The sequence below is a fragment of the Sapajus apella genome, unplaced genomic scaffold, assembly GCF_009761245.1.
Source record: "Sapajus apella isolate SASKATOON/1434 unplaced genomic scaffold, GSC_monkey_1.0 scaffold33, whole genome shotgun sequence".
Taxonomy (NCBI): domain Eukaryota; kingdom Metazoa; phylum Chordata; class Mammalia; order Primates; family Cebidae; genus Sapajus; species Sapajus apella.
Window position 1 is genome coordinate 7,296,928 of NW_022436973.1, and position 111,842 is coordinate 7,408,769.

The following is a 111,842-nucleotide window of genomic DNA, read 5'->3' on the forward strand; positions in this document are numbered from 1 at the left end:
CCCAGGCTGGAGTGCAATGGCGCGATCTCGGCTCACCGCAACCTCCGTCTCCTGGGTTCAGGCAATTCTCCTGCCTCAGCCTCCTGAGTAGCTGGGATTACAGGCACGTGCCACCATGCCCAGCTAATTTTTTTTTGTATTTTTAGTAGAGACGGGGTTTCACCATGTTGACCAGGATGGTCTCGATCTCTTGACCTTGTGATCCACCCGCCTCGGCCTCCCAAAGTGCTGGGATTACAGGCTTGAGCCACCGCGCCTGGCCGAGTTAAAACATATTTTACAGTTAAAAATATGTTTTTAATTTCAAGGATGGCTCAAAGAACTCCTAAGACCAGGCAGTGGCTTACAGCACTTTAAGAGGCTAAGGTGGCCGGGTGCTGTGGCTCATGCCTGTAATCCCAACACTTTGGGATGCCGAGGTAGGCAGATCACCTGAGGTCAGGAGTTTCAAGACCAGCCTGGCCAACATGGTAAAACCCCATCTCTACCAAAAATACAAAAATTAGCCAGGCCTAGTGGCAGGAGCCTGTAATCCCAGCTACTCGGGAGGCTGAGGCAGGAGAATCACTTGAACCTGAGAGGCAAAGGTTGCAGTAAGCCAAGATCACACCATTGTATTCCAGCCTGGATGCCAAGAGCAAAACTTCGTCTCAAAACATATAAAAAATAAAAAAGAAATAAAAGAGGCTTGGGCAGTGGCCAGGCGTATTGGCTCACACCTATAATCCCAGCACTTTGGGAGGCCAAGGTGGGTGGATCACCTGAGGTCAGTAGTTGAAAACCAGCCTGACCAACATAGTGAAACCCCATCTCTACTAAAAATACAAAATTAGCCCGGCATGGTGCCGCATGCCTGTAATCCCAGCTACTTGGGGGGGCTAAGGCAGGAGAAGCTCTTGAACCCGGGAGGTGGAGGTTACAGTGACCTGAGATCACGCCACTGCACTCCAGCCTGGGCAACAAGAGCGAAACTCCATCTCAAAATAAATAAATAAATAAATAAATAAGGCCGGGTGCAGTGGCTCATGCCTGTAATCCCAGCACTTTGGGAGGCAAAAGTGGGCAGATCACCTGAGGTCAGGAGTTAGAGACTAGCGTGACCAACATGGAGAAACCCCATCTCTACCAAAAATACAAAAATTAATGGGTCGTGGTGGTGGGCACCTGTAATCCCAGCTACTTGGGAGGCTGAGGCAGGAGAATCAATTGAACCTGAAAGGTGGAGGCTGCAGTGAGCCAAGATTGTGCCATTGCACTCCAGCTTGCGCAACAGAGCAAGACTCTGTCTTGAGGGGGAAAAAAAAAGGGGGCCGAGGCAGGAGGAGCACTTGAGCCCAGGAGTTTGAGACAAGCCTGGGCAACACAATGAGACACTGCCTCAGTTAAAAAAAAAAAAAAGAATTCCTAAATACACTTCACCCACATTTGCCAATTGTTATCATTTGACTGTATTTTCTTTGCCATTCTCTCTCTAAATGTACATATTACAATTTTCTGAATAATTTGGAAAGTAAATTGAAGAAATTATCTCTAACTGCCAAGTACTACAGTGTATATTTCCTAAGTACAAGGAGATTCTCTTACATAACAGTACAATTACAGACATCAAGAAATAGAATACAATTATGGGTGGGTATGGTAGCTCACCCCTGTAATTCCAACAGTTTGGGAGGCTAAGGCAGGCAGATCTCTTGAGACCAGGAGTTCGAGACCAGCCTGGGCAACATGGTGAAACCCTGTCTCTACAAATAATAAAAAAAAAGAATTAGCCAGGCGTTGTGCCACACACCTGTAGTCCTAGCTACTGAAGAAGCTGAAGTGGAAGAATCCCTTAAGCTGGGGAGGTCAAGGCTGCAGTGAACTGTGATCATACCACTGTGCTCCAGTGTAGGTGACAGAAACCCTATCTCAGAAAAAAAAATACTATTATCTCACCCACAGTTCATTTTCACATGTCACCATGGGGTTCAATATCCATTTTCTTGATCCTGATTTTCTGTTGGGGGTAGGTGGTTTTGGAAGTACGAGACAGGTGGGGACAAAACAAGAGAGAGGGATGGGGCCCTGCTTAGTCCCTGGGGTGGGGGCTGTGCATTCAGAACACCTGCTGGACCCCTCAAATTGCACAGATGCCAGGCCTGAAGCTCAGGAAAAGGATGGAGGCTGGCCGAGAGTCACACAGCACACATCTGAACTCTGCCACCTCTCACTGCCCCAGCCCTCTAGGGTCTGTCCCCAAAGCCCACAGTTTGGCAGCAGGCGTGAAAAACCTTTGTTTCTGCTTTGATGCTGCTTATCAGCTACCTAGAAACTGCTACTCATCCTCATTGTCTGCTCTGAACCAGTGATTACAAATTCAGCAACTCAGCACCCTTGCAGTTAAGCCCCATAAATCCCCCAGCAGTAGAAAGGCATCATGGTAAAATGGCCTGTATATGTACTGCCCTGAAAATATTTCCCTATGAAGTAGTCTTGCAGATAGATGAGCAAAGTGACCCGTTTCACCCATTAACTGGAAGGTAAGATCTTCCTAGGAATTATATACAATAAATAGAAGATTTAAACAATGCCTTTCTTTCAACCCCAAGATGAACGTTAAACGCTACCTATAACAAATGCTGGCAATATGTCCTGCATTTATTTTTCAAGTGGGTTTTTTTATTTTCCCCCCAAACAGTGTAAGCTTTTAGCACTAGGGGCTGTATTTCTGGCTCGAGCGCCTGGGTGTGCCTCTCCAAGTATGACTATGCTTATTTACATATGGAAATAATTTCAGAGGGCAATTATATTCTCCCCAGCACAGCTTCAGGGCTGTGTGTACAGAGTTCCTTTTTTGAAAATAGGTGGCTCATTTGGGATAGAGGAGTAACGGTGGTATAACTGTCCATATACTTAAATGCTGATTAACTAAGAGGGTGCTGGGCTGTGGATTCTGGATTTTCTGGAACCACCACCTGGTAGCTGAGTGAGCTTTCCCTCTCAGGGCCTCAGACTCCTCATCTGTCAAATGCATGCCACCATCCAGTTAGCTGCCAGATAACAGTTTCAGAGTAAGTGATGGCCTCTGCAGTGCCTCACACAATGCCTGGAATACACTGAGTACTCCGTAACTGAGCCCAGGGCCTTCTCCCTGGCTTCTTAGGCATGACAGATCACCGCGGGCTTCCAGGACCCTTGGATCTGCGCCTAGGTGGCAGTGAGGACCTATGGAGCACTGAAAATGTAATTTGTTGCAAACACTTGTGCCAGGCATGTCATATTTACACCTTCTGAATGAACTTCTCTCCCAGGTAAATGCTCATGTCATGTCTACCCCTGTCTGATTCTTCTTTCTTTCTTTTTTTTGAGAGAATCTCACTCTGTCACCCAGGCTAGAATGCAACAGTGGCACGATCATGGCTCACTGCAGCCTTGCCCTCTTAGGCTCAAGTGATCCTTCCACCTCAGCCCCCTTAAGTAGCTTGGACTACAAGCATACATCACCATGGCTGGCTAATTTTTGTATTTTTTGTAGACAAGGTCTCACTATGTTTCCCAGGCTGGTCTTGAATTCCCACCTCAGCCTCCCAAAGTGCTAGGATTACAGGCGTGAGCCACCACACCCAGGCTCTTGCCTGAATCTGATCCCATGTTGTTGTGTGTATGTTTGTGTGTATTCTATTTGTGTGTGTGTGTGTGTGTGTGTGTGTGTGTGTTGGGGGAAGGAAGACTTGAGAACCAGTGCTCATTCTGCAGCTCACAGCCTGGAAGTTAGGTGATGCTCACACACAAGCCCCACTCCCCACCATCACCTTCCCCACACTGTCTCACTCATTCTTTTTCCAAACAGCACCCTCCCCAAACAGTGCTTTGTATGGTTTGCTGCCCTGTCTCCACTTTCCCCTGAGAGGCTGCCCATTCAGATTCCCATGAGACCCTTCACTTAGAGTGTGGAGGTTCGGTAATAAGTCATCCACGCTCCTCCCACCCCAATCCGCTCAGTGAGAGCCTTTATCACGGATTATGAGGGCTCAGCCTTCCAAACTCTCAGTTTCCTATTCCATTGAAGGGGGAAGAGAGTTTCTAAATGATCAAATTGACCTTGGTCCAAAAGACGTGAATAACACTTAGTGAGTGCTGAGCACTTACTGTGCTGGGGACTTTACACCATATCCTGAATATAACTAGCACCTCTTGCTGCCCACTCCCTGCTTGGTTACTGGATTCAAAGAGACAGCAGTACTGCCTCATTCTATAATTCTATTCAAATGTTCACTTGGTTTCTCAAATAAATGCAAAAGAGGGATACATTCTCAATGCACAGAGAAGGGCTCCTTGAAGTCCTCTTCAGACATTTCTCCTTCTCAAGTTCTTTTGTCACATAGTGGCTTCAGGAACTTTGCACTTCCTTAGCTCCCCTCGAGACCTCCTGAAACCCAGCCCAGAGTCTCTCCCTTCTCAGTACCCTCACCCTCAGTTGCTCTTCCAGGTTATTTTTTCACCTATTACTGCCCTAGAAAACATGTTCTGCCTGTTATTCTGGAAGCGTTTTCTTACTTCCAGGAAGCAGAACTCAGAAATCTTAGTGAACGAAATCTTCCACCTTGTTACACACATACCACTTCTTTTAATTCTCAACAGCCATTAAGTGGCAGAGCCTGCAGGACTCAACAGGTCACTGAACTCCACAGTCAGATACTCAGCAAGGTGACTGTCACCTAATAAGTGCTCAACACGTGTCAGCCCCTCTCTCCTCCTTTGGCCATGCCATGTCTGCTCAAGAACCTTCAAGGGCTCCCTATTACCTAGAGCAGGGTCAGCAAACTGTGACCTGCAGCTCAAATCTAGTCTGCCATCTGTTCTCACAAATAAAGTTTTATTGATACATAGTCACATCCATTTGTTTGCATATTTTCTACAGCTGCTTTCATGAGTAGCTATAACAAGAGATCACATCTTAGAAAACCTGAAGTTTTTACTATCTGACCCCTTACAGAAAGAATTTGGGCTGGACATAGTGGTTCACACCTGTAATCCTGGTATTTTGGGAGGCTGAGGCAGGAGGATCACTTGAGGCCAGGAATTTGAGACCAACCTGGACAGCACAGTGAGGCACTGTCTCTACCAAAAAAAAAAAAAACAAAAACAAAAACAAAAGAAGCTCGGCACGATGGTGCATGCCTGTAGTCCCAGCTACTCAGGAGGCTGAGGTGGGAGGATCGCTTGAGTCCAGGAGTTCTGGGCTGTAGTGCACTATGCCCATCAGGTGTCCACACTAAGTTCAGCATCAATATGGAGACCTCCTTGAAGCAGGGACCACCAGCTTGCCTAAGGAAGGGTGAACCAGCCCAGGTTGGAAATGGAGCAGGTCAAAACTCTCATGCTGGTCAGTACTGGAACTGCGCCTGTGAATAGCCACCGCACTCCAGCCTGGGCAACATAGTGCGCCCCAATCTCCTAAAAAAAAAAAATTAGGCGTGGTGGTGCACACCTGTAGTCCCAGCTACTTAAGAGGCAGAAGCAGGATGATCGCTTGAATCCAGGAGTTTGAGGCTGTAGTGAGCTATGATCATACCATTACACTCCAGCCTGGGTGACAGAGAGATCCCGTCTCAAAAATAAAATTAAAAACAAAATTTAAAAGGAGTTTGCTGACCCCTAGACTAGAAAATAAAAGGCAACAGAAAATGTATCATATGTCCTTTGACTCTCTCTGCAATTCTCAATAAATAAATTTCAAGACTGGGTGTGGTGGCTCATGCCTATAATCCTAGCACTTTGTAAGTACCAAGGTAGGTAGATTACCTGAGCTCAGGATTTTGAGACCAGCCTGGGTAACATGGCAAAACCCCATCTCTATTAAAAATTCAAAAAAGTAGTCAGGCATGCAGCTGGGCATGGTGTCACACACCTGTAGTGCCAGCTACTTGGGAGGCTAAGACACAAGAATTGCCTTGAACCTGGAAGGCGGAGATTGCAGTGAGCCGAGATTGCACCACTGCACTCCAGCCTGGGCAACAAAGCAAGACTCTCTCCAAAAATAAATAAATTTCAAATGGATGAACAAGAAGCCCACACTGTCATCTTGGAGCCACAGCCCTAAACTAAATATGGTCAGACACCCCAACTTCCTTGGTCCCAAACAATGACCCCTTGTCCTTGTGAGTCACAGTCGACCTTTCCAGGACTGATGCAGACATCCCTGACTTCTTGACTCTGGAGCTATCAGGGAAGTGAAGATCCATAAGTCCACTGCTTTTTTTTTTTTTTTTTTTAGATGGAGTTTCACTCTTGTGGCCCAGGCTGGAGTGCAATGGCGCAATCTCGGAAGCTCACCTTCGCCTCCCGGGTTCAAGTGATTCTCCAGCCTCAGCCTCCTGAGCCTGGAATTACAGGTGCCCGCCACAACTCATGGCTAATTTTGTATTTTTAGTAGAGATGGGGTTTCACCATGCTGGCCAGACTGGTCTCAAACTCCTGACCTCAGGTGATCCGCCTGCCTTGGCCTCCCAAAGTGCTGGGATTACAGGTGTGAGCCACCGCACCTGGCCTAGTCCACTGCTTCTTTACCCTTTACATCCACATCCCCTTCAGAGAGAAAAATTTCATACTCCTCCTTTTCTGGTGTGCAACATGAAAACAGTTTTCTTTTAAACTCACCCAACAGTCCCAGTGTAGTGGCTCTGCTAATAAAGACACACCTGAGACTGGGTAGTTTATGAAGAAAAGAGATTTAATTGACTCACAGTTTCACACGGCTGGGGAGGCCTCAGGAAACTTAGAATCATGGCAGAAGGAGAAGCAAACACATCCTTCTTCACATAGCAGCAAGAGAATGGGAGCTGAGCAAACGGGGAAGCCCCTTATAAAACCATCAGATCTTGTGAGAACTCACTATCACGAGAACAGTATGGGGAAAATTGTCCCCATTATTCAATTATTTCCACCTGCTTCCGACCTTGACACATGGGGATTATTACAATTCAAGATAAGATTTTGGGTGGGGGGACAGCCAAATTCTATCAGGCTCATACCTGTAATCTTAGCACTTTGGGAGGCCAAGGTGAGAGGATCACTTGAGGCCATTAGTTTAAGACCAGCCTGAGCAATACAGTAAGACCCTGTCCCTACAAAAATATTTTAAAATCAGCCCTACATGGTGGTGTACACCTGTACTCCAAGCTACTTTGGAGGCTAAGGCAGAAGGATTGCTTGAGCCAAGAGTTCAAAGCTGCAGTGAGCTATGATCATGCCACTGTACTCCAGCCTGGGCAACACAGCAAGACCCTATCTCAAATAATAAGATAAAAGAAATACAACAAACAAAACTATAATGCTGAATATGCTTTTCAAACTATACTCACCCGCATTCATGAAAGGCATTGATCTTGTTCAAATCGCTCATTTTACCACTAGGAAAACTGAGGTACAGTTAAAGGAATCAAAGTGCTCAAGAGGGTCCAGTGAGACAGAAGCACATCTGGGACAGTTAGAGCTCCTGGTGCCCAGCTTGATGCCCAGGCATTTCTCAGAGTCTATGCCTTGCCAGGGACAGGGTAGGTGACTTGGAAGTGGGCAGGCTCCTGTGCCGTCATGGCCTCCACCAGGCTCCTCAGTGCTCTCAAGCTAACCTATGGGGTTCCCAAAGGGAAAGAGGTATCTGGCACTTGGTCTGTGGTGCCGAGGCTGCTGGAGAAAGGAGCCCTGAGTTCTACGTGCAGATCCATGATGAGCAGCTCCAGATTAAGGACCCAGAAGAGAGAATGAGGAGCCCTTTTTAGTTCCGACTCTGCAGCCTCCTTGTCACCACCTCCTCTATCACAGCTGCTCACTCTGCATCCTGGACCCGATGCCTGCCCTGTCAGGCTGCCCCATCAGCGTCTCTCCGGCTCCTGTACCCTCCTCCCAACCAATGACAGCCTCACTTCACACTCTGACAGGAATCCAGCCCACCACCTGTAGGCCCAACATAACCCACATATGTGTTTGGTTTGTCTGACACTATTTAAAAACAATCTGAATTAGTTGCTCATGTTTAAAAACCAGTAGGAATCATCTAAAATATTGAATTTCTTGATTCTCTTGAAGAATCTACAGATTGACAATATGAGGCCTGCATTATTTTCTGGCAGGGCAGCGACTGACTGGGCTAAGGGGTAGCTTCCCCATCTGGATGGGGAACTTACACAGCAGGCCCAGCATCTTCACCACTCCCTGTTGCCTTCCCAGCCCTACTGCTGCGCTCCTTTAGATGACCTGTCTGGCCTTGGAAGGCATTTGCAACCCTAGTCTTGACCACTTTGATCTGAGCCTTCCCCACATCCAGCTCATCAGATAAGACCCTCCTACTCTGAGACCATCCCCAGTGATTAACCCATCCACACCCAGCCTCTGACCATCCATTCACTCAGCCCATCCAAGCGTCAAGGGAGACTGTGGCCCCATTGCTGTCCCCCAAATACCTCCCTGGACCCACAGCTCAGCCCTCCAGGCCCCCCTCCTCCAAGTCCCATAACTCCCATGGTGGTCATTCAGAAAGCATGGTGGCCAATCTACCATCCTTTATTTGTCCTAAATAAGGACCCCTGCACTTTTATACTGAGGCAAGAGTTCTTGGATTTTGTACCGAGGTGCTTTGATGCCTTGGACAATCCTCAATGGGGGCAGGTATTTTTGGGGCGCCTTAAAAATGGGATAACAAGGTTTAGTCGTCTTGTTGATGCTGCACAAATTCAGGACCACAGACCTAGGGTCGTATATCCCTTTCCTCTTGCGCCGGATTGGGGGGAACAGTGGACTTTGGCGATGCTTCACTAGCAGCTGCAACAGATCCTTCCGAAAGACATTCCAGCTGTTCTCCTGGAGGAACTTCTGGCACATATCTTCATCACTAAAGGGCAGGCACAGAAGCCGAGGTTCTCATGCCAGTCCCGCCGCTCCAGCCTTGCCTCCTGCCACTCTCCCCTCCCTAAGCACATGGTGCTTCATCCCACTTCTCTGCCCCTCCCAGACTCTCCCTCAGCTCCTTTCCCTTTCCACAGTTTTCTTCCCTTAGGCCTGTTCTGTCTCATGTAGCAGCAATGGCCCACATGTAGCTACTGAGCACCTGCAATGCGGCCAGTCTGAATTAGAGATGTGCTGTGAGTGTAAAATACACGTCAGATTTCACAGACTTAGAACAACAAAAGAATGTAAAATAGCTTATTAATCATTTTATGTTGATAAATAAAGTGTGGTATATACATATTACCCAATTCCGTTTATGTGAAATGTCCAGAACAGGCAGGTTTATACTGACAGGCAGTAGATTTGTGACTGCCTTGGACTGGTCATGGTGCTCTGGCTCCACCCTGCCCTCTCCCCTCACAGCAAGTAAGGCTGAGGAAGGTGGAAGAAGGACTAAAGCCTCCTGAGACCACAGCAAAGCAAGGGGGTGTTAAACTTCAATTAACTCAACTGCACTCCCTTACCTAAGGAGACAAGCTGAATACATCACTAACAAGTCAGAACATTCTTCCAGCCAGATTACATCGACAAAGATAAAGTCAACTTTGATCCATAGAGATTGGCTTAAAAAAAAAACCCAGAGGTCAGCATGGCCAGAAGCTAGTCCTGTAGCGTCAGCAATATGACAAAGCTAGCTTCCACCCCACTCACGAAAGCTGACTGTGTGCACCTTTTCTCAACACCATGCTTGCAGCAGCAGGTTGGTAGTATGAAATTGGCCATGGTGGGAGTATTTACAACACAGAAATCAGCAAACACTGCAAGCCAGGGTCCTCCTCCCGCGCCTTAGAGAGCTGGTTGTTAAACACCCGTGGGCACGCTGCTGGGTAGTCCTCTCTTAAAAAGTTTCATTAACTCCCAGTTTCTTACATAATAAATAACAACATCTCACTCTGACTTAGAACTTACCATGTGTCAAGCACCTTACATTTGTTAACTCATTTAATTTTCACAACCACCCCATTTCACAAACATAGAAACTGGGGTGAGCCTAAGGGATTCATCAAAACCTAGGAGGGACAAGCATGTGATGACTAATTCTTAAGAGATTTTTTTTTTTTTAACCTACATACTAAGCTAAGACAGACAAGACTCCATGTCACTTCCTGAGGCTGATGGTCACATTGATTTCTAGTCTACTTTTTCACTGAACAGGGTAGCCTCGGCTTCACACAGGGGTCTCAGTTCCAATCCCCTGTCTTACTTGAACTGAAAGCTGCATCTGTCCTTTCAGCCTTTAAAAAATCAGTCCATAGCCAAGCACAGTGGCTCACGCCTGTAATCCCACCACTTTGGGAGGCCAGGCAGGTGGATCACTTCAGGAATTCGAGACCAGCCTGCCCAAGATGGTGAAACCCTGTCTCTACTAAAAATACAAAAGTTAGCCAGGTGTGGTGGTGCACGCCTGTAATCCCAGCTACTTGGGAGGCTGAGGCACAAGAATCACTTGAACCTGGTGGGTGGACGCTGCAGTGAGCTGAGATCATGACACTGCACTCCAGTCTGGGTGACAGAGTGAGACTCTGTCTTAAAAAAAAAAAAAAAAAAAAAAAAAAATCAGCCCGTGATGCCATTAAGCTCTCCTGGGCAATCCCCAGCATTAGTTCACATTATCTGTCTGTTTTGAGTGATCCTCTTCACTTTGGCCCTGGGAGATTTCCTGACTTTCTTGTGGATGCAGCCATGTGTCCTATCTCTCGTGGCCCCCTGTGTTCTGTACAGGTGATTTTCAGAATATCCAGCCTGAGCTATTCACCTAACAGGTGCCTCTGCCACTGGCTCTGTGATCTTCAGGACCTCAGAGTCCTCGGTTAAAACATGAGGGATTTGAGCTAGATAATGGATATGTTTTCTGCCTGCTTTAGCCTTCTAGAAAGCCATGAGTTCAACGATTAATGAACAGGACCGAATTCTGTGGGTCAGCATTCTAGATGAGGGCTGCCAATGCTGACTGAGCAAGGCAGATGCCGCGTGTCCCATCTGCCCCCACTCAAGTCTATGTAAACTTTTTCTGAATTTCCATTCAACAGTTATTAACTGATCCCCATCACAAGCCAGGCATTATGCAAGGAGCTAAGGCTCCTTAAACCCTTTTTTGAGTGGTAGGTCTGAATGGCCATTTCCTATTTTGGTAGTACTCAGGAATCAGAGAAGTGTGGCATCCTTGAACCAGAAGAAACCACCAGTATTTCTAGGCTTGTTTTTCTCACAAGACTGCCCCAGTGTTGGCCCTATATTTTCTGCTCTTTAAATTTACTAATGATTTTCCTTCAATCTATCCAGTTTCTTTTACTTAAATATTTACTTTGTCTTAAGCAACACGATCTGTCAGATCACAGGGTTAGTAAGCTAGTCATGCTGCTTTTTCTAATTCACACAAGTAAATACCTAACTGTTAAAACTAAAAATGTCAATCTGTAAGCCGCCTGAAGGCATCCTGTAAGCCTCCTGTGGAATATGTTCCATACTTTAAAAAACACTGATCTACTCTAATTTTCTTGTGTTGCTCACTGGAGTCAGAAGCCTAGAGGAGGTCATGAAGAGCTCACATTGCCCAAGGTCATGAAGAGCTCATGTGAGATCCTTTTGTGTGCTTATTGGCCAGGGGCTGGAATCACCTGCAGCTCTGCCTGCCTTCATACCTACTTTCTATACCATTGCAATCACTCGCTTCCCACACCTGCTGGCAAAACCATGTCTGATCACAATATCACTGCAAGTAAAGAAAAACGAGAGGATGCAAAATTGTGTAAGAAGTATGAGCTCTGTTATGAAAACAGAGCATGATGATAAATGTACATTTGGTACATATCCATGAAGCGAAGAAAAACACTAAAAGGAAATACAGAAAATGCTAACTGGCACTGCTGGAGGACTGCAAATGATTTGGGTTTTGTCTTTTTCTCTCTTCGGTGTTTTTAAATTTTCTGCAATGAGTATGGCTCAATCATTCACATTTAGCCAAAATTTATTAAGCACCTGCTGCATGCTGGGTACTGTTACAGGTGCTAGAGACCAAAGGTGGATAATGCACAGCCTTGCCTTCCTGAAGCATTTAATCAGGTGGAGGGAAAGAGCTGTGCAAACAGGTAACTATATGACAACATGATACAATGACAGAGCTGTGTAGAGAATATTATGAGTGTGCAGAAAAGGAGTACTTATCCCAAACTGGGGTTAGTCTGAGGAGGTTTGCTTCAGACGATGAATCTTACAGAATGAGCAGGAATTTATCACAAAGGGTTAGGGCAGGACTGGGGTTAACATTTCAGGCAAAAGAGCCAGCACTAGCAAAGGCAAGGTATGTGCAGCCCCTAGCAGGCAACCCACCTGGGTTGCTGGAGTGGGCTGGATGCAGCAGGAGATACTGCAGGGAGCCTGAGTAGGGGCCAGACTGTGGTGGGTCATTGAGGTAGCACTGAGTTTGGACTTTATCCTACAGGCAGTGAGATACCACTGAAAAGTTTCAAGCAGGAGTTTAACACAACTAGATTAGGGTTTTAACAAGAACACAGTGTGCAGAAAGAATCCAGCAGGGAGGAGACTGAAGGAGAGGAACCCATGATAAGACTCTTGCAGGAGTCCAGCTTGGTGGTCCCGAAGTGGGGGATGGAGGCCAGGAGCGGTGGCTCATGCAATCCCAGCACTTTGGGAGGCCAAGGTGGGTGGATCCTTTGAGCTCAGGAGTTTGAGACCAGCCTAGGCAGCATAGCAAAACCCTATTTCAACCGAAAAATACAAAAAAATTAGCCAGGCATGGTGGCACCTGCCTGTGGTCCCAGATACTAGGGAGGCTGAGGTGGGAGGATCACTTAAGCCTGGGAAACAAAGGTTGCAGTGAGTTGAGATGGAGCCACAACATGCCAGCCTGGATGACAGAGTGAGACCCTGTCTCACTCACACACACACACACACACAAAACAAAGTTGGGGTGGAGAGATGTGTCACCCAGGGAGATATACAAGATCTACTAGAGTATGTGAACAGTAGCATTTCATTTATATATATATATATATATATATATATATATATGTATGTGTGTATGTATATATAATATATATATTCATTTATATATATACATAGAAATGTATAAACATACACACACACATATATATACATATTTTTTTAGACAGAGTCTTGCTCTGTCACCAGGCTAGAGTGCAATGGGGCAATCTTGGTTCACTGCAACCTCTGCCTTCTGGGTTCATGCAATTCCCCTGTCTCAGCTGCCCGAGTAGCCGGGACTACAGGTGCGCACCACCAAACCCAGCTAATTTTTTGTATTTTAGTAGAGTATAGATGGGGTTTCACCATGTTGGCCAGGATGGTCTTGGTCTCCTAATTTCATGATCCGCCCACCTCAGCCTCCCAAAGTGTTGGGATTACAGGCGTAAGCCACTACATCTGGCCTGGCTTTCATTTATATTTATCTTTCTCTTATTCTTTTAAGAGATCTATTTTTATATGTTTATAATATATATAAGTACAGTAATACATGTAGATATAATGAAAATAAATTAACATGTTATTTATATTACATATGCATACCAGTGAGTACAAACTTGAACATTTTTAAGTAATAGCAGTATGAGGTGAAACAGTTTGGAGACCACTGGTCTGGGCAATAAATTAATTTTTACATTTTATTTTATTTTATTTGAGACAGAGTCCTGCTCTGTCACCAGGTGCCAGGCTGGAGCGCAGTGGTGCAATCTCGGCTCACTGCAATCTCTGCCTCCCGGTTCAAGCAATTCTGCCTCAGCCTCCCGAGTAGCTGGGACTACAAGTGTACGCCACCACGCCCAGCTAATTTTTGTATTTTTTTAGTAGAGACAAGGTTTCACCGTGTTGGCCAGGATGGTCTCGATCTCTTGACCTCGTGATCCACCCGCCTTGGCCTCCCAAAGTGCTGGGATTACAGGTGTGAGCCACCGTGCCCGGCCAATTTTTACATTTTAAAAAGTTATTTGTTCCTATTATAAAACCATTAACATTCACTCTAGAAAATTTGGACACTATGAAAAAGTAAAATTTATCTACTCTTTCAAGATACATATTTATTTTTAATAATTATAAAAGTAAATCTCAGCACTTTGGAAGACCAAGGCAGGAGGATTGTTTAAGTTAAGGAGTTCAAGACCAGCCTGGGCAACATAGTGAGACCCCTATCTCTACAAAAAAATTTTTTAAATTAGCTAAGCATTGTAGTGCCTGTCTATAGTTCCAGCTACTCGGGAGACTGAGGTGGGAGGATCACTTGAGCCCAGGAGGTCAAGGCTACAGTGAGCCATGATTATGCCACTGCACTCCAGCCTGGGGAACAGAGTGAGAACCTGTCTCAAAAAAATAAGTAAATAAAAATAAAATTAAAAAAAGCAAGGGATTTGCATTGCAAGAACAAACATGAAAGGAATATATAACCAGAAAGTACCCCTTAGTCTCACCTTCCAGAGAAAACAATTATTACCACAGGCATTCTTATTTTTGCTTATTTCCTTCTAGGTTTCTCTCAGGTAAGTGTTTTACAAAGGCAGGGGCATAGCACGTGTACAATTCTCTACTGCCCTTTTCTAGTATCATTATATCACCCATTTTATCCTGCTATTACAGAGCCATTAAGCTTACCATTTTTTAAATGAAACAATTATGTTCTATCAAAAGAATACACCACAATTTTGTAAACTATCCCCTTAGTGTGGCACATGTGAATGTTATCACTGTTTTTCTATTATGAATATGGCTGCTATGAACATCTTATTTTATTTATTTATTTATTTAGAGACAGAGTTTCCCTCTTGTTGCCCAGGCTGGAGTGCAATGGCACAATCTCAGCTCACTGCACCCTCTGCCTCCCAGGTTCAAGTGATTCTCCTGCCTGAATCTCCCAAGTAGCTGGGATTACAGGCACCAGATACTACACCCAGCTAAGTTTTGTATTTTTAGTAGAGGTGGGGTTTCACCAAGTTGGCCAGGCTGGTCTCAAACTCCTGACTTCAGGTGATCCACCTGCCTTAGCCTCCCAAAGTGCTGGGATTACAGGCGTGAGCCACCACACCTAGCCTTATTATTATTTATTATTATTGTCATATTAGAGACAGAGTTTTGCTCTTGCTGCCCAGGCTGGACTGCAATGGTGCGATATCAGCTCACTGCAACCTCCGCCTCCTGGGTTCAAGTGATTCTCCTGCCTGAATCTCTCCGCCACCATAGCCAGCTAATTTTTGTACTCTTAGTAGAGACAGGCTTTCACTCTGTTGGCCACACTGGTCTCGAACTCCTGACCTCAGGTGATCCACCCACCTCAGCCTCCCAAAGTGCTGGGATTACAGGCATGAGCCACCATGCCTGGACTTATTGTTTTTTGTTTGTTTTTTGGGGGGGGGTTTGAGATGGAGTTTCACTCTTGTTGCCCAGACTGGAGTGCAATGGTGTGATCTCGGCTCACCACAATCTCCACCTCCTGAGTTCAAGTGATTCTCCTGCCTCAGCCTCCCAAGTAGCTGGGATTACAGGCATACGTCACCACGCCCAGCTAATTTTGTATTTTTGGTAGAGATGGGGTTTCTCCATGTTGGTCAGGTTGGTCTCAAACTCCCGACCTCAGGTGATCTGCCCGCCTCAGCCTCCCAAAGTGCTGCGATTACAGGTATGAGCCACCACGTTCAGTCTTATTGTTTCTTAAGACAGAGTTTCGCTCTGTCACCCAGGCTGGAGTGCAGTCGCATCATCTCCGCTCACTGCAACCTCTGCCTCCCAGGTTTAAGCGATTCTCGTACCTCAGCCTCCTGAGTAGCTGGGATTACAGACATGTGCCACCATACCTGGCTAATTTTGTATTTTAAGTAGAGATGGGGTTTCACTAGGTTGACCAGGCTGGTCTCAAATGCCTGACCTCCAGTGATCTGCCTGCCTCAGCTTCCCAAAGTGCTAGGATTATAGGCATGAGTCACCATGCCCAGCCCTGCATTGAACATCTTAATGCAGGGGCTTTCTCAGTATTTTGACTCTGTAAATTCACAGATAAATCTCTGTCTCAAAGTGTTGGGACAGTTTTATAGCCCTTGAAATGTAATGCTAAAATTGTTACCAAAAGGATTGAGCCTATCTAGTCTGTACCAACAACTCCCAGTTTCATTTCACCCTTGTCAGCATTAAGTATTATACTTTTTCTTTTACTAAAATAACAGGTGAAAAATCGTTCATTTCACCTGCACGTTTCCAGTACTGACCTGGGGAATGCAGTATTGAGCTTTAACAACTTGTTTATCATCTCATCATCATTGTCAATCAGTTCATAAAAGTTTTCCTTCCTTATCCGTATCATCTCACTTCCCAGGCTCAACAGGATGAAGGGTCGTGTGTCGTGTTCACCCTCTGGAAGGAAGAGCTGGTGAAGGCCCTGGGGAAAAGTTGCAGAAAGTTAGACCTCAGAGACTGGCCAGGTCTGCCCTCAGATTTTCTAGATGGGAAAAAGAAGGCCTTAAACAGGAGGTGAATTTATCTGGGATCACTGAGCAAATGACAGGCAGGAGAAATCCTGGGCGCTTTTTGCTACATGACATGGAATTCCTCTGACGTTGGAATTAGAAGAGCACCTAAATCACATTCCCCACTGTCCCACCTACTCCAGCAATCTATTGATGCCACTATTGCTCTCAGGTTTTCCCCAACGTCCAATTATAGCTCTTCTTTTTGTAAAATAAACCTGTTTTCTTTTCCTTAGGACTTACAAAAGTCAAACAGCTAGGCGCCAGGTGCAGTGGCTGACACATGTAATCCCAGCACTTTGGGAGGCCCAGGTAGGTGGATCACTTGAGCCCAGGAGTTTGAGACTAGCCTGGGCAACATGGTGAAACCACATCTCTACAAAAATTACAAAAGTTAGCAAGATGTGATGGTGCATGCCTGTAGGCCCAGGCTGAGATGGGAGGATTTCTTGAGCTGAGGAGGCAGAGGTTGCAGTGAGCTGAGATCCTGCCACTGCATTCCAGCCTGGGCGACAAAGCAAGTGACTGTCTCAAAAAAAGTAAAACAGGCTGGGTGCGGCAGCTCACACCTGTGATCCCAGCACTTTGGGAGGCCGAAGCAGGCAGATCACCCGAGGTCAGGAGTTTGAGACCAGCCTAGCCAACATGGTGAAACCCCGCCTCTACTAATAACACAAAAATTAGCCGGGCATGGTGGTGGGCACCGTAATCCCAGCTACTCAGGAAGCTGAGGCAGGGAAATCGCTTGAACCCAGGATGTAAAGGTTGTGGTGAGCTGAGATTGTGCCACTACACTCCAGCCTGGGGTGACAGAGTAAAACTGTGTTTCAAAAAAAAAATATCAAACAGCTAGTCCTCTTCTAGACCTTATCTTTGCAGCCACCCACCGCACCTTTTACTGCAGGCTTGTTTCTCTTCCGTTCCTCCCAGACTTCAGTGGCCACAGGCCTCCTCTCCAGCTCGAGCTGCCCTCCTGCTCCTCAGCTTGAATTCCTACTTTGTTCTATGTGGAAGGGAGATGGAAGTCCACAGGCATACTCGCCTCCTTGATGAAGAGTATAATCCCCTTTTTAAGGAGACACCCTGGGACAGGCAGAGCCAGGACTAGAATCTTTGTTGCTGAACTCCCAGTCCAGTGCTCACTCTTCAGCCTCTCAAGGCTCAGGCAAGGAGAGGAAGGGGCAGGAAACGTTAGTGGCCCCAGAGCCACTAATGCCAGCTGCGTTGGGCTTAAGAAGAAAAAGGGCCATAAATCAAGAAGCCTGCTCTATGGAGGACACATGGGGTTGGGAGTAATCCTGGATCCAAGTTGCTATGGTTGAGGTGCAATATACATATCTAATTACCATCTTTTGTTGAGAAATGCTGAGTGTATGATAAAATATATTGTTTGCTAAGAACGATAATGAGGAAAACCTAGCCGACCCTGCCCCCAAGTGGAAAACTACTTGGGGCATTCTAAAGTGGCAAGACAGTATATGTATATCAAACACCGGTTAAAACAATTCTTTAAGCATGGGATATGTGACCCTGCCCCCCGTGGCTCCCTCGTGGAGAATACTTTCTGGTTTGTCCTTGATCAGTGGTAAACAAGCACCAGCTGCCTGACTAGTTTATCGTGGTTCTATGAGAAAACACAGAACACCTGTTTGTTAATAATAATCACCTGTTCAGAGAGAATAACTATGTGGGTCAGAATCTGCTTGAGGCCTTCAGCCTGGAATACTGTCAGCCCCCTGAGGCTCTCAGCTCAGAAGCCTGTTGTCCCCCGCCTCCCTGGATAGTCCCACTTTGCTGTTCTATCTGGGTGTCTGCTTCTTAATGCCTTCAGCGCCGCCTGGGTGGGGGTCTCTACGGCTGAGCTGGTCTTGGTAATCTGTACCATTTTTAAGCATATAGTTCACTGGAAATAAATATATGCATATTCTTCTTTGTTCTTATTCCCTCTCTTCCTCCACATTCCAGCCTCTGCTAACCACCAATCTACTCTCTATCTCCATGAGATCCAGTTTGTAGCTCCCACGTATGAATGAGAACATGTAATATTTGTCTTTCTGTGCTTGGTTTATTCCACTTAACGTAACAGCCTCCAGTGCCATCCACACTGCTGCAAATGACAGGATCTCATTCCTTTTTATGGCTGAATGATATTCCATTATGTATATGTCCCACATTTTCCTTAACCATTCATTTGTTAATGGACACTTAGATTGATTCCATATTTCAAAATAGTACTTATGTGATTTGGGACACGCAGTACCTCCTGGGCCATTGCTTTCCTGTGAAATGGAGGTGAGAATATCTGCTGCACATGTCTCCAAGGATTCTGAATTTGAAAGATGTGAAGCTGGATCTGGAACATCCTCCCCACCTCCACCATTTGGGTTCTAGACCTCGAAATACGACCACGTACAAACTCTTCGGTGTTCTGAGCCCTGGCCTTGTCTCTCTTTGGCAAGACTGGGCTAGAGCTATGCCACCTTTCCTATAAAGCTGCTGAGGGTCTATGAAAGATGGCACATGTGAGGGTGCTATGGGGAGGGAAGCACCTCGTGTGTCTCATGTTGAGTACAGCGGCCATGAAGAGCCTCCTAGCCAATTCCAGGCTTTGCACAGAAACCAAAACGGCTGCTCTTTAGCCAGCTCCTACTCTGGGGAGGAAATATATATATGAATTTACCCCTTAGAACCATCCTAGGATGTGGGGATTATCATCCTCAGATGTGGAAAATGAGGTTCAGGAGAGGAAATTTACCTATCCACAGTCATGTATCTTATAATTACAATAGCGATGATGATGAAATTGTAACAATAGCACCAGCTAACGTTTATTGAACGCTCACTAAATTCCGGGCCCTCTTGTGGCTTTTGTGTCTATGACCCATTTAACCCTCACCACAACCTGGTAGCTGACTCCTATTCTTATTCTCACGTTACAGGTAAGGATGCTGAGGTTAAGAAAATTGTCCAACATCACACAGCATGAAAGCAATAAACCTAGGCTAGGAACCAGGTGGCCTGTCTTCAGAGTCTGTGCTTTTAGCAAATACAATGAGGAAACTGAGGCACAAAGAGGTTAAGTAGCTTGCCCAAGGTAACGAAGCATAAAGTGGCAGAGCCCAACCTTGATCCCAGGGATCCACTCAGGAGCATTGCTGTCCTTCTCTCTCTCTCAGCCACCTCAAACTGGAGTCAGTTGTTTCTCTGGCTAGATGCTTCAAATGGCTTCCCAAAGTACCTGGGATCAAATAAATCTCCTCATGCCTCCTAAGGCCTGTCCAGCTCCTTATGTCATTGCCACCTTGCTTACTCTGTTCCAGCCACCCTACCCTCCCTTCCAATCTCCTCAACATGCCTCCTCCCTCCTGCCTCAGACCTTGAACTTGCTGATTCTCTGTCTAAAACACTTTTCTGCCAGCATTTTTTCTTTTTTTTTTTTTTCTTTTTGAGACAAGGTCTCACTCTGTCCCCAGGCTGGAGTGCAGTGGCATGATTGCAGTTCACTACAACCTCAACCTCCTGGGCTTAAGTGATCTCCTTCCTCAACTTCCCAAGTAGCTGGGACTATAGGTGTGCGCCGGCTAAGTTTTGTTTTTATTTTTGGTTTTGGTAGAGAGCGGGTTTCACCATGTTGCCCAGGATAGTCTCCTGGCCTCAAGCAATCCTCCTGCCTTGGCCTCCCAAAGTGCTGAGATTACAGGTGTGAGCCACTGTGTCCAGCCCCACAGTTTATTCTTTTCATCATTCAGGTCTCAGCTTAAACATCACCTCCTCAGAGCAGCCTTCCCTTACCCACTCCATGTAAGAACCTCCCCACCCCACCTGCTTTCTATTCCATTCCTAACAGCAATTTGTAATTTTCTATGTATTTACTAGTTATCTGTTTATTGTTTGTCCAGAATACATCATAAACCCTGTGAGGGCAGGAATTAGGTGAGTTTACTCAGCCACACCAGCACTTTGTGCCATGCTTGAAGCATGGTAGGTGCTCATAGAATGTCTGCTCAATGAATGACCCAAATGGAGCCACACAACTTTACAGGCGACAGCTCACCCAGATGAATCTCATTTTCTCATGATACAGATTCAGAAAGGAAAAGTGATTTTCCCAAGGCCACACAGCTAACTATTAGAAGTAAAATGAGAAGGAGAAGCCCCGCCTGCCACCTCTATTCTGCGCTGCCCATGGCTCTGGCTTGCCCAGTTTTGACACCTCAGAGGCCTCAGCCTGCCTGTTCCCTGGAGAAGTTGGATCTCCTATATCTCCTGGCTCAAAACCTGAGTCCCTCTACTCTAGGCCCCAACCTGTGCTGTTTCCAGGGCTGACTCAGCTCCACTCTGCTGCTCCCAAGAGTGAGGATGATGTGACCCACCTTCTGGGGGGAGGGTTCAGGCACAGCAGTTACCACTTTCACTCTACTACAACTGAAGCCAGGGCCTCAAAACAGGGAGCTCAGAGTCCTAGCACAGGCACCTCACGGAGGCATCCACAGACATTTTCTTCAAAGGGGTCACATTAACGAATATTTGTTGGCCGGGTTCTATGGCTCACGCCTATAATCCCATCACTTTAGGAGGCCAAGGTGGGTGGATCATGAGGTCAGGAGTTCAAAACCAGCCCGACCAACATGGTGAAACCCGGTATCTACTAAAAATACAAAAATCAGCCGGGCATGGTGGCACATGCCTATAATCCCAGCTATTCAGGAGGCTGAGGCAGGAGAATCGCTTGAACCTAGGAGGCATTGGTTGCAGTGAGCTGAGATCGTGCCACTGCACTCCAGCCTGGGCAACAGAGTAAGATTCTGTCACACACACAAAAAAAAATTGTTGAAGGTCTTTTATTTACTGGCCCTGAGTGGGAAGCAGCAGCCAGGTCCTTATGCTAAGTCCCCACCCAAAGCCTTCCAGGACTTCTAGGAAATCAGGGCCTAACTCCCTGTTCCAGCTTTGCAGGGCCTGGACAAAACAGACCCTGTTGTTCCTGTTCCTGACACAGCCTCCCCTCCTGTCACCGCCTACCAACCAAGCAAGGCGTTTCCTGACCTCGTGTCTCCATCCTGCCCAGGCCTCAGCATCTCTTGGTGCCCTGCGTTCAGCTCTGAGCACCTTACTCTAAAACATTAACAAATTGAAGTGAAGCAGACACCACCTTCATTAACTATAACAAAGACATATTAATGTAAGATGTTAGTAAGGGGGGAAGCTGGGTGTGGGGCATATGGGGACTCTCTGTGCTCTCAATTTTTCTGTAAATCTTAAAGTGTTCTAAAAAATAAGACCACTAAAACAATGAATCCAGTAGTAGGGGCAGGGGGAGTGTGGGTGACCATGCTTGGCTGTCAGCTGATCACTATGGAGGCTGGGAGGGAGGTGCCAGAGCTCAGTGGCAGGAGGAGTGGTATGTGGGTGCAGAGGTGGGGCGAGCAGAAGGGCTTTCCAGGAGGAGCAATGGGCTGGAAGGCTGGAAACTAGGCCCCATGAAGAATGACCAAAGGAATGGAGGCTCCTCAGCATGAATATGAATATAGTTAACAGAACATTGGCACGGTGCCTAGCTGCATAAATGCTGAATGAAAAACAAAACAGCATTCTTTAAATACCTAAGGGCATCACATGCTAAGGAAGTAGATTTCTTCTGTTTGAGGGGACAGGGCAGGGAGAGGAGAGGAGCTAGTTTAAAGCTGCTGGAAGCAATGTTTTATTAAACAAAAGGAACTTTCTAAGAGCTAAAAAATAATCAGCATTGAGAGAAGGCTGTGCTAGGGACTGGGACTCCCAGACAGTATTGGGCTGACCTTCCCGGCCTTGAGGACACACAGGCTGGTGTGAGCAGGAGTCAGGGAGGGAAGGAGCATGCACAGCCCACCATAACACAGGGTGAGAATGGTGTAAGGATGACCTTGGAGATAGTGATGGAGGAACAGAGGAGAGGGCTTGGTAGGAACAGGTTCCCAGATGCTGAATGACCACACATGGGGCTTCAGGAGACAGCCCTCTGCAGGCATAGGTATGCTGACACCCATTGCTCCTCCTGGAAAGCCCTTCTATGGCCCCACCCCTGCACCAGCACACTGCTCCTCCTCCTCTCATTCAGCTCTGGCACCTGCCACCCAGCTTCCATGGTGATTCACTCATAGCCAAGCATGGTCATCCATACTGCCTTCCCTCCCACAACTGTATTTTTTTTTTTTTTTTTTTTTGAAACACGGTCTCATTCTGTTGTCCAGGTTGAAGTACAGTGACACAATCATGTCTCACTGCAGCCTCCACTTCCCAGGCTCAAGCAATCCTCCCACCTTAGCCTCCCAAGTAGCTGGGACCACAGTCAAATGCCACCATGCCCAGCTAACTTTTTAATTTTTTGTAGAGACAGGGTCTTGCTTTGTTGCCCAAGCTGGTCTCGAACTCCTGGGCTTGATCAGATGTGAGGCACTGTGCCCAGCCTTGGATTCTTTTTTTTTGTTTTTTGTTTTTTGGGGTTTTTGTGAGACGGAATCTCAGTCTGTTGCCCAGGCTGGAGTACAGTGGCATGATCCTGGCTCACTGCAACCTCCACCTTCTGGGTTCAAGTAATTCTCCTGCCTTAGCCTACTGAGTAGCTGGGATTACAGGTGTGTGCCACCATACACAGCTAATTTTGTATTTTTAGAAGAGATGAGATTTCACCATGTTAGCTAGGCTGGTCTCGAACTCCCAACCTCAGGTGATCCACCTGCCATGGCCTGCCAAAGTGCTGGGATTACAGGCATGAGCCACTGGACCAGCCTGGTGGTCTTATTTTTTAAAACAGTTTTAGATTTACAGATAAATTGAGAAGATAGTACAGAGAGTCCCCAGGTATCCCACACCCAGTTTCCCACATCTTACACTGGTATGTCTTTGTTACAATTAATGACTGATACATTACTGTTAGTTAAAACCAATGAGTTGCTTAGATTTCCTGTTTCACCTAATGCCCTTTTTCTATTCCACCATCTTATCCAGGATACAACATCATGTTTGATAATAGGGTTCTTTAGATTTCCCTTAGCTGTGGCATTTTCTCAGGCCATTTTTGATGACCTTGGCAGTTTTGAGGGTACTCATTGAGGTTTTTTGTTGTTTTTTTTTTGAGACAGAGTCTCGCTCTGTTGCGCAGTGGTGCAATCTTGGCTCACTGCAACCTCCGCCTCCCAAGTTCAAGCGATTCTTCTGCCTCAGCCTCCCAAGTAGCTGGGACTACAAACGTGTACCACCACACTCGGCTAATTTTTACATTTTCAGTAGAGATGGGGTTTCACCACATTGGCCAGGCTGGTCGTGAACTCCTGACCTCATGATCTGCCCACCTCAGCCTCCCAAAGTGCTGGGATTACAGGCATGAGCTATCATGCCCAACACTCATTGAGTATTTTGTGGGATGCCACAATGTTAGAATTTGTCTCATGCTTTTCTCATGATTAGACTGGAGTTATAAGATATTGAGAGGATGGCCACAGAAGAAGAGTGACATTTTCATCACATCCTATCAAGGGACAATACTATCAACACAATGTTTTACTGTTGATGTTGGCCTTGATGACCTGGCTGTGTTTTTTAGATTTCTCCACTGTAAAGTACTTCATTCCCCACTTGCCATACTTTACTCTTTGGAAGGAAGTCCTATGCATGGCCCACATTTAAGAAGTAGAGAGTTAGGCTCTCTTCTTTAAGACAGAGTATCTACATAAATTGTTTGAAATTTATTCTTCAGGGAGATTTGTCTCTTCTCCTCCATTTATTAATTTATTATTCATTCATTTATATCAATATGCGCTCATAGATATTTATTTTGTACTTTTTGTTATAATCCAAAACTGCTTTATTTTGTTGTTCAAATTGTTCCAGCTTTGGCATTAGGAGATCTTGTAGTTGGCCCCCATGTCCCTTGGATATACTCCCATATTAATAAAGTAGTTCCCGCCCCTCCCCCAGCTCTTCCTTACTTTCTGACATTATAATAAATATGTTCTAGACTCGTCCTGTGTATTTCCTGCCCTAGTCCTAGATTCCACCATTCTTCCAAAGAACGCTTGTTCCTTTTATTGGGAAATTGTATTACAAATCATGATCTGCCTTCTTGACATTGGCCTGGGCCATGGTTTTTTTGGGTATGACCCCAAAAACACAGGCAACAGAAGCAAAAATAGACAAATGAGATTGCATCAAACTAAAAAGCTTCTGCATAGCAAAGGAAACAACCAACAAAGTAAAAAGACAACCTAAAGAATGGTAGAAAATATTTGCAAACCATAACTCTGATAAGGGGATAATATCCAAAATGTACAATGAACTTAAACAACTCAGTCTTGAGAAATCAAATAGCCTGGTTAAGAAATGGGCAGAAACCCTGAATAGGCTTTTCTCAAAGAAAGACATACAAATGACCAATGGGTATATGAAAAATGCTCAACATCACTGATCATCATGGAAATGCAAATTGAAGATCCAATGACATAGAGTCATACCTGTTAAAATGGTTACTATCAAAAAGACAAAATATGACAAATGTTGGCAAAGATGTGGGAAAAAAGGGAACCCTTATACACTATTGGTGGGAATATAAATTAGTACAGCCATTATGAAAAACAGTATGGAGGCCAGGCATGATAGTTCATATAATCCCAGCCCTTTGGGAGGCCAAGGTGGGAGGATTGCTTGAAGCCAGGAGTTCAAGAACAGCCTGGGCAACATAGTGAGACCCTGCCTCTACAAAAAAATTAAAAAATTATTTGGACATGGCAGCACACACCTGTAGTCTAAGCTATTCAGAATACTGAGGTGAGACGATTGCTTGAGCCCAGGAGTTCAAGGCTACAGTGAGCCATGATCACACACCACTGCCCTCTAGCATAAGTGACAGAGCAAGAGCCTGTCTCTTAAAAAGTATAAAAGAAGACCAGGCATGGTAGCTCATGCCTGTAATCCCAACACTTTGGGAGGCCGAGGTGGGTAAATCACTTGAGGTCAGGAGTTCAAGACCAGCCTGGCCAACATGGCAAAACCCTGTCTCTACAAAATTACAAAAATTAGCCTAGTGTGGTGGTAGACGCCTGTAATCCCACCTACTTGGGAGGCTGAGGCAGGAGAATCACTAACCCGGGAGGTGGAGGTTGCAGTGAGTTGAGATGGCACCACTGCACTCCAACCTGGGTGACACAGCAAGACTCTGTCTCAAAAAAAAAAAAAAAGAAAGAAAGAAACCAAGATCCAAGTGTTAAGTGTGCTTATTGCTAGAAAGGTATCATTTCTTTTAGGCCCTCTTATCTGACAGAGCAAAATAGTTGTATGTTTTTCCCCACACCTAGAAATATTTCTATACATAATTGTCTATAAGTATATATTGAGCAAAACTTGAGTGTCTACTGATGTTTTCAATTCTAATCCATTACCACATGGAGCATTCTAGGCTCCTCCCTTTTCTAAACATTTCTGCTTAAGTAGTGAAAAACCTGGCTCCCACCCTCTGCCATCCATTTACTGAACTGATTGATTTCAATGTTAACACTGTGTGCATGTATAGTAGTATAAGTATTGTTAATCCATACCCTCATGAGAAACAACTTTATCAGTAGGGTACAGTGCTCAAGCACACTCCTTTTGCTTTAGTCTTACCAACTCCACTCATTTCCATAGTTACTTAGGTCAGCATCTTTTTCCCCCAACTCCTTCACAGAGATTGTTTCATACGTTTGTAATAGATTATCTTGTCATAGCTTGTATTCCTTCCTAGGATCCACTGACCTCCTAGATGATTTTTTTTCTTTTTAACAAATTGCATACATTAAGATTCACTCTTTGTGCTGTAAAATTATATGGGTTTTGACAAATGCTTTTGTAGCCACCATTACAGTGCCATACAGAATACTTTTACTGCCCTAAAAGTCCCCTGTGCTTCACTATTCATCCCATCTTCTGAACTCCAAACTTCTCACAACCACTGATAATTTTACTATCTCTATAGTGTTTTTCTTTTCCAGAATGTCCTAGAATAGGAATCAAGCAATATTTAGCCTTTTCCTAATGGACTCCTTAGAAACTGAATTCTTTAGAAATCAGATTCCGTAAAAATATTAAGTAATTTATTTATTTTTTTGAGACAGAGTTTCACTCTTGTCGTCCAGTCTGGAATGCAATGGTGCAATCTCAGCTCACTACAACCACCGTCTCCCAGGTTGAAGTGATTCTCCTGCCTCAATCTCCCAAGTAGCTAGTATTACAGGTGGGCACCACCACGCTCGGCTAATTTTTGTATTATTAGTAGAGACGGGGGCTTCACCATGTTGGCCAGGCTGGTCTCAAACTCCTGACCTCAGGTGATCCACTCACCTCGGCCTCCCAAAGTGATGGGATTATAGGCATGAGCCACCATGCCCAGCCCCAGCTAATTTTTGTATTTTTAGCAGAGATGGATTTCACCATGGTGGCCAGGCTGGTCTCAAACTCCTGACCTCAAGTAATCCGCCAGCTTCTGCCTCCCAAAGTGCTGGGACTACCACACCCTGCAGGTATTGTGTTTTTTAACATCAAATTCCAATTGTTCATTGCTGGTATAAGGAAAGCAATTGACTCTTGTATATTATTCTTATATCCTGTGACCTTGCTATAATCTCAAGAGGTTTTTTAGTTTCAAGAGGTTTTTCTTTTCAAAAAAAATTGTTTGGAATTATCTACATAGACAATAATGTTATCTGCAAACAAAGATAGTTTTATTTCTTTCTTCCCAATCTGTATACCTTTTATTTCCTTTTCTTGAATGGACTAGATAAGACTTTCAGTACAATGTTGAACAGGAGTGGTAAGAGGGAATATCTTTGCCTTGTTCCTGGATTCATTTAAAGCAAGTCTAGATAACACATCATTTAACTTATAAATATTTTGACATGTATCTCCTAAATATAAGGACTCTTTTAAAAAAACATAGCCACAATATTCTTTTTTTTTTTTTTTTTTAAAGAGACGGGGTCTCTCTACGTTGTCCAGGCTGGAATGCAGTGGCTATTCACAGGCGCGATCCCACTACTGATCAGCACGGGAGTTTTGACCTGCTCTGTTTCCGACCTGGACCAGTTCACCCCTCCTTAGGCAACCTGGTGGTACCCCGCTCCCGGGAGGTCACCATATTGATGCCGAACTTAGTGCGGACACCCGATCAGCATAGCACACTACAGCCCAGAACTCTCAGGCTCAAGCAATCCTCCCACCTCAGCCTCCCGAGTAGCTGGGATTACAGGCACGTGCCACCATGCCTGGCAGCCACAATATTCTCACTGTATCTTTCTTTTTTTTTTCTCAAGACAAAGTCTCACTCTGTTGCCCAGGCTGGAATGCAGCGGCACAATCTCAGCTCACTGCAACCCCCACTTCCCAGGTTCAAGCAATTCTCATGGCTCAGCCTCCCAAATGGCTGGGATTACAGGCACACACCACCATGCCCAGCTACTTTTTGTATTTTTAGTAGAGACAGGGTTTCACCATATTGGCCAGGCTGGTCTCAAACTCCTGACCTTGTGATCTGCCCACCTCAGCCTCCATAGTGCTGGGATTACAGGTGTGAGCCATCGCACCCAGCCTATTTTTATCCCACCTTTACAAATCAACACAATTCCTTAATATCATCAAATATGGAGGAAGTTTTTTGTTTTGTTTTGTTTTTTGAGACGGAGTTTTGCTCTTGTTACCCAGGCTGGAAGTGCAATGTCATGATCTCGGCTCACCGCCACCTCCACTTCCAGGGTTCAAACGATTCTCCTGTTTCAGCCTCTTAAGTAGCTGGGATTACAGGCATGTGCCACCACACCTGGCTATGAGGAAAGTGTTTTTAAACCTTTACTCTTATTAGTTAACATTCCAGCCCATTCATGATACATGCTCCATGGTGAACAAAGCTCTTGGCACACTCACCAAAATTTCTCCCTCCTCCACAGTATGCACTTTCACGTAGGCCCCCACTGCAGCCTCTTTGGGGAGCTCACCAAGGTTGGTATTGATCATGGTGCATTTGATGGACTGAGTAGGCTTGGATCTGAAATGTGACAGCTTGTTAGAGAGCTCATCTGTAACAGTCTGCTCCTGAGGCCCTTTGTTAATCAGCCCTCGCTCTTCTGCACATGGAGGGCTCCCCTCCCTGGGGAATTCACAACTCCCCAAAAGGTGAGAAAACTCAAAATCAAGCCTGGGAGGGACTGACTCCTATTGTCAGGAATTGGAGGGTGCAAAAGAGGAGACAGACCCTCCCTCCTCTTAAACACCTGAGGGCTGTTTTTTTCAGAGGCAGGAGCTGATGATCCCATGCAAGCAAGTCAGGCCTAATGGGTGGGGAAGTCCAGGATATGGCCCCCTCGTGCTCAGCATGAGGAAGGAATTTCTTCTTTTTCCTCTTTTTTTTTTTTTTTTTTTTTTTTTTGAGATGGAATCTCACTCTTGCCCAGGCGCTGGAGTGCACTGATGGGATCTCTGCTCACTGCAACCTTTACTTCTGGGGTTCAAGCAATACTTATGCCTCAGCCACCCAAGTAGTTGGGAATACAGGCACCCACCACCATGCCCAGATAACTTTTGTATTTTTAGTAGAGACAGGGTTGCCTAGGCTAGTCTCAAACTCCTCGCCTTAAGTGATCTGCCTGCCTCAGCCTCCCAGAGTGCTGGTATTATAGTCATGAGCCACTGGGCACAGCCAAAAGGAAGGAATTTCTTTCTTTCTTTCTTTCTTTTTTTTTTTTTGAGATGGAGTTTTGCTCTTGTCGCCCAGGCTGGAGTGCGGTAGCATGATCTTGGCTCACTGCAACCTCTGCCTCCGGGATTCAAGCAATTCTGCCTCAGCCTCCCAAGTAGCTGGAATTACAGGTGAGCACCATCATGCCCAGCTAATTTTTGTACTTTTAGTAGAGATGAGGTTCTGCCTGTTGATCAGGCTGGTCTCAAACTCCTGACCTCAGGTGATCCACCCACCTCAGCCTCCCAAAATGCTGAGATTACAGGTGTAAGCCACTATACCCAGAGTGTTGTGTGTGTGTGTTTTTTAAGAGACAGAGTCTTGCTCTGTTGCCCAGGCTGGGGTACAGTGACATAATCACAGCTCACTGCAGCCTCAACCTCCTAGACGCAAGCAATCCTCCTGCGTCAGCCTCCTAAGTAGCTGGGACTACAGGTGTGTGCCAATATGCCCAGCTAAAAAAGTATTCTGTAAATGTTAACTATAATTATCATTTCCTCATTTAACTGCTGGCTTGAAACAACCCCAAGACTTAGCTCCTATTATGTACCAAGAAATACAGCTTAGAGAGGTCAAGTCCTTTGCCTGGGGACACAGAGCTAAAATAAGTGGCCAAGCCAGGATTAATTCCAAACACAGGCTCTTATCTACTGTGCTACAACTGCCTTCCTCAGATGGACAGAATTTTCTGAAGCAGCTCAAAATCAAAAGAGCCCAGCAACACACTGACCAACAGAATTTCAGAGCCAGAAGATCTGTCCAGCCCCTTCCTCCTTAAATGCAGTACTGAGGCCCTGAGAAAAGAAGTGGATAAATGCCTGAAGTGCCCTTTCACGTTACAGGTGGAGAATGCAGGTCCTGGCTCTCAGACCCAGGATATCTCTAGGGTGCCTCATGCACAACCCTTTGGGATTGACCTGTGTCCTCCACCTTTGCCCCCTCCCTAGCATCCCTGACATTCTGCCAGATAAGTATCATCTCCCTTTGCAACCACAATCTGGACCCGTCTATCTGGCAAGAGCTGAGCTTACTTGATCTTTGGGCCCAGCATCTTGGGGAGACTGTCTCCTGAGGTTCTGATCTTCCCGCTGAAGCTTGTGCCCTGTAGCTCCCAGGCCTTCTGGAGATGCAGAAGTTTCAAGGAGCTAAAGTCTTGTAGAGGATATGATTTGATCTGGAATTCCTTGTATCTTTCCATAGGAGAGTATTCTGTTAGGGAAAGCACAGGAAAACATACTTATGGATCTTTGCATATATGATGATTATGGTGGTAGTAGTTGAAGCTTATCACAGGAACCTACCTGGATGATCTGGAACATGGGGAAATTAAAAAAAAAAAAAGAAAGAAAAAACTCTGTGGCCTCCATGTAATGTCCCTGGGTGCCAGGCCCTGTGCTAGAGCCTTTACATTCATTACATCTGGAGAAGGGTGATTAATATACTTTAAAAGATAAGATGAACAGCAGAGAGCCCAAGTCATTCAGAAAAAGGTTAAAGCTTGGATTTGAACTCAGATCTATTGGATTCAAAGCTCATACCATTCCATTAACGGATCATATTTATCCCAGAGTTCAAACTGGGCTTTCAAATTGGGGCAGGGTTAGCAATAAAAGATAAATGGATGACTGGTCATAGAACCTTAGACAAGTCATATAATCATTAGAGCCCTCAAAGGAATATTGTTAAGAATTACAGGCTGGGCATGGTAGTTCACACTTGTAATCCCAGCACTTTGGGAGGCCAAGGTAGAGGATCACTTGAGTCCAGAAGTTCAAGAGCAGCCTGGGCAATGTGGCAAGACCTCATCTCTACAAAAAATTAAAGAAATAGCCAGGCATGCTGGTGTATGCCTGTAGCCTTAGCTACTGGGGACACTGAGATGGGAGGATTGCTTGAGCCCAGGAAACTGAGGCTGCAGTGAGCTGTGTTCATGACACTGTGTTCCAACCTGGGCAACAGAGTAAAATTCTCTCAAAAAAAAAAGAATTACAGATAAAGTATGTGATACGCCTAGCACAGTGCCAGCATATAATAGGTCCTCCATGAGAGTTATTTTAAACAGATTGCCAAAAGCCAGTTGCAGCGGCGCACACCTGTAGTCCCAGCTACTCCAGAGGCTGAGGTAGGAAGATTGCTTGAGCCTAGGAGTTCAAATTCAGCCTGGGCAACACAGAAAGACCTCATCCTGGCCAAGCATGGTGGCTCACACCTGTAATCCCAGCACTTTGGGATGCCAAGATGGGCAGATCATCTGAGGTCAGGAGTTCGAGACCAGCCTTACCAACATGAAGAAACCCAGTCTCTGCTAAAAAATACGAAAAAAAAAAAAAAGATTAGCTGGGCATGGTGGTGTATGCCTATAATCCCAGCTACTCAGGAGGCTGAGGCAGGAGAATTGCCTGAACCTGGGAGGTGGTGGTTGCAGTGAGCTGAGATCATGCTATTGCACTCTAGCCTGGGCAACAAGAGCAAAACTCCATCTAAAAAAAAGAAAAAAGAAAGACTTTGTCTCTTAAAATAAAAAATCTCCAAGGAAATGTAATTCAGAAATAAAAAAGAGCAAACTACTCAGCACGCTAAACAAAAGAAGCCAGATACAAGAGTTCATACTGTATGATCCCATTTATATGAAACCATGGGAAGACAAATCTAAACTATAATGATAGAAAACAAATCAGAGGTTGCCTAGGGCAGAGGTGATAGAGAATGATGGGTGGTTGCCTAGGGAGGGGGACCAAGGGAACTTTTTGGGGTGATGGAAATGTTCTACAAATTCATTGTAGAGGTATAAATTTGTCATGGAACTGTGGCCGGGTACAGTGGCTCACCCTTGTAATCCCACACTTTGGAAGGCCAAGGCAGAAGGATCGCTTGAGCTCAGGAGTTTGAGACCAGTCTGGGCAACATGGCAAACCCCGGTCTCTACAAAACATAAAAATAAGCAAGGTGTGGTAGCATATGCATGTAGTCCCAGTTACTTGGGAGGCCAAGGTGGGAAAATTACTTGAGCCCGGGAGGTCAAGGTTGTAGTGAGCCGTGTTCATGCCAATGTATTCCAGACTGGGTGACAAAGTGAAACCTTGTCTCAAAAAAAAAATTTTTTTTCTAATTTGTCATTTAACTATACATGTACAATATGTGCATTCTGACATATAAAAATTATACATTGGCCAGGTGCAGTGGCTCACTGGAATCCCAGCACGTTTGGAGGCTGAGGCGGGTGGATCACAAGGTCAGGAGTTCAAGACCAGCCTGACCAACATGGGGAAACCCTGTTTCTACTAAAAAAAAAAAAAAAATACAAAAATTATCCAGGCATGGTCGTGCGTACCTGTAATCCCAGCTACTCAGGAGGCTGAGGCAGGAGAATCACTTGAACCCAGGAGGCAGAGGTTACAGTGAGCTAAGACTGCACCACTGCACTCCAGTCTGGGCAACAGAGCAAGACTCCACACTCCCAAGAAAAAATATACATATTCAACAATAATATTGATTAAAAAGAGATCTCCAGCAGGGCATGGTGGCTCACTCCTGTAATCCCAACACTTTGGGAGGCCAAGGTGGGTGAATCACCTGAGGTCAGGAGTTCAAGACCAGCCTGGCCAACATGGTGAAGCCCTGTCTTTAAAATAAATAAATAAATAAATAAAAATGTTAACAAAACTTCTTGTTGAAAACAATGTAAGCCAGAAAACAGACTTGAATGCAACATTTTTAAAATAGGGGGGGGGGGGGGAGAAAAAACTCTTAACCTAGAATTTTATATCCAGCAAAAATTTCTTTCAAAAATGAAGATAAAAGGCTGGGCACAGTGGCTGACGCCTGTAATCTCAGCACTTTGGGAGGCCAAGGTGGGTGGATCAACTGAGGTCGGGAGTTCAAGACCAGCCTGACCAACACAGAGAAACCCCATCTCTTAAAAAAAAAAAAAAAAAAAGAAGATAAAATAGTTTTCAGACACAGAAAAGCTGAAATAATTCATCACTAACAGATCTGAAATATAGGAAAGGTTAAAGGAAATACTTCAGGCAGAAGGATATAGTATTTGGTAGAAATCTGGATCTATACAAAGGAACAAAGAATATTAAAAATAGTAACTATGTAGGTTAGTATAAGAGTCTTTTCTTATTATTATTTAAATATACTTAAAAGATACTTGTTTAAAGCAAAAGTAATAACCACATATGGTAAGGTTTTTAACATACATGCAAGTAGAATATATCACAATAGCATAATATCTAGGAGGACACAATGGAAATATAATGTTGTAAGATTCTGATTCTATACATGAAGTGGTATAATATCACTTAAAGGCAGAATGTGATAAAAGTATATACAATGATCACAGAGCAACCGTGAAAATAATACCACAAACAGCTAATAAGCCAACAAAGAAAATAAGATTAAATTATACAAAATACATAATACAAAAGACAGGGAAAAACAAAAGAAAAAGGGAATAGATGTGACAAATAGAAAAAAAAACAAGATGGTAAAGTAAAATCCAACCATAATCAATACTAACATTAAATGTAAATGACTTAGACATCTCAATAAAAAGGCAGATTGTCAGATAGGATTTTTTAAAGACCCAATTATATGCTACCTTTAAGAAACCCACTTTTACATATAAAGACACAAACAGGTTAAACACAAAAGGATGGAAAAAGATATACCAAACTAATGCTAATCAAAAGGAAGCTACTTTAAATCAAAAGTGGCTGAATTTATATCAGAAAAAGTAGGTTTCAGAGCAAAGAATATTACCAGGGACAAAGAAGTTCATTTCATAATGATTAAGAGTTCAATCCCAAATAGCTAAGCATATAATAAAAGAGCTTCAAATATATGAGGCAAAACAGAAATACAAGGAGAAAAACGTATCTACAATTATAGCTAGAAATTTTAACAACTCTGTTAATTTTTTTTTTTAAAGACAGAGTCTTGCTCTGTCACTTAGGCTAGAGTACAGTGGTGTGATCTTAGCTCACTGTAACCTCTGCCTCCCAAATTCAAGTAATTCTCCTGCTTCAGCTTCCCAAGCAGCTGGGACTAAAGGCATGTACTGCTACATCCAGCTGATTTTTGTATTATTTTAATAGAGACCATATGTTGGCCAGGATGGTCTCAAACTCCTGACCTAAGGCGATCCACCCGCCTCAGCCTCACAAAGTGCTGAGGTTATACATGTGAGCCACCATGCCCGGCCTCTATTAACAATTGATAGAGCAAGCAGACAGAAAGGTATAAGGGTACAGATGACTTGACCAATACTATCAGCCAGCTTTACCTACTTAACATTCATAGTACACTGCACCCAAAAACAGAATGTTTTTTTAAATGCAAATGAAACATTTACCAAGATAGACTATATTCTGATCCACAAAACAAGTTTTAATAAATTTCAGAGGATTCAAATCATATAAAGTATGTTATCTTAGAAATCAATAACAGGCTTGGCACGGTGGCTCACGCCTGTAATCTCAGCACTTTGGGAGGCCAAAGCATGCAGATCACCAGAGGTTAGGGGTTTGAGACCAGCCTGGCCAACATGACAAAACCCCGCCTGTATTAAAAATTCAAAAATTAGCCAGGTGTGGTGGCGCCTGTAGTCCCAGCTACCTGGGAGGCTGAGGGAGGAGAATTGCTTGAACCCAGGATCAATGTAATCTGTGTATCCTGGGCCCTCCTTCCCAAGGACTGCCTTACAGATACAGCCAGTTCTCCTGAGATTAGAACTGAGGCCAACACAGGGAGGCAGAGAAGAAGGGTAGAAAAAGAAGAGGTTGGAGGTGGAGGATGAAGTGAGCGGAGATCACACCACTGCACTCCAGCGTGGGCAACAGAGCGACATTCCTTTTCAAAAAAACAGAAAAGAAAAAGAAAAAAGAAATCAATAACAAAGATAGCTGGATAATCCCCCAAATGTTTGGAAACTAAACACTCTTCTAAATATTACATGGGTCAAAGAAGAAATCAAAAGGGAAATTTAAAGATATTTTGAAGTGAATAACAATGAAAACACAACATAACAAAATTTTGTGGGATGCAGCTTTTTCTCTGGTGGCTTGACAGTGGAAAAGGGACAAACAAGAACTGACATGAGAAGAAACATTTACCAAGTACTTATAAGGCCTCATGCTAACATCATCTCAGCCTTCCTAGTAGCCTGTGTGGTAGTGACAACAAACATCTAAGAGTTTCATATATTAATTTGCTTAATGTCATTACAATACTATGAGGTAGAGACCATTATTTACATTTTACAGACTCTGAGGGCACTGGTACACGTGGACATAGAGTCACTTGTCCAGTATCACATCGCTAGTAAGAGAAGGACCCTGTATTCAAACACAAGCAGTGGGCTTTGAGCCTATGCTCCTAACCAGGACACTACCCAAGGTAAATATGAAGAAACCAGGCCTAGAGGCTTTAAGCACTCGCCACAGTTACCCAGCTAATACGTGGGATTCAAACCCAGCTCTGTTCAGCTCCAACCTCTCCTTTTTCCACCCTTCTCCTCTGCCTCCCTGTGTTGGCCTCAGTTCTAATCTCAGAAAGACTGGCTGTATTTGTAAGGCAATCCTTGGGGAGGAGGGCCCAGGATACACAGATTACAATTTCAAGGGATGTGGGGCAAGCACACCAGTAGTGAGCACAAGGTAAGAGGTAAGACACCTGAGTCACTGCAAATGTCTGTTGAGGGCTGGGGTTCTTGACCCAAGTGGGTGAGACAAAAAGATGTGCAGAGGATGGAAGGGGAAAAACGTAAATTAAAATGCCAATACAGAGTTGTGAATGGAAACAATATACCCCAGAATCAGGAAGCCTGGTTATCACCCTGGCCAGCTCTAGAGGCTGCTACTTGACAATGTCTGTGTCCAACAACAGCAAATGGAGATTGAGGAAGGCTGGAGACGTTTATGAAGAGAAAGAAGTCTGGGCTTTGGAACCAGTTGCGCCTGGGTTAGAATCCCAACTCTACAGTCCTACGTTGCTACTTATTTGCCCTATAAGCCAGTTTCCTCATGTGTCAAATGGTACAATCATACCTTCTTAAAGAGTTATTAGGCCAGGCACAGTGGCTCACGCCTATAATCCCAGCACTTTGAGAGGCTGAGGCGGGCAGATCGTTTAAGGTCAAGAGTTCAAGACCAGCCTGGCCAACATGGTGAAACCCCGTCTCCACTAGAAATACAAAAATTAGCTGGGCATGGTGGTATGTCCGTGTAATCTCAGCTGCTCGGGAGGCTGGGGCAGGAGAACTACCTGAACCTGGGAGCTGGAGGTTGCAGTGAGCTGAGATTGCACCACTATATTCCAACCTGGGCAACAGAGCAAGACTCTGTCTCCAAAAAAAAAAGAGTTATTATGAGAATTATGCAATATGTATAAACAATCAAGCTCAATATAATAAACCTACAATCAGAATTCAATAAATGATCACTGTTTTCATACCTGTTACTAGATACATGAGTTTGGTTAAGGCTGTGGAGAGTGCACACACATTTGCAGCCTGAAGATGCATCCAAATCACACACAGCAGCAGAAATATGTGTATCCATTAACCCTGTAATTCGCTTCTGAGCATCTACTAGATGACAGGCATGATACGAGGCCCTGGGAATGCAAAGCCCTTATAGAGCTTATATTCTAGCTATGGAAACAAATGTTTAATAGCCATTTCAGACTCGGTTATATTATTTCAGTGGGGTTACACAAAACAGAAGAGTACTTAAATGGTACTTGAATGGGACATAACAGAGGATGGAAGATCTGGTCCAGCATGAGAAACCAGGAAGACTTCTCCAAGGAAAGATGTGTAGTCTAACATCTCAGAAACAGAAGCACTCCTTCTCCATGAGATGCCCTTTGCTGCCTTGGAACTTTGAAGAGTCCCCACCAGCAAGAAGGCCCTCACCAGATGCAGTCCCTCAACCTCAGACTTCCTAGCCTCCAGAACTATAAGAATAATATTTATTTTCTTTATAAGTTACCCAGTCTCAGATATTTAGTTATAGAAATGGCAAATGGACTAAGATACCATATGACCCAGAAATTCCACTCCTAGGCATATAAGTAATACCCAAGAGAACTGAAAAATATGTTCACATAAAAACTTGTATACAAATGTTCACAGCAACATTTTAAAACAGTCAAGAAGTGAAAACAATCCAAATGTTCATCAACTGATAAGTGGACAAACATGCATAATGTATGGTATATGCATACATTAGAATATTATTCAGCCATAAAACAGAATGAAGAAATGATATGTGCTGTAACATAAATGGACCTTGAAAACATGGTGCTCAGTGAAGGAAGTCAGACTCAAAAAGCCACATAATGTATTGTGCTATTTATATGAAAAGTCCATCAGAGGCAAACCCAGAGACAGAATGAATAAATAAATAAACAAATTTTAAAAAGCAGAAGAGAGCTGGGTGAAAAAAAGGGCAGGGGATATGTGAGGCAAGGAGTTGATGGTCATGTGAAAGAACCTGAAAAGCAAAAGGGAAAAGGCTAAAAATAAAAAAAGAGAGAGAGAGACTGGAAAGGAGGGGAGGCCTTGCAGACCAGGTTTCCACGGCTGGGTGCTGATGAGATACCCTGGTTTCCACAGAAGGGCGCAGATGAGATACCCTGTGAGGCCAGCTGGCTCTAGATTTAGTCTAAGGTTTATAGACTGGGAACTGAAAACAGGACGGGCCCAGGCGCCCCCTGCTGTCAGACGGGCTAGGCAGCTTACCACGTAGGGTGGTCATCAGAGGCCTGTCATCGATCAGCTCCAGGTGCTGCCAGACCCACTTGTGGTAGGAAGGGGAGGCAGCAAGGTCCAACAGCCGCAGGACTTCACAGCTGCCCTGGAAATAGCAACAGACACAGCAAAAGGGTTAATCCCTAAGGCTTCAAGCAGGCCAGGATTTGAAGAAAATTTCTCTGAATTGCATCTTATCTCATTTTGTTTTATTTGCTTAATGCAAGTGGTTTCAGGTTCTTTTTTTTTTTTGAGATGGAGTCTCACTTTGTCACCCAAGCTGGATAGAGTGTAATGGGGTAATCTCGGCTCACTGCAACCTCTGCCTCCTGAGTTCAAGTGATTCTCCTGCCTCAACCTCCAGAGTAGCTGGGATTATAGACATGTGCCACCATGCCTGGCTAATTTTTGTATTTTTAGTAGAGACAGGGTTTCCCCATGTTGGCCAGGCTGGTCTTGAACTCCTGACGTCAAGTGATCTGCCTGCCTCAACATCCCAAAGTGCTGGGATTACAGGCATGAGCCACCACACCCACCCTGGTTCTGTTTTTATTTTTATTTTTTAATGAAAGTGTTATTTACCCACTGTAAGGCCAGTTGCCTTGCCGGGAGCTCGGACATGCTCATCCCTCTCCACGCCTGAAAATTACGTCACCACTCAGCATCCAGCTTCACCAGGCCCACCTCTGCACTCAACACTAAACTCTGCACTCAGCACCTAGCCAGCCATTGGAAAACCCCACCAAAATTTAAAAGAAGCCCCGCCAAAACCTGCCCAATAGCACATTGCCCCATCCAGCCCGCTCACCGGAAATCCCGCCTACCTACCTATAGCAGCTTGCCACGTCCCCGTACTCTTCCTCCATAGTCAATCGGAGCATCTTCCCTCCCTATATAGCCCCCACGCCTGCGACTTCTCTGGCCCCTTTTCCCTGGACCATAGAACCTCGCCGGGGAGCCAAATAAATTGGCGTCAAATTGTTCTCATGCAGGCCTCAGTTTCCTCATTTTAAACTCGGCAATAAACCTTAGAGAGAATAAACCTTACACCCACCATAATAAGTTCAAGTAACTGAAGAAGCATAAGAACTAAATAAAAGCCAGGCACAGTGGCTCACACCTGTAACCCCAGTACTTTGGGAGGCTGAGGCAGGAAGATCACTTGAGCCCAGGAGTTCAAGACAAGCCTGGCCAACACAGCAAAAATACAAAATTATTTTGTCTTTACTAAAAATACAAAAATTAAGCCAGGCACGGTGGCTCATGCTTATAATCCCAGCACTTTGGGAGGCCAAGGTGGGTGGATCACCTGAGGTCAGGAGTTCGAGACCAGCCTGACCAACATGGAGAAACCCCGTCTCCACTAAAAATACAAAATTAGCCAGGTGTGGTGGCAGATGCCTGTAATCCCAGCTACTCGGAGGCTGAGGCAAGAGAATCGCTTGAATTGGGGAGGCAGAGGTTGCAGTGAGCTGAGATTGCACCATTGCACTCCAGCCTGGGCAACAAAAGCAAAACTCCCTCTCAAAAAAAAAAAAAAAAAAAAATTAGCTGAGCGTGGTGGTGCATGCCTGTAGTCCCAGCAACAGAAGTTCTTTGTACTGTTCTCATAATTTTTCTACAAATTTAAAATTATTCCAAAATTAAGTTTAAAAATATTCAGACCAAACAGAAAAACATAGAGAAAGTAAAAACTACATTAATCCTGACACACAGAAATAACCAGTAGTAACATATTAGTGAAAATTATTTCAAACTTTTCTCTATGAACATATAAGATGTATATCTTCCCAAGCATCAGAGAGAGAAAAAAAAGATGTATATCTACAATCTTTTATCAATGAGTTCATGTATGTAAAACAGACTCTTGTAATTTTTTTAGAAACTCAATAACATATCAAAGACCTCTTTTCATGCCAAACAATATGGTTGTATAGTATCATTTTTAAGTGTTACATATTATTCTATGTACACTATAATTTATAAAATTAAAAATAACAAATATTCAGTTGAGCAAAAGAAGTCAGACACAAGGAGTCCACACTGTATGATTCTATTTATATGAAGTTCAAAAACATGCAAAAGTCATGAGTGCTAAGCTTTGTGGGGGGATTTTGTCTAGGAAGGAGCACAAGAGAGCCTTCTGGAGTAGTGGAAATGTTCTTTATCTTGATTTGGGCAATGATCACACAGGTGTATACATATATAAAAATTTATGAAGCTGTAAAGTTTAGATTTGAAATCTTTATGCATCCTTTTTTTTTTTTTTTTTTTTAGACACAGAGGAACTGCAGGTCCCAGAGAAACAACATGAGCCTGGTTTCCTCAAGTATTTAGTGAGTCTTCAATTGTATCTATGGAGAAGACAGTTCCACTATGTGTCCCTCAATGATAAACTGTTAGAAATGAGTTGATAGTGGGCATTAAGTTTTCAATGCCAAAAGGAAATCTCCAGCTTTCAGAGGTCCCTAGGGTGTCCAGCCACCCGCAGCTGATTTTGCCCTCTAGTGGCAATATGAGTTAACGACAAGAGTCGGGACAGCTTGATCTCCTTCCAGAGATGAACACTCAAAATGCTGACCAAGCAGGAAAAAAAAAAAAAGAAAGAAAAGAGCAGTCCTTTAGAGGGAGCTGGTGCTTCTCATTTCCAGCCAGAGGTGGGGGCTGTACCAAAATATGGTTTAGTGTTACCTGATCCTCTGAATTCTCAAAAGCCAGAAATCAGAATTTTTATGTAAATTCTTCACATTGATGATTAAATCAGACTTTACAAAACACTGTAAAGAACAAACCAGACTCATCTTCTGGCCAAGAGCGCCCTACCTTGCTGTCCTTTAGTGACTTCCACATTATGTTTCTCAGAATGAAGGCTCAGCACACCTGCATTAGAATCCCCTGCAGCACTTACTCAACTGCAGATTCCAGAGTTAATGAATCAATCTCTGGGGTGAGACAGCAATCTGCCTTTTTAAAAAACACCCTATGTATTTGTATGGTTACCAAAATTTGAGAATTCCTCCCTTAGGGCAGAGGTTCTCATAAATCAATGTCCTTTAGAATCACCTGGAAGCTTTATTAAAACACAGATCACTGAGCCCTTCCTCCTAGAGTTATGGATTGAGTAGCTCTTGGGGGGCCTGAGAATTTGCATTTTGAAATGAGTTCCCAGCTGGGCACGGTGACTCATGCCTGTAATCCCAGTACTTTGGAAGGCTGAGGCAGGCTGAACACATGAGGGTCAGGAGTTCGAGACCAGCCTGGCCAACATGGTGAAACCCTGTCTCTACTAAAAATACAAAAATTAGCCGTGTGTGGTGGCAGGCACCTGTAATCCCAGCTACTTGGGAGGCTGATACAGGAGAATCACTGGAACCTGGGAGGCAGAGGTTGCAGTGAGCCAAGATCATGCCATTGCGCTCCAGCCTGGGCAACAAGAGTGAAACTCCATCTCAAAAAAAAAAAAAGAAGAGGACGAGGAAGAAGAAAGGAGAAAAAGGAGAAGAAGAAGAAGAAGAAGAGGAAGAGGAAGAAGAAAGAAGAAGAAGAAGAAAGCCAGGCGCGGTGGCTTACGTCTGTAATCCCAGCACTTTGGGAGGCTGAGGTGGGCGGATCACCTGAGGTCAGGAGTTCAAGACCAGCCTGATCAATATGGTGAAACCCTGTCTTAAAAAATAAAAAAAATAAAAAATAAAAAGAAGAAGAGGAGGAGGAGGAGAAGGAAGAAATAATAATGAGTTCCCAAGTACTGCTGGTGCTGCTGCTGGTCCAGTCACAGCACTTTGAGAACCACTGGATTGCGGGAGGAATGCTCACTGAGGAAACATTTGCTAAACTGATTCTCATCCTTAAACAGACTTTACAGGGTGAGTGGTTCCATTTCATGGATGAAGCAATGGAGGCAAAACAGATGAAGATCCACCCCCAACTTTCTGCCAGTCAGAATGGAATCATTATTCTGTTTAAAGAAAATACTGGAAAGAATTTCTGTCTCTCACCATACATCCCCCATCTTTCCTGACTATATAGTATCAAAGAGCTTAGAGTTAAATTTGGAGACATGGCAGAGGTGATCACCTCAAAATTTTAGCAAAGAAGAAGCAAATATGAAGGAGGAGAAGGAACTTCCAATTGACATCCGGCAATAAATCTTTTGCTACTTATATTAACTAGACTTGATTCTGTTCTCTGGGACTGAGTCGAAAATAGCAACAAACACACCACTCCCCTGGTGGTGCTGGCAAGTTTAACAACCAGCTCTCCTGAAAAACATATGCATGTATATAAACTTTATTGTTATAAAGAATGTGTTACACACAATTTATAAATAATAAAATATACCATACAAGAAAATGAAAAATATATATACCATATAGGAAATTCCATACAGCCAATCAGCTCTCACAGAATTTTTTTTTTTTTTTTTAATAGAGATAGGGTTTCACCATGTTGGCCAGGATGGTCTTGATCTCTTGACCTCGTGATCCGCTCGCCTCGGCCTCCCAAAGTGCTGGGATTATAGGCGTGAGCCACCAGGCCCGGCCTCTCACAGAATTCTTTTGTGGATTTTGGCTGAACTCTTATAGTTTATACTTACAACTCAACCATGATTGGACAAATGAAGTTGCATCCCAATCTAGTCTCTTCCCAATAAATTCAATGTTATTAAATCTGACCTGTGATATACTGTTCTATTTCTCACACTCACATGATTTTTTCTTTTTTTTTGAGATGGAGTCTTGCTCCCATCAGGCTGGAGTGCAGTGGTTCAATCTCAGCTCACTGCAACCTTCACCTCCTCGGTTCAAGTGATTCTCCTTCCTCAGCCTTCTGAGTAGCTGGGATTAAAGGCAGGTGCCACCAAGCCCAATTGCCACGTATCTTAATGTCTCCAGCCACACTCTGAGAGAGGCAGGCATCTTAAAGCTGGGACATGAAAACTCAGAAAAGGGAGTGAATTGCACAGGCTGCAGAAAGGGGCTCAGACTCTGACCATCAGGTCACAGGACACGATCTTAGGGCATGCTCCTCAGAGGTTCACCCTCACTCCAACCTCCAGCCTTCTCACCTTGCTGATAAACATGATAAAGGATGACTCTATAAAGTCTTTTGAGATCAGCTGCCCATATGAGAACTTCTCTATCTTTGCCACGGCTACGAGCTGCCAGAGCTTCTTATCAGACCATGATGCAAACAGATCCATCTTCCTGTGGGAAAAGCCTGTTAGAATTCATCACCTCCACCACACAAGGTGCTCAGACCTTAGGAATCTGCAGAGAGCACATGTTCTTCTCCAGTGGAAGATGACCAGGTGAAAGAATTCACTGCTACCTGCCTGATCACCTGGCCTCACCTGTAGCCACTATCGCCTTGGCTCTCTCCACCATTCCCAAGGCCCTCCCTTCCAGCCTAGCTCCCCTCTTTGCTGCTGCTCAGATGCCCCTGGGTGATCCAGCCTCTGTGCTTTTCTCACCTCTGCTCCTCTTTCCAAGAAACTTCTCCTCCAGCCCTGCTGCCCCTCCCCACTGTGGCTCATGAAGCTAGTCCCCACTCCAGCTCATGGCTGTTCTGTTCCCTAGCTTAGTGGTTCTGGTCCTACCTTTGCGTTGGGGAGCTCATCCAACCCCTGTCTCCCCCTGGCCTGCTGACTTCAAATACTCAGCTCTGGGCCTGGGGAGGAGCACATGTCTGGACTCCCCTCTTTCTGCCTGTTGTTCCCCATGGTTGAGACCACCCCACAGTGACTGCCCTTCCCCTGACCTTGACCACCACCTTCACAGGCTTGCCTGCCTTCATATGTGGCTCCAAGGGTTGACAACAATCATCTCAGATTTTCTCACCTCCAACAGGTTAAGGGCTCCAAACTTAACTGACTCAGGTGGACTGAGTTTGTTATATCAGGTTAACTCAAGGTGACTCAGGCCTCAATGTGCACCTGGCACCAGAGGTGAACACAGTACCATGCCTGGGACAAAGGTCTGGAGACACCAGAAGAAAAGTGGGGCCACCATAGAAGGAGTACCTACCATACACCAACCACTGTGCTACATACTTCCTATGATCATCCCATTCCATCCTCACCATGGCCTTGGGAGAAGGGTATTCTTATCCCCATTTTACAGAGCAGGAGGCTAAAGCACAGAAAAATGACATGACCTATCCAGGGTCACATTGCTGATAACTTAAGAGCTGAGATTGGAGCCAGACCTGTTTTTTCACAGTAAAAAAAAAAAAAGAACAGCTTCTCCCTTTAGGACTAAATCCCCACTTTTCCAGGGGATGGAACTACCTCTCTCAGCCCCAACCACAGGAACCAGACCTCTCTGTAGCTATGCAGCCCTACAACCTGAATTTTCAGAGCCAGTGCAGATACTTTGTTGGATTTTTACTCTTTTACATAAAGGCAAATAACTAAAGAGTAATTAAATGAGATTTCATTTGTATATCCTTATGCGGCCTTTCATATACATAAGTATTTGAAAAACAAAAATTTTTTGCTATGTATGAGTTCTGCTTTTAGGTTAAATGTAATACCCATAGTTATGGTGCTTACTTTCTGACTCACATGTGGTTGTAATTATTTATATCCTGTTATTCACCTTACTCAGTATTTATTTGTTGAGCACCTGCATGTGTCTGGCAGTGTGACAACATAAGGATTACAGTAGTGACAAAGACAGAGCTGGTCCCTGTCACCATATTGTTTATTGTCTGAGGGGGCATATAAACTGTAAATAAATTACTATGCAATCAAGAATAATAGTTTGGGCCAGGCACGGTGGCTTATGCCTGTAATCCCAGCACTTTGGGAGGCCGAGGCAGGCAGATCACTTGAGGTCAGGAGTTCAAGACCCTGGCCAACACAGTGAAACTCTGTCTCTACTAAAAATACCAAGAAATTAGCCAGCAGTGATGGCGCATGCCTGTAATTTCAGCTATGTGGGAGGCTGAGGCAGAAGGATTGCTTGAACCCAGGAGGTGAAGGTTGCAGTGAGCTGAGATTGCGCCACTGCACTCCAGTCTGGGCGACAGAGCAAGACTCTGTCTCAAAAAAGAAAAAGAATTATAGTTCAGTCTGGGCATAGGGGCTCATGTCTGTAATCCTAGCACTTTAGGAGGCCAAAGCTGCAGGATCACTTGAGACCAGGAGTTCAAGATGAGCCTGGGAAACATAACAAGACTCCATCTCTACAAATAATAGAAAAATTAGCTGAATGTAGCAGCGTATCTGTAGTCCTAGCTACTAGAACAGTGCTCTGTCACCCAGACTGGAGTGCAGTGATGTGATCACAACTCACCGCAGCCTTGAACTCCTAGGCCCAAATGACCCTCCCATCTCAGCCTCCCAAGTAGCTGAAACTATAGGTATGTATCACCACATTCAGCTAATTTTTTAAAAATTTTTTACTTTGTAGGGACAGGATCTCACTATATTGCCCAGGCTGATCTTGAACTCCTGGGCTCAAGGGTCCTCCCACCTTGGCCTCCCAAAGTGCTGGGATTACAGGAGTAAGCCACTGTGCCCAGTCCCGTGTTTGCTATTCTTCTCCCACCAGTCCCGGTGGGAGATGGAACTTCAGCGCATCCAAGACAGAACAGCAACCAGTATGTTTCCCACCAGGCCTAGGACGGACAAAGTCAAGCACCTAATAACACATAAGGGAAAAAAAAATGTTGAATGAAGGTAGAGTTACCTAAAAAATTCAAACCGACACTGAGCATCCTTCTGAACTTCCAGGTCCAGCTTATAAGCAAAGAAGTCCTCCCTGTCAACAACCAGGAACTCCGTTTCTTCCATACAGACAACGGTGGCCCTCCTCAGTGAAGCATCCAGAAGGCCCATTTCCTGTTGGGTGGACAGGGCAAGGGCAAGGGTGAAGCCACCTCCACTTCCTGTTCTCAGCCTTACACACATCTTCCCTGCCTCCATCTTCCCCCTGAATTCTCTCCTCCCCAGACTGCATGTTCCCCAGCTCCCTCTATCCTCCTGCACATTCTTCCACTGGGGCCCACTCCCCTTCTTCTTAATCTGCTGCTTATGGAAAAAGAGGCAACAGGCCTGAACAGTCCAGAGGGTAAGAAGCTGGAGAGGCCTCACTGTGGAGTCACTGCATCTCTAAAGGGCTATATCAGGAACATACTCCTTAAACATCACAGATGAAGAGGCTGATCTTGGTCCAACTCAATTGGCATTTGACAGGTAAGGGTACTGGGGCCCACACAGGACAGTGATGTGCACAGAGTACTAGGCAATACTGGGCCTGGCTGAGAGGTTCTAGCAGGAGTCCTGTCACCTCCACCCACTCCACCCCAGGAAGCCAGGTCCTTCCCCTGGGCTTACCCCAAAACAGCCACCCTTGTGCAGCAATATAGGGTGGGGATCTAGGAAGGCACTGCTGCCGTCATCATCCTTGGTCACTGCAACTGTGCCCAGGTAGATGAAATAAAAGCTGTTGCCCTTCTGCCCCTTCTTGATGATCACACGCCTGCGACCAAACCTGGGAAAAAACTATTGCCAGTTGATTGGGTAGTGACACAGGGGCCAGTCTACACTGGGAGGAGCTCTGGACTGGTTGTGCTCTTTGCTCTGGGGTATAAGAGAACAGACTTGTACCAGAAAGGCCCTCAGGACAGCCCAGCCCTGCCAATCAAGCTAGAGCCTTTCACTGACATTTATCCCATTGCCTGCCTCGGTTGGAATGAAGCTTCTTGAGAGCAGAGCGTTTGCTGGTCTGGGTTGCTGCTGTGTGTGCTTTGGCACAGTGAAGGCTCAGTGAACATATTGGAATAAATGAGTGAACCCATGCTGAAAGCAATGAATGGGTTATTAGAGTCGCTAAACAAGTAGAAGGACTGGCTTTAGCATTAGTCCAGGATCCAAATCCTGGCTCTGCTGTTAGCTGTCTGACACTGAGCAATGGACATCCCCTCACTGATCCTTGGTTTCTCTTGCCTGTAAAATGCAGATGAGTATACCTAGAATGAGACACAGATAATGGTCTCATCATAATTACCAGCAGCTCACTACCCAGCTGGGCACCCTTAGGGTAGAGGTGCCCAGGTCCAGAGCAAACAAGGAGTTCTTAAACTCAAAGGGAAGTTTCTGTATTTCATATGTAAGTCCAAATCTCAATTCTTTCAATCTTTATTCATTTCCTTCATTCATTCAGCAAGTTAAATAAATATCAACTGTGTCTGTTAGGCACAGTGAGGTCAGGTGTGGTGATACACATCTGTAATCCCAGCACTTTGGAAGGCCAAGGTGGGAGGATCGTTTGAGCCTAGGAGTTTGAGAGCAGCCAGGGCAACAAGGTGAAACCCCATCTCTACAAAAAATGCAAAGAGTAACCAGGTGTGGTGATGCATACCTGTTGTCCCAGCTACCTGAAAGGCTGAGGTGGGAAGATCACCTGAGCCTGGGAGTTTAGGGCTATGGTGAGCCATGATCACACCATTGCATCCGGCCTGGTGACTCTGTCTCAAAAAAAATTTAAAAATAGGCACAGTGAACAACATAGACTTTGTTTTCAAAATTATGGTCACATACAGGATGTAAATGAGGTTTTAAAGTGCTTTAAGAGATGTCAGTGCAGGCTATTTGGGGAGCGCAGAGAAGGGGCCTTTATCCCAGCTTAGGAAGGTCAGACAAGGCTCTAGCATGGTACCTGGAGTGAGTCATCCAGGTGGACAAGGAGATGGAAGAGGGTACCAGGCACAGGGACTACCATGACCAAAGGTACAGAGGTGGCCCGAAGTATGACACACTCAAGGAATACTGTGCACTTCATAGATAATGTGTACTTCATGGGAAAGGAAAATGGGAGAAGAAGGCAAGGTCAGGGGAGTGGTAGGAGAGAAATTCAACTATTCCACCATAAAGGGCCTTCAAAGCCCAGCTAAGTTTGGCTTTTACCCAGGAGACAATGGGGAGCCAAAAAGTCTGCCCTTTAGTCTCTGCCAGGACAGATGAGCAGCCACTCTGAAAGTGCCCTGATAGCAGGGCCATCTCCCCCAACTCTGAGCTCATGGCCCTGCCTTCAGCAGGTCCTCCTCTTCCTCCTCCCCTCACACTGCTACCTTCTGTTCCTTCCTGACTCGTTGGCTTGACCAGCAGCAGGGGAACTAACACCCTGCTCAGGGTGAATGATACGCCCTTTGTTTCATCAGTTTGTTCATGTTGCTCCCCTGCCTGGAATGGTCTTCCCTCTCTTCTCCACTATTCAGATCCTTTTAGGAACTCAAATGCTACTTCCTCCAGGAAGCCTTGCCTGACCCAGCCCCCAGCAACATCTCCTCTTCTGACCTCTTAGAGCACCCACTGGCCTCATGATTCTGTGGCAAACTCCTAAGGGAAGGGATCAGGGGATGGACAGAGGACCACGCTAGCCTGGAGTCAGTACTGCCCAGGCTCCATTCTGGCTGTGGGCTTGATGAGCTACAAACAAGTATCAGCCCAGAATCTTTATCAACATAGGAAAGAGGCAGGCCAGGCACAGTGGTACATGTCTGTAATCCCAGCATTTTGGGAAGCTAAGGTGGGAGAATCACTTGAGCTCAGGAGTTCAAGACCAGCCTGAGCAACATAGTGAGACTTTGTCTCTACAAAATATAAAAAATAAAATTAGCCAGGAATGGTGACACAAGCTAGTAAGGAGGTTGATGTGGGAAGCTCACATGAGCCTGGGAGGTAGGGGCTGCAGTGAGCTGTGATTGCACCACTGCATTCAAGCCTGGTTGACATGACAAGACCCATCTCAAAAAATAATAATAATCAAAAAAGAAAGAGATAGCCCAGGTGATGATGACCAGCTGGGAGACAGCAGGAATATTCAGCTAGGAAATGATATTTTGAAGATGAGGGAGCACAGGTCAGTGTTCACTGAGTAAAGATGACTAGAGTTAGAGCCAGAAAGACCCTCAGAGACTATCAAGTTCAACCAACACTTTTGGGACGGGGAAAGGGGGACTCAAGGAGCCTGCAGCTTGCTGAAGGTCAAAGCATGCCATAATCAAGTCAACGCTAGAACCTGAATCTTTGAGAGCAGACATCTGTTGCTTTTGCTGTCAAGCATTCTGGTCACATTTTTCAACCAACCACAGCCTGATTATCCTTTGGGGAAACTACCCTTCCTCAACTCTCAATCAGAGAGCATCACTGACCTCAGTGATAATTCAAGCAAAGCCAAGCTGGTTCAGAAAGAATTCATCCCAAGCTCTGATGAGAGTGATTGAAAGACTTTTTCTTTCTTTCCATCAGACTAAAACTAAAAAGATAAGTTTGGAGCTGAGACTGTGGCAGCCATCTCACCACTATGAGGGGAGAGCTGGCGGAGGATGAGGCTTATATGAACAACGTGCCAAGAGATAGAGAGAAACAGGTAGACACTGTGCCCCTGAATTCCAGCCAGCCTGAAGCTGGAGAACTGTCCCAGGACTTTGCAGATACAAGAGCCATGAATGCGTTCCCATAAGCTAGGTTTTCACATACTTGCAACTGGAACAATCCTATCTAAGATGCTAATTCCCAGCCCCAGAAATAAACCACAACTAGCAGAGGTCTTTCACAATAACCACCTTAATTGATCTTCCCCCAAATCTTATTAATATCCTTAATAAAATTCATAAAATCTATATTATCCTTATTTCACTGATGTGGATACTGGGCTCAGAAAGGTTAAGTGGCTTGCCTGAGGTCACATGGGGCACATGAGGTATTAAATTCCAGAGTTTCAGCTGGACACAGTGGCTCACACCTGTAATCTCAGCACTTTGGGAAGCTGAGACAGGAGGGTAGCTTGAGCTGAGGAGTTCAAGACCAGACTGGGCAATATAGAAAAAACTCATCTCTACTAAAAACAAATTTAAAAGGAATAACTGGGTGTGGTGTGCCTGTAGTCCCAGCTACTCTGGAGGCTGAGGCAGGAGGATCACTTGAGCCTGGGAAGTCCAGGCTGCAGTGAGCTTTGACCATGCCCTTGTACTACAGCCTGGGTGACAGAGCAAGACCCTGTCAACAAAAACAACAAAAACTCCAGAGCTTCTAGTGCCACAATTCTTTTTTCTTTCCATGATACCACTCTGCCTGGCATAGAATCTTACTTTATAGACAGTGGTGACTCATACTTCATCACTGGGCTAGAACAAAGCAAATGGTCCCCTCTGCTTGGAATGTCCTCATCTACATTTCTACCTGTCAAAGCTACCTATTCAAACATAACTTCTATGAAACTCTTGACCAAGCCAGCTGGGAACATCTGCACTGATCACAAAGGGTCTGAAAATCTGTAGTTAGTTGTACTTATGCCTTAGACTGTGGCTTCCATAAAGGAAGATATTAGGGTACAAACCTATAGTCACCTTAAATCTTGGATTTTCTTTTTTTAAAAAAATTTTTTGAGACAGAGACTTGCTCTGTCACCAGGCTGGAGTGCAGTGGCATGATCTTGGCTCACTGCAACCTCCACCTACCGAGTTCAAGCAATTCTCTTGCCTCAGCCGCCTGAGTAGCTGGGACTACAGGCACACACCACCACGCCCAGCTAATTTTTATATTTTTAGTAGAGATGGGTTTCACCATGTTGACCAAAATGGTCTTGATCTCTTGACCTCGTGATCTGCCCGCCTTGGCCTCCCAAAGTGCTGGGATTACAGGCATGAGCCACTACACCCAGCCTCTTTTTTTTTTTTTTTTTTTTTTCCTTTTTGAGACAGGGTCTTGCTCTGTTGCCCAGGCTGGAGTCCAGTGGCACAATCGTGGCTCACTGCAGCCTCAATCTCTCAGGCTCAAGTGATCTAGCATCAGCTTCTGAAGTAGCTGGGACTACAGGTGTATGCCACTACCACTGCCACGCCCACCTAATTCTTAAAAATTTTTTTGTGGAGATGGGGTCTCACCATGTTGTCCAGGCTGGTTGAATTCCTGGGCTCAAGTGATCCTCCCGCTTTGGCCTCCCTAAGTGCTGGGATTATAGGCATGAGCCACTGTGCCCAGACATATCTTCTGTTTTCAAGACAAGCCTTACCCCAATTATTCTGCTAGGCTGCCCCTCTTGAAGCCATTGAGACAGCCTGGAAATGGCAGTATTTCCACATGTACCTCTTACACTTTTCTAGTATATGGCATTTACATGGCACTTCTTGTATCATAGACCATTTGACGATCTGGTAAAGCATACACAGAATAATGTATTAAATGTAGAAAATAAAATCCAGTATAATTACAGTTAACAAACTTTTTTAAACCAAATTTGTGATAGAGCAATATATTTGTATCTTTATTAAGACACTGAATAACAGATCTAGCAGCAGATCTAGTAACTACCATAATTTTGAAGATGTGATAAACATAAATTTTTTGAGAAATCTGCAACTTGAATATGATATGAAAATATCTGTGATTTCTTTCAGTGAAAAAGTCACAGGGACAGCTAATATGACAGTGGTTTGTTGCCTATATTCATGACTGAAGGAAATAATAATTTCACCTAGAGGTTAATGGAAATAGAGACATTTCTCATTCAAGTTCACAGACCGTGTGCTAGTGCCTACTTAGATATGGTACAATCAACTGTGATCCATCCTGACTTTTAGAGCTTAAATTTGAGTTTCAGCTCTACTTCTTATTGTCTGGGTGACCTAGAAGGGACCATTTTTCCCCAGAGAGCCTGTTTCCTCATCTGAAAAAGGAGGGAATTGGACCAGATCCTCTCTGAGGTTCCTACTAGATCCTCTCCAGATATAATGGCCTTTAATTCTCTAAGAGTCTCAATAAGTGAGTGAGATAAATGGTGCTGCGACCATAGTAGGGGGCAACTAAAGTGAATGGACAGAAGACTTTATGGCTGACGCTATACAGAGGGGTGGGAAGGACCTGTCCACACCTGAGCCAGGGTCTTTGGCTCAGACCAGCCTCAGCCTGGTGGCCAAGGGCTGTACCCAACACTGACCGTTCAAAGCGCATGACTTTGGCCAGGAGCAGCTGTAGGGGCTCCTCAAAGTTCTGATAGCTATCCAGAACCTGCAAGATGTTACAGACGGCCCGGATCTCATCCTCTGTCCTCCAGGATGGCTTCTTCTGCATGATCTGAATAGCTCTCGGAGGAAAGTGACCCTGGGGAGAGAGGACCAGAGTGATACAGGGGACCCAGCAGTTTTGCCCATGGGCCAGAGGGCAACACCCAACAGTCCTGCTTGTACCTGTTCCCTGTACCACAGTGGCTGACATGTGATGAGTGCTTACTGTGTGTCAGGCACTGGGACAAACATTTCACTTGCCCATCTCACTGCATCCTCACCAGTCCAAGAACAAATTCCATTTGACAGATGAAGAAACTCAGGCAGAATTAGGAGTTGATCTGCCACAAATCAGGGGTGACATCCCCCTGACCTGTGCTGTTCATTGACCTTCCCAGGAAATACAGGCTTCCTGGGCACCAAGGGTCCTGCAGAGTCTGCTCAGCACACACACACAGCAGTCAGGGGAGACCTTCGCCCATGTCTCAGCCTATACATTGGTGTGCTACAGGAGACTAAGGAGCAAAGAGAACCTTCTGGAGACTATTAGCTAAACCTTTTCTTCTCCAGTGAACCAGGACTCATGGACCAGCACATTCACCTACCACTCCCACCTGCTGAGGAAGTGGCACTGTGAGTTGTGAACTCCCCTCAATGTCTTCTCGCCAACCTCATCTCCTACCTCTCCCCTTTGTTCTCTATTCTGGAACTTTCCGTCCCTGGCATGTGTCCTTGGCTCTGTCTTGAGATCTCCACCTGGGCTGTTTTTTTCTGCCTGGACTATTTGTCCCCTGGGTTTTCTATGGACACAGCTGCCTCCCTATCATTCTGGTTCCAGCTCAGATGCTACCACACCCTCAGTGAGTCCCCACTGGGTCATCTTAGCTAAAAGAATAGCCCCTTCTCCCTTAGTAAGCTCTTGCTATAGGGTGAATATCCCCTTCAAAACTTGTGTCAAAATATAATTGCTATTGCGACATTATTAAGAAGTGAAGGCTGGGCACAGTAGCTCATGCCTGTAATCAATCCCAACACTTTGGGAGGCCAAGGCAAGGGGATCGCTTGAGGCCAGGAGTTTGAGACCAGCCTGGGCAACATAGCAAGACCTTGTTTCTATAAAGAAATTGTAAAAGTAGGACCTTTAAGAGGTAATTAGGTCACAAGGGCTCTGCCTTAATGAATGGATTAATGTCATCATCATGGAAGTGGGTAAATTACTAGTTAAGTCTCATAATAACTCCTAATTAGCTCCTCACTGGCAGGGTGGAGATGTCACACAACCTAGTATTCCTCATGACTACACACAGATCTAGGCCTATCTTAGGAGCTCAAAAAAATGTCTGGGATGAGGAAAAGGGAATACGCTTCAAATAGGGCCTAGAGGAGACTAGAGAAGTCCCTGCCGGCTTCTCAAATACCATTTCTCACCATTTTCCCTTCACTCACTGGAGGCCAGCCATACCCCTACTGTGTTCCTCCAGCAGAGAGGAAGAAGGAAGAAAGAATGACTGCGAATGACTGCCCATAATCCCACCACCCACAATTAGCCATTAACATCTGGCATACTAACTTCCTGTATTTTTTTCTTAGATATAAGTAAAATTTTTGGAAATAACACCTATCTTCCATTAGAAATCAGAACAATACAGATCATTAAAATCTTCCTGTACATATACATCACCCCAGCCCAGATCTGCTCCCCACCACCTGAGTTTATCACTTTTATGTATATGCATATATATATATATATATATATACACCCACATAATATATAAGACTTTTTTTTAAATTTACTGCTGGGTACAGCAGCTCATGCCTGTAATCCCAGCACTTTGGGAGGCCAATGCAGGAGGATCGCTTGAGCCCAGGAGTTCAAGATTGGTCTGGACAATATAGGAAGACCTTCATCTCTACAAAAAAAATTAAAAAATTAGCCAGGCATGGTGGTGCACACCTGTAGTCCTAGCTACTAGGGGTGCTAAAATGGGAGGACCACTTGAACTCAGGGAGGTTGACGTTGCAGTGAGCTGTGATTGCGTCACTGCACTTCAGACTGTATGACAGAGCGAGACTGTCTCAAAAAATAAAAATAAAAAATTTATGTAAATAGACTATAGACATCACTTGTGCAACTTGCTTTTCTTCACTCAGTGTTTTTCTAAACAATATTTTTTAATGTACCCATTGTTTCCACTGTCTCACAGTTGCTACAATAAGTGAGTCTATGATTCTAAGCCTCTCCAATTCTAAGGTTCTCTATGAGAAGTTTAGTGTTAGGAGAAGCCCAATATAGGCTATACTGAGGCTTAGTTTTTCCATCAGGATCCAAATGCTCTGCTGAGGGGCAGGTTATATAACTATTTAGGTGTGTATATTATATGTTATATGCCATTTTTATTTAGAAATAATTGACATACCCTGTAAGTCACCATTTAAAGTGTACAATTCAGTGGCTTTAGTGTATTCAGAGTTGTGCAACAATCACCACACTATTTTAGAAGCTTTTCTTTTTTTTCTTTTTTTAGACGGGGTTTCACCATGTTAATCAGGCTGGTCTTGAACTCTCAAACTCAGGTGATCCGCCCATCTGGGCCTCCAAAGTGCTTGGACTACAGGCATGAGCCACTATGCCGTGCCTTGGAAGCTTTTCATCACCCCAAAGAAACCCCATACTCATTAACATCACTCAAAGGGCTGGGCTCTTTGTTTTTTTTTTTTTTTGGGGGGGAGGACAGGGGGACAGGGTCTTACTCTGTCACCCAGACTGCAGTGTAGTGGCATAGTCATAGCTCACTACAACCTTGATTTCCTGGGCTCAAGTGATCCTCCCACCTCAGCCTTCCAAAGTTATGGGATTACAGGTGTCAGCTACCGTGCCCAGCTAATTACTTTTATTTTAATTTTTAGTAGAGACAGAGTCTCACTATGTTGCTCAGACTGGTCTAGGATTCCTGAGCTCAACTAATCTTCCTTCCTTGGCCTCCCAAAGTGTTGGAATTACAGGCATGAGCCAGCACATCTGGCCAAGGGGCTGGGTTTTAAATTGGATCTCCAACTGGGCTCTGTGGGGCACACCTGTAAATGCCAGCTACTCAGAAGGCTGAGATGGGAGGATACATTGGCTCTCTACTCTTCTCAATGTTAGAACCAGAATCAGGCATGATTCATTCAAGGGCCACCTGTACACCTTGCCCATAACAAAGAATTTTCCCTTTGTGCCCTCTTCCCTCCCTCTACTGCAGTGCACAGAATTGGCCTCTTATCCAGAGTTCTGTGGCTCTCAGGCCCCTAGTTTCTCCTGTCTGAAGGATAGAGTTTGTTTAAACTTCAGTGCCCAGTGTCACACACTGGCCAGCCTACAGAGCTGAAGATCACAGGGTTTGGATGACTTAACTGAGTATGCTTCATACAGGAGAGGGCATGACAAAATAAGGCTGTGCCCAGGAGAGGCAGGGAACAGAAGCCATACCTGGGCTCCAAGAAGTGAAAGGGGTGGGGCAGGAGATAGACACAGGTGGCCCTGGTACCTATTATAAAGTTCTGTTCTTTTCCCATTCCCTGAGAAAAAAACCAACATGGGTACTCCAAGCCAGGGTCAAGTCAGGTCTGCACTGGTGAGAACTTCGGATCTTCCCGATAAATAGGTAGGCTCTTTTAAATTTTAAATTGGATTTTAATATTTAATACCCAGGATACGATGGAGAGAAGCCAAGAAGGTAACAATGATGAGACTGAAATTCAGGGAGCAAGTCACACAGTCTAAAGCTCCCACAGATACAAAAGCATTCCCTTATCAGAATGAGAAGGCTATTTTTTTAGAGAGGAGGTCTCGCTCTATCACCCAGACTGGAATGCAGTGATGTGACCATAGCTCACTGCAGTCTTGAACTCCTGGCCTTAAGTGATCCCCACCTCAGCCTTCCGAGTGCCTACAGGTATGCTGCACCTGAATAAGACTCTTTGAGGGTATCTGACACCCAGGTGTGAGAGGTGTGCCCAGCATCTCTCAGCGAGTTCAGGGCAGAACCAGAATTCACACACAGGTCAACCCTTTCCCATCACCCAAATTCTTCCTCTTTCTGGGACTCTCACATCCTCTGCTTTTTTTTTGCCTGCTGTTTTCCCATAGGTCCAAGCCCAGGGACTCTCTCCCATTGGTTCTGCTCAACTATGCAGTGACAGCTGGTTCCTAGATGCTCACAGTCTTGGAGCTGAGGGCTGGAAGGAATCACTGAGATCGGCTGTTTTATAGATAAGAAAATGAAGTGGCCACCTCAGGGTGATATGCTGAGTTGGTGGCAGAGCCTAGACTGAAACCAGCTCTGCTGATGCCCAGCCAGGGTTTCTTCCAAGCCAGGGTGCAGAAAGGAAATTCTCCCACAGCAAGGTTCGACCTATGCATACCTCCTCTGCAATGAAGTCCATGGTATCAAATGTGACTCGGCTTTGCCTCTTTGTCTGAAAGAAAGAGGGCAGGGAGAGGAGAGAGAATCAGCAAGATTGCCCCTAGAACTTTACATCTAAAGCCTTCCTGTGTACCTGGATCACCATGGTGGGCAGGAAGCCATGGGAAACCTCATAGCAGCGTTTCAGGTCTGCCTCTGCTTTAAAGGCCCAATTCAGCACTAGGCTTGGGTCCAGCATTGACAACATATTATAGTGAAGGCAGAGAAATATGGGGTGAGGACAAGGAAAGGAGGATAAGGAGAAAAAAGGAAGGGAGAGAGAAAAGGAAGGGGGAAAAGCAGCAAACAAGTATAGGGGGTAAGAAAAGGAGGGATAAAAATAAAAGAAAAATGAAGCCAACCACCTTTAATGAGCCAAGCACAGTGTATCTTCCTTGTCTTGCCCCATTTAATCATCAGGACAAAGCAGGTTTTATTAAACCCCATATGGGACTGAGGTGGTGAAGGAAGTTGCCCAAGGGTCACACAGCAAGTCAGTGGTCCAGCTGGGACCCCAATCCAAGGCTTTCAGCAAACCCAATTCCATGTCTGGAGTGTGGCCTTGAGCCACATGTCATTTGTTCCTTGGAGCCACTCAGACCCCTGCCTCGCTCACCCCCACTACCTGTTTACTGTTTGCATAGCCATGTGGTACTTCTCAGGGAGGCTACTGAAGGAAAGAGGAGGTGCTCAGAAACATCCAGATTCATATATGTACTGATGCAGTCTAGGGCTCTCCACCTGATCCTGCACTCCAGCTGCCCAGTGCTCCTCATGACAACCCTATGACCCTTAAAGGCTATTCTTGAGAGGCTTCTGCTCTGCTCAAGCCACTCTGGCTGGTCCATGTGGTGAGGCTTAGCCTCTCACTCCCCTAATAACAAGCCTGACTCTACATCTAAGCTTCCAACTGCCCCGTGCATCAGGCCATGTCTACTGGTAATCAAAGCCCTCTGATCTCCAGGGCCCATTGTGTCACCACTGCATGCCACCCTGAGAGTCAGAAGGTCCTTCCTGAGAGCTAACCTGTCTTTGGGTTACAGTTCTTCTACTCCATTCATTTTTCATCCCAGCCCAACCACAGGGCTGCAGCTTTGTTTGGTTTGGCCGGCATGGTGTCTAGAGTCTATGAATCTGAATGTATTTAGATGGGGCATATCCTTCCTCTCCAGCTGGTCTGCTGTATCTTTTTTTTTGAAATATTTCTCTAAAACTTTATTTCAAAGTTATTCACCTCACTGTTAATAAGCTGTATGATTACTGCCCTGTGCCAGTATTAGCATGGCCTGCTGTATCTTAAACTCAGCTACACACACACTAGTTATATTACCTGGTGGCCCCTTAGAAACCAGTCTAAGGCTGCCTTTCTTTCCCCCATCACCAGCCCCTATCCCCATTTCTTTGGCCACTATCTGTCAGATGCCCTTTAGGGAAATTTCTTGGAGTGAATCACTAGATGCAGAGGGGTGGGGGCTGGCTCTAGTCATTCCCGAAACAACAGGAAAATGGGCAGGATTTGTCCAGGTGACTGCTGGGGAAACTTTCAATCCCTGAGCAACACGCAGTAGCAATGAAGATACCTTTGGAGAACTAGAATGAACAAGTTAACAGAAGGGTGACCAACTTTTTGAGCTAAAGAAGGGCTCATGATCTACCACTGGGATAAAATATTTTAAATTGGGACCTTCTAGGAAATCTAAAAACATAGTCACCACAGTGAACAGGGCCCTGAAAATGCTCCCTTCACTGAAGTAGGGGTGTGGGAAAGAAAGTAGAGACGTAAATACAGCGAGCATTTGGGCATTCAGAAACCTTGGTTACTGTGACTCCTGGACTGCTTCTGGCTCTTTTGATCACCACTGAAATGAAGACCACTTCTTCACCCTCAAGGTTTCTTTCCACATGGAGGGAGGTGTATTAATAGAACACTACTGGCCTCTCTCCTTCTACATTGAGAAGGAGTGACTTAAGCTCTTTGGTGAATTTGGAAAGAGAAAAACTAGGCATGATCATCTCTCTCCCTCTAAGCCCATATTTTGCTCCACCTTTCCCTTCCATGAGTTTAGGGCAGCAGGCCTGCTGTTGCACTGGAGCCTGCCTTGGTCCAAAGTTGCCTGTGGCTAGGCATGAAAAGCCGTCTAAATCTGGGGTTCAGCATTAGGTAACCCTCTTGCTTGATGATGTAAGTTACCCTCTCTAACAGAAGTCTGGTCATTAATAAAGGAGACCATTGGATCTCTCATTTGCTTTTTCTTTTGTCTTCTTTCTCAGTTAGTTCTGAGTTTGGGCCAAGAAGTGGGGTGTAATTTATTGGGCCTCTTTAGGCCCTCATAATCCTGCTGAGCCCAGCTGCTTACATCCCAGAAGGAGAAGGCAGGGTGCTTCCAGTGAGCAGTCTCAATGATTTGATATTCCCGGAATCCCCTGAGGCCTTGGCGGAACATTTTACACACTCGAATCATTATCACGATATCCCTGGCAAGCTGGTACAGTCCCTAGGGAAACAAAGCAAACAAGATCAATACAAACCAATAGAGCCCAGGAGGTCAAGGTTGCAATTAGTTATGATTGTCAACAGCAGGCTGGATGGCACTGAACAAGCTGAAATGTACCAGGATTAAATGAAGTGGTGTGCTAGAGTGATGGTTAGATTTTCAGGAAGTTTGCAAGCCTGCTGAAATTACGTTGGTAGCCTGAAACTGGCCATGGTAGGACTATTTACGGCACAGAAATTGGCAGCTACTAGTCAGGGCATCTCCTCTCCCCAGAAGCCAGTTTGTTATGCACCAGTAAACCAGTTAAATGTCAAATCCTTCACTTCCATCCACAAAATAAGTGGCACAACTAATTGTAGGCAGTATAGGTAGGATGTACAGAGCCTGAATTTTAGAATCAGATAGATCTGAGGAAATAATGGCAAGAGAGATGCAACACTGCCAGCTTTCAAGATAGAGGAAGGGCCCACAAGCCAAGGAATGTGGGTGGCCTTTAGAAGCAGAAAAGGCCTTGAGACTTGAGAAAGGAATGCAGGCCTGCTCACACCTTGATTTTAGAACAAGAACATCCGTGTCAGACTTCTCGCCTACAGTACTGTAAGATAATAAATTTGCTTTGCTTTAAGCCACCAAATTGTGGTAATTTGTTATGGCAGCCATAGAAAACTAATATAACACCTAATCCAAGATGGGCCACCCTACCTTTTCCCTGGGAATTTGGAATTGGGACTGAGAACAAGTGAATACAGAGGACAGGGAAGAATCCAGGATGTAGAACAATCTATAACTCAATGAACCATGTTTCAAGGCATGGGGGCTGCTCTAGATTAATAAAGATTCAAAAGACATACCAATGGTATGCTTCTTGATTGAATCCTGGTTCATAATAACAAGCTATAAAAGGCACTCTAGGCCAGGTACAGTGGCTCATGCCTGTAATTCCAGCACTTTGGGAGGCTGAGGTGGGTGGATCACCTGAGGTAAGGAGTTAGAGACCAGCCTGACTAATGTAGTGAAACCCCATCTCTCCTAAAAATACAAAAATAGCCGAGCATGGGGGTGCATGCCTGTAGTTCCAGGTACTCGGGGGGGCTGAGGCAGGAGAATCACTTGAACCTAGGAGGTGGAGGTTGCAATAAGCTGAGATTGCGCCACTGCACTCCAGCCTGGGCAACAGAGCAAAGGCACTCTACAGACAAATTAGGAAATTGAATATGACTGTATATTAGATAACATTAGGAAATCAGTGCCGATTTTCTTAGTATAATAGTGGTATTTGGTTATACAGCTTACTTTCAAACAATTCAGCAAACACATACACAAATACATAAAGCCAATACAGCAAAATGGTGAATGACAGATCTAGAGGGTGATACATATACATATATATGTAAAATATATAAACTTTCATGTTTGAAAAATTTCCAATAAAAAATGCAAAAACTTTAGTTCCGGGGGGGGAGTCAAGAAAAAAAATTCAGAAACTAAATAAAAATCTCTGTTTACTAACTTCTGTTGAAAAGTACATCATTAGCTGGGCACAGCAGAGCTCGCCTGTAGTCCCAGCTACTCGGGAGGCTTAGGCAGGAGGATCGTTTGAGCCCAGGAGGTCAAGGTTGCAATGAGCCATGATCATCCCACTGCACTCCAGCCTGGGCAACAGAGCAAGACTCTGTAAAAAAAAAAAAAAACGCCTAGGAGCAGTGGCTCAAGCCTGTAATCCTAACACTTTGGGAGGCCAAGGTGGGCCCATTGCTTGAGGTATTGTTTGAGGAGTTTGAGACTAGCTAAAGTATACTGTAAACTAAGTAAGAAAACAAACTGCAGACTGGTAAAATATACTTGCTCTGCGTATAATCAACAACAAAGGATTACTAACCAAAATCTATTTTTCGTAATCCTATAAATCAAAGGAAAAATACAAATAACCCAATAGCAAAATGAGCAAAGGATATGAACAGGTAATTCAAAGGGAAAGTTCAAATTACCTATAAATTGTGAAAAGATTATTTTTACTCATTTCCATTTATATTTATATGCTTTGTAAAGAAGGGGTTTCACTTTGTTGTGCAGGCTGGTTTCCAATTCCGGATTCAAGTGATCCTTCTGCCTCAGCCTCCCAAAGTGCTGAGATTATAGGCATGAGTCTCCATGCCCCAGCCAAATTGTGAAACCATTCTTAACACTGCTAGAAATAATGGAAATGGAAATTAAAGTAATAACAAGATACTATTTTACATTTATCACTGGGAACTGGGAAACATGGTACAACCATGTTGAAGAGCAATTTGGCAACATTATATAAAGTTGAGGATGTGTGTACTTCACAATCGAGGAATTGTATGTACTTTATGTGTCCTCTTCAGAGAAACCCACATACATGCACAAGGAGATAGCCATGAGAGCAGTCATGGCAACACTGTCTGTAATAGTAAATGGCTGAAAACAAGTGTCCATTAGTAGGGATCAATGGGATCAATACATTATGGTACAGCCACAGGACTGAACATAGCACTAAGTCTGTGTGGTGTTAATGTGGATAAAGCTGAAATGATTTTGAGTGGGGAAAAAAAACTATGATGCCATTTATAACATCATTTTCTAAAAGTGTGCCACATACTATATGTTGCTAATGGATATATACACATGTGATAATACATAAAAATATAAATAGGAAGGGTGACACCAGCTTCAGGAAAGTAGTTACTAGTAAAGAGAAATAAAGAGACATGGGATGGTCAAGAGCTTTACCTGCACCTGTAATGTTCTATTTCTTAAAAATTAGATATCTAAGGAAATATCAGGAAAGGTATTTTATGAATAAAATTAATACCTACTGAATACAATTTACTATTGTCAGGCATTATTCAAAGCACTATTCTAATATGTAGATCATTTAATCAATAGTAAATTTATACAGTAGGTACTAATACTATCATCTCACTTTACAGAGGAGAAAATAAAGGCACAGCAAACCAAGCAACTTGCCTCAGGTCACATGACTAATAGGTAATAGATTTAAACCCAGGTAGTCTGGCTCCAGAGTTTATAAGTTTAACCTATGACTCTATGTTGCTACCCTGCCTTGTTCTCTCTGGATCTCATAATAGCAGGAAGAGCGGGTACAGAATAGGACTCAGTGGCTCTGAGTATGGCCCATGGCTTGCCCAGTGCGGGGGGCTGGTAGGCTACAGAGCAGGGGTCCCTCCTTTGTGCCATGCTGTGACTCCAAATGGCACAGGATGGCCACCATTCATCCAAGGACCCCTCCTACACCGGCATCTACCTTCCTCAAAATACCTGTCTGTACAATCTTCTGCTCTTCCCTCCCAGAGCCCTTGCCCCTCCTCACCTGTTCCTTCTTCAGGAGCTGCCAGGCATAAGTTACCATATATTTCCTCATGGTTCCTGGGTGGGCAAATGGCACAACTAGCCCCTTTGCCTTTCAAGGGGAGGACTAGAAATTTCCCCCAAGAATTCAGTAATACTAGAAACAAATAGATTTCTTCAGTAACAAGGCAAGAAAGAGCTTCACTTCACTCCTCCCACCATACCATCAGCTACCAGAAGCCCTGCTCTGATAAAATCATTCTCAGAATCTCCGAAGGTCACAGTGAAAGGTTCTGGAGGGAGGGGCACAGGGACTGGAATGTGGGAGTCTAACAATTACTGGACACTCACAGGCATTACCTCAGTGAATCCTTACAACCACCCAAACTTTTACCCAACTCCATACACAGGAGACTGGGGATCAAAGGAGCTAAAATGTCTGCCAGAGTCCTGGTGAGATAGGAGAATGGCAGGACTTGCCTTCTGGTCACAACCCTGCTGACCAAAACAGGATCTGGTCCAGACAGGATAAAGTGGAAAAACTGGCATGAACCAGCAGACAGGGACAAAAGCAAACCCCTAGCTATCCCCATTCCACATTAGCATAAGACACTCCCAACAGTGCCATGACTGTTTACAAATGTCTTGGCAATGACAAGGAAGTTGCCACCCCTTTTCTAGAAAGCTCTAAAAACCCATCCCTCAATTTGCATTAACCCGCCCTTTAATTTATGTGTGATTGAAAGTGGATAGGATGAGTATCCTACACTTGATCTTAGCCAAAAGACTGAGAAGGGGTTAGAAGTGAGTATAAATACAGTTGCCAACATCCCATACACCGGGTGCTGGGTTAGCCTATGAGTCAGCCCTACTCCACAAGGAACAGCACCATTCACTAAAAGATTCCTAACACCACTGGCTTACCCTTGAATTCTTTCCTTGGGCAAAGCCAGGAACTCTCCTGGGCTAAGTCCCAATTTGGGGGGACTCACCTGTCCTGCAAAGACAGGGCTTTTTTTTTTTTTTTTTTTTTTTTTTTTTTGAGACACTGTCTCGCTCTGTTCCCAGGCTGGAGTGCAGTGGCCCGATCTTGGCTCACTGCAACCTCTGCCTCCTAGGTTCAAGTTACTCTCCTGCTTCAGCCTCCTAAGTAGCTGGGATTATAGGCGCCTGCCACCATGCCCAGCTGATTTTTGTATGTTTAATAGAGACGGGATTTTACCGTGTTGCCCAGACTGTCTCAAACTCCTGACCCCAAGTGATCCACCCACCTTGGCCTCCCAAAGTGCTGGATTATGAGCATAAGCCACTGCGTGCAGCCAGGGCATTTTTTTTTTCTTTCTTTTTTTTTTTTTTAAGAACGTAGTGTAGCTAAATTTCAGGGACAGTTGCTCGCCATTTGCAGTGTTCAGTTAACAGAAGCAAGGTCTGGTCCAGCCTGGTTAACATGGTGAAATCCCATCTCTACTAAAAATACAAAAAAATTAGCCAGTCAAGGGGGCAGGTGCCTGTAATCCCAGCTACTCAGGAGGCTGAGATGGAAGGATCACTTCAATCTGGGAGGTGGAGGTTGCAGTGAGCTGAGATCATGCCACTGCACTCCAGCCTGGGCAACAGAGAGGTTTCCCCTCAAAAATAAAAAAAGCAAGATTTGGTAGAAAGAAAGTGACTTTTGATTCCAAAGCTAGCTTAAGGGGAAAAGTATGGGCTTCCTGTCTTAGGGTGCCTCTTTGCTTTTGGAGCAGAGAGCAAGGGCTTTTAAAAGGGGACTTGGCATGAATGGCATGCAGAGAGGGGAGTGAGCAGGTGAGAGTCTGCATGACTCACTTTGGTGCCTTATCTACCGCTTAGTCAAGTTTTGTCACCCCTACTGCAGACCTTGTCTTAAGGAAGGAAATATATGAGGATCCCCTTCAAAAGTTTAGAGGGCTTCTGAAAGAAACAACTGGGCCTGGAGAAGGCAAGAGAGATGGTAGGAGATGGCTATAGGCAGGAGGGGTGTCCCAACAGTATCCTGAGCTGTCTGAAGATCCAAGAGTGACAAGGAAAGTATCCAGGCTCACAAAGGGCATCAGATGATGCCAGTAAGACCTGATGAGATCACAAAAATGGACACTGCCAACCTCACCTCTTCCTAGCTGTGGCTATACAATTTCTCTAGGAATTGGATCAGCTTTGGGGAAGAAGAGACAGGAAGTTTAGAGAGCTCTGAATGGGCCCAAGATGAATCAATAAGGCTGAAATTATATCCACTCAAAATTACTGGGTTGGTTCTCAATTTACCAGAAGACGCCTGAAATTATCTGCAAGGAGGTAGGCTGGGGATTCAGAGTCAGACATTAAAGTCAGTTCTAGAAATTAAGAAAGTTTCATTTCTGTTACAGTTTCTGATTCTGTAAGTGGAACTATTACATGATAGAATGCCAAAAAGGGCACTGGTCCTATTCCCATGTGAATAGGGACTTAACTACTTGGGGCCTCATTTTCATAATGTATAAAATAGAGTTAGATTCAATTCCATAAATAATTTATTTTCAAGATGAGAAGATTCACCCAAGCGTGGTGGCTCACACCTGTAATCCCAGCACTTTGGGAGGTTGAGGCAGGAGGGTCATCTGAGGTCAGGAGTTCAAGGCCAGCCTGGCCAACATGGCGAAACCCCATCTCTACTAAAAATACAAAACTTAGCCAGGAATGGTGGCACATGTCTGTAATCTCAGCTACTCAAGAGGCCGAGGCAGGAGAATTGCTTGAACCTGGGAGGCGGAGGTTGCAGTGAGCCAAGGTCATATCACTGCACTCCAGCCTGGGCAACAGAGCAAGACACCATCTCAAAAAATAATATATATATTGTTTAAAATTAACTTGCTTGTCTTTGAGGTATTGGCTCTCCAATTCACCATCGTCTTCACCTCACACGATTAAGTCATCTGCCAGGCATGTTATCTGTTTGCAATCCCCAGTATAGAATCCATATGGCCTCTTTCAGGTCAAAAATTCTCTATCTAGTCATTGCAAAATGGCAGTTCACAGGCCATAACTAGCCTACTGACATGTTTCAACAGAGGCTTTTTTAGGAATTTGAGTGAATCAAATTTTAACACTTAAATACTGGATTTTTACGGATAATCTAGGAAAAAATAATAAACCAGAGTGACCCCAATAGAAACTATTTTATTTGTTTATTTTTGAGACAGTCTCTCTCTGTTGCCCAGGCTGGCGTGCAGTGGCATTATCTTGGCTCACTGCAACCTCTGCCTCCCAGGTTCAAGCGATTCTCCTGCCTCAGCCTTCCAAGTAGCTGGGATTATAGGCATCCACCACCATGCCTGGCTAATTTTTATATTTTTAGTAGAAGCAGGGTTTCACCATGTTGGCCAGGCTGGTCTCAAACTCCTGACCTCAAGTGGTCCACCCACCTTGGAGGCCAAAGGGTGTGAGCCACTGTGCCCAGCCAAAACCATTTAAATAGACAATTTTCTGGTTTTCTTTCTTTTCTTTTTCTTTTGCTTTTTTTAATTTGAAGACACAGTCTCACTCTTTCACCTAGGCCAGAGTGCAGTGGCATGATCATGGCTCACTACAGCCTCTACCTCCCCAGGCTTAGGTGATCCTCCTGCCTCAGCCTCCTAAGTAGCTGGGATCACAGGTGTGCACCACCATGACTGGCTAATTTTTTAATTTGTAGAGATCTGGTCTTACTATGTTCCCCAGGCTGGTCTTGAATTCCTGGGCTCAAGCAGTCCTCCCACCTCAGCCTTCCAAAGTTCTAGGATTACAGGTGTGAGCCACCATGCCCAGCCTATAAAGACTAATTGTCACAGAAGTAGAGAAGCTGTAAAAGAGGTCTCTCACCACCACCTAAAAAGAAAAAAGCACCAGGTCCTAAAGGTTTTATAGGCAACTCCAAATAATCTCAATGTTTCTTCAACTGTCAGAGCCTAAAAAGAAGGAAAACTACCAAATTATTTTAATGAAGTGAGAACAATGACATTAAAACCAAACAGAGGTTGCACAAAAAGAGAAAGCTACAGATTCATCTCATTTATAAATATTGTCTTTAAAATCTTAAAATATAAGCAAATAGAATTCAGCAGTACCTTTAAAAATCACATCATTCTGGGAATGCAAAGATGGTTAAGGGAGAGTCCATAAACACAATTCACTATGTTAACATAGCTAAGGAGAATAATCATCAGATCTTCTATACATTATTTTTTTACAGGGATGCATGAACATGTCACCCCTGTGGGCCAGTCCTGGGGACCTTAGTAACAGTGCAGGGAGCATGCCTCAGAGCCGTCCACTTGAGAGCTCCTCCTGGAGGGATTAACTCCCCAGCCTTTCTGGGCTGAGCACTCCAGTGGCCAGAGGGTGACAGGTGACGGTGCTGAGAGTAGCAAGCTATCACATCAGCCTGTGCGGCCAGAAGGGGTGCTGAGAAGATCCAGAAGGTTAATGCCAATAGAGAATACTATGGCTGTAGGCCTCAGGGAGAGCTGGCAGAACTCAAAATTCTCCAAGAACAAGGACTGCGCCTTGAGGGCACAACTCGCAACACCTTCAGTACAACACTGGGGTGGTGATGGGTGGGCTGGCTCTGGCAGTCGCTCTGGTCCCACTGGCACCAAGGAGAAGCAGGGGAGTGGACTGACCAAGGAAACACAGATGTGCCATTTTCATAGCCCTGCAGCTGCTAAGTTCCAACTGATTGGAAGAGGAAAGGGCTAAACCAATTCACATAGTTACGCAAAACCCCGTCAGAAGGAGCTTCACTAGGAAGCCAAGAGAATTCCTGATAGCCTGGATTCTACTCTACTCCCTTCTCTACATACAACCCCACAAGTAGCTGGTCCAGAATAACTCACTTCATCTAAAGGGGAGTTATAGTAATAAAAAAGAAATAGGACCAGACTTATACAAAGATATTACTGAAAAAAAAAAAAAAAAAAAAAACAGGAGAGGCAGGCAGGGAAGAGGAAAAACAAATGGCAGATGAAAGACAATCACAGAAACAAAGAAAGAGAGAGAGAGGGAGGGAGGGAGGAAGGAAGAAAGGGAGGGAAGCAGGGAGGAAAAAGAAAGAAGGAAAAAGCTAACTTGAAATAGATGATAATCATGAACAACAAAGAACTCAAAGGACTTAATGAATTATTTTTTTTTTAGGGTAGCCTTCTCTGTACTAGAGGCTTAATGAATTTTGAAACAAGATATCAAAGCAAAGATGCAATAGTTCAAAGAAAAGACACTGAGATAGCCAGAGGAATTGACACTGGCAGAGCTCAGGAAAGAATGGATTTTTAAAATAACCATCTCAAAAGTGAAGGTCATTCCAGAAACATCAAAAAGAAAGCTAGCCTTGCTAAAAACAGGAAACAGGACTGCAAAAAGCAAATGAAGGAGTTGGGAATGAATGATTTAAAAAGAGCCAAGAGGCCAGGCATGGTGGCTCATGCCTGTAATCCCAGCACTTTGGGAGGCCAAGGCTGGTGGATCACTTGAGGTCAGGAGTTCACGACTAGCCTGGCCAACATGGTAAAACCCTGTCTCTACTAAAAACACAAAAATTAGCTGGGCATGGTGGTGCACACCTGTAATCCCAGCTACTCAGGAGGCTGAGGCAGGAGGAGAACAGCTTGAACCTGGGAGGCAGAGGTTGCAGTGAGCCAAGATCACACCAGTGCACTCCAGCTGGGTGACAAAGAGAGACTCCCAGACTCCATCAAAAAGAGAAGAGGAGGGGAAGGAAGGGAAGGGGCAGGGGAAGAGGGAGGGGAAGGGGAAGGGAAAGAAGGGGAGTGGGGACAAGGAGGGAAAGGGAGGGGAGGGGAGTGGGGACAAGGAGGGAAAGGGAGGGGAGGGGAGAGGGGAGGAGGGGGGAGGGGGGGGGGGGGGGGGGGGGGGAGGAGAGGAAAGAGGAAGACAGGAGAGGGGAGGGAAGGGGAGGAGAGGAAAGAGGAAGACAGGAGAGGGGAGGGAAGGGGAGGAGAGGAGAGGGGAAGGGAGGAATGGCAGTATAGAAACAAGAGAAAGTGAGAGGTAGGGCAGGGCATGGTGGCTCACACCTATAATCCCAGAACTTTGGGTGGCTAAGGCAAGAGGATTGTTTGGAGCCAGCCGTTTGAGACTGGCCTGGGCAACATAACAAGACCCTGTATCTACAAAACAAAAAAATAAAACAATTAGTGAGGCATAGTGGTACATGCCTATAGTCCCAGCTACTCATGAAGCTCAGACAGGATTAGCTTGAACCTAGGAGTCTGAAGCTGCAGTGAGCTAGGATTGCACCACTGCACTGAATTTTCTGAATAACTAAAGACATTGAGCCTGGGTGACAGACTCTGTCAAATGCAACACTAAGTGCTGGTGAGGATGTAGAGCAACTGAAACTCTCATTCACTGCTGGGCCCTGGATTCTACCCTGGCTAGTACTTCTACTGTCTGAACTTTAGTTTGCCCATCTGTGAAGTAAAGGAGTTGTCCTAACGTTCTATGAATCAAACACATGTCTCTAGAAAGAAAGGTGGCAATATTAGTAAAATATTTCAGTCAGTCTTCTTTTCGAATTATAGCTTAAGGAAGTACTGATATCCCTTATCATCCAAGCTCTTCTATCAGAATGCTTGCTTTTCAAATTCAGAAACCAAATAGATTTGATAGTAATAGATGCTTATAATTCAAAATCGGAAAAAGCTTTAAGCTCTATATGATTATCACATTATCTTAATAATGAAAAAACAGAAATAATCTAAGTGTTCAGCAATAAAGCAATATTCTTTACAGTACATCCAGACTGAGTCTCCTAAAACACAAATCTGATCACATCCCTCCACTACTTTTAAGTCCTTCCATGGTTCCTACTGTCTCTATGTTAAATGTGGGTTTGAATCCCAATCTTGCCATGCACTGGCTGAACTTGGGCAAGTTAATTAATCCCTCTTGACTTTAATTTCTTATCTGTAAATAATGTGTCACACATACACAGATGTTCAAGAATGACTGACTGTCTTCAAGCACTGACAATGACAAAACAAAACAAAACAAGAATGACTAACTGATATGGTTTGGCTGTATCTGCACCCAAATCTCATCTTGAATTGTAGCTCTCATAATTCCCACGTGTTGTGGGAAGGACCCAGTGGAAGATAATTAAATCATGGGGGCAGTTTCCCCCATACTGTTCTCCTGGTAGTGAATAAGTCTCAAGAGACCTGATGGTTTTATAAGAGGAAACCCCTTTCACTTTGTTCTCATTCTCTCTTTGCCTACTGCCATCCATGTAAGACTTGACTTGCTCCTCCTTGTCTTCCACCATGATTGTGAGGTCTCCCCAGTGTGAAGCTTTGAGTCCATTAAACCTCTTTCCTTTATAAATTGCCCAGTCTTAGGTATGTCTTTATTAGCGGTGTGTGAACAGACTAATACACTAATATCAATGCCTGTGACTTAAAAATACTACATACTAGAACTTACACATTCAAGTATTATTTCTTCATAAACATCACTGTTTAAAAAAAATTAATAAGTATATACTCTGTGCCAAACCCTGCACCAGTTCTCTTATATATATTTCCTCATTGACTATTCAGAGCCATCCTGTGAGATAGATACTATCTCCAGACTCAGGAAGATAAATGATTACCTAAGGCCATGCCATAAAATAACTCATAGCAGTTCTATTTGTAACAGCTCAAAGGTGGAAACAAACCAAATGACCTTCAATAGATGGTTAGATATACCATGGTACCTCTCAGCAATAAAAAGAACAAACTATTGGTACATGCAACCACCTGGGTGAATCTCCAGAGAATTGTGCTAAGTGGAAAGAGCCAAGCCCAAATGATTATACACTATTTGATTCCAATTACACAACATTTTTAAAATAACACAGTTATAGACATGGAGAATAGATTAGTGGTTGCCTGTGGTTAGGGAGAGGGGAAGGGAAGATGAATGGATGCAATTATAAAAAGATAGCACAAGGGATCTTTGTGGTGATCAGACAGTTCTAGATACTGTGGTAGTAGTTGCATGAATCCACACGATAAAATTGCATAGACCTACACACACACATACACACACACAAACAAATGTATGCAAAACTGGGAAAATGTGAATAAAGTCCGTGGATTGTACCAATGTCAATTTCCTGGTATTGATATTATACTATAGTTAAGCAAGATGTTACCATTAGGAAAAACTGAGTGAAGGGTACATGAAACCTCTCTGAACTATTTTTGCAACCTACTATGAATCTATAATTATTTCTAAATAAAAAGCTTTTTAAAAGACGTATTCTCCAGTGTGATGGCTCTGATAAAAAAGAAAAGTGGCCAGGCGTGGTGGCTCACTTTGGGAGGCCAAGGCAGGTGGATCAACTGAGTTCAGGAGTTTGAGACCAGCCTGATCAACATGGAGAAACCCCATCTCTACTAAAAATATAAAGGGAAGAAGGTATGCAGTCACATGCCAGTTATGCCAGCTACTTGGGAGGCTGATGCAGGAGAATTGCTTGAACCCAGGTGAGCCGACATCACATCATTGCACGCCAGCCTGGGCAACAAGAGTGAAATTCCATCTCAAAAAAAAAGAAAAGAAAAGTATCCAAGCTTCTTTTCCACAACCTCCAACAACCACATGCCATCAAAAGGCACCAAGGTCTCTGAAAGTCTAGGACTCATATGAGAGCTCTGCCTTCCGAGGGATGGTCTGCAATCCAGATTTACCTCTTTTATCAATACCGAGGACTGGCTAGGAGTGAGGCCTTGTGTTGGAAGCTAAGTGATACGAGATGAATGAGTTACGATCCCTTCCCAAGTGAACTCCCAATCTAGGGATAAAAAGGCCTAATAAGAGTTTGGGCTAAACGTCAAAAGATTTCTGTTCTCATGGAATCACTTACTAGCTTTCTTATTTTGGACCAATTCTTCATCTCCTGGCATCTTGGCTTCTCAATCTGCAAAATTCAAAAGAATGAAATATAAATGTATATTTTAAATTTAATCTGGGACCTCTGGAAGAGTTCAAGGATATATGCAAATTACCTGAAAGTAGGTAACTGCATCCTTTTTCGAAGAAGAGGCATTATATATATTTTTTCAGACTCTGGGAATCTGAATGCTTTAACTTTTATCATGGACATTTTCAAGCATATACAAAAGTAGAGTGTACATATTGCCAGTCTTTCAAGTGATCCGCCCACCTTGGCCTTCCAAAGTGCTGGGACTACAGGCATAAGCCACCGAGCCTGGCTAACTTTTTGTATTTTTAGTAGAGACAGGGTTTCATCATGTTGTCCAGGCTGGCCTCGAACTCCTGAGCTCAGGTGATCCTCCTGCCTAGGCCTCCCAAAGTGCTGGGATTACAGGCATGAGCCACCATGTCTGGCCAACTACTGAGCCAATCTTGTTTCATCTATTCCCTCCAAATTATTTATTATTTACTGCTAAATCACTTTAAAGCAGGTTTACTGACCCATAAAGGGCCGGATTTTTTACTTCAATTTTTGAGGCCCCTTCCAGTCTAACATTCAGTGACTCTAATAGATCTTTCAGGTCCCTCCTTCCATCTCTAATAATTCATGATTTCAATATGGATGAAAGAAATAGACTAGAGATCTAACATAACATCTCCTGATTTCAGGTACCACAAGAGTTCATTCCCTTTCATGAGAGGACAAGAACTAAATTTTAAACATGGAATTCTAGGACATTTATGATTTAACCTCTACCAGTCTTCCAACCTCATCTCTCTTCCCTTCTCCAGATCCCAACCACGTTCCCAAATAGCCTGCAGTTTCCACAGTTTTGCTCCCACTCACTATGTGCCTTTGTACAGGCAGTGCCTTCTACCTGGAATGTCTCTGAGCCCCATCCATTTTCTTCTTGAGTCTCAGCTTGAAGTCCCCTCCCCAGTAAAGACTTCTATCACCTCTTGCCTCCACAGAAGGGTTTAGTGTATTCCCTTAGCCCTGGAAACTGAGTACCTGTTACCACACAGGGAATAGCACTGTTGGTCACTCTGGGCAGCAAACCCCACTGCCAAGGGGCCAAACAGAAGTCAAGGTTTGAGCCAGTAGGCATAACAAACACTAGGACCCTGCTTTCTCGCCTCTAAAAACAAAACAGAAAAAAAGTATCAGCTCTAAAGAAAGCAACAGCCTGAGAGCAACAGTAAATGCAAACAACATTCTATTTCAGAGAACCATAGGGAATGGTAGAGATTGAGACCAGAAGGGACAGTGTGTCTTGTTTAAAGGAAGTAGTCTCTACTCAGTGTCAGCTGATTGTTAACTGGCAGGAATTTGGGTCCAGTGTGGGTATCTAGATTTGCATGTGAAATCTCCCAATTTTTACATGTCAGCAACTACTAAAAAACATTAGAGGCCCATTGCGATTAATTTCAAGGTTTTCAGGCTATGGAAACGATTTCATGAGGATCCACTTTTAGCTATCCAAAGGAAACATCCTACGGTAGGGGCAAGTTCCATATCAGGGCTACCGGCGTGTTAATGGTTGTTAAATATGCCCCTCCATCCTGCACAGAGCTCAAAAGGACTGCAAGGGTCATACAAAACCTTTCACATGCAGCCCCTGTCCTCTCAGGGCCTCAGTTTCCTCTTCTGTAAAATGGGGATACAAAACCTATTTGTGGCCGGGCACCGTGGCTCAAACCTGCAATCCCAGCACTTTGGGAGAGTAAGGCGGGCAGATCACCTTAAGTCAGTATTTCCAGACCAGTCTGGCCAACATGGTGAAACCCCGCCTCTACCAAAACATTAGCCAGGTGTGGTGGCGGACGCCAGTAATCCCAGCTACTCAGGAGACTGAGGCAGGAGAATCGCTTGAACCCGGGAGGTGGAGGTTACAGTGAGCTGAGATGGCACCACTGCCCTCCAGCCTGGGTGACAGAGGGAGGACTCAGTCTCAAACAAAACAAAACAAAACTATTTGTGAGTCAGTTATCAAACAGAAAGCCACCTGGTCGAGGGCTGTCAGAGCCACATGCTTTTACCTGCATCTCACTGAATACTGTTACCTCTGAGAGATAAGTTCTATTACATCCACATTTTACTGATAAGGAAACGGTAGCTCAGAGATAGTAAGCAGTTTACCTAATAAAAACAACAGCAAACTTCTTAAAAGCCCTTTCTCTCCAAGGGCTTAACTTATTTAATCCTCCCAACAAGCCTGAGGTGGGTACAAAGGGGATTCCACCAAGGCAGCCTCACTCTAACCCAACGCTGTTCAACGGAAATATATTGTAAACCGCATATGCAATTTAAATAGTTTTTGGAGCTGCATTTAAAAAGTAAAAACACATAGGTGAAATTAATTATAATATTTTTATTTGACCCAGTATATGCAAAACATTGTGGTCCAACATGTAATGAGTATCAAAAAGTACTGAGATATTTTACATTAGTCTTTTTCGTACTAAGTCCCATATTTTACAATACAGCACATCTCAATTCGCTATATTTCGAGGGTTAACAACTAGCTACGTTGCAAGGGCTCAGTCAACTCAGGCGGCCAGCGGCCACCATAAGGGGCAACGCACTTAAAGTTCACTTAATAATCTTGAAGTTAACAGAACCCACAGAGCCGCCTTTCCGTTGGTTTCGGAAGACACGCGAAAAATAACAATAGCAAAGAGTTCTCGAGCATTTCCTTCATGCCAGGCGATGTGTTGTAGCCCGTCATCCTCGCAGAAAGCGGGGGTGCTATCGCCCTCCTACTTTGACCTAGCGAGAGAACTTTCTCGAGACGGGCCCTCCCCGAGAGCCCGGAGGCCGTCCCGCTCCCCTGTTCGGGTCACCGGCCGGGCACCACCCGGACGAGCCCCGGCCAGCCATCACCCTAATCGTTCCAGAAGGAGGGGCCGTCAGAGCTGCAGCTCATCAGGGTCAATCAGAAAGGGCGCCCGCACGGAAAGCTCCCCTGCACGCCGAAGCGGCTCACGGATAACATCCGGGACTCGAAGTCTACCTGGAAACGTTCAGGCTCCTCCTCCAACTCCTCCTCGAACTGGCGCTCAGAGGCGCCACCATTCGGAAAGAGCCCAAGCCATGCGCAGCTCGGCCTCCGGCACCTCGAGGGCAGCAGCCTCCTCATGCGACTCGAGAACGCTAGAGGGCGCCGCTTCCGGAAGCCCGCGCGCTGCTTCCGGGGTCTCACACGCAGACTTGGACGCAGAGAAGCCAGAGACTTTTGCTTCCGGCTGCTGCAGGCGCTTCGCTGGTGCAGGTAAGCTCCGCGCACTCCCCGCTGGTCCCAAGGCCGCCTCCCTCAAGGGTGGCGCGAGCTCTGCCCTTTAACCGGAAACGTCTCCCTGCTCACCCCGCCCCCGCGCAGACGCAGTGCTGAGCCCATAGCTGCCGAACAAAGAGTGACGCCCGGAGCCAGAGTTATGGCGGCTACGGAGCCGATCCTGGCGGCCACTGGGAGTCCCGCGGCGGTGCCACCGGAGAAATCGGAAGGAGCCTGTTCGAGCTCAGACCGTGAGCGTAACTCTGTGGGCTCCTTGGTGCCAGAGGCCTCACCGCCTGCCCCCGCGCCTTCCAGCCCCAACGCCGCGGTCCCCGAGGCCATCCCTACGCCCCAGGCTGCGGTCTCTGCAGCCCCGGAGCTGCCCCTTGGGCCTGCACCCATGAGCATCGCGCCTCAGGCCGAAGGCGAAGCGCGCTTCCCACCAGGCCCCGCCGGCTCTAGACCCGGCCCCGAGACGTTCCGCCAGCGTTTCCGGCAGTTCCGCTACCAGGACGCGGCTGGTCCCCGGGAGGCGTTCCGGCAGCTGCGGGAGCTCTCCCGCCAGTGGCTGCGGCCTGACATCCGCACCAAGGAGCAGATTGTGGAGATGCTGGTGCAAGAGCAGCTGCTTGCCATCCTGCCCGAGGCGACGCGGGCCCGGCGGATCCGCCGCCGCACGGATGTGCGCATCACTGGTTGAGCGGTGGAGCTAGGGGCGGCCAGGGCCGGGTGCCCTGTGTGGACTGGGGCCATGGTCCGGTCCGGGGGCCTGAACCTAGGACCGCACCCCGTGTTAATGAAAAACGAGTTTTGGCAGCGCCTTTGGTCTGGTGTGTCTCTTTCATTCGTTTTTTATTGGGTTTATTTTACCGAGCCTGTTTCCCACCGCACTTCTGGCTAGTGGCGAAACGAAGTTGGGAGTACATAAGAATAAGGCCTTCGTTGGCTATTGTGGGATCTAAAGATCCCACAATATTGACAGAACCTGGGTCATCCCTCTACCACATATGGGAAGTTTTCCATCTGGGGTCCTAAGGACCCATTTGGGTTTCTTCCACGTGGAATAGCTGGCTCTATTAAATGCTCACTTAACTAGCTACCTCTATACCAATGTGGGCATCGACTTGCACCTGCCCTTTGGAGTACAGGCTTCCCAAAAGGTCCAAGTTATTGGGTCATTTTAATGTGAAGTGTTCACTGCACACCCTTACAGACACAGACTAGTTCTTGTGATTTCTGGCTTATGCCGCCAGACTTGATCACCTTCCTTGCCAAATATTAGGCCTGTGGTAGGAGTTAAGCAGAACTAGTGTGGACTAATGGATTATTTACATTACTGAAGCTACTCATTTTAATGTCTCTTCAACTGGCTCTCTTTGGTTCGTTTTTGTTTTTGAGACGGAGTCTCGCTCTATCGCCCAGGCTGGAGTGCAGTGGCCCGCTCTCCGCTCACCGCAACCTCCGCCTCCCGGGTTCAAACGATTTTCCTGCCTCAGCCTCCCGAGTAGCTGGGATTACAGGCACGCCCACCATACCCAGCTACTTTTTGTATTTTTAGTACAGACGGGGTTTCACCATGTTGGTCAGGCTGGTCTCGAACTCCTGACCTCGTGATCCGCCCGCCTTAGCCTCACAAAGTGCTTGTATTACAGGTGTGAGCCACCGTGCTTGGCCTTCCCTTTTGTTTTTTAAACTAGCATAATCGTTTACAAAGGGAAGGAAGAATTAGGCAAATAATGAGGATGACCTGTTCTGAAATGCTAAACGTACTGTTTCCAGAGGCTCTGCCCACCCAGGGAGGAGCTAGTTGGGGTCCATGGACCTTTGGATTGGTCCCAATTAGGTTCTATTGCAGTGAGTGACATTTGCTAATAAAAGGAAGGCCAGACCTGTCTTGCACTGCTCTCAGCAATCAATCTAAGCCTGCAGTTCACACCACAAAGCATGAGTGAGACTGGGCTGGAAGTTGGTGAGGGGTATTTTGCTTTTGAATATTAAAGACAAATTCAGAAGTATTTTTGCATACTTTGAGATTTCTTGGCAGAGTTTGCACCTGCCTCCCTGGAAAAGGCAGTTGTTTAGAAGGTAAGAACAGGCTTATTTAAAAGATAGTGTTTGAAGAAGATTAAGAATAGATGAAGAAGGCCAAACACAGTGGTTGTTGCCTGTAATCCCAGCACTTTGGGAGGCTGAGGCTGATGGGTCACTTGAGGTCAGGAGTTTGAGACCAGCCAGACCAAGGTGGTGAAACCCCATCCCTATTAAAAATACAAAATTAGCCGGGTGTAGTGGCACACACTTGTAATCCCAGCACTTTGGGAGGCCAAGGCAAACAGATCAAGAGTTCGAGACCAGCCTAACCGACAAGGTGAAACCACATCTCTGCGAAAAATACAAAATTAGTTGTGTGTGGTGGTGAACACCTGTAATCCCAGCTACTTGGGAGGCTGGGGCAGGAGAATCACACGAACTCAGGAGATGTAGGTTACAGTGAGCCGAGATCACACCACTGCACTCCAGCCTGGGCAACAAGAGTGAAACTTCTCAATAAAAAAGAATGGTGGGCCGGGCGCGGTGGCTCACGCCTGTAATCCCAGCACTTTGGGAGGCCAAGGCGGGTGGATCACGAGGTCAAGAGATCGAGACCATCCTGGTCAACATGGTGAAACCCTGTCTCTACTAAAACTACAAAAAAAAAATTAGCTGGGCATGGTGGCGCATCCCTGTAATCCCAGCTACTCAGGAGGCTGAGGCAGGAGAATTGCCTGAACCCAGGAGGCGGAGGTTGCGGTGAGCCGAGATCGCGCCATTGCACTCCAGTCTGGGCAACAAGAGCGAAACTCCATCTCAAAAAAAAAAAGAATGGTGAAGAACTTTATACAGTCATGTGTCACTTAACAATGCGGATATGCTCTGAAATACGACCCTTTAGGCAGTTTTATCATTGTGTGAGCCTCATTAGCGTGTACTTAAGCAAACTAGATGGTATAGCCTACATACACCTAGGCTTTGTGGTAGAGTCGACTGCTCTCAGGCTTCAAGCCTGTACAGCATGGTACCGTACTGAATATTACAGGCAGTTATAACAATGATATTTACATATCTATACGTAGAAAAGTTTCAGTAAAAATGTAGTATAGGCTGGGTACGGTGACTAACACCTGTAATCCCAGCACTTTGGGAGGCCGAGGCGGGCAGATCACAAGGTTAGGGGTTCGGGGCCAGCCTGGCTAACGTGGTGAAATCCCATCTCTACTAAAAATACAAAAATTAGCTGGGTGTAGTGGTGGGCATCTGTAATCCCAGCTACTCGTGAGGCTGAGGCAGGAGAATGGTTTGAACCCAGGAGTTAGAGGTTGCAGTGAGCCAAGATTGCGCCATTGCACTCTAGCTTGGGTGACAGGGCAAGATTCCTTCCCCCCACCAAAAAAAAAATATTTAATATACTATATATAGTAAAACAGTTACCTGTACCACAGATCGCGTTTGCAGGACTGGACATTGTTCTGGCTAAGTGATGAGTGAGTGTGAAGTTCTAGGATACTACTGTACGCTACTCCTGAATTTGTAAACACTGAACACAGACTACACTAAATTTTTTCTTTTTTTTTGAGACAGGATCTAACTTTGTTGTCCAGGCTGGAGTACAGTGGCACAATCTAGGTTCACCGCAACTTCTGGCTCCAAGGCTCTGGTGATCTTCCTGCCTCAGCCTCCCAAGTAACCAGGAATATGGGGCCACACCACCATGCCTAGCTACTTTTTGTAGAGGTGGGGTTTCACCGTGTTGCCCAGGCTAGTCAAAAACTACTAAACTTATTTTTTTTTCATTTCTTTCTTCAATAATAAGTTAGCCTTAGTTTATTTGTTTTTTGGTTTTTTGACACAGAGTTTCACTCTGTTGCCCAGGTTGAAGTGGGCAATCTTGGTTCACTGCAACCTCCACCTCCCAGGTTCAAGCGATTCTCCTGCCTTAGCCACCCAAGTAGCTGGAACTACAGGCATGCACCACAATGCTAATTTTTGTATTTTTAGTATGGGGTTTTGCCATGTAGGCCAGGCTGGTCTCGAGCTCTTGACCTCAGGTGATCTGCCTGCCTTGGCTTCCCAAAGTGCTGAGATTATAGCACCTGGCCCCTTATTTAGAGACAGGGTTTCCAGCCTCAGCCTCCTCAAGTACTAGGATTATAGGTTTGAGGTACCCTGCCAGACCAACTTTTTTATTTTTTAAGCTTTTTAATTTTAATTCTGACTTTCATGATAACACTTTGTGTTTACACACATGGTAGAGCTATACAAATATATTTTCTTTATATTCTTATTGTATGAGGTTTTTTCTACTTTAATTTTTATATTTTACTTTTTAAATTTTTGTTAAAAGCTAAGACAAGTCCACACATTAGCCTAGGCCTATACAGTAGGACCATCAGGACACTACTAAGTGATCGGAATTTTTCAGCTTCATTATAATCTTATGGGACCACCCTGTACATAGGGTCCATGGTTGACAGAAACGTTATATGGTGCATGATTGTAACTCAATAATATGTAACTGAAACATAGCAACAAGAACCTGTTTTATTTTTTCCAAATACAGATACAGAAGTTTGCATGTTTTGCAAATATTGCTTCAAAGCACACTTCTATATACAGCGCCTTCTGTTCTAATAGCGCGTAAACATAGATATGTATCCACAGTGCAATGTTGGCTCATCAAGGATCCACCTTGCATACACTTACCACTTAAAGAACAAAATGATTAGTCAAACCGGAACTATTTTTGTCAAGGTAATTCTTTATAGGTGGATAGTTTTTCTCAAAAGACAAAACTTAGGTAGTGCACATATTTCTTTTTTTTTCTTTTTTCTTTTTTTTTTTTCTGAGACAGAGTCTTGCTGTTGTCACCCAGGCTAGAGTGCAGTGGTGTGATCTTGGCTCATTGCAACTTCCGCCTCTGGGTTCCAGCAATTCTGCCTCAGCCTCCCGAGTAGCTGAGATTACAGGCGACTGCCACCATGCCCAGCTAATTTTTGTATTTTTAGTAGAGACGGGGTTTCACCATGTTGGACAGGCTGGTCTTGGACTCCTGACCTCAGGTGATCCGCCTGCCTCGGCCTCCCAAAGTGCTGGGATTACAGGTGTAAGCCATTGCGCCCGGCCGGTAGTGCACATATTTCTAAATTGTAACAGCAATGTTTGCAAATAACGGTTTCCAGTGCTCCAACTTAGGGTTAATTCACCTTGACCTAGGAATTGGTAATGGAGCCCCTCAACATGGCTTTAAATTAGGGAAGCACACTGAGGTTACAAGAACTTGGGGAGACTTCTCTGCTTCCCTAAGAACAAAAGTCACAATGAGTGAAATGGGATAACTTCCTTTACTAAAAATCAAACAATAAACCCAATAATGGACAGTCGGCAAAATTAGGGTAATTCAGTTTCTGCTTCCATCTTTGAAGAAGACATGAAATTGACTACTTTAAAAGTTACAGCTTCCACAGATGTGATTAAAACTCAAATGTATTTTCAGAAAAGAAAAATCAGTAATCTAATAATGTAACAATCAATCATCACACCTCACAGTTGTGGCTACAGAAGGCCATCCTGTTTCTTCCCTTTTCAGACTGCATAACAGAATTCGTACAATGCAGCTGTCTGAACGTACATGCCGTGCACGCCTGTGCATTTCTTCCCACACAGAAACACCAACATCAGCAGTGAGAAACAGCCTCTTGTAGAGGAATCGTCAGTTTTGTTACAGACGTATAGCCACATGTATTCTCTCTGATATATAGCAGATCAGCTTATACTTGTCCTATAATTCATTATATATCAAATGGTGAACAAATCACTAGACAGAGCATTCCCTGAAATAGATCTTAGTACAGAGGCCTGAATTCATGACCACAATGACCTGTGCTTAACTATTCCAAAGGTCACTAAAGATACTGTTACTACAATTGAGATATTATTGGCTACTTCACGTTTACATAGTAAATGTTTGCAGCAATATAACATTACAGACTCATAAACCCATAATTAACTTCTAAGTGTTAATGGACAACTGTGCTTTGATTTCTGCCTTATAGTGATAAGAAAACGAAGTAGTGAAATGGGTCACTACTCAAAGCATGGAATATTTTAACTTTGCCTAGTAAGGAAAAACAAAATATAGCAATTATATGTGGAACCGTAACCTGCAAAAGTAACACAAATATTGTCTCAAAAGGTACAAATAGGTTGTACCTGGACCTTAAGCAGCATAATCACCTTGATCTCACAAAATAATACAAACAGGAAATTTTAAATGTTAAAATATAGTAACAAAACAATTCTGAAAACACTGACTACTCAACATACCCTTCAGGAAGGAGAAAAGCGGCACATATAGAATCTGAAGTTTGTTTACAACAATATAAAATAAGGTAACTCCCTAAACCACATTCTTTTAACAAATCTTTACAGTGAAAGAGTTCAAAATTTTGGGAAACATTTTTTTTTGGACATTAAATAGAATTGGGAAGCTGTCAATATTAAGAAGTGGATAGAAAATGCTGTCCTTTGGGTTCCAGACCCTGCCTGCTTCAGTTTGGAATTCTTCCTAGATTCTTATTACCGTGATATTCTAGTTCTTCCATAGGCTGTATGGACTCTGCTACAAAAGCCATAACCCAGCCAGCTCTGGGGTGAAAGCATACAAACTTGTCCCCAGTACCATGAAGTCATGCAAGAGATGTGGTGAGAAAAGTGAAGAGTCCTAAGGAGAAAGCAGGGCAGCCAAGACTCTGCTCCTTCCCAACCTCCACAGCATGGTGAGGTCACAACATTCCCATGAAGCTAGAAAAGGAAAATGATGTCTGCTGCCTAAACACCATGCCAGGCAGAAACCAGGGAGCTGGTATGTGCCCCAACCTGACAGAAAAGTCAATTAAATAAACTGCAAATTGAATTTACAACTGTCTCCAACTAAACTTTTTTGGCTCTCATTCCATTTATCATCAGTGGCACGATTTCAAGTGAAGTTTGTGCAAAAAGACTCTCTTCATTCAACGATGTGCACAGAAGAAGGGAATCCCAAGAGTCTATTTGCTACCTTTCTGGTAGGCTTCAAGATCAGAGTGTCCTCCAGCAGCCAAAATGGCCACTTTGTCCAATGTCCATCACATTCCTAGCCCAGATCCCTGAAGTCAGTCGGTGTCACGTGCATTCAGCATGCTAGGTTTATTTATTTAAATATGCGAAGCTCCACCTGTGGGTGCCCTAGGATTGTGCCCCCATGAGTTTTGGGTGCCCAGTTTCATGTTGAGCAGCAGAGGGCGATCTGCTGCACCTTGCCGAGGTCCGTCAGCAGCTGCTTGATGCAATGCTTGAGCTGCGGAAGCCTGGCCAGCGGCTCAGGGGGCTCCAGTTCCCCAGTGTAGTCCAGCCAGCTCTCCAACACTGTCGGCAGAAGAGAGATGAGACCCAGTGAGCTTCCAACACTTGATTTGCAAGAACATTTCAGCAAGTGTTTCAGCACCTTATTCCATCTAACCATTCATGGGGCAAGGAAGGAAGGGCCATTTCAGCCAACATTGTGTCAATACCTGCTCTACAAAGTGGTACTCCCAGGACAAAAAATGCTTCAGAGCAGCACAGTCCAAAAGAACTTTCTGCGATGATGGAAATGGTCTCAGTCTGTGTCATTCAATACAATAGCCACTAGCCATATGCAGCTATGAGCGATGGAAACATGGCTAGTGCAACTGAGGAACTGAATTTTAAATTTTATTCAATTTTGGTTAGACAGCCACACATTGCCAGAGGCTACTGTTACCAGAGTCTAGAGGTCTTGGAAGGAAGAACCTTTCTCAGTGTTACTACTTAGTCTTTTTGTTTTGTTTTGTTTTGTTTTCCTTCAAGGCTGAAAATCAAAAAAAAAAATTTTTTTTTTGAGACAAGTCTCACTCTGACGCCCAGGCAGGAGTGCAGTGAAACGATCTTGGCTCACTATAACCTCGGCCTCCTGGGTTCAAGCGATTCTCCTGCCTCAGCCTCCCGAGTAGCTGGGATTACAGGTGTGTGCCACCACGCCCAGCTAATTTTTCTATCTTTGGTAGAGATGGGGTTTCACCATGTTGGTCAGGCAGGTCTTGAACTCCTGACCTCATGATCCACCCGCCTTGGCCTCCCAAAGTGCTGGGATTACAGGCGTGAACCACCACACCTGGCCCTCCATTTACTGTTTAAAAAGCTTTCCCATGCTGAAAATCAGAGAACTTAGTGTTTTAGCATCCTGTCAAGAAAAATGAAAATCTACAGGGTCTTGAAAAGGGCTATTTGTATCATCTTAAACTCTGATTTGCTTCATATTAATTCCTGATTGACACACAATCATCAGTGCCACAGAATACTCTGATATTATTTTCTCCTTTTTTTTTGAGATGGAGTCTTGGTGTATCACCCAGGCTGGAGGGCAGTGGTGTTATCTCAGTTCACTGCAACCTCTGCCTCCTGGGTTCAAGCAATTTTCCTTCCTCAGCCTCCTAAGTAGCTGGGATTACAGGCATGTGCCACCACCATGCCCAGCTAATTTTTATATTTTTAGTAGAGACAGGGTTTTGCCATGTTGGCCTGGCTGGTCTCAAACTCCTGACCTCAGGTGATCCACCCACCTCAGCCCCAAAGTGCTAGGATTACAGGCGTGAGCCACTGGGCCCAGCCTTTTGTGTGTGTGTGTGATGGAGTTTCACTCTTGTTGCCCAGGCTGGAGTGCACTGGTGCAATCTCGGCTCACTGCACCTCTGCTTCCCAGGTTCAGGAGATTCTCCTGCCTCAGCCTCCTGAGGAGCTGGGATTACAGGTGCATGCCACCACGCCTGGCTATTTTTTGCATTTTTAGTAGAAATGGGGTTTTGCCATGTTGGTCAGGCTGGTTTCGAACTCCTGACCTCAGGTGATCCGCCCGCCTCGGCCTCTCAAAGTGCTGGGATAACAGGCGAGAACCACCATGCCTGGCCCCCTATAAATATTTAATGTAAGATGTCTGAGTACTAATTAACATTATCATAATTGATTCAATATCTAGAAAGCTGTCTTACTTATGAGAACAAGTATTTATCTACAGAAAGATGTTTGTTCTTCCCCAAAGTACCCCCTAAAGCTCCGGCATTTGGGGAGAGACCATCTGGGAACCCTGTACCTTTGACAAAAACCACCCCCTGCAGGTAGCTCCAGTGCTTTCCCAGCCTGCCTGCAGCCTTTCTAGTCCATACACCAACCTGCACTGAGCACCTTCTGGACCCCGGAGCGCAGCAAAAGGAAGCACCTCTTCCTCAAGCAGCCTGCAGCCTACCACAGAATCTCTTCTGTCCTCAGACTCAGCCCTACCTTCCTCTCCACCTTTCTAAATCCTCTGTTTCCTGTGAGATATTCTTTAGGGAAGCCTTCCCCAACCCTATACCCTGAATCTGGTCCTTGTGTTACAGGTGCTCTGGTATCACATGTTCTCCTTTGAGCATTTCATGGTTTGTAATTACAGGTAATGGGATGATTTGATTAATGTCTGTCTCTCCCACTGGATCAAGTTCCATGAGAGCAAAGGCTGAGTTTGCCTTGCTTGCCATTATGTCCCTAACACTCAGCTGTGCCTGAAACATGGCAAGCCTCCAACAAACACAGCGAGAGAGGGCATGTGTAGTACAGCAAAGTGCCCCACCCAATGCTCTGGGCCCTGTGTAGCTTACCCTCCTCCATCCTATTTCTTGTTGGAATTTGGGGGTTCCAAGAAGGAGGAACCCTCTCTCTTCCTGATTCCAGCAAGTACAAGGACTTGGAAATAAGAAAAATAAGACTGCCTCCTCAGACTTAAGCTTGAATACCAAGAATAAAGGATTAGTCACATGAGAGGATCTAGTGGCCTCCTGAGAGGATCTAGTGGCCTCCTGAGCAAGAAAACTGGATAGTGACCAGTTTCAAAACACCAGTAAGTCTTAAAAAAACAAACAAACAAACAAACAAACAAAAAACTAGGAGACGGAGGACTGCTCAGCAAACAGACACAAGAATAAATAGGGAGGCTGGGCACAGTGGTTCACGCCTGTAATGCCAGCACTTTGGGAGGCTGAGGCAGGTGGATCACCTAAGGTCAGGAATTCAAGACCAGCCTGGCCAACATGGTGAAACCTTGACTCTATGAAAAATACAAAATTAGCCAGGTGTGGTGGCGCGTGCCTGTAGTCCCAGCTACTTGGGAGGCTGAGGCAGGAAGAATCGCTTAAATATGGAAGGTAGAGGCTGCAGTGAGCCAAGATTGCACCACTACAGCCTGGGTGAGACAGAGCAAGACTCCATCTCAAAAAAAAAAAAAGGGATAAATGGAGAAAAGGCAGTCAGGACTGGATGGGTTAGTCCAACAGCAGAGAGAGAGAGTCAATCTTTTGCAAGATGATCCTACAGTTGCTGAGAGGCCCCTCTTAAGATCACCCTAACCACCTTGGATCTGGTTCCAGGCTCACCAAAGACACCCCAATACTACAGTGGCCCAGGAGGCATGCACAGTGCACCAACACTCAGGCTGAAAGAGTCTAAGCCACTCAGTATCTCTGAGCTTGGTTAACAGGAGTGTGTGGAGTTCCTGGTATGGAAGCTGTCTGTCTAGGTCTGCTAGGCTGGAGAGCAGAGCCAGGACTGTGGGAGGTCAACAGCAATTCCTCTGGACCCCAGCATCCAGCAGGCCAGCCTCTCCACACCACATGCTGCACCATCCCAAGTGTCTCTTTTAAAAGTGCAGAATAGCTGGACGTGGTGGCCAATGCCTGTAATCCCAGCACTTTGGGAGGCCGAGGCGGGCAGATCATGAGGTCAGGAATTTGAGGCCAGACTGGCCAAAATAGTAAATCCCCATCTCTACTAAAAAATACAAAAAATCAGCTGGGTATGGTGGTGTGCACCTGTAATCCCAGCTATTTGGGAGGCGGACTTTAGTAGAGATGGGGTTTCTCTGTGTTGGTCAGGCTGGTCTCAAACTCCTGACCTCAGGTGATCCGCCCGCCTTGGCCTCCCAAAGTGCCAGGATTACAGGTGTGAGCCACCACGTCTGGCCCAGCTTTTTTTTTTAAAGAAATGGGGTGTTGCTCTGTCACCCAGACTGGAGTATGGTGACATGATCATAGCTCACTGTAACACTGAACTCCTGGCCTCAAGTGAACCTCTTGCCTTGGCCTCCCAAAGTGCTGGGATTACAAGTATGAGATACCACGCCAAGCTTCTAAATTTGTTGAGACTGAGTCTTGCTGTGTTAGCTAGGCTGGAGTGCAGTGGTGTGATCTCAGCTCACTGCAACCTCGGCCTTCTAGGTTCAAGTGATTCTCCTGCTTCAGCCTCCCAAGTAGCTGGGATTACAAGCGCATACCACCAAGCCTGGCTAACCAGGCCAGTTTTATAAAAAAGGAATGTTACATCCAAATTCCTATTTTGGTTATGAAAACTCAGTTTATCTTGGTCTTTTAAATAAAGAGTTGATTCCCTAAAAAGGGATTCTGATGAATCTTAAATACTATGCAAAACTCTGTTTATCTAAATAAAATCTTTAAGCTTTATCATTTATTTTAATGCTTCCTTGGTAACTCTCTCAGGTCCTAGAGTCTTAGAAATGTACAGAATATGTGACCCTGAATCAGTGAGACACACATGAGGTCCTCTGTGAGGCCAGCATCCTTGCCACACTGCCTATTCGGCACGTGCAGGGCTAGAGAGGCCGAACCTGGCAGAAGAGGATTGAGAGAAGGCTTTAACTTCTCCCCTAAGGGAAGGTACCTGTGGCAATAAGCAAACATTCACCCTGTTTCCATGGTGCTAATCCTCTTTTCAGGGACTCAGAGCCACTCCCACTGCCATTCTCTAAAGAGCTACACTTTTTGTCCAGCATTATATCCTCCCTCAGCCCTCTAATAGCATGTTTTTCACAGACAGTGGCATCGGTTACTATTCCCTTTTTTTTAGTTTATTTTTTTAGAGTCAGGTTCTGTATGACACAGGCTGGAGTGCAGTAGCATAATTACAGCTCACTGCGGCCTCCAACTCCTGGGCTCAAGTAGTCCTCCCACCTCAGCCTCCCAAGTAGCTGGGATTATACTCCTACACGTAGCTAATTTTTAATTTTTTTTGTAGAGACTATGATGCCCAGGCTGGCCTCAAGCAATCCTCCCACCTCGACCTTCCAAAGTACTGGGATTACAGGTGTGGGCAACCACACCTAGCCTAGAGACAGGTCTTGCTGTCTCTCTCACTGTCCTCCAATGTGACAACCCTTTTTCCATTCAAGCTAGATCATCCACCCTGAGTCCTCTCCAGTAGGAAACACCATCACTCTCCTTAAGTCTCCGCTTCAGTCCCACTTTTAGGAAGCCCTCCTGTTAGCACTCTCATTCCCCGGCATAGCCTCTGCCACATGTGTCCTAGCCACACCTCATGGCCCTCACTTGTATAGCATATGTCATTTTCTCCTGAGTTATTTCAAGTATGCTTTATGTCCCCAGTTACAGTAAAAAAAAATCATAGCCTGACTGTACCCAGAATCCTCAAACAACATTTCTTTCTTAACTGGGCTCCATTTTTAATATGAAAGCAAATAATTAGGAAATATTTCAACAACCAAAACCGTCAACTTCCTGGAAGTCAAAAGATACTGAACCTGGTCATGCTCAACGTCACAGGTTTGATCCTCCAGGCCTGTCTATGACCACCAGTGTCTGGGAGGAATACCCAGGGCTACACAAATGACTCAGGCAAATTCTCAAATCTCTACTGGCTTAAGAGAAGAAAGCTTCATCTTAGATTTTATCAAAGATTGAAACAAAAGGTTTTTCAGATTAAATCCTTGGATACCCTAAAACTCAAGTCAGAATTTTAATTTCTCACAGAACTTGTTTGTAAAGATTTTGCTTAGATCACACGTTTCCTGCAAGCAAGACTGCCCACTGCCCTCTCTCTGCATAGTCAACTTTACAGAAGGGATCAGACAAGTGAGGCAGGAACCCAACATCATGTAGATCTTGTAAGTGCTTGATAAAAACTCAAAGTAAGGCTCACCCGTCCTGAGAGGAGAACGGAGGTGGGGAGAGGCTGAAAAGAAGGGAAGCAAAGAATACAGCGGTCTCTGGAAACTCAGATTGGGGGGTTCAGAAAGCAACTCGTCTGGGGGTGCTCAGAGTGCATGCCAATGCACAGGAGGCCAAGGAAGGAGCCCTACCGTCCAGCTCCTTCTCAATGGAGTCCATCCTGTGTGTGACTTCATCCTGAAGAGATTCCACGTGGGTCAGCAGGTTAAACTGCCACTGGTGCTGGGAGCTCAGCAGCCCCTCTCCGCCTCTGTCCAGCAGCTTCCGAGCAGGGGCTTCTTCTGGTAGGGCCTTTTTGGAGACATATTCCTTCACCTGGGGATGCAATGCCATGGAAGTTACTGCATGGAGACAGCCCCTGGCCTGTTTCTCAACCAGCCAGCATTTGCAGCCATCTGAAATATCAGCTGCAGTTTCATACTCCAAATCCCTACCTCCCTTTCCTATTTTCCAGTTAGGAACTGGGCAGAAACTTGCCCACTGTACCAATCCCAACTCCCTCAAGGTGGCGCACTGTAGCTCAGGGGACCCACAGCTGCTTCCTACTGACTGGGCCAATGTCCTAGCCTAACCTAGGCCTCACAGAATGGCTTCCAGATCCCTGAGACCTGATTAGAGCAGGGCTAATGCACACAAGGGTTAGTACATAGGAGTCACACCAATGAGTTTTAACTCTCAGCTCAGTCTCCTGCTGAATATGCGAATGGATGGACTACTTCACTTCTTTGAGCCTCTGCTCTCTCGGTAGGAAGATGGAGGTAATCAAACCTATTTTGGAAGGTTCATGAGGATGAAATAGGATAAGGCACATAAAAGCAAGGCCAGCATACGGTCAGCTTACCATATGGAAGAGACTGTTAACCTTGGTTACATTACTGAAGCCCAGTATTTCCTGACTTTGTATTGTGTACCAGATACCTCTAGGAAACCTGCCTGATCCACCGGACCGCAAATTTTTTCTAGGGTTTGGTATCTCAACCTTTCATTTATCTGTTTGAAATGAAATAGATTCTAGCTAATATGTATTTCGTACTTACTATGTGCAAATCAGTGTGCTGAGGGATTTTCACAAATACATTCCACAGTAACTGAGGGGGCTTCACTGGCCCCATTCTATAGGCTAGAAAACAGGTCTGGTCAGGAATATGAAGTAACCCACGCAGAATAACACAGTAAGGGGCTGAGCCCAGAACAGAAACTGGGTCTGTCTCAAAAGACTGTGTCCTTACTACCTTGCCCAATACTGTTTGGACACAGTCAGGGGCACAAGGATGAATGAGGTACAATCCCCTCCCTTGAGGGGCTTGTCATCTAGGATCCCCTCTCGGCACTATGCAGCAATGCATTTAACGCTGGGGACACCAACCTGCAGGAGAAAGTCTGGGAAGTAAGGACAACGAGGTAGAGAAGCTCTCAAATCACACAAAGCCTCACTGACAAGTGAGGACAGGGCACAATGAGCCTAGTGAGCAGTTAGGAAGACTCCGGGCAATGAGGTGACACACGTTCCAGAAGAGAATGACTTGAAAAACAAAAAGCGGAAGTGGCTCTTGGGAAAACTGATGAAACCAGCAATATTTTGACAAAGTGTACCATTTTTACCACAGGGCTTCAAAGTTAAAAGTCAAAATAAAGCTATCATAAAACTCGACAGAAAAAATTCTGCCTAACAAAACATTTGACTCATTGTTTGCCCATGCTAATTAGCACCTAGGTGCAATTATAATACAAACTGCCTTAAAGAAAAGATGAGTTTTCCTAACCCATTTCTCTTTGCTACTTCCCACTTCTCCCACCCTTCACACCCACCCCCCTCCCCGACCTACCACAATGGCTATGCCATTTTGTGGGTGCTTCCTGGAACCCATGATCTTTGGCTTAAGTGGGCTTTCCTGACTTTGCACCCATGCTGGCAAACCAAAAACTACATCCAGGTGTGGTGGCCCATGCCTGTAATCCCAGCACTTTGTGAGCCCAAGGCAGGCAGATCACAAGGTCAGGAGTTCAAGACCAGCCTGACCAACATGGTGAACCCCTGTCTCTATTAAAAGTACAAAAATTAGCTGGGCATGGTGCCTGTAATCCCAGCTGCTCATGAGGCTGAGGCAGGAGAATCGCTTGAACCTGGGAGTTGGAGGTTGCAGTGAGCTGAGATTATGCTATTGCACTCCAGCCTGGGTGACAAAGCAAGACTCCGTCTCAAAAAAAAAAAAAAAAAAACCTATGGTAAGCAAATTTAAATACAGTTTTATTAATAAATATCTCCAATAGGACATTCAAACCTAGAAGTAGAACTTCTAAGCACTCACGCAATGAATGAAGAACAAGTACAAGCCAGCCACATACCTTTGGGGAGCTGGGTTTGGGATCACTGTCCCCCCTGCTCCTGTCTTGGTCTAGAGGCCAGCCCAGGCGCGGGGAGAGGGAATCATCGCCGTTCTCATGGAGGGGGTTAACCGCATCGTCAAGGGCAGAGCCCCTTGTCTCCACCACCAGCTTCTGCTCCACGGCAGGGTAATAGGCGCGGGGCTTCTGGTAGCAGTGCTCACTGGTGATATAGGACTCCTCCACAGAACGCGGCAGGGACAAGGCCAGGGGCCTGGGCTTCTCCACTGCCCCATTCAAAGTTCTATAGCTTGGGGCTTCCTCCTTGCTCCTGGTGTCAGTAATAGGGATGTTTTTGGAATGAGATCTCCCCTCCCCTGAGTGCTGTTTCCAAGGCTGGCACCACAGCTGCAGATCAGGATGCTCCCGGCTTCTGTTGAGAGGACAAAGAGGGCATGGGTTTTGGAGGAACTGGCACCACTGCAGGGGTTCTCAATTCCTAAACACTCTCCCAGTAGGAACAGCAGTTCCCACGTGGGCTATCTGACCACACACTACCATTTGCTTAACAAGAGGGAATGCGAATCCTTGGTCTCCTAGGAGACCACTCCTTAGTGAGCTCCCACTGTGGTCACAAGCAGTAAATGGGACTGGACTCTTAGTCGGAAGACCTGACTGAATTTCAACTCTGGGACAGCTCACCAACCAGCCTCATTCCTACTTCCTCCTCTGTGAAGCTGGGCTAATTATCTGTCTGATCTGCCTGCTACTGTGAGGTTGTGGTGAGCTGAGATCACACCACTGCACTCCAGTCTGGGTGACTGAATGAGACTCTGTTTCAACAACAACAAAAAGCCAACAGACCGCAATAAGAGTCACGTGTGTTTATCATAGCTTACATCAAGTTGGGTCATCTGACATACAGAAGACAACCACAGGAGGAAATTTACACTGAATTTCACTCTCTGGCCACTAAAAGCCAGAAGTCCAACTCCAAAAGGTTAAAAACTTTTCTGTATGAGCAAACCACCAAGAAAGATTTTTATTGAGCAACCACTGTGCTAGAGAATAGGCCTGCCAACAATATCTGTTCCAGCAGCTTTCAATTTTACTTTGTTTACCAATCAAGAATGTTTAGAATGAGCTGAGGCAAGGCTGGGCATGGTGGCTCATGCCTGTAATCCCAGCAGTTAGAGAGGTCAAGACGAGCAGATCACTTGAGGTCACCTGGCCCACATGGTGAAACCCCGTTTCTACTAAAAATACAAAAATTAGCTGGGCATTGTGGCAGGCAGTTGTAATCTCAGCTACTTGGGAGGCTGAGGCAGGAGAATTGCATGAACCCAGGAGGTGAAGGCTGCAGTGAGCTGAGATCATGCCACTGCACTTCAGCCTGGGTAACAGAGCCTGTTCTGCCTCCAAAAAAAAAACAGCTGAGTTGCTTGAGCCCAAGAGTTTAAAGCAGCAGTGCGTGATGATCCTGCCTATAAGTAGCCACTGCATTCCAGCCTGGGCAACAAAGCAAAACCGCATCTCTTTTTCTTTAAAAAGAAAAGGAATATTTAGCATGAAAGGGATAAACAAGGCTGGGTGTGGTGGCTTACATCTATAATCCCAGCAGTTTGGGAGGTGGGCGAATTGCCTGAGCTCAGGAGTTCACGACCAGCCTGGACAACACGGTGAAATCCCATCTCTACCAAAATACAAAAATTAGCCAAGTATAGTGGCATGCACCTGTAGTCACAGCTACTTGGGAAGCTGAGGCAGGAGAATTGCTTGAACCCAGGGGGCAGAGGTTGCAGTGAGCCAAGATGGTGCCACTGTACTCCAGCCTGGGCAACAGAGTGAGACTCTGTCTCCAAAAAAAGAAAAATGGGATAAACAAAATGTGGCATACACATAAAAGGAGTATTATTCAGCCTTAAAAAGGGAGGGAAATATAAAAAGTTAGCCAGGCATGGTGGCATACACCTGTAGTCCCAACAACTCGGGAGGCTGAAGTGAATCCAGAAGGCAGAAGCTGCAGTGAGCCGAGATTTCAACACTGCACTCCAGTCTGGGCTACAGAGTGAGACTCTGCCTCCAAACAAACAAACAAACAAACAAAAAAAAACCTCAGAACTGTACACCCAAACAAAAACCAAACCGAAATAGACACACCATATTTTGATTCTGGTGGTGGCTACACGGCTGCATACAATATCAAAATTCAATGAACTCTTAAAATGGATGAACTTAATTATATGTAAGATATTACTCAATAAAAAAAATTTTTTAAAGAATGTTTATCATGTAACTGGTACTTTTTAGTAAAGGTCTCAAATTCAGTTTTATGGTTGCTTTGGTAGCTTTCCAATTTCTCAGATTTACCCAACTCCCAGCCCGGGCCAAACCAGCATGCTCCCGCAGGTGCCGCACTTACTGCAAGATGCTCATCTTGAGCTGCAGGCCGTGCAGAACCTCAATCACTCTCTGCACATCACCAAGAAGCTGGTGGGTGGCCACGATCTTCTTGGCATTTTGATGGGAGTAGTTCTCTTCTAGAAATGCCAGGCCATGCATATGTCCCCTGCTCAGCCACTCCTTGTCATACCAGTACTTGAAGCCAGGCCTCTGACCTGCAGCAGTGACAAGAGGGTTAAAACATGGCCTGAAGGAAACCCAGGCCGTTTCATCACTATCACACAATTATCACACAAACTAGTGGAAGAATAGATTAGTATATTCATTTTGCTCATTTATTCATCCGGTGTACACTTTCTTGGCACCTATAACATGCTGGGCTATTAGGTAATGGGGATAAGGTAGTAAATGAGGCATGTATACTTCCTGATTTCCTGGAATGGCCAGAGGTGACCCAGGCACCTGAATTATCTCTAAATTTAAATCAGATCATTCTCTCCCCGACTTAAAACCTTCCACTGCCTCCTGCTGCTCTCAGGAGAATACCCAAAGCCCTAACTCTCTAACTCTGGCTTACTGAGGCCCACAGGACCCAGTTCCTTCCTGCCTTCCTCTCCACACCCTTACACTGGCCTCCTTTCAGTTTCTGAAACACATCAAACTCTTTCCAGCCTCAAGACCCTCACTTGAGCGTCCCCTCTGTCTGCAGCACTATTCCTCAAGCCTTTGCAGGGTTGGCTCCTTACTACCTCCTCAGAGAGGCTTTTTTTTTTCTTTTTCTCTGACAGGGTCTCACTCTGTTGCCCAGGCTGGGGTGCAGTGGCATGTTCATGGCTCACTGCAGCCTCAACATCCCTGGGCTCAGGTAATCCTCCCACCTTAGCCTCCCAAGTAGCTGGGCCCTGGCTAATTTTTCTTTCTTTTTTTTTTTTTTGGTAGAGATGGGGTTTTGCCGTGTTGCCCAGACTGGAGAGGGGCCTTCTGCTGCTTCCCAAAGTTGACAGCATCATCAGTACCTCATAATCATCTTACTGATTTTCCCGTCACAGTATTCATCACTACCTAACACAGTCTTATTTATTTAACTTGTTTTAACTTCTGTTTCTGGCCCCCAACCCGGCTAAGAGCTGAAAGAGTAGAAACTATCTTGTTCATGGTTGTATCCCCAGTGCCTGGTGAAAGGCATCTTTAATGGACTTATCAAATGAATGGAAAGATGCCTCAAGTCCCCCTGCAAATGTACACCTACCACCTAACTAAACAGATGATCAGGCCCCTTCCCCTCTCTGGACCAGTTACCCATCCATTAGAACAACATAGGAACTGGATGGCTTCAGCTGTCCTATTCAGTACAGGGCTCCTTAGGAAGGACTGAAAACATAAGCACATGTGACGTGTCAACACGAACTCCTGAATCCCAGGGAGAAGCTTTCAACCAGACTGCAGTTCGACTGTCAATATCTATGCAAACCCTGAAAAACTCAGGTGATTCCTATTAAGGTCTTTGGGTTCTTTCTGCCTTTACTAATACACATGGTGGGGATTCACCTTGATTCTGTTAAAAATATCTTTAAGTAACCTTTAAAAAACGAATCTGTTAAACTTTTAGTCCAATCCACTACAGAGTCAGTCTATAAATGCAGACCCTGTGGTAGACATGCCATGCTCAGTTCAAGGAAGACTCTATTCACAATCTCGGCGATTAAAGTCATATAAGTTCAGTTAGTGCACAGGATTTGATGAAGATGGTGTGTGTGACTTCTAAAGAGGGAAAAGTAGAGAGAAAGACATGGTAGGAAAAAAAGATTTGTAAAAGGTATGCTAAGGAACCTTCAGGATTATATGGGAGAATCTCAGAGGCAGCTGCTGCAGGCAGTGCCTAGAGCAGCAGGATTCAGAGCTGCACTATCTTGTTTTACAAGACAAAGGTATGAAACAACTGGTTCTCATCACCTGTATGGCATTAGCTGGTGGTGTGATATTGGGCCAGGCATGTCCCTTCAGGACCTGTGTTTGTTTACCTCTTGAATCTTCTGACTATATTCTTTCCTTGGGATAAAGGGACAAGTGAAGCCAGATGCTTTTCAGTCTATGGACTCATCTAGTACAAGGAGAGTGTCACAACAGAGGTCCTTAGGCCCAGAGGGGACCTGTTTGCTGTTAAATCAACTGGTGGTCAGTCCCTCCCTAGACAACCAACAAAATCAAGAGATCTGGCTCTGCAAACCAGTTCTAATTCCAATTTGCCTTATGAGGTTAGGAAAGTCAACTGTATCCTCAAGGATCAATTTCTTCCTCACAAGCAAAAACGGGAGTAGAAGCAGCAGGTCCACCTCATCGGACAGAAAGGAATAACAGAAGCAGAGGCTCTCAAGCATTGTCTAGCTCTAAAGGAATCAAGGGACTAGAGCTGAGGGAGAGGCCTTACAGTTGGTGATGGGAGACAATGTCACCATCCCATGGAAAGCAAGACAATGAACTGCACATTTACAATGCACCCCTTCTGGAAAGGAGCAGCCAAGAGCCACAGGTGACCCCTATAGCCATGGAACTAACTGATCCTGCTAAGGAATTAAGTCACTGCTTAGGGTAGCAACAGGCTCTGCCCAACCATGCCTTCTTCTTTCCCCTCAAAGGCATAGCTCCCTTCAGGATAACAGTGATGTGACAAAGGGCAGACATTGCCACAGGGGGCAGAGGTAGGTTTCTAATCCTCCAAAAGCCCCCAAAAGCCAAAGACAGAGCCCATATGCCCATCCTTATGAGTCCTCAAGAAAAGGAAAAGGTGCCACTTCAGCAGCACATACAGTGAAACAGGAACAATACAGAGAAGATTAGCATGGTCTCTACACAAGGATGACACTCAAACTTATGAAGTTTCTACATATTTTTATAGAGCTTCAATCACACAGGGTGAAAGTTCTAGAGATCTGCTGTACAACATCATGCTTACAGTTGTTAATAACAATACTGTAGTGCACACTTAAAAATTGTTGAGAGTAGAACTCATGTATTTTTTTTTTTTAAGACAGAGTTTCACTCTTGTCGCCCAGGCTGGAGTGCAATGGCGCAATCTTGGCTCACTGCAACTTCTGCCTTCCAGGTTCAACCGATTCTCCTGCTTCAGCCTCCTGAGGAGCTGGGATTACCAGTGCCTGCCACCATGCCCAGCTAATTTTTGTATTTTTAGTAGAGACAGGGTTTCACCCCACTAGCCAGGCTGGTCTCAAACTCCTGACCTCAGGTGATCCACCTGCCTTGGCCTCCCAAAGTGCTGGAATTACAGGCATGAGCCATTGCGCCTGGCCTCATGCATTTTTTTTTTAAACCATAAAGAGAAGGAAAAGTTCTAACTCAAGGTCAGGCCTTCCACTAGGTGGGCCCCTTCACACATGTGCTCTTATTGCTAAGTTCAGGACAGCTGTCCACCAGGTGGGATAGCATCAGAGGTGAGGAGTTGGAGTCTAGCCGATGCTGAAGAAATGAGTCTTAAGACCACAGACATTTAGAATGTGTCACAGCCAGCTGTGCCAAGGAAACGGCTACATACTGTTATATCCCTGACTCCAGAATCTCTACCTGGAGGGTCTTGGCAAACATAACAGGTGTATTTCTCGGGCACATTTTCTTCCAGTAATCCCATGCAGACCCCATGCTGCCAGCACTGGCACTCTTCACACTGTTAGAATTAAAGAAGCAACAAAAATTAAACTCAGAAGGTGTTCTCCAACCAAAAGTAAGACCCACCTGCTGAGGGGAGGGGCATGGGAGGATAGGAGAGGGGAGGAAGGAGCACTCCCTCCTGACTAACATGGAACTGAGCTGCTGCCACACATCTGGAACCGCACTGTCTAACATGGTAGCCACTAGCCACATGTGGCTCTACACTGAAATTAACAAGTTAAGCTAACAATTCAGTTCCTCAGTCCCACTAGTGACATCTTAAAGCTGAGTTTGAATTATGGCTCAGACACTCATTAGCTGCATGACTTTGCACAGGTCACTTCTCCTGGGCTTTACTTTCCCCATCTGCAAAATGGGATATAATTCCTACCCTCCTCCTGGGGCTGCTTGTGAAGATTCAATGGGTGATATATAAAAGCTCCTATTATAGAGTCCAGCACACAGCTTTATGTATTAAGCTACTATTGATACTATTAACCACTAACGAACAAGCCAATTCACTAAGACCCCTCCTCGAGTAATCACGGTCAGTACTTTGCATTTATTCTCTCTAAACTTTACCAAAGATCACACAGCTAACGAAAGGCAAAGGCAGATCAGAATATAAGCCTGGCTAGTTGCTAAGCCAGTTCTTTCAACCCCTAGGCGCTACTTCCTTCCCTGAGTATTGAGGCGACAGGTGGGAAATGGCCAGAAGGCAGAGGGGGAAAAGAAGGAGTTGACAATGAGGGTAGCACTGGGAGACCTGTGGACAGCCTGAGGATAGTAGGTCTGAGAGCTAAGGGTCCAGAGGAGGGAATGAAAAGCAAAGGCAGACTCCCATGGAGATACTAGGGCACTTCAAGCAATTCCAAACCAGGGCCCTAAACCTTTAACTACCCAACCAAACATATTAGCCCTAGAAGGTGGACAATGAGATTCCTGACATGACTTTGATGGTGGCCCACCAGCCTGGCCACAAGGGACTAGAAATCCAGAGCTCAGATGGTCCTCAACCACTGGGAGTAACATAGGTCCCAGCCTCAAGAGGGCTTCCCTGAGCAGATATAAGGTCTCTAGGAAGCTAATCACATCAGAATCAATATGGGCAGGAAAGATAGGCTTTAGATATCCGCTTTAGATTCTTCGATTTACAGACGAGGAAACTAAGGCTCAGAGAAGAAGTGTAAAGTGATAAAAAGGCAGTCAGTAGCAGAAAACAAACTAATAATTTTAAAAAGTCTGTCTTACCAATGACTTTGTATTTTGAAAACCAGGATTCACCAAAAATGAATCAAATACAGCTCAGTTTCAAAATAACTTTTTTTTCTTTCTTTTTACTTTTATTTTTTGAGACAGAGTCTCGCTCTGTCACCCAGGCTGGAGTGCAGTGGCGGAATTTTGGTTCACTGCAACGTCCGCCTCCCAGTTCAAGCGATTCTCCTGCCTCAGCCTCCCAAGTAGCTGGGACTACAGGTGTGTGCCACCATACCCAGCTAATTTTTGGGGTTTCACTGTGTTAGCCAGGATGGTCTTGATCTCCTGATCTTGTGATCTGCCCACCTTGGCACCCCAAAGTGTTGGGATTACAGGTGTGAACCACTGCGCAGAGCCAATGAAAACTTTTTTCATGTGGGTGTGGCTAAAATACATTATTCCTTTAAGTTTAAATTAAGAAATGAATGAGAATAATAAACAAACTAAAAGATAAAATACCTAAATATAAACATATGCATGTAAGGCCTCTCTGAAAAAAAAATGTAAATACTATTTGAAGAACACAGACTTAAGTCAATGGTACAGTACACCCTATTTCTGGACACCAAGAGTTAACATATGGATATCAATTATCCTCGGGTTAATTTATAAAAAGAATGTAGTTCCGGCCAGGTACAGTGGCTCATGCCTGTAATCCCAGCACTCTGGGAGGCCATAGCGGGTAGATCACTTGAGGTCAGAAGTTCAAGACCAGCCTGGCCAACAGGGTGAAATCCCATCTCCACTAAAAATACAAATATTAGGGAGGTGTGGTGGCAGGCATCTATAATCCCAGCTACTCAGGAGGCTGAGGCAGGTTCAGAGTCGCTTAAACCTGGGAGGTGGAGGTTACACTGAGCTGAGACTGCACTACTGCACTCCAGCCTGGGTGACAGAGCAAGACTCCATCTCAAGGGAAAACAAAACAAAACCTAGTCTCACTAAAATAAGAAATTAATAGCTTTGGAACTAGAAAAGATTCTAAAATTAACAGCCAGGAAATGTGTGGAAAAGAAAGAGCAATATGGAGATACTAGCCCTACCAGATATTTTAAAATTATAAAAATTATAAAGATACAATAATTAAAATAGAATTGTACAAGCAAATATATAGACAGATGAATCGATGGAAGAGAGAACCAGAAAAAGATTCAAATACATTTAGAAATGAAGTAAATAAAGGTGGCATTTCAGTGAGGCATGGTATTAGTACAATGGAGAGCCATAGTCCTCACTATATACCTGGCAAAATTGCAGGTGGATCAAGTATTTATATAGCTTTAAAAAAATGGGCTGGGCATGGTGGCTCTCGCCTATAGTCCCAGCACTTCAGGAGGCCAAGGTGGACAGATCTCCTAAAGTCATGAGTTAGTGGCCTGAGGTCAGCTTGGCCAACATGGTGAGACCCCACCTTTACTAAAAATACAAAAAATTAGCTGGGCATGGCGGTGCACACCTACAGTCCCAGCTACTCGGGAAGCTGAGACAGGAGAATTGCTTGAACCCAGAAGAGGGAGGTTGCAGTGAGCTGAGATAGCACCACTCAACTCCAACCTGGGTGACGGAGCGAGGTTCCATCAAAAATAAATAAATAGGCTGGGTGCGGTGGCGCACGCCTGTAATCCAAGCACTTTGGAGACCAAGGTGGGCGGATCACCTGAGGTCGAGAGTTCAAGACCAGCCTGACCAAAATGGTGAAACACCGTCTTTAAATAAATAAATAAATAAATAAAAACAAAGCATGATCCAACCATTATACAGAAAATAAAATGGTTTTTAACTTACATATTGCTAAATGAAAAAAGATGTTGAAAATACTATACATAAAATGTAATTGCATCTCGACAAAAAAGAGATGGTTGCAAAGCACTGTGAATGTACTTAATATCACTGACTTGTATGCTTAAAAATGGTTATAATGGTAACTTTTCGGCAGGGCAGGGTGGCTCACGCTTGTAATACCAGTGCTTTGGGAGGCTGAGAAGAAGGATCATTTGAGGCCAGGAGTTTGAGACCAGCCTGAGAAACATACAAAAAGTTAAAGAAATTAGCAGGGTGTGATGGTGTGTGCATGTAGACCCAGCTACTCAGGAGGCTAAGGTGGCCTTGAGCCCAGGAGCTGGAGGCCGCCATGAGCTGTGATTGTGCCACTGTCCTCCAGTCTGGGTGACAAAGCAAGATTCTGTCTCAAAAAAGAAAAAAAAATAAAACAAAAAGGGTAACTTCTTTTTTTTTTTTTGAGACAAGAGTTTCACTCTTGTTGCCAAGGCTGGAGTACAATGGTGCGATGTCGGCTCACCGCAACCTCCACCTCCTGCGTTCACGCGATTCTCCTGCCTCAGCCTCCCAAGTAGGTGGGATTACAGGCATGTGCCACCACACCCTGCTAATTTTGTATTTTTATTAGAGACGGGCTTTTTGCTTGTTGGTCAGGCTGGTCTCGAACTCTCAACCTCAGGTGATCCACGCATCCTGGCCTCCCAAAGTGCTAGGATTACAGGCGTGAGCCACCATGCTAGGCCTAAAAAGGGTAGCTTTTACTGTTATGTGTATTTTACCAAAAAATTTTTAAAAGGAGAAAATACATTTCCTATTGTGTATTTAGCCAAAGAATGTTTTTGGAAGGATATATAATAAACTGATAAGGGCTGACTCTAGGGAATGGGTAGCTGGTGATAAGGTGGGGATAAAGTATTTCTCTGTGTGCATTTTGGACTTTGAATTATGTGAGTGCATTAGCTAGCAACAAATAATATAAATTTTAAAATAACCAAAACTTCAAAATGGGATTCTCTTTTAAAAATTTTATTTACTTATTTTTTATTTAATTTCTTATAGAAACCACATGTCTTTATGTTGCCCAGACTGGTTTTGAACTCCTGGACTCATGCGATCCTCCCACCTCAGCCTTCCCAAGTGCTAGGATTGCAGGTGTGACCCACAGTGCTAGGTCACTGAAATGGGGTTCTTTTTAAAACTGCTACATAATCTTCACTGGAGCTGGGCACTTAATACATATTAATACTTGTTGTTCTAGGGCAAAGGTCAGCAAACAACAGCCCATGTGTCAACTCCAGCTTAACCTGCTTTGTAAATAAAGTATTATGTGAACACAGCCACACTCATTTGTTTAGGGGTGTTTGTTTTTTGAGACAGGGTCTCACTCTATTGCCCAGGCTATAGTTCAGTAGTACGATCTCGTCTCCCTGCAGGCTTGACTGCCCAGGCTCAAGTGATCCACCCATCTCAGGCTCCCGAGAAGCTGGGACTACAAGTGTGCACCATCACAATTAACCAATTTTTGTATTTTTTGTAGAGACAGAGTTTGCCATGTTGCTCAGGATGGTCTTGAACTACTGGCCTAAGCTGAGTTGCCCACCTCAGCCTCCCAAAGTGCTGGTATTATAGGTGTGAGCCACCGCACCCAACCATACAGGTAAAAATTTGTTTTACATATTGCCTACAGCTGCTTGAAGAAGAATCTAGCAGGTGCAACAAGACCATATGGCCCTTAAAACCTAAATATTTATTATCTAGCAATTTAAGAAAAAGCTTAACAAAACTTACTCTACAGCAATTAAAATAATTTAAATATCAAATGTATTTCCTGATGTTCATTTTTATGTGGTACCCAGATTTTTCAAATACCCATGATTGTTAAGTAGGATTTTAACCTTTCAGTGATTTAAATTAGCACAGGTAAGTAAGATCAAATAGTGATATACTTGAACAAATGTTGATACCACTCATATAATGAAAATGATCCAAAAAGTTATTTCTCTATAGTAATACATGCACTTCTAGAAAACACACTCTAAATGTGTTCTGTGGTTATTCAAAATATCAATTTAAGATAAAGATTTAAGAAAAATTTATTCATGTCTTCCTACCTAGATTAGTCAATCCATTTTAAAAGTTTACATTGTATTTGTTCTACCTAGTTCCCTCTAAATTAATTATGCCTTTTCCTAAAGTTATTGAGTGGAAAAGGTACATTGCTCACAATGACAGGACAGTCAGAAACTGTCCCTCCTTAACATAAAGCCAAGTGGACACTCTTGGTTCAGGTGGACAGCACAGAAAAGTCCTCTAGAACAAAAGCCAAGGAGCTCTAAAGTGTGCTTAAGACCCAAGGTCTTGTGGAGCCTGGGAAGCAGGAGATCAAGTTGGTTCCTGACTCTGCCATGCTCATGTGGCCCCAGATGCTCTGAGATTAGTTTCTTCATGTAGCACATAATGGCACATTAACCTCTACCCTCAAATACCCCAAGATCCTTGCTACTTATAGAAAAGTCAATGGAGAAAGTACCAGAGTGGATCAGAAATGGGTTACATACTGTTAGGCAGAATAGCCTTTCCAGGAGGGACATTCATTACTCACCCACTGAAGATTTTAACAGGCAGATAAAGGGCAAATCTGATCAGGCTAAGAAGGCCTAGAACTGAGCATATGTTCAGGGATAACAGAGTAGAAACTAAAGATCTTCAATATCCTTTTAAAAACAAACTTAAGCCGGGCGCGGTGGCTCAAGCCTGTAATCCCAGCACTTTGGGAGGCTGAGGCGGGTGGATCATGAGGTCAAGAGATCGAGACCATCCTGGTCAACATGGTGAAACCCCGTCTCTACTAAAAATACAAAAAATTAGCTGGGCATGGTGGTGCGTGCCTGTAATCCCAGATACTCAGGAGGCTGAGACAGGAGAATTGCCTGAACCCAGGAGGCGGAGGTTGCGGTGAGCCGAGATCGCGCCATTGCACTCCAGCCTGGGTAACAAGAGCGAAACTCCATCTCAAAAAAAAAAAAAAAAAAACTTAAAAAAAAATACTAAAAAATAATAGTCTTCATATTATATAACAATTTTCTTTTCTTTTTTCTTTTCTTTTTTCTGATTTTTTTTTTTTTTTTGAGACAGGGTCTCGTTCTGTCACCCAGGCTGGAGTACAACAGAATGACCAGGGTTCACTGCAGCCTCGACCTCCCAGGCTCAAGTGATTGTTCCAGTTCAGTCTCCTGAGTAGTTGAGTCTACAGGCATGCGTCACCATGACCAGTTAGTTTTTTTATTTTTTGTAGAGATGGGGTCTTGCTATGTTTCCAGGGCTGGTCTTGAACTCCTGGGTTCAGGCAATCCTCCTGCATCAGCCTCCCAAAATGCTGGGATTATGGGTGTGAGCCACCATGCCCAGCCAACAATTATCTAATAGCAGTCCACAGGGCTTCAGAGAGTCTGCAAAATGTGTGCGTTTTTAAGATAGGACAATTTAAAAAAAAAAAAAAAAAAAAGATGCGCACTCAAACATGTTCCAGGCCAAATGCTAAGACACTGACGCCTGCCAGCACACACAATTTTGTATTGCTAGGACAGCTCAGTATTATGTTGCCCTCAGAACAGAGCTTGTCCTCCCATCTCTGATTAATCAAAGTGACTACACAGCATGCTGTTCGGGAAAAGTCACCCTGACAATGGCCATGTGTATCATGCTTGTCTCACTGTTGTGTAACCAAATAGAGAAAAACAAATGAGCCATTGAAGTGCTCCAAGTCACCAACTGTCTGTCACTCGTAGCTCTGACAGCATATCAGAATTCATGGGAATATGCCCACCATTCACATTTGGCCTCACAAGTAAAGATTATCCATTTCGAACTTTCAAAACTGTTACTGTTACCTGTTACACATTTTGGGGTTCTATGAAACAGTCCATTAGGAAAAGGGGCTCTAATATTCAAAAATCAAAAATGTTTGAAAACCACTGAACCAAGGTATACTAAAGGTCTTAAATATCAGGTACCCTTGAATCCCAGAGGTTACTATGAGGCCTATTCAAAAAGATAAGACTCTCTCTCAGCCTAAAGTGTGTGTATGTGTGTTTGTATGTACACGCATGTATGAACTGGTAGTGCTGGGGAGGGGTTAGTCAGCCAGCCTAGATGGTACTATTATGTTTCAAAAATAATTTTTTTTTTTTGTTTCACTTTTCAGCTGTAAATATAAATCCCCATAGCTAAGGCCCTATAGGGAAAGAGCATTTGACTGGGTGCCCTGGGTTCAAATCATAATCTGATGACTTATTTAATGGTTCTACAACCATGAACAAAATCATATCTTCGTAATTTTGTTTTCCCAAATAAATGACTTGAGATAACCTTGTTAGAGGTGAGATGGTACTGTGAAAACACTCCAGAAACTTTAAATCACTACTCAGCTGTACACAGCTGCTTTAGCTCCACAGAGTTGCTTTAGTTCTACTAACAAAAAGAGTATGGCTGTGGTATATCCATAGCATGGAATATTACTGGACAAAGAATAAATGACCACTGAAACACACAACAACATGAATGAATCTCAAGGATATTATACAGAGTAAAAAGGGCAACTCTCAAAAAGATACACTCCATGTGATTCCACTAACCAAGAATCGTAGACTACATAATTCTAGAGTTAAAACAGTTTAGTGTTTCCAGGGTTAGGGATAAGTATGTCTATAAGGGGTACAATGAGGGAGTCTCACCTTGATTGTGGGAGTGGTTACACAAGGCTATACTTGTGATGAAAGCAGACAGAGTTACATGAACACACAAATGAGTGTGTGTAGATCACTGGCAAAATCTGAATAAGCTCTACTGATTGTGTCAACGTCAACTGGTCTTTGTAGTTTTGATATCCTACTGAGGGGTTTATGGGCTGTTGGCATGGAAAGAAGACTGGCCAAGAAATTCATGGGACTTTCCTACACATTTCTTTGCAACCTCCAATGAATCTATAATTATTTTAAAATAAGTGTTTTTTGGCTTTTTTTTTTAAAGCCCTGGAGAAAATAAAAGGCAAAAAACCAAGTACATTTACTCACTCTCTAGTCTTTCTGAAAGTTTAAAGAACTAAGGCAAAGTCCCAATGTTTCAAGAAATTAAAGAAAAGGAGACTGTTGAGTACAAAGATAACAAATACGAAGATGAGAGGCAAAAACACAACTGTATATTAAGTAAAGATCCAAAAGTGAATTTTAAAAATCCATGCCATGCAGACCCCAAGGTCAGGAGTTCAAGACCAGCCTGGCCAATATGGTGAAACCCCATCTCCACTAAAAATATATAAATTAGCTAGGTATGGTGGCGGGCATCTCTAGTCCCAGCTACTTGGGAGGCTGAGGCAGGAGAATCACTTGAACCTGGGAGGTGGAGATCACACCACTGCATTCCAGCCTGGGTGACAGAGCAAGAATCCGTCTCAAGAAAAAAAAGAAAAATTACCATAACAAAAATATTTTGCCAGGCATGATGGCTCAGTAATGCCAGCACTTTGGGGAGGCCAAGGCGGGTGGATCACTTGAGGTCAGGAGTTCGAGACTAGCCTGACCAACAAGGAGAAACCCTGTCTCTACTAAAAATACCAAAATTAGCTGGGTATGGTGGCACATGCCTGTAATTTCAGCTACTCAGCAGGCTGAGGCAGAAGAATCGCTTGAACCCAGGAGACAGAGGTTGCAGTGAGCCAAGATCGTGCCATTGCACTCCAGCCTGGGAAACAAGAGCAAAACTCTGTCTCGGGAGAAAAAAAAACCCACCAAAAATCCAGGCCATGCCAACCTACAAATATTAAAAGGGCAAGGAAATAATACTGTAACACAGAAAGCAAGCCAAAGGGGCTGGGCCTGTTCCTTAAAATCTCTCGACAGGCTATACAGATTCTTATTGGAAAGTGGGCAGCCACCCCCTTTACTGGGAATAACCCCTGAGCCCTGACTCACAAAATAACACAGGTGGGCCCCAGGCAGTCTTTTTGTCCCTGTCCCTACTCTGTAAGCTCTACTACCACCAGACTAGATAACTAGATGAAGGGGTGAGCATCTGACCCATAACAAACTTCTTTCCCCTCTGGCCACAGGTAGCTGGTTCCAAAGGCTAATATTTGATCTAAATTTGGCTGGAATTCCTTATTCAGAAATTTAGAACTGAGACTAAGATTCTGACCTTGATCAAGCTAGTTTCTTGAACACAAAAACATCAAATTGAGGAGAGGCCAAAGGTGACCATTTTGTATTTTCCAAGAAAATAAGCAAGGAGCAAAAGCAAAAAGAACCAAAAGGACTCCAGAGAAGCAGGAAACAAGGCAGACCAAGCCCCTCAAGATGGAATTCTAGGTTCCAAACCTAAAGGGAACCCTGCCTCTGAGTCCTAGGACCCCGTCTATTTTCCCAACAATATTTGTACTTGCCCTAAAAAAAATCCTAACTAATATAACCATGACTTTTTTTTTTTTTTTTTTTTTTTTGGAGACAGTCTTGCTCTGTCGCCCAGGCTGGAGTGAAGTGGTGTGATCTCGGATCTCTGCAGCCTCTGCCTCCTGGGTTCAAGTAATTCTCATGCCTCAGACTCCTAAGTAGCTGAGACTACAGGCACGCACCACCACACCCAGCTAATTTTTGTATTTTTAGTAGAGACAGGGTTTCACCATGTTGGCCAGGCTGGTCTCAAACTTCTGACCTCAGGTGATCCACCCACCTTGGCCTCCCAAAGTACTAGAATTACAGGCGTGAGCCACCACACCTGACATAACCATGACTTTTAAAAATTCAGGTCCCCAAGCCAGCTGGGCAGCTGTCAAGACTGTGACACCCTTAGGAGCCAGCCAGACAGCACCACCTCTCCCAGACTGCAATTCATAGACAAGGGCCAGGGCAGGCAGGTGCTGGCCTAGGATGGTTTCTTCAAGCAGGTAAGGAGGTCCTACCCACCATAGGCACATCTCAGAGATGGAGATGACAGACTCAAATATCAGGAAAATAAAGTAAAAGAAACTTGTGTAATGAGAAGAAGGGTTAAAAAAAGAAAGAAAGAAAAAGAAACACAGACATTATAAAGCCAGCCTGCATGACTTTGGACCATAAAAAAAAATTATGTCAAAGAGAAGATAAGAGTCCATGGGAAAATTAAACTGCCTCTCCAAAGATTTCAGTCCCTGCTGCTCAACTTCTCACTTTATGACCACAGGCAAAACCCTTCCCATTTGCGGGGTCCCAGTTGCCTCAAGCAGCACATGAGGTTTAGACTCAGTGATCCCTAAAGTCCTCTCTTATTCCATCAGTGGACTATGTATGGCAGCCTGGAACTCTGAGGAAGCCAAACCAAAAAGCAAAGTTCAGTCTGCTGCTGTTCATACGGTGTATCTGGGGCTCTGGTATGACTTGCCATAGTTGCTGGCCTCAAAATTCCCTCCGAGAACCAATTTGTGCTTCTCTAGACCTGTTTCCTGGAAGTTCTGCCTACCTGAATCATGAAGTCATTTTCTTCCTGGACCTCACAGATGCAACGGACCACCTCAAGGTCATAGCGCTCATCCCCATCAAGTTCCTCTTCTGGATTGGTGGTCACATCCACATCTTGGCCATACTCATCATCGCTCCAGAGAAAGCTCTCAGAAGAGGACTCACTCAAATTATCCTCCTCTATGAGGAAAGGGAAAACAATAGTTACTATTTTAAGTTATAAAATTAAAAAACCTCTAATTGTCAAGAATGAAAAACGACCTTATAGGCCAGGCACCTGTAATTCCAGCACTTTGGAAGGCCGAGGCAGGCGGATCACTTGAGGTCGGGAGTTTGAGACCAGCTTGACCAACATGGAGAAACCCTGTCTCTACCAAAAACACAAAAGTGTAGTGGCGCACACTTGTAATCCCAGCTACTCGGAAGGCTGAGGCAGAAGAATCGCTTGAACCCAGGAGGCGGAGGTTGCGGCAAGCTGAGATCGCACCATTGTACTCCAGCCTGGGCAAGAAAAGCGAAACTCCATCTCAACAAAAAAAAAAAAAAAAATGACCTTATGGTCCCACTCATGAATATTCACAGGGCAAGGAAACAAGGATGCCAATCTGTCCTTGGGTCTGTCATTTAGTAACAGCCCAAATGAAGCACCCTGCCTGGCAGTGAACTCAACTCCATTTCCTCATTCCACTAAGAGAATGAGGCCCAAGGGCAGTGGCCACTCAAGATCATAGAACCGTGTGGCAGAGGAGATACAGCTCCCCACGAACCACACAGACTATCATTCCTGACAGTTCTAACATGTTCTTCAGCCTCACCCCATCCAGCCAGGACATGGCTTACAGTCTGCCTATGTCCAAAGCTACCTTTAAAACTCTATAAACAAAGGCTTGGCATGGTGGTTCATGTCTCTAATACCAGAATTTTGGGAGGCCAAAGGGGGAGGATTGCTTGAGCTCAGGAGTTCAAGTCAAGCCTGGGCAACACGGTGAAACCCTATCTCCACTAAAAGAAAAAAAAATTAGCAGGGCACGAGATGGTATATGCCTATAGTCCCAGCTACTCAGGAGGCTGAGGCGGGAGGATCCCTTAAGCTAGCAAGTTAGAGGCTGCAGTGAGGTATGATCACACCACTGCACTCCATCCTGGATGACAGAGTAAGACTTTGTCTCAAAAAACAAACAGGCCAGGTGCAGTGACTCACGCCTGTAATCCCAGCACTTTAGGAAGCCAAAGTGGGCGGATCACTTGAGCCCAGGAGTTTGAGACCAGCTTGGCGAACATGGCAAAACCCTACCTCTCCTAAAAATACAAAAAGTTAGCTGGGTGTGGTGGTGTGCGCCTGTAATCTCAGCTACTGGGGAGGCTGAGGCAGGAGAATCACTTGAATTGGGAGGCAGAGGTTGCAGTGAGCCAAGATCATGCCACTGCACTCCAGCCTGGGTGACAGAGTGAGACTCACAAAAACTCTGTAGACAGTGCAGAATGAGGAAGGAGAAGATTCCAGAAATAATCAGAGCCAGAATCACTTGATGCTGATTAGTTATCATCACAGCTAACTTTTACTAAGCGCTTGTTCTATACCAGACACTGTTCTAAGTCAGTCATAACTATTAATACTTTTATGGCACTTCACAGATATTGTATTTTTTTTTTTTTTTTTACAAATTGAAGATGTGTGGCAGCAACACTGAAAGTCTATTGACACCATTTTTCCAATGGCAAATACTCACTTCCTATCTATCAGCATTTTTAAGCAATAAAGCATTTTTTAATTGTTATTTTACTTATTTTTGAGACAGGGTCTCATTCTGTCACCCACGCCGGTATACAGTGGCATGATCATGGCTCACTGCAGCCTTGACCTCCTGGGCTCAGGGGTTTCTCCCACCTCAGCCTCCTGAGTAGATGGGATTACATATGCATGCCACAACACCCAGCTGACTTTTTTTGTATTTTGTAGAGGCAAGGTTTGCCATGTTGCCCAGGCTGGTCTTGAACTTCTGGACTTAAGCAATCTACCCACCTCAGCCTCCCAAAGTGTTGGGATTACAGGTGTGGAACATCATGCCCAGCTTTCATTTTTTAAATTGTTAACACAATGAAATGTAATGCTAGTTCAAAAATTTGAACTAGCATCAAAACAAGATTGATCTAATGAACAATATGTCACATTTTTCAGAACATATGGAAGAACCGAAATAATTTTATCTCAAAGAAAGTTTTAAGAAATAAAACAGGCCCCCGGTGATGGCTCGTGCCTGTAATCCCAGCACTCTGGGAGGCCAAGGCGCACAGATCAAGAGGTCAGGAGTTCGAGACAAGCCTGACCAACACGGTGAAACCTTGTCTCTACTAAAAATACAAAAAATTAGCCAGGCGTGATGGCACGCGCCTATAATCTCAGCTACTCAGGAGGCTGAGGCAGGAGAATTTCTTGAACCTGTAAGGCGGAAGTTGCAGTGAGCCAAGATCATGCTACTGCACTCCAGCCTGGGCGACAGAGTGACTACGTCTCAAAAAAAAGAAACATATTTTATTGATTTTTATTTTTTTTTTTACTTTTTTTTTTTTGAGAAAGAGTTTGGCTCTGTCGCCCAGGCTTGAGTGCAGTGGTGTGATCCCGGCTCACTGTAACCTCTGCCTCCCACATTCAAGCGATTCTCTTGCCTTAACCTCCCAAGTAGCTGAGATTACAGGTGGACACGACCACACCCAGCTAATTTTTTGTATTTCTGTAGAGACAGAGTTTTACCATGTTGGCCAGGCTAGTCTAGAACTCCTGGGCTCAAGTGACCCACCTGCCTCAGCCTCCAAAAGTGCTGGGATTACAGACATGAGCCACCACGCCTGGCTCCGATTTTTAAATTGAATAATTTTTCTATTAAATTGAGTTCTGAATATTCTGGTTATTAATCTCTTGTTGATGAGTAGTTTACAAATATTTTCTTTCATTCAGTAGGTTTTTGGTTCACTCTATTGATCATTTACTTTGCTGTGCAAAAGCTTTTCAGCTTGATGCACTCCTGCTTGTCCATTTCTGTATCTGTTGCCTGTATGCTTTTGAGGATTTACTCCAAAAAACTTGACATTTCTCATCAGCAATATTTTTCAATTAAGGTAAATTCATTGTTTTACACATGTGCTACTGAACATTTAACAGACTACAATATAGTATAAACATAACTTTCTTTTTTTTTTTTTTTGGAGCCGAAGTTTGCTGTTGGTGCCCAGACTGGAGTGCAATGGCACGATCTCGGCTCACCGCAACCTCCGCCTCCTGGGTTCAAGCAATTCTCCTGCCTCAGCCTCCCGAGTAGCTGGGACTACAGGCACGCACCATCATGCCCAGCTAATTTTTGTATTTTTTTAGTAGAGACGAGGTTTCACCTTGTTGACCAGGATGGTCTCGATCTCTTGACCTCGTGATCCACCCGCCTCGGCCTCCCAAAGTGCTAGGATTATAGGCGTGAGCCACCGTGCCCGGCCTAAACATAACTTTCATACACACTGGGAAAATAAAAAATATGTGTGACTAGCTTTATTTGTTTTATTGTTGTAGTCTAGAACCAAACCCATAATATCTCCCAGGTATGCTTGTATTTTCCAGTAAATGATCAGCAAATGATCAGGCCAGCAGAGCCTCCTTACCTAATGCTTTCACTTTCCCTTTTTGGTGTCCAGATTCTGGGCCATGGAGCTGCGGGCTCATATGGACACCTGGTTTGTGTGAGGACCCACACCTGGTAACAGCAAATGCCTTAGGGGGAGAAGGTTCCTGGGAGGTGTCACTGATCTCTTCACTGCAGGGGCATTCTGGAAGAACAGGATCAGGAAGGAATAAACAACCCCAGATATCATCGGTGCATTCCACAATCAATCTCATCCAACCAACAAGCCTCCTGTTCGAGCAGCACATAGGCTCAGGGACAATTCAATCAGAAAGAGTTGTGGAGAGCAGATGTAGGGGACCAAACAGTTCCTCTTCACCATCACCTGTCTCCTCTTTTTCTGATAAGATTGTTTTTCTCAGCTAGAAGATACACTGAGAATAAAACATGGCATCCTTTAAGTTCCAAGGTCAGAACATAGATTTTTCTAAACATTTTTGTGAGGGCTAGACACAGTTTTTAAGAAGGGAATCCTGCCAGGCTTGGTGGCTAACACCTGTAATCCCAGCACTTTGGGAGGCCAAGGCAGGCAGATCACCTCAGGCAGGCAGTTCGAGATCCACCTGACCAACATGGAGAAACACCATCTCTACTAAAATTACAAAAAATTAGCCAGGCGTGGTATGTGGCATGCCTGTAATTCCAGTTACTCAGGAGGCTGAGGCAGGAGATCGCTTGAACCTGGGAGGTGGAGGCTGTGGTGAGCCGAGATCATGCCATCGTACTCCAGCCTGGGCAATGAGAGCGAAACTCTGTCTCAAAAATAAAAAACAAAAAAACAAAAAAAACGAAGGGAATCCTTTCTTGAGAGGGCTCAAAGATGTGTTTAAGAGTCATGTGTGTGAACAAATACCATCACTGACTTGCACATCTGCTTACACTTCGATGCTTTCATATGTACCAGCCTGTAGCAGGGCACACTGGCCAATGCAGCAAGTGGGAAGGCTTTTCAATGCCAGCAGGACTTTGTAACACCTGGGTAAGTGGGCGCTTCCCCTTCCAGGGCCTACTAGATTGAGCCCACATGCCCTGGTAAAGGACTACTTTACCTTCCTCTGCTCAACGTAGGCTCAGAGGCTATAGTGGGAGAAAGCAACCCCTCCCCACTCATAATAAGGAAACCTAAGTGAAACCTTCAAGGGAAAAATTACCAGGTTTGGTTTTCTTTTTCTTTTTCTTTTTCTTCTTTGGCTTCACTCTCACAAACTCTTTGAATTTCTTTTCTTTATTCTTTTCCTTGTCTTTTGCAGCTAGAATTAAACACAAATGTTGGCATTTTAACATTCTGTTTTCAATGCTGGGGTGCTTATTCTTTTCTTAATTAAGCATGTACAGTGGGCCGGGCTCTGCCTGGGAAGTCTGGAGCAGGATGCCTATAGCACAGCCACACCTCCATCACTTACCCTTTCGATCCAGCTCAGCACACTCAGGCCCACTGCCTGTCATTGTAAATGGGTTTTATTGAAAAACACCATGCTTACTGGTTACATGTCTTTCACACTTTGACAGCAGAGTTGAGTAAGAGGCCAGAGATCTTATGTTCTCCAAGGTTAAAAATATTTATTATCTGGCCCTTTAGAGACAAGTTTGGAAAATTCTACTTAGATCACTGCTCCTCAACTTTGGCTATATACTGGAATCACCTGGGGATCTGATTTTTTTTTTT

At 44.8% G+C, this 111,842-nt stretch overlaps 3 protein-coding genes and 1 non-coding gene across 18 annotated transcripts in view; 2 read left to right on the forward strand and 2 right to left on the reverse strand.

Moving 5' to 3' along the window:
• Window positions 1-8,526: 8,526 nt before the first annotated feature.
• On the reverse strand, window positions 8,527-74,376 carry CNBD2 (cyclic nucleotide binding domain containing 2). 6 transcript variants are annotated; one of them, XM_032295080.1, is made up of 13 exons: window positions 74,234-74,376; window positions 71,149-71,202; window positions 58,779-58,916; window positions 56,381-56,434; window positions 51,910-52,073; window positions 46,305-46,461; window positions 45,658-45,809; window positions 43,032-43,170; window positions 37,958-38,072; window positions 30,240-30,417; window positions 28,398-28,518; window positions 16,215-16,384; window positions 8,527-8,869 (listed from the first exon to the last, which is right to left on the reverse strand). In XM_032295080.1, the coding sequence occupies exons 1-13, from the start codon at window positions 74,357-74,359 to the stop codon at window positions 8,551-8,553; spliced, it is 1,887 nt and encodes a 628-aa protein (XP_032150971.1). In that variant the 5' UTR covers window positions 74,360-74,376; the 3' UTR covers window positions 8,527-8,550. The 6 variants fall into 6 exon arrangements, with proteins under 6 accessions (XP_032150971.1, XP_032150973.1, XP_032150972.1 ...); XM_032295082.1 differs by lacking the exon at window positions 74,234-74,376 and adding an exon at window positions 72,232-72,907; XM_032295081.1 differs by lacking the exon at window positions 58,779-58,916.
• On the forward strand, window positions 74,300-75,315 carry SCAND1 (SCAN domain containing 1). The gene is made up of 2 exons (XM_032295086.1): window positions 74,300-74,491; window positions 74,600-75,315. The coding sequence occupies exons 1-2, from the start codon at window positions 74,358-74,360 to the stop codon at window positions 75,192-75,194; spliced, it is 729 nt and encodes a 242-aa protein (XP_032150977.1). The 5' UTR covers window positions 74,300-74,357; the 3' UTR covers window positions 75,195-75,315.
• Window positions 75,316-79,043: 3,728 nt separating this feature from the next.
• PHF20 (PHD finger protein 20) overlaps window positions 79,044-111,842 on the reverse strand; it is a 167,523-nt gene continuing 134,724 nt past the window's right edge. For all 10 annotated transcript variants that reach the window (XM_032295092.1, XM_032295087.1, XM_032295091.1 and 7 more), the window contains 8 exons: window positions 111,328-111,426; window positions 110,157-110,321; window positions 106,510-106,688; window positions 95,902-96,001; window positions 92,342-92,537; window positions 89,941-90,352; window positions 87,726-87,909; window positions 79,044-81,934 (listed from right to left, as the gene is read on the reverse strand). In XM_032295092.1, coding sequence (XP_032150983.1) covers window positions 81,792-81,934; window positions 87,726-87,909; window positions 89,941-90,352; window positions 92,342-92,537; window positions 95,902-96,001; window positions 106,510-106,688; window positions 110,157-110,321; window positions 111,328-111,426 — 1,478 coding nt within the window. In that variant the 3' untranslated portion in view covers window positions 79,044-81,791. The remainder of the gene's footprint in view (window positions 81,935-87,725; window positions 87,910-89,940; window positions 90,353-92,341; window positions 92,538-95,901; window positions 96,002-106,509; window positions 106,689-110,156; window positions 110,322-111,327; window positions 111,427-111,842) is intronic.
• On the forward strand, window positions 95,108-95,214 carry LOC116563077. The gene has a single exon (XR_004274212.1). It is a non-coding gene; the product is annotated as a U6 spliceosomal RNA (small nuclear RNA).

Bases quoted from the DNA above. Each gene is read 5' to 3' on its own strand.
- SCAND1 (XM_032295086.1), top strand. From the start codon at position 74,358: ATGCGACTCGAGAACGCTAGAGGGCGCCGCTTCCGGAAGCCCGCGCGC. The intron at 74,492-74,599 runs GTAAGCTCCGCG...GCCCCCGCGCAG, and splicing joins CAGGCGCTTCGCTGGTGCAG to ACGCAGTGCTGAGCCCATAG.
- CNBD2 (XM_032295080.1), bottom strand. From the start codon at position 74,359: ATGAGGAGGCTGCTGCCCTCGAGGTGCCGGAGGCCGAGCTGCGCATGG. The intron at 30,418-37,957 runs GTAAGCTGCCTA...TTTCCCTAACAG, and splicing joins TCTGATGACCACCCTACGTG to AATACTCTCCTATGGAAAGA. The intron at 16,385-28,397 runs GTGAGTGTGCCA...ACTTTTCCCCAG, and splicing joins TGGAGGAGGGAGAAATTTTG to GGCCTTCACCAGCTCTTCCT.